General features: G+C 52.7%; 2 protein-coding genes across 18 annotated transcripts in view; both read right to left on the bottom strand.

The window, feature by feature from the left end:
• ULK2 (unc-51 like autophagy activating kinase 2) overlaps positions 1–41783 on the bottom strand; it is a 69293-nt gene extending 27510 nt beyond the window's left edge. For 2 of the 10 annotated variants that reach the window (XM_047758750.1, XM_047758753.1), the window contains exons 1-14: positions 41479–41761; positions 40561–40653; positions 39494–39535; positions 26538–26570; positions 25932–25968; positions 23781–23954; positions 22527–22600; positions 19797–19898; positions 18711–18769; positions 17082–17164; positions 13563–13610; positions 13116–13210; positions 7467–7839; positions 973–1033 (exon numbers count right to left, since the gene is read on the bottom strand). In XM_047758750.1, coding sequence (XP_047614706.1) covers positions 973–1033; positions 7467–7839; positions 13116–13210; positions 13563–13610; positions 17082–17164; positions 18711–18769; positions 19797–19898; positions 22527–22600; positions 23781–23954; positions 25932–25968; positions 26538–26570; positions 39494–39535; positions 40561–40653; positions 41479–41568 — 1364 coding nt within the window. In that variant the 5' untranslated portion in view covers positions 41569–41761. Of the gene's footprint in view, positions 1–972; positions 1034–7466; positions 7840–13115; positions 13211–13562; positions 13611–17081; positions 17165–17257; positions 17407–18710; positions 18770–19796; positions 19899–20022; positions 20046–22526; positions 22601–23780; positions 23955–25931; positions 25969–26537; positions 26571–38420; positions 38489–39493; positions 39536–40560; positions 40654–41478 lie in introns of those variants that run through there. The other 8 variants (XR_007131963.1, XM_047758756.1, XM_047758752.1 and 5 more) reach the window with 8 other exon arrangements.
• A 16575-nt stretch (positions 41784–58358) lies between these two features.
• On the bottom strand, positions 58359–118024 carry AKAP10 (A-kinase anchoring protein 10). Of its 8 annotated transcripts, XR_007132023.1 has the most exons (16): positions 117798–118024; positions 109355–109402; positions 105366–105548; positions 101452–102006; positions 92492–92590; positions 88497–88581; positions 87552–87675; positions 86321–86457; positions 84111–84255; positions 82272–82445; positions 76559–76668; positions 71843–71925; positions 65419–65471; positions 64867–64962; positions 64277–64465; positions 58359–59722 (listed from the first exon to the last, which is right to left on the bottom strand). XR_007132023.1 is itself a non-coding variant. In XM_047759303.1 (15 exons), exons 1-15 carry the CDS (start codon positions 117883–117885, stop codon positions 59717–59719), a joined length of 1986 nt encoding a protein of 661 aa, XP_047615259.1. In that variant the 5' UTR covers positions 117886–118024; the 3' UTR covers positions 58359–59716. The 8 variants fall into 8 exon arrangements, 7 of the variants coding, with proteins under 7 accessions (XP_047615259.1, XP_047615255.1, XP_047615261.1 ...); XM_047759303.1 differs by lacking the exon at positions 64277–64465; XM_047759299.1 differs by lacking the exons at positions 58359–59722; positions 64277–64465 and adding an exon at positions 64472–64657.
• Positions 118025–142329: the final 24305 nt, after the last annotated feature.

Below are 142329 nucleotides of genomic sequence, written 5' to 3'. Positions count from 1 at the left end.
TAAGGTGTCATTAGTATCACCCCACGTGCTTTACACACATCAGTGCAATCCCTATCGGAATCCCAATGGTGGGAGTTCCCGCCGTGGCTCAGCAAAAATGAATCTGACTAGTATCCATGAGGATGTGGATTCATTCCCTGGCCTTGCTCATTGGGTTGGGGATCCTGCAGTGCCATGAGCTGTGGGGTAGTTCACAGACGCAGCTTGGATCCCGTGTTGCTGTGGCTGTGATGCAGACCAGCAGCTGTAGTTGCAATTCAACCCCTAGCCTGTGAACCTTCATATGCCACTGGTGTGGCCCTCAAAAGTGGGGGGAAAAAAAATTCCAATGGCGTTATTTGTATAAATAGAAAAATTTCTATCCTAAAATTAATATGGAATCTGCAAAGACCCAGAATAGTCAAAATAACCTTGGAAAAGAAGAATAAAATTGGAGGTCTCATATGCCTTAATTTCAAAATATATTACAGCGCTACAATAATCAAAACAGTGTGGCACTGTCATAAAGACAGACCTAGAGACCAATGGAGCAGAATAGAGAGCCCAGAAACAAACCCTTGCATATACAGACAGTCTTTGACAAGCATCCCAATGCCTCTCAGGGGAGGAAGGACAGTCTCTTCAGCAAAAGGTGCTGGAAAACTAGACATCCACATGCCACACAAGGCAACTGGACCCTCACCTTACACCACAGACAAATATGAACTGAAAATGGACTAAAGATCTAAATATAACAATACAGTATATAACCATATAGAGAGAGACCTGTTGCACAACACTGTGAATATACAATATTATTGATCTCAACCTCAAAAATGGTTAAGATGGCAGATTTTATGTGTTTTTAACCATAATTTACTTAAAAGGATACACTGTGAAACAAATTTTAGAATCAAGAACATAGAGTTCTATTATTTTACTCACGTACAAAAAAATATGAAAGAAAATTTAGTTAAATATATGCAGACATACCCTCCACACACCAAGAACTCATTAGAGGCGCGCCTGCCAGCAGTTCCCACTGGCATGTCATCTAAAGGAGAGAGAGAAACATAGTCAGTTCCGCTGCACCAGCTGCTGAAAAATGTACATCGCTCCAACATGATTATAAGGAAACAGTTTCATCACAGCACAAATTTACCATTTGCTTATGTTGTCATTTCACCCCTGGGTAGCAACCGTTGAACATGACGTACAGCTGAATTCACAGGCTGCAAACATCAGGTCTTTTCAAGGTACAGCATCATACTAAGTGCAACGTGTATTTATTTCTTCACCAGTTTAACAGATGCCAAATCTATGCCACTGTTCTTATCACGTCCCTTTTCCTACGTCATGGTCAAAGGTTTTGAGTGCTGCGCCCCTAATCCCAGTCTGCCCTTCAACTCTGGCTTTCACTGAAGCACTCTGCAGGGTGTGGTGATTTTTACGTCACATTCTAGCCCAGCTGCCTATACATAGGTCACTCTGATGCTGGGGCACCCCACCCCCAAGCATGACACACTCCTGGGTCTCTGATGGGCGGTTGCTCAAGATGCCGTGGAAGCCGGGGCCTCTGAGACAGACGCTGCAGACCCTCTTTGTCTGCTCAGGTGTCATCTGTCCACAGGCACAGAGCGCAGCTCAGAACGCAGGGGCCCCCAGCCCGCGTCCCCGCCGCGGCCACTAGATCACACGGCTCCGTGTGCTCTGAATTCACGGGGCTGCCACGGTTTAACACACGCTGCTGTGCAACAGCGGTGTTGACCAAATAACATACATTTCCCCAAAAACGACGCTAATCTCAAAATACTCCAGAAGGGAGCAATAATCACAACATCCCCCTGGCCCTATGTTGAAGTGCGAGATACTGGGTCCCTGCTCTCACGGAGCTCCGGTTCTAGCAGGGCAAGAAGGTAACGATACCGGGGTGATGAGACGTATGAAACGAGGCCATGGAACCTCATCCTCATCAACGGCAGCAGCATCACCCGGGACTGGAACCTCCCAGACTTGCCCAATGAGGTCGCCCCACAGACAGAAAGACCCACCCACAGATCTTCAACGGTCATCAGCCGTCCTGCTGTCACCGTCACACCGTGTCATGATCCTGAAATGGTAAGGCAAGCGGGAGGAAGAGAAGAGGGTGACAGGAGCAGAGGAGTCGACAGCCACAAAAATCCGGAGGCTGGAAAGCGGATGCCGGTGCTCGCGGGTCCTTGCAGGCCCAAGAACTAGCATCCCTGGCCAGCAGAAGGCACGCCCACAAGCAAACCAGCTTACACCAGCCATCTCCAAAAGGCGAAGTGACTGGCAGCGCCAGCTGACTTTCACAGTGGTGCGGAGGGCAAGCCTGCGAGGGTTCGGTCCGTCTGGCAGCGGGCAGTTTCACGTCCCCCGCCCAGTTAATATCGGGCAGGCAACGCCAGCGCCCGGACAGGACAACAAAGGCAGCGGTTCAGGGAGAACCGCTGGGGAGCGGCCGCCAAGAGGGCGCTTTAACTCACGCTGACCACGGGACCGCCAGCCCTCCCTCTGCCACCAGGCGGCCCTCACGTGGCGTCGGGGACACGCTCTTCAGAAGCCTGGCTGACCTCTGCTGGGGGATCCGCGCAGCCCCCAGAGAGGAAGCCGTGCAGGCCAAAGACTCACGCCTCACCCGGCGTGGACTCGCTGTCCGAATACGCCTTCCAATGACATTTCAATTGTCCACTCTTCACTGTCAAATACAAAAACAATTCCCAAATGTCTAGGCAAAGAATCTAAAACAAACCAAACAAAGGACTCCCAGATCAACTTGGGGGGTGAGGAGGAGAACCAAACACGCCTTTTCCAGGGAAGAGTTGAGAAACGTATGTCAGCTGCGTCTTCAGGGACCAAACGCTGCGCCCGAAACCAGACCCACACACACTGGGGGCGGGGAAACGGACTGCTGCAAACTGGAAACACGGGGGCGTGCGCGAAAAGCGCAGGAGTAAGGAAATCAAACCACTCGAATGAAGAGCGATGGCAGGACAGGACAAATCTTACTTATTTACTTTTGCTTTTTAGGGCCGCACCTGCAGCATATGGAGGTTCCCAGGCTAGGGGTCGCATCGGAGCTACAGCTGCCGGCCCCGGCCCCGGCCCTGGCCCCAGCCCCAGCCGATCCGAGCTGCGTCTCTGACCTGTGCTACAGCTCACGGCAAGAATGGATTCTTAACCCACTGAGCAAGGCTAGGGATGGAACCTGCGTCCCCACGGAAGACAAGAAAACCTTTAAGCAAGAATCTTCTCTGCCCACGTGGGCCTCCTCCCTCGTCTGCATAACTAGTTCCCTTAGGAGACCACCTGGCTTCCTAACCTTGTCGGGGTTACTGCCGGCTCTGTACACACAGACCCGGATTGCGCAGCCGTCAACGTGTCGTTTGACCTACAACCCCTTGTCTCGAAAACTTTCAGAACTCTGCTTCTTCTTTGGCCGCGCCCACAGCAGGCAGAAGCTCCCAGGCCAGGGTCTGAACCTGCCCCACGGCAGTGACAGCACTGCACCCTTAACCTGCTGAGCCACCAGGGCGCCCGTGTAACTGTGCTTTGCCCTCTGACAGGCAGAGCAGCCCGCAGAACTTTCTGAAAGACTCTCAGCAGATTATCATCCTCAAATCGGCTCCAATAAAACTCTCCGTTTCTTAGATCAACTATTAATTTTCTGGAGATAGGAGTTAAAAGAAAATTACGTAAGTTGGTGCAGCCACAAGGGAGAACAGTGTGGAGGTTTCTTAAAATGGCATTGCCGTATGATCTAGCCATCCCACTCCTGGGCATGTATCCGGAGGAAGCTCTAATTTGCATACATGCACCCCTGTGCTGACAGCAGCTCCATGTACAGAAGCCAAGACATGGAAACAGCCCAACGTCCACCAAGAGAGAAACCAATCAAGAAGATGCGGCACATACTTATTCACACTGGAGTGCCACTCGGCCATTGAACAGAATGAAATGACGCCACTTGCAGCACCACAGGTGGACCTGGAGAGGGTCCTGTGAAGTGAAGCCAGAGAAAGACACATACATACTATCGTTCATATGCGGAATCTAAACAAATGATACAAACGAACTTATTCACAAACCAGAAGCAGACTCGCAGACATAGAAGAGAAACCCATGTCTGCTAGAGGAGTCTGAGACTGACACACACACACTACAGATAAGACACATGGGCCACAAGGACCCCTGTCCCTCACCAGGAACGATCTTCGCTATCTTGTCATAAGTGGCCCAGAATGGAAAAGAATCCAAAGGAGAACACACACATGTACGTGCAACTGAATCACTTCGCCACATACTTGAAATGAACAACACCGTAAATTAACAGCAACTTAAAAAAAAAAAAAAATGGAGTTCCCTCTGTGGTTCAGCACATTAAGAACCCAACATAGTGTCTATGATCCATGACAATGCAGGTTCCATCCCCGGCCTCAATTAGTGGGTTAAGAATCCAGCGTTGCCACAAGCTGTGGCAGAGGTCACCAATGCAGCTCGGACCTGGCATTGCTGTGCCACAGGCCGGCAGTTGCAGTTCCAATTCGACTCCTAGCCGGGGAACTTTCATAAGCTGAAGGTGCAGCCATTTAAGAAAAAAAAAAAAAAAAAAAAGCTCCTGCTGTGGTGCAGCAGGGTCTGCAGTGTCTCTGCAGCACTAGGACGTAGATTAGATTCCCAGCCCGGCACAGTGGGTTGAAGATCTGGCACTGCCACAGCTGACCCACACGTGACAACTGCAGCTCAGATCTAATCCCTGGCCTGGGAACTCCAGATGCCATGAGGCAGCCAAAAAAGAAAAAAAGAAATGGAAAGTTATGGAGGAGTGACCAGTCCCACCTATGGTACAAGAGCAGCATATGTGTCCCCTTCAAAAACAAACAAACAAACAAAACAAAAGTTCCGGTCGGGCTCAGTAGTTAACGAATCCGACTATGAACCATGAGGTTGCAGGTTCGATCCTTGGGTCTGCGCAGGGGGTTAAGGATCTAGCATAACCGTGAGCTGTGGTGCAGGTTGCCGATGCGGCTCGGATCCTGAGTTGCTGTGGCTGTGGTGTAGGCCGGCGGCTGCAGCTCGGATTCAACCCCTAGCCTGGGCACTTCCATGTACCACAAGCGCAGCCCTAAAAAGAAAAAAAAAAAAAGAAAAAAACACTATTTTACATATACGACACACTTCACAAGAACAAATTTTTCCTAGATCAACAGAAGGCTCTGGGGAACCCTAACAAATGCTGCAGGCACGTCCAGAAGATGAGGACGGAGAAATGACCCCTGGGGTCAAGCAGCATAAAAGACCTTGACAGGAGCAGTTCGGAAGAAAAGAAAATTTAAGACAATGTCTTTACAAGCACAGAAGAACCACGGAGTCCACCCGAATAAAACCAGAAGAAAGTATAAATACACCTCAAAACACCCTAAAGAAAGAAACCTAAACAAGTGGGGCAACAGGAGCACCTCGCGCGGACAACCCAACGCTGGGAAGATCTGCCCTGCACAGGCCTACGGAGTCAATTCCGCTCCTGTCTAAACCCCCACGCTGTTTTTTGCTTGTTTGTCTGTTTTGTCTTCTCAGGGCCGCACCCGCAGCACGTGGAGGTTCCCAGGCGAGGGGTCGAATCGGAGCTCTAGCCGGCAGTCTACACGGGAGCCACAGCAACGTCAGATGCCAGCCTCGTCTGCGACCTACACCACGGCTCACGGCAACGCTGGGTCCTTAACCCACGCTCCCCCCTCGAAAGGAATTCCAGCTAAAGTGAGGCACCGAGACAAGCCTGGAGCGGCACGGCAGAGGCTGTTCGTGGGCACAGCCTGCCCGCACCGGTATTTCGCAGAGCGGACGCTCAACGCGCCCAGAGCGCCCATCCACCTGCCGGGCCTTCTGGCCTGAGGACGTGGTACAGACACACCGAGCAGCAAACAGGCGGAAACAATCCAAGTCGCGACCAGCAGGGCGGGGATAAAGGACGGGTGAGCTGCCCTACAAAACTCACACGTCAACCTCAACCAGGTGCACCCCTGGACAGAGCCCAGGCACACAGCCGAGACCAGGCAACCACAGAAACCCACATTCTACCTGACAGGGAAAACTGCCCAATCAGGAGCTCCCATCGCGGCGCGGCAGAAACAAATCCGACCAGGAACCGGGAGGTTGAGAGTTCGATCCCCGGCCTTCATCAGTGGGTTAGGGATCCAGCACTGCCATGAGCTGTGGTGTAAGCCGCAGACATGGCCCGGATCTGGCGTTGCTGTGGCTGCGGTGTGGGCTGGCAGCTACGGCTCCACTTAAAACTCTAGCCTGGGAACCTCCATGTGCTGTGGGTGTGGCCCTAAAAAGCAAAAACAACAAAAACCTGCACCATCACAAAACATGCTAAGTTATGTACGGACGCAGGCACGTGAGAATCCAACCTCGAGGAAGAGCCTGTCTCCGGCGAGGGCGGAGTGAGATGAGGGGCTTGGCTGCACCCACTCACCGTATACCTTTACAGAAGCATCCGGAACACAGATGGCAAAATGGTGGCGGAGAGAAAATTAGCTTGCTGGATGATGTGAGCACCTGCTGTACTATTTTGTTTCAAGTATACTGCATAACCTTTAAAGTTTTGGCCACTTTTTTTAGTGAAATAAGGATGGCTTTTCAAGGCAGCCCCCAGGCACTGGTCACAAGATGCTGCCCACTGGGAGGCGCTGTGCGTGGCCCCTGGCCCGGCCAGTGTCCTGGGCAGGTCTGGTCTGGGGGGCCACAGCTCTCACGGCGACCAGCCCGGGGCCAACCCCCGCCGCCAGGGCCTCTGGACCCAAACGTCCCCAGCCTTCCACATGTGCATAGCTAGCTCCCAGCTCTCCTGCCCTGGCCCAGCACGAGCGAGCCACGGTTCCCCCCTGTGGGCCCTGCCTCAGTCCTCCCTGGCAGCTTCCGGGGCGCTTCGCTGTGCGGCATCCAGTCAGCCTGGATCGGCCGACCTGCTGTGTGCAACGCTCTTCCCTGAGCTCGGGCGACACCTCCTGAGATGCCTCCATACTGTTTTTAAAAAGACACTTGGGGGAGTTCCCGTCGGGGCATGGTGGTTAACGAATCCGACTAGGAACCATGAGGTTGCGGGTTCAATCCCTGGCCTCGCTCAGTGGGTTAAGGATCCTGTGCTGCCGTGAGCTGTGGTGTAGGTCACAGATGCGGCTCAGATCCCGCGTTGCTGTGGCTCTGGTGTAGGCCAGCAGCTATAGCTCCAATTTGACCCCTCGCCTGGGAACCTCCATATGCCTCGGGAGCAGCCCTGGAAAAGACAAAAAATAAATAAATAAAATAAAAGGACCCTTGGAGTCTAAACCACTTCTCCAAAAGAGGTCTTCCTTTAATGCCTTTTCTTAAATTGAATTTCTCTCACTCTGCTGGCTTCTCTGTTCCTCGCCGTTTGGACACAAATGGAATTTGAGGCCATTTCCTATCAGGTTCCCACCCACCTTCAGAGCCCAAAGCTCCAGGCTTGCAGATGCCGACTAAGCACATTGTGGGAAGGCGGGTATCTAACTCTGGGACCTCCACCAATTCGTTCCAGTGTCTGTGTGAAAAGAAGCACGACGCAGAGCGCGTGCCGTCAGGGCTGAAAATGCTCGTCCGGGAGGAACGGGAGAGACTTAGCGAGTGTGAGCGGAAAGGAGCCTCACGCGGGTGCTCGGACGAGACGCTGTGCGGAATCAGGACAAAGTCGTCCGTGTCGCAGGAGGAGTTCTTGCTGCTGGAGCTGGCAGAGTCTCTGGACAGGTGCAGAAAGCCGGCGGCGCCCGGCGGTGGGGACGACGCGCTCTCCTGAATATGCTGCGTGTCTGGAAGGGACTGAAACCAACAAGAGAAAATTACAAGAGGCCTCGTAAGACACCGCAAGTCCCAACAGCCATCAGAGACGTTCTTTTTCTTTCATCAAAGTGGGCGCAGAGCTCAACTCTATCTAAGACGTTTAAAAATCAGAATGCATTTCTGTGTACGAGGGGGTCGCTTTGCTGTCTAGCAGAAATGGACAGAACATTGTAAATCCACCGTACTTCGAAAAAAAGATTTTTAACAAGCTCTTCAGAAAACCTTTCCCTTAGGGAAAAAAAAAAGCACCGTTTGAAGTGTCTCTGCATCATGACTTCTACGATGTTTTCCAAAAATGATACTTAGAAGCGTATCCCTCCCTCATCACAGGTGCACGTCCGCCTCTCCCGAGACGCCGGAGGCAGGTTTCGCCGTCCCAGCCTCCCCGGCTCTGCACACGGCCTCGCCCAGCAGATACTCACTCAACAAAGGGTCCCCGGACTTTAATGACCCCCTGCACACAGCAAGTTGTCAGGCTCCAGTGAAGACACATTGTAAAAGGGCCGCAAGAGAGCCCAGCACACAGAGAAGTAAGCCAGAAGAGAGACCTGCCTGCAAGCCTGGAGATGTACTCACGTTTCCAGAACGAACGACGGAGAACCCCTCACAGGTGCGGGTGTCTCCTCTTCTCTCTCGTTAGGGGAGAGAAAGGACAGGGAGGGGAAAGCCCAGAAATCTATTTAAGCCGATACTTGGGGGTGGCGTAAGCAGCTCTCTGTCTCTTGCCCTTGGCTGGTTCAGGGGCAGCAGTGACAAGGCTGACTGAAGGTCACCGAGCAGCGGCCTCCTGCCACGGGGAACCTCACGGCCTGCATGTCACGTCCCCATCTCCCGTTTAACCCTGGCTTCTAGTAAGAAGAGGAGAAACGCGACCTAACGCCCGTTGTTTGTTCTTTCATCTTCTTTTATTTGCATCCCGATGAACTCACCAGAAGCTGAACAGGTAAGGAGAAAATAAACTCGATACGCCTGGTCCAGGGGCCGTCAGAGTTGAGCCAAGCCTCCCTCAAACATGCCCAGAACACTGACCTTCCCTCACAGTTGGGCAAAGTCGTCTAACGCAAAGCCTGTTTTGAAAGGAAGGGCTGACCAGCTCGTGGAACTTACTGAAACACGCCCTGAGGGTGAAAAACACCTGTCTTCTGGGTACAGAACGCTGCTACACATTGCCCCTTAAACCCAGGCTTCGACTGCGGGTGCCCCGGGAGCGCCACCGCGGAGCAAGTCGGCGGGTCTCCCTCACTGCGGGGGGGGTGTGTGTCGGAGGGCACCCTCTGAAGGGCGCCGGCGCTGCAGGGTCACAGGGAGAAAGGCAGGCGGGGCTCAGGTCACACAGACAGGGCACCGTGTGTCACCGACCTTCGGCCCTACTCCGACCCCGCGTCAGACGCACACACAGGACTGAGGATTAGGGCGCCTGCAGAGTGGCCGTGGAGCTGGGCTGGGCTCCCAGGATCCAACGCCACCACCGCCTCCGGGGCCGCTCCCCTCCAGGCGGGAGCTCACGTCCCTCCTCTGTTGACAAAAGCCCCTTCACGGGGAGCACGCTGGCCAAGAGCTGTGTCCTGGCTCGACGCCGCTCTCTCCCTGAGCTCTGATCCGGCTCCCCGCCTTCTCGAGGACCCGGCTCAGCTCCCTCTCCTCCCGACTGTCACCCTCTCCCTTTGGTCTGGCATTTTCTCCTCTGCACACGCGCTCAGACCAACACAACCCTTTCAATTACCGCCGTTTTCTTCACTAATCTTCACACTCCCACCTGCTATGTGACCGGTCACCCACCGTAATCCACTTTCTGCCTTCAACTCTCCAGTAAAACTGCCGCAATCAGAGTTCCCTGGTGGCTCAGTGGGTTAAAGACCCAGCACTGTCACTGCTGTGGGGGCTCGACCCCTGGCCTGGGAGCTTCTGCGTGCTTCGGACAGGCCCCTGCCCCCAAGGGCCTCTGAGAAGTTTAGCACCAAGTCCCCCAGCCCTCTCTGCGGACAGCCCTCCCCCAGCCCCCGCCCCCGCCCCTCCTGCCGGCCCACCGCCCCGGGGCCCTGCGCTGGCGCTCCCGCCTCCCCTCGGCGGCGCTCCCAGGGAGGAGGGGCGTGTGCAGCTCCCCCAGGCGCCCCTTCTCCGTAGACTCCCCTGGGACAGCCTCCCCTTCCTCCCTCCACAACCCGGCTGACGGAGGGCGACCGCAGCCAGGCTCTCCACGCGCGAGCTCAGGCCTCTGCTAACGAGCACCCACCAAGCATCGCCTTCGCGCTCCCCGGGCTCCCCCAAACCCTGTGCCCTTGCTGAGCGGCTCCCTCAGAGGGCACCCACCCAGACCCCGTGACCTTCCTCGTCCTGAGGCTCCACTTGGAGCCATCTCCCAACTCCTTTCTCTCGCCCAGCCCGTCTTCCCTGTTGCTACTGCTGACTCGGTGCAGGGCCTTGTCCTCAAGAAGAAACTCAAAGCAGACCCAAACACGAACCCCAACACCTGCCCTTCGCACTGGCGGGGGCCCCTGCCGGTCTCTGATCCATCCCGCTGCGACCAGGAGGACGCAGCACTGCGGCGCGCAGTGGCCGAGCAGGCCTCCACCGGAGACTGTTCGCTGGCTCGGGACGGAGCCCGGCCGGCCGCCCGCCTCTGCGCCCAGCCCAGCTCCTGCCCCGACGCGGGCCCTCCCCGCCTTGGGCTCTGCTCTCCCCCCACGTCACCAGCGCTCCCCACACCCCCGACCGGACCGTCAGAGCAGCCTGCCCGTGAGGACAGCAGAGTTCCGCCCGCCCGTCCGTCCGTCCGTCCGGGGTGGCAGGGGCGCAGGCGCTGAGCCTGGCTTTCGGGTGATTCCAACACACCGCAGGGGCCGCGGAGGCCCCATCCTCGGGAGTCGGCCGCATGCGAGGCCCTTCTTTCAGGAGCTCACCTGAAGCGCTCCTCTGAGCCGCCCAGGGCCGCTTGGGGCATCGCTCCCGAGGTCTGTGGGAGCTTTAAAGGAGGGGCCTTCAACCACCAGACGGTCGGTCGGGAGACACCATCTCGACGGCAGGTGGCCTGCAGCCCGCAGCGGGCGGAGTGGTTTAGGTTTGCGGTGACGGTGTTCCTGCTTCTACCTTTCAGAGATTTGGAATAAAGCAGCGGCGGGATAGGGCGGGATAGGGCGTGAAAATGAAAAAAAGAGAAGGGTCGCTGGGCCCGCCTGCCAAGGTCCGCCCTCAGGGCAAGTCCGCCCCCCTCGCTTCTGCAGGTGACACGGACGGCAAGGCCCATCCACCCATCCCGGCCTCACCCGCCGCCCATCGCACAGACCCTGCCTGCTCTCCTTTCAGGTCCACGTCAAGCGCCAGCTTCTCATCAAGGCCGCCGGAAAGGGGGCTTCCGCAACTCCCCCAGGGCTCAGCGGTGAAGGATCCAGCCTTGGCACCCCCGGGGGCGGTTCCCTCCCGGGCCTGGGAACTTCCACGTGCCGCGGTTGCAGCCAAGACCCCCCAAAAAAGAAGGGGGACTTTCCACCCGAGGGCTGAGCCCCTCGCGTGCCCCCTCCCGCCTGCCGTCCTGTGAGCTCGGCCCCTCCCAGCAGCCCAGCCCCCAGCCCCTCCCTCACTCTCCCCTTCATCACGTCCCCCGCGACCCCAAACCCCAGCACCTCTCTCTGGTCACCGCAGTGTCAACTGTGTCCCTCCCGGTGGCCCCTTTCTCATCCCTGGGTGTCCCCCCGCCCCGCAGGCTCCCCCACCATCGCGTTCTCCCCGCTGCCCCTCCTCTCGTATCGCCTCTGCTTTTCAGGCCGCGTGTCATCTGCGTCAGATCCAGCTCCACCCCCGCAGCCAGTCTGCCAACACGACGGGGCACCCCCGCACGACCTCTGACCCCGCACACAGAGGGTAACGAGGCCGGTCACAGATGAGGGAGCCGCGCTCAGCTCCGGGCCTGGCTGCCCCCAGCGGCAGCGCCGGCCCCGAGGCTGGTCGTCAGCCTGGCTCCCAACAAAGCCTGGAGCCTCCGACAGCCCGACGCTTTCTCGACACCCCCGAGGCTCCAAATCCACTGTTGTTCGCATTCCAGACCCAGACAGAAACACGCGACGCGTTTTCCCCCCAGTTGTGTTTGTTTTGTGGGCTTTTTTGGCAGCCATGTGGGATCTCAGTTTCCAGACCAGGGCTCGAACCCTGCCGCAGTGGTGAGAGCACCAAGTCCTAACCAACAGACCACCAGGGAACTCCCTCTCTCGGTCTTTTAAATTCACAGGAATAGAACTTGAGTCTTAGTGCATCTGCTTTTTCCATTTGGTTTGAGCGTGCAGGACTGTGCGAACGTTTTAGGACTCGTCCGCTTGCAACAGGCTGCTTCGGCATTTGCGTAGACTTCGGGCTGGTGGGTCTCCCAGGAAAGCAAGTACAAAGCGCCTGCCCCCCGCCCTCCCGAGCACTTCCTGGGGGCCAGGCACTGCAGTAAGTGCTCTGCTCATTTATCCTTAGAAAACTCTGTGAAGGAGGCAAGTGAAGCTCACTCAACACGCGAGAAACAGGCTCAGAGAGATGGGGGCGGGGATGTGGAAGCACCAGGCCCCTCCTTTCTCGGCTCTGCGACCCTTCCACCAGCACGTCTGCCAGGCCAACCTGGAGAGTGCCGAGGGGCTGGCACAACAGCCCTGGCACGTTGGCCGTGAAAAGCCTCAAGGCCACAAGCCTCCCAGGCTGCAAGGGAGACATGGGGCAAGTCTAGGAAAGCAGAGCCCAGGGTAAGCTCAGACCTGGGAGAGCAGAGCGGGAGGACGTGGGGACCAGAGCGGCCGCAAGTCTCGGGACCAGGAAGAGGCCCTTAGACTGGGGGGAAGACAGCTCGGAGGCAGTGGCTCAGGAACCCGTAGCAGGGGAGAGACTGTGGCAGGGCCAGGACCAGGGCCGCCGTCCGGCTCAGAGGCCACTCCTCACCGCTGGAGACCACGTACGGCAACTCTCACCGCTCGTGGAATAAGCTCGAGTCCCCCATCCAGCTGTCACTGCAGCAGCCTTCCCAAGCTCCCTGGGCGTGAAGAGGGGAGAGGACTGTTTCCCTGTTCAGGGGATGGTGCCCCGGGAGGTGACACGTCTTGCGGACGCATCCACGGCCAGGTGAGGGCACAGGCCCCAACGAAGGCCCCAAAACAACGCTCTCTCCCTCGGCCTGGGTGTGCTAGGCAACGCCTGGCAGCGGAGAGCTCCCCCTGCAGCGACGGCTCCGTGTGGCGCAGGTGCGACAGCACAGACCCCGAGGTTACTGGAGTAAAACCAGAACTTACTGGTGGAGAGACAAAACGACAAGACGGAGAGCTGCCGCAGGAGCTTCCCGGGATGGCACCGGCAGGTACGGGCACAGGCACGGGCACGGGGCAGGCTGCGGAGAAACACCAAGGAAGAGAGCCCCGCGTTTAGTGCAACAGCCTGGCTCGTGGACCGCAAAGACCCGCCAAAAGCACGGCGGCTCTGGGCCGACCACGACCCACATTCACCAACTCATCACAGCCCCACGGATGAAAGTGCAGCTGCAGCAGTGACTAAAACTACATCCACTGGGATTCGGAAGGAAAAACAGAATCGTCGTTAAATAAACACAACTCCAAGTATTTAAGAAAAGCTGGATGAAATCTTGAGAAGCACATAAGAATTTATTTTGTAAAACCAAATACTAACTTTCTGCCAGGCTTGCATTCACGCTTTCAGTAACAATGTAGAAAGTGAATACTCACATTTTTTCACTGGAACTTGATCAAGAAAAGGGTGGCTAAAAAACGCCTCTGTAATGGAAATGAGAATGCAACCGGTAAGCTGATGCTGATTTCTGCAAACCGCTTCACCTATCGACAGAGCCCACAGAACAGCCTCGAGGTCCCAGGTAATTATTACTCACGTCTTTATGCCGACTCCATTTCCTTTCAATGTAAAAGCGTATTATCCTTTTAAGTCGTCTATAAAAACCATCAAATAATAAGTAACTCTGAGTCAATGTGAACTTTCAAATGCTGGTTGGGAGTTCTGGAAATCTGTCACCAACACAGCAGGCGACTGGAGGAGCCCACAGCCCAGAGGGCTGTGACCAGGCCCTGGCCACGCACAGCTGTGCGCTACGGCTGTGAGCGCTCCCTGTTAACAGGAAATCTTGGACTAAATCCCATCTTTCTATCCCAGAAGGTTTTCCTACAGCTGGTTTCACATTAAAACAAAAACAAAAACGCTATTAATTTAACTCGCCAAGGATAAAACCTACACAATAAGCCTCCTAATTAGATCAACAGGAGAGTACAAGGCAATTCATTACTCTCTTTTCCTGTATAATTTAGTTATTTCCTCCTTTCTTTCCTTTTTGTTTTTTGTTCCCAGGCTAGGGGTCGCAGCTGCAGCCTCCGGCCTGCACCACAGCCAGAGCAACACAGGATCTGAGCCATGTCTGTGACCTATACCACAGCTCACGGCAACACCAGGCACTTAACCCACTGAGCGAGGCCAGGGATCAAACCCGCACCCTCCTGGATCCTAGGCGGGTTCGTCACCTCTGCCCCACGACAGGAACCCAGGAACACCACCTCCCTCTAAGTCTCCGACCTACGAGCCATGAAACGGCACAGAGCAGGCAAGGAGCGGAGCACCGCCCGTCTGGAGGGTTATCAGGTCACAAGCGTAAGCAGCAAGCTTCGCTCAGGCCTGGTCTACCAGCTTGCGCTCTGCAAGCTCACAACCATTTCCCAGAAAGAAACACCCAGAGGCCTGCCCAGGACGCCACGACCACAGGCTTGCTAAGGGACGCGAGGGGTTCCGAAGAGAAGCGTGGGTTTTCTACCTTAGGTCTATTTTAGACAGAAGTTAACAGACACATACAAAATTCTAGTTTGACAGCTAAGATTTCTCACGCCGACTTTCACAAAGCTCCTAAGAGAGATGAAATGGAAAAGACAGAAATGAAGAAACTAGATGGGCTGAACGCAAACCCTCTGACACCCCTTCCCGATGGGCTGTCGCGGTTTATGCAAAGTCTGTCGATATATATACATTTTTTTTTTGTCTTTTTGCTTTTTCCGGAGCTGCTCCCACGGTATATGGAGGTTCCCAGGCTAGGGGTCGAATCGGAGCTGTAGCCACCGGCCTACACCACAGCCACAGCAACGCGGGATCCGAGCTGCATCTGCGGCCTACACCACAGCTCACGGCAACGCCGGATCGTTAACCCACTGAGCAAGGCCAGGGACCGAGCCCACAACCTCATGGTTCCTAGTCGGATTCGTTAACTACTGCGCCACAACGGGAACGCCTGTCGATATTTTTTATGCAAAGTCTGTCACTATTTCGCATTGGCATTTAATCATTCTGCAATCAGTCTCCGGTGGGTTGCTTCCCTACGGGCCCCCATTTCTCGTAGTTACAGAGCAGCTCTCAATGTAATTCCTCCTCTGAAAGATAAAAGCACTTGCCCGCTACATGATCTGAACTCTAACTCCGCTTTCTCGTAACTTCAGGACACCTTCAGGCTCTTTCCTCTCCCCCCACAGAAACCATGAGAACCGCTGTCCACCGAGAACGTGTACCAGGACCGCCCACGGGGCGCCTCCCACGCCAGCTCCCCGCCGACCCTCACGCGCTCTCTGCCAGGTGCTGCCTCGGCTCAGGGGAGACGGGGCATTGAAACACACAAGGCCCCACCGCCACGGGCTGGAAACCCGAGGGCCTGGGAGCCAGGCGTCAAGCCCCGGAACCCGCCCCGAGGCCTGCGTGGCCTTCCTCGTGCAGGGTCCCCGCCCACAGTTCTGGGACCAACTCTGGCCAATCTCTATTCCTGTTGGTACCTTCCTAACTGCCACGCAGGGAGAATCAGATGCTTTTTTCCGAAAGATGTGCAGACCAGGTTAATGTGATAAGCTCTTTCATTAAACATGTTTTATGGCTTCTCTGCTCTGAGATTTTTCGGGTCTTGCTGTTTTTCTATGATTGCTAAGAACTAGTGAACAACCTACTCCCCAGAGAGGAGCTGAGATCCAAAGAGTCCGAGGGACGCATGCTCTTTCCAAGCCTTCAAGAACTGGGCGACCCCTGTAATATCCAGCGCTCCACGTTCTTTGATTATACGTGAAGTAGCAAAATACTATTTGAGAATGGACCATGCTAAGTTAAAACTGCCTGAGAGGCAAGTCTTTAGCCTCAAATGCTTATGTTATCAAAGCAGAGAGGCTCGAACTCCGTGACAGAAGCTTCTGCCTAAGAATCTCACATCCTACGACGGAGGTGCCCAGAGCGCACCCTCCCGGTCCCCCCAAGCCCCGTCTCTGAGGGGGCCTCTCCGCCAGTCCTCCCTCCCAGACGGCTCCTCAAACACGTCCCGGACACAGGCCTCTCTTCCGAAACCCACGCGCCCCGTCTCGGCTCCTGGCCGTGCCGCGCAGCCTGCTCTGGCCCCACGGCCCTTCCCACCGCTCTGTTGCCCAGGCCAAAAGCCCTGGCCTCATCTTCCCCACTCACCCCCCGCTCCCGACTCGTCTTAAGTGCTGCCGCCTCCCCCGCGGAGAAACTCAAACCTCGGCTGCTCCTGCCCTGCTCCTGCCCGGCCCGAGCTGCCGCTGCCCTCGCCTGGGCCACCTGCGTCTCCGGAGCGTCTCCCCGCCTCTGCCCCCCTCGCTCCCCGCCCTCAGGTGCTCCAGCCCTTTTCGGCAGGCAACCAGAGCGCACTCCTCCTCGGCTCCACCAGCTCCCACCACGCCTGCAGCAAAAGCCGGACTCTCCTCGCTGGCCCTCGAGCTGTTCCTCCAGCTTCCGTGGCATCTGCCGGCTCTGGGCATCTGTGCCGGCTGTTCACGCCGCCTGGAAAGCTCTCCCACAGACACCCACGTGGCCACTATCTGTGTCTCCCCAAATGTCACTTTCTCGGCAAGGTCTTCACGGAGGACCTGATTTGAAAATTTCAACCCCCGCCCCCGCTTCTTCTTCTACTGTTGGTTTTTTTTTTTTTTACAGCATTTATCATCTTCTAATAGAGCATATAATGTATGTCTCCCCCTTTCTAGAATATGTGCATCATGAGGGCAGAGATTTTGTGACTGTCTCCCACAACGGACACTGAATAAATTAGTCACAAAATACTCGAAAGAAAAAAGACAGAGAGGGAGAAAGAAGTAAAAGTGAAACTGATTCTCAAACCTCTATAGCATCTTGTTAAAAATCTTTCGGAATACACACACAAAAAAATTAGAAACCAGTACGCAAAATTTCAAAACATTACTTACCAAAGTCCATTCTATCTTTTTGGTTTCTCTGAAGCAAACCCAAAAGGAGATGAGCCAAATAAGGCGATGTTTCTCTGGGGATGCTGGGGTGGGAAGGAAAAAAAATCACCTAAGTGGTGAGTTTATATATATTACCCACTCGACTTTCAGCTTCGTTACAGTAAATGAAAACCTACGTGTAATTTCACGAATACTACATGTTACAGGCAGACGAGCAGGGTAAGGCCTCACTCCTCGAAGAAAACAAGAAAACTCAGCACTGGCTTTAAGAAACAGCGCCAAGTTGGGAAGATTCCTGCACCGGCCTTCTAACTGCTACACCATCTGCAGGAACAAAGCACTTCACCAGCACTGACAGCCTCGAGTGGCCACACAATTTCAACCCTGCACTAACAGCTGCTACGGAGCTCTCTGTTAGAATAAGAGCCACCTCCTGGAGTTCTGTACGGCTCAGCGGGTTAAGGATCATGCGGCTCAGACCTGATCCCTGGCCTGGGAACTGCTGCATGTCGCGGACAGGCCAAAACAAAGGAAAAAAGAAGAAAGGGCCACCTCAATTCTGTCTGCAAAAAGGGCAGAGCTTAAATAAATATGAGAGAAGTAACATAGCTTCCTGAAATCCAATAAAGAAAGGACAAGGGGAGTTCCTGTCGGGGCTCAGTGGTTAACGAATCCGACTAGGAACCATGAGGGTGCGGGCTCGGTCCCTGCCCTTGCTCAGTGGGTTAACGATCCGGCGTTGCCGTGAGCTGTGGTGTAGGTTGCAGACAAGGCTCGGATCCCGCATTGCTGTGGCTCTGGTATAGGCTGGCGGCTACAGCTCCGATTCAACCCCTAGCCTGGGAACCTCCATATGCCGCGGGAGCGGCCCAAGAAATAGCTAAAAAAAAAAGACAAAAAAAAAAGAAAGAAAAAGAAAGGACAAGGCAATTAAAAAAAAAAAAAGTGCCCAGTGGTAACGAACCCGACGAGCATCCATGAGGACACGGGTTCAATCCCTGGCCTCGCTCAGTGGGTTAAGGATCTGGCATTGCTGTGGCTATGGTGTAGGCCACCAGCTCCAGTTCCGACTCAACCCCTAGCCCGGTAACTTCCGTACGCCGCAGGTGCGACCCTGAGAAGCAAAAACAAAAGCAATGGGAATACACAATTCACCGAGTAAACCACCAGGAAAGTCAAACAGGTACAGAGAACAAGGTGGGTCACACGATGCGCAGAGGCACCCATGACCCCTGGTAACCTTTACCTTCCTGTCACAGCGTTTGTGCTCTTTACTGCCAGCTGAAGGGAGAGTTAATAATGGAAGGACACAGGAGTTTCTGTCGCGGCTCGGCGGTTAACGAACCTGACCAGTACTCATACGGACCCGGGTTCAGTCCCCGGCCTTGCTCAGTGGGCTAAGGATCTGGACTTGCCATGAGCTCGGATCCTGCATGGCTGTGGCTGTGGGTGGTGTAGGCGGCAGCTGCAACGCCGACTGACCCCTAGCCCGGGAACCTCCACGTGCCGCTGGTGCGGCCCTAAAAAGACAAGAAATAAAAAAATAATGGAAATACGTAGAACACAGAGAATTCAAGGAAATAACACTGTCTTGACAAAGAGTAAAACCAGCATCATTAAAATACATACCTAGGCATTAAGTTCCTATTTTTTTCATAAAATATCCTCAAGTCTTGAGGACTATTGGCCTGTTTTAAAGAGAAAAAAAGTGGGGGGGGGGGGGGTGTTAATTCCTTATACAAACCAGAAGCAAAAATTCCAAACCCCAAGTGACACGCATGCTCCTGCTCACACTCATCAGCTCTGACCGTGAAGCCGCGGACTCGCAAGGAGCACAGACGGCTCCGGAACTCCCAGCAAGTCCTGCGCATCTCGCTCGAACGTCTCTCCCGAGGCCAAGCCGCAGGGAGGCCTGAGACGCAGGAAAAAAGACCCACTCTCGGGAGGCTCCGCGGCCTGCCCCTCGGGTCTGTTTTAATGGGTGAAAGGACTCGGGAAGAGGGCCAAGGCTGCTGCTTCCCAGCCTCCCCGCACAGACAGGCGGGGCCCCCCTGCTAAGCGCTGCTGGATTGTCAAGCTGCCGCCTCAGCCAAGCAGACGGCAAGGAGCACACCCAGCCCCTCGGACAAGTCGCTTCCCTCTGTGCCAGCCTCAGCTGCTACGAGCCTCTGCAGGCGGGCGGCACCAGCTCCAGACGACCCACCTCTTAACTCCAGAGCCGGGACGGTCTCCCGGGACCCTCCCGATGCGAGGGCCCTCGCTGGGGTCCCAGGACCCCCAGCTGAGCTGGAGGCGCTGACGTCCCTGCACGCGGGCTGTCTCCCTGAGCCCGGCCCGTCTTCGCCAGCCCAGAAGACACAGGGGCTCCCCCCACCCACACCCGGGGGGGGGTGGCGAGAAGAGGGAAAGGCCGAGGCCGCCGGCTCTCGGGCGCCTTTGTTAACCCATCCGGCACGGCGTGAAGGACCCCACCCACGGCTAGCAAAGGGCCAGGGCCCGGGACACGCGGCGTGAGCTGTGCGGGCCCACCCGCCCGAGCACATTCTCAACAAACCCCCAGGTCAGCAGCAGGCGACACGGACTCGGGACGGGGAGCGAGAGGGCTGGCGCCAGTCGCGCTCAGGCGGGCTTTCCTCCGTGTGGGGAGGGGGCAACTGTATCCCCATTTCACAGGTCAGAGGCTAAGGCAAAATGAGAAGACCCCCCGACGGGTACCTGAAAAGGAGGTTTCCCAACGAGGCACTGGTAGATCACCGTCCCGATGCTCCAGAGGTCGGCCCTGGCGTCGTAGTGCTGCGACATGATAACCTCGGGAGCCTGCGGGCAGAGGATGCGGTCGCAGGGTCACTCGTCAGCATGTGCACATCCCACCTCGCCACCCCTGACGAGACGACGAAAGCAAAAGCAACACACTGTGACACTGCTCTCGTCAAACAACTACCTGGCAATCTCAACACGAGGCTGCCCAGAAAGAAAGAGTTGTGACGTTCCCGTCGTGGCGCAGCGGAAACGAACCCGACGAGTTTCCACGAGGCTGCGGGTTCGATCCCAGGCCTTGCTCAGTGGTTTAGGGATCTGGCGTTGCCGTGAGCTGTGGTGGAGGTCGCAGACACAGCTCAGATCTGGCACTGATGTGGCTGTGGTGTAGACCAGCAACTAACTGTAACTCCAATTCAACCCCTAGCCTGGGAACCTCCACATGCTACAGGTGTGGCCCTAAAAAGCAAAAAAAAAAAAAAAAAGAAAGAAAGGAAGGAAGGAAGGAAGGAAGGAAGAAAGAGTTGTAGAAACAAATATTTCTACATAATAGTACGAATACACAAAATACCTGAGAGCATCAAAACAATGCTAAGGAAAGACACACCCCGATGGCAGGACTGAGGCGACCTGCAGGCAGGGGGTCGGAGGGGAAAGGCCACCAAAGGCAGGAGAACCGCTTCTCAAGTACTTGACCTCCCTCGAACATAAAGACCCAGGCAAACACGACCAAGTGTCAACTTCGCTGCTCTAGTACTCCCATTTCTGCCATTTGAAACCTTTTAAAATAATGAAAAAGTACGCAAAAAAAAATTGTCTTCAAGTTTTTTTTTTCTGCTGCTTTGTTCCCGCCATTTCCCCACCTCTTATTAGATGTTGCTTTTTAAAAATATCATCGATCAAGACAAGCATTAAATATTAATGCCAAGTATAGGTGAACATAGTGAAACTATTTCCTGGGCATAAAGTTACTGATTTACTGTCCCGAGAAACCTTCTTACTGCGTCAGCTTCCTTCAGGCAACTACTGTCTCTGTGCTCAGGCCATGACCTCAAACTGGACGAATTCATCCTCAGGAAGTACAAAACAGCATTGAAATCACGTTCCATGCTCACGTTTTTTCTTCTTTGGCTGCCCCACGGCACACGGAGTTCCCAGGCCAAGGGTCAGACCAGAGTCACAACCTACACTGAATCTGCGGCAACGCCGGACCCTTTGAGCCCCCGCCCCGGGCTGGGGTCACACCTGCGTCCTGGTGCTGCAGAGACGCTGTGGACCCCGCTGAGCCACAGCAGGAATTCCAAACGATAACATTTATTGTGTAAGCAGTAAAATCTTAATCCAAGAAACAGTACATCTGGGGAGCTCCCGGTGTGGCCCAGAGCGTTTAAGAGCCCGACTAGGATCCACGAGGATGCGGGTTCAACCCCTGGCCTCACTCAGTGGGTGAAGGATTCGGCATTGCTGTGAGCTGAGGCACAGGCTGCAGATGCAGCTCGTATCTGGTACCGCTGTGGCTGTGGCATAGGATGGCGGCTGCAGCTCTGATTGAACCCCTAGCCTGGGAACCTCCCTGTGCTGTGAGTGTGGCCCTGAAGAAAAAAAGGAAGAAAAGAGGCACATATGGAGTTTCCTGGCGACCCAGCAGTTGAAGACTCCGCATTGTCACTGCTGCGGCTCAGGTCACTGCTGTGGCTTGGGTTCTCTTCCTGGCCCAGGAACTTCTACATGCTGTGGGAGTGACCAAAAAAAGGGAAAAAAAGAAAAAAGAAAGAAAAATCGAACACACAATTTTTTTTGAACTTTGATTACTAGCTCCCTTGATCTCCAAGTTGATTTTAGAAGAAATCCCAACTGAATATAAACCCATTTTAAACTTAAATGGAAACAGATGCATTTATTTGCCTTCATAGGATTCTAAGGTTCCAGAATTAAGTATTTCCAGGCTTAATACTTCACACGAGTCTGGAAGTTTCCTGGCCTCTCCACATTAGACCTGACAAATAACCATACGGGAGGATGAAGAGGGCAATTACGATTTTCAGCCATTTAGTGTGACACTGACGGAAAACACTTCTAAACACAGTAATCCTGGCAAAAAAGACAGCATGCAGGAGTTCCCGCCACGGCTCAGCCGTTAGTGAACCTGACTAGGATCCATGAGGATGCGGGTTCGATCCCTGGCCTCGCTCAGTGGGTGAAGGATCCGGCACTGCTGTGGCTGTGGGGTAGGCCGGCAGCTGTAGCTCCAATTCGACCCCTAGCCTGGGAACCTCCATGTGCTGCAGGTGTGGCCCTAAAAAGACCAAAAAAAAAAAAAAAAGGAGTCCACATGCAAAAGCTGACCACGGCCTGCAGCGGGAAAGGCGCCCCACAAGGCTCAGGTCTTCCCAAGGTGACGCGTCAAGTCCAACTCGACTGCACCAATTTCTATTTCCGATGGAATCAAACAGGATCTCTACCGGAGCAACGAATCCCCTTAGAAAAGGAATGCCGGGGGGGAGGAATCAACCAACGCCAGTGGCAGAGGTGAGGCCTCCGCGGTCGACTGTGCTGAAGCGAAGGGCGAGCGCTCCAGCGTAATCCGCCCCAGAACACGCGTCTCGAGCCCCAGGCAAGCGCGCCGGGCTTGGAGACAGGCGCCAGGCCCGCGTGCCAGGGCTGCAGCGCTGTGCCAGCCACACTCACCATGTACATCGGAGAGCCGCACAGCGTGGCAGCCATCATGTTACTGTGCAGGTAACGAGCAAACCCGAAATCCGCTGTTCACGAGACAAAAGGAGATGATCAGGTGACGCCTTTGCCCACGTTCAACGGCGACCACGCGACGCTCCAAGACCTGAGACCCCGGAAGAGCTGTGAGAGGCCAAAGCTTGCTCCCGAGACTGCCGCCCAAGAAAAAGGAGCAACTCCACTTTCACCACTAGGAGACAGTGGGCCCGGCCAAAGGCGCAAGTCGCTGCCCTGCCGGTCTCGAGACGGAGGAGACAGCGTCAAGCTCTACAGGAGACAACGCTGTTTACAATCAATGACTCGTGACTACAGCTCTCATTAAACAGCGATATCAGCTACAGAACCTGAAGTGTCCGTCCCCAGATACCCAACGTAACCCGTATAACTATCAGAGATTTCTCAAAATAATGCTCAAAAGTGGAGTTCCCACTGTGGTGCAGTGGGTGAAAAATCCTACTGCAATGGCTTGGGTCACTGCACAAGTGCAAGTGTGATCCTCAGCCCAGGGCCGTGGAGCTCTGGCATTGTCGCAGCTGTGGTGTGGGTCACAGATGCAGCTTAGGTTCCATCTCTGGCCCAGGAATTGCCATACGCCACAGGTGTGGCCAGAAAAATTAAAAAAAAAAAAAAAAAAAAAAAGGGAGTTCCCGTCATGGCTCAGAGGAAATGAATCTGACTAGCATCCATGAGGCCAAAGGTTCGTTCAATCCCTGGCCTCGCTCAGTGGGTTGAGGATCCATCGACGCCGTGAGCTGTGGCGCAGGCCGGCAGCTAGAGCTCCAACTCGATCCCTAGCCTGGGAACCTCCATATGCTGTGGGTGAGACGCTACAAAAACAAAACCCGCTGAAAACCAAGAGAAAAGCTTTTTAAAAATTTTTAAAACCTGCTGAAAACCAAGAGAAACGTTTTTAAAAACCTAGCATTACAAACTGCTTCAAGGAACCTTTGAGAACGCGAAAAACAATCCTCCCTGGTGTGAGCATGCCACGAGCTGCGCACTCAGGGTGATGCACCTGCGGCCGGCAGCCTCAGACACACTTGCCTCGGGTGAGGGGCAGCAGGACCTGCTGCCAGGATTCAGCTCGGCGTTCCCGGCACAGCCCTTTGGCCCCGCCTGAATCTCAGCCCCGGCAACCACCGCCACCGCCGCCGAACAAAGCCAAGCTGGTCTACAAGCACTGTCGCAAAATGACGCACAGCCATTTACCAATCTTGACGCGGATGCCGCTGACGCTGGACTTCCTGCGGCCGGCGTGGGACAGCAGGATGTTCTGCGGCTTGAGGTCCCTGTGGATGATGCCCTTGCTGTGCAGGACCCGCATGGCGGCCGCGATCTGCAGCAGGAACACGCGGATGGTGTCTTCGCGCAGCGTGCCCTTAGCTGGAGGAGAGACACCATCCAGGGTCATCCGCTAAGCCGGCCACGGACGGGGGGGCGTCCGCAGACCCCTGGCGGGGAAGGAGCTGGGAGTCCCACGTTCGCATTGCTGGTTTAAGCCTGGGAAGAGCCACCTCGGCGCTCTCAGACTCTGCCTTCAACCTGCGGTGAAGGGAACCCATTTACATCCGCATCTCCTGTTTTTCTCGCTGCCCCGCCGCCGTCTTCCCATTTTCACCGGGAAGAATGGGGACAGCAACGCTGTTCAACGAGCCAGAGGCTCCTCCACGAGCCAAAGCCACGTCCCCTCTGCATCGGTCAACACCGGGGAGAAACGTCCGAGGTGAACTGCAACCACCCCCGGGCACAAAAAAGCAGGTGAGATGCTTGGCTGCTGAGACGGCATTACCGCCCCGGGCCCACCTGTCTCCTCTCATCTGCCCGCTGCCAACACCTCGTCCCACCATGGCATCCTTCCAAACTAAAGACCCTTGCAAGAAGCGGGGTGCTCACTGCTTGGAAGAGGCAGCGGGAAGCTGGGTGGAGGGCACTCACTACGCGGCAACCAGGAGGGGTTCTGCGCGCACGGGGAGCTGCAACAGTTACCGGAGCTTGGTTTGCAGCCAGGCTGCCGCTGCGCCCACCCCAGCTCCCCGCTTACTTACCGCGTGACCCCAGACGACCCTCTGCGCCCACTCCTCATCTAGGAAAAGCGGCCAGCCATGCGGGGCGGCCGTGGCAGCACGGAGGATGGCACATTGGGTACCAGAGACTCCGGCCAACGGCCCGGCCCAGAGCAAGCACCCGAGCACAGTCCGTGTGCGACACACACTTCCTCACAGCGGCTCGAAAAGGCCCCCGAATCTACACAAGGGATTTCACCTCCACGAGCCCAGTGAAACCCTCACCGACTCCAGCACACTTCCGCCCAAGCTCGAGAGCACGCGCTAACCTTTCCACGTGCAACTGCTAAGAGAGACAGAAATAACAGTAACACCTGGAACATGGGAAACATGACAGGTTTTTTTTTTTTTTTGCTTGTTAGGGCCGCACTTGTGGGATATGCAGGGTCTCAGGTCAGGGGTCGAGTCGGAGCTGTAGCTGCTGGCCTACACCGCAGGGCGGCACCCCCGACCCACTGAGCGAGGCCAGGGATCCAGGCTGCATCCTCACGGATGCCAGTCAATGCTTCCACCGAGCCACGACGGCAACTCCTGTTGTGAAGATTTTTAAACTCTTTCTCAACTGCGCTCCTCAGTTAGCAGGTGAAGCGGCAGTTTGAGGCTGCTGTGGCTCTCCTCGGAGGCCCACGCCCTCGGGGTACCTACTGAGGTCCTGAGGTCCCGGCCGCCACTTCCACCACCCCGTCTCTCCGCCTGCCTCCCTCACTCCTTCAACAGGTGAGCAAGGAGGCGCCGGCCTCACCCAACGTCACGGCAAAAAAGCACTTCTGAGGGGCACAACTCCGCCTGAACACTTATTATCCTGTAGGAACGCACTTAACACACAGACACTCCAGCAACACCTGGTCCTAAAAGCTTATCTCCCCGGTGCCACAAAATACTGCCAAGGTTACCTTAACCCCTTATGACGTTTTTTAATTTATAAGCAACGTCACATTAACAAACACACTCTTGGATACACTCATTCATCACGTTTTTGAAGAAAATAAAGGGACTAAAGTTCACTGACAGCAGCGCACTTAAGTCTTCCGAAGAGAAGCTTCCTCTCTTGGGGAGAGGCCCCCCCAAACTCTGTCAGCGAGCCGCACACCCGCGCCCGTGTGTCTACACGCGGAAAGCTTAGCAGCAAAACCGCGGCAAACGACAGTCAGCGAAGTGACCACAATTAACCCAATATATAAATATTTACGGACTGTTCCCATGCAAGTGCCGGAAACACGGGCAGCAAATTCAGAGGTAACTAAAGATTAAACAGACTACAGCACTGTGCTAAGCACTGACCAAGACAAACACTTACCTTGCAAATAATCTGCCAGGTCTCCACCATTGCAATACTGACATATAAAAGAAAGAGTAATTAAAATAAGACACTGATTCAAGAATAGTTCAAATCCACTATCAGTTAATTTTAATTAAAAACATATTTGTATATGGTGTACATAACCGTTTGTCATGTAAATTCAGCCTCAAATGATTAGGAATTACAGAATCGGAGTTCCCGCCGCAGCTCAGTGGTTAACGAACCTGACTAGCATCCATGAGGTTGCGGTTCGATCCCTGGCCTCGCTCCAGTGGGTTAGGGATCCGGCATTGCCGTGAGCTGTGGCTCGAGACACCGCTTGGATCCAGCGCTGCTGTGGCTGTGGTGTAGGCTGGAAGGTACAGCTCCGATTCAACCTCTAGCCTGGGAACCTCCACACGCCGCAGGTTCAGCCCTAAGACAAAAAAAAAAAAGAAAATTATGGAATCAACATTTTAAAATTTTATATTCCTTATACTATAGAATCCAAATCACTGAATCAACTTTATTAATTCAAATTTTCAAATAACCTACTGACAATTTTAAAGTACATATTAATCAAAGAAATGTGAAGTAAATTAAACAGACTTGTTCACGACCTACCTCCATCACCAGAAAGACGGAGTTGGGTAATTCCTGAAAATTAAACATATTGAATGTGATTTAGACAAAAAAATAAGCACAAAGGTTTAAAAATATCGACAGTTCATAAAAACAGGACACATGTTCACTTTAAGCAAGTAAAATGAAACCACAAAACCCATCAGTAAGTGAAATTTAAAACCCCCTGAACAGGAGTTCTCGTTGTGGCTTAGCGGTTAACGAACCCAACCAGCATCCATGAGGACATGGATTGGAACCCGGCCTTGCCCAGTGGGTTAAGGATCCGGCGTTGTCATGAGCTGTGGTGTGGGTCACAGACGCAGCTCAGATCCCACATTGCTGTGGCTGTGGTGCAGGCCAGCAGCTGTAGCTTCGATCTGACCCCTATCCTGGGAACCTCCATACGCTGCAGGTGCAGCCCTAAAAAGACCAAAAAAAAAAAAAAAATCCCCTGAACAAGGACATAAGCACCTCTCAGCTTCAATGACAATAATGCAGTCTTCAAGAAACCCAATTCTGGGAGCTCCCGTCGTGGCGCAGTGGTTACTGAATCCAACTGGGAACCATGAGGTTGCGGGTTCGATCCCTGGCCTCGCTCAGTGGGTTAAGGATCTGGTGTTGCTGTGAGCTGTGGTGTAGGTTGCAGACGTGGCTCAGATTCCGCGTTGCTGTGGCGTAAGCAGGTGGCTACAGCTCCGATTCAACCCCGAGCCTAGGAACCTCCATATGCCGCAGGTGCCGCCCTAGAAAAGGCAAAAAAAAAAGTTCAATTCTGTTCATGGAAAGAATAAAAGAAAGATTCATCTTTCAGTTGTAGTTACGGTAAATTGGCCACTTGCAAAAGGTAAGAAGGACCCTTTAGTTCTCAGGGAAGCACTTTCACTCTGAAGTTTACAACTTTGAGAAAGGACTTGATAAATTCAGGCAGCAACACTAAATGCAGGCTGAGTTCTGGAATACTCGAGCCAGGACGCTTGTCTATTCTTTGTTTTTCTGTGTATTTGGAGGCAAGGATGTTACCTAGGAATTGCTGGCAAACGGAAGACATTTCATCACACGACTTGGTCGCAGAGTGATTTTAAAGACCTGATTTGCGAAATTTTACCAAGTCTCTCAAATTCATGTAATGCCAGGTCTGTTGACCGGATCAGTAATTCAAAGACTAATTAGTTGATTCTTCAGGAACCACCTGATGATGTTAATTAACATTTAAACTGGGCTTCCCCAGCATTGCTCGAGCCGGTGCTCAAGTGTGATTAGAGAGACAGCCCTTCCGAGAAGCACCTGGCTTCACCAAGACCCTCGACTCCAGCATGTGGCGTTTCACGGAAAAAGAAAAGGTAGGCGGGGTAGGTCCAGGGCCAATGCCAGCCAGCCAATTTCCTGGTCCCGGCCCACAATGAGCAAATTCCATAAACAGAGAGTCACAACTTTAAAAGAATTTTTTTCTCTTTTTTGGCCGGAACATATGGAAGTTCCCAGGCCAGGGAGCCACGCCACAGCTGGGACCCGTGCCACGGCTGCAGCAACACCAGACCCTTAACCCACTGCACCACGTAGAAGTCCTTCAAAGAGGTTTAAAGCAATTTAACAAAATCATTTTGTCCGCTGACCCTAGTAATAAAAACTCTGGACACCTGTTTATAGGTCCTTTTGGTGAAGTTCGTTTTTATAACAATGCCTTTTTCCTGGATCTTATCAAAGAATCAGTTCACGCAGGTGAGAAATGCACACCGGCGGCTCACACCACGTGGAGCACTTCCGTGCAGCAGACACGGGCCCCACGAGAGGCTGCCGCGAGGTCGCCGCCTGCTCACCACGGCCTGACCGCCTGACCGCCTCGGGTCAGCTCCTGATCACATCAGGCCCCGCAGGGAACTCCGTTGCTTCGGACGTCTCCTCTTCTCATTTCTAGAGTGAGGGCCAGCTGCGCCTTAAACGGCATCCTGCCCAGTCCTCTGCCCCCTCCGGGCGGCGGGCGCGGTTCAGAAGAAGGGCAGTGCCCTCCGAGGCTGAGGCGGCCGGAGCCTCAGTCCCGCGCAGGCCGCTCGGAGACTCCCTCACAGCACCCGCGGGGGCAGGGACGCCCAGGGCCGGCCCTCGGGCCTCAGGGGGCAGAGCAGACACAAAGGCTCCTTTCCTTGTGCCATCAACAAAGACAAAAGCACCCTCCGGAGTTAGCTCATGGCCACGGCGAGCTGGACTTGACCGCAACCCGACCCAATCCCGACCAGACTAGCCTACGTCCCTCGGACTACCGACACGTCGGACTCCACAGAATCCTCCTCAGGTCAAAGGAGAGACCCTTCCCGACGCCAGTGTCGTTCACGGGCCCCTCGGCCCCGCCACTGGACGGCAAAGCAAGCGGGGGTCCCTCGGGGGAGGCGAGTTTCCTCCACGGGAAGAAGGCCGGTCCCGCAGCGGTTTTCGCAGTCTGGGGGGCACAGCCAACCCCTCCGTCTCCCCCGCATCCCCTCCCTCACCCGCCACATCAAAGACCCACGATCCCGGGGGCGCAGCAGGCGACGATGGGGCGCGGTGGGCGCCGCCGAACAACAGAACAATCCTAACGCGGGAGACAGAGACGCGTGAGCAGCTGGGGCGTCTCCGGCACTGCCCCCCCCCCCGCCCGCCTTGCAGGCACTGCCATCACCACGGGGTCCCCACTCTGTCCCGAACACCCCTCCTTCTTAAGGGCCCCCTTTTCCAAACGGTGCCCGACCTGTACTGGAGCAGGTGAGGGGGCAGAGGCGGCTGCAAAGCCAGGAGCGCCCGCGAGGAAGGAGAAGAGCGTCCCCTTTGCACAAAGCCAACCACACCAGCTGCCGACACCCCGGGGCGGACGGGGCCCTGGGGCGCCGGGCAGAGCTCCGAGAGGCGCCTGCGGGGTCAGCAAGGCTGAGAAGGGGGCCACAGGCCCGGGGCCGGACCCGAGGGTTTCCCAGAGCTGATCAGACCCCTGTCCTCCTGCCTCCACGGGGACGCCCGCAGCCCCAGCAGCTCGGCAGCACTGCCACCGACACCACTAAGCATCGTGAGCCTCCTCTCCCCTTTCCCTGTGCAGACGCCTTGTTAACCGAGGGAAAAAGCGAGCGTCCCGAGAGAAGGGGAGAAGGGGGACGTGCTCACGAACCCAAGGCCAGTGCGCCCAAAAGTGCGTGAAACGCACCGAAAAGCAAGTTGAGGGAAAACAAAACTTACTAAACCAGACAAGAAGTAGACAATGTGAAAAGGCCCCTCTGTAGTCAAGAAACTGACTTTCCCCAGAGAAAGTCTTCAGTTTCAGCCCAGTCGAAATCCAAGGAGGTTCTGTGCATGTGCGGAAACTGACAAGCCGATTCTAGAAGCACGTGTGGGAACGCAAAAGGCCGAGGACAACGACCCATCACGAGGAAAAGAAAAGGCTGGAGGATCTGTACCCGGGGATCTGGCCGACTTCTAGACGTTCTAAAGCTACTGTCAGAAAGACACGGAGGTGAGGCTGGGAGGCAGCGGCGTCTAGAAACAGCCCCTCGCCCCCCACGCGCTGGCCAAGCAGAGGCTCAGCCCCAGGGGAAGGGTGCCTGCTCAGTAACCGATACAGGCGACCTCGCACCACTCCCAACGCCACTTCCAGGTAGATTATAGACCCAAACACGAAAGACAAAGCGAAGACGACTGGGCGGGGGGAACCACAGTCTATCCTCGAGAGCCCAGGGTACGCTTTCTTCAAGAGGACACAAAAGCACGAAATACAAGAGGAAAGAGTAAACTGAACTACATGAAAGTGAAGGATTTCTGTTCGCACACATACAAACCAGAAGACAGTAAAAAGCCAAGTCACAGAGTGGCCGAGTCACTTACTTAGAACGCCTCCGACAAAGGACTCGCGGCCATAATATATGAAGAACTCTAGCAAGTTAACAACAAAAAGACAACCCCAGAAAAACAAGCAAGAGACTTTTAGAGGAAGATCAAAAAGAAGCTAATTACGTGACTGAAAAGCCTACAAAAGGGCTCAGGTCAGGAATCGTGAGAAAACGCTCATGGCACTCCTAATAAGACCCCTCCCCTGAAATGGTTAAAGCTGCCGTGTTGGCAAGACGCGGGGTGACAAGCTGTGAAAACCTGGTGGGAGTGTGAGCCAATGTACTGGCGGTGTGAGCAGATGCAGGGCCTGACCCCCAATTCCTCTCCCAGCCACTGTCCCTGGCGAGAGCCATCGCATCACGCGGGACGAGAGAGCGCAAGCAAGCCTCTTGCACGGCCTCCGGCCCTGAGCCCAGGAGGCACTGGGCTGGGTGAGTGTGACGGTAACACACCCGTTACAAGGAGGTTGGAAAGATGACCTCAACGAAGGGTCAGGTAAAAAAGTCCATTTGTTTTCAAAAATCAATTGAGTGTGTGCAGACACGATGCATGAAAAAGAGAGTTCTGAAAGACACACAGCAGAGATTTCTCCTGGCAAAAGCAAACAGAGCCATCAGAAGAGGGTGGATCTTCACACACCGCCGGCCCACGGGACTGGTCCGCCACCGAGAGACGAGGACCTTTCTTTTCTTTTAGGGCTGAGCCTGTGGCATATGGAAGTTCCCAGGCCAGGGATCAAACAGGAGCTGCAGCCGCAGGTCTACACCACAGCCACAGGTCTACACCACAGCCACAACAGGGGACCTGAACCGCATCTGCAACCTACACCGCAGATGGAAGCCACGCCAGATCCTTCACCCACTGAGCAAGGCCAGGGACCGAACCCACATCCTCATGGATACCACCTGGGCTGGTTTCCGCCAAGCCTAGTACTTCTGTGACTTGAAAAACAATAAAGAGGGGTTCCCTTGAGGCGCAGTTGGTTAAGGATCCAGCACTGATACTGCATCGGCTCAGGTCGGATCCCCGGCTTCACGGCCGCCGAATTTTGGGGGAGTGGCCCCGAAATAAATGCATGAAGTGAACTTTAAGTCAGACACAGCATGAGTAGACCGCTGTCTCCAGCAGAATTCAAAGCAGCAGAAGCGGAGAAATTCAAGTAACAAAAGAATTAAGTGACTAGCGACAGAGAGATTCCAAATAAACTTCTGGCTCCCGAGACCCAGACCTCCCACCTCTCTGCCCCTCTTCCTCATTCACCGCCCCCTCCCCGCTCTGGAAGACACGAAGGCGACATCAGTGCGAAGCGCTCAGACGCGCCCCCCCAACCCGCCACGGCCCCCCGGCCCCCGGCCCGCGCGCGCCCGGGCGGACCTCCCTCCCCACCCGCCAAGGGGGGGGTTCCAAGGGAGAGGGTGGCCTGCCCCACAGCCCAGGCGGAGACCGACCTCAGAAGGGCTCTAAGCCCGGCCTCCCGCTCCCGAGGACGCGTCCTTCTAGATCACGCTCCAGAAACGGCAGGAGACGCGCGACGCAGCCTGTGAGAGCCCGTTCCAGCTCACTGACCCGACCCCAGCACGGGTCAGCGGCAGGCGTCTCCTCGACCTGCTCCTCAGCAGCACCAACTAGACGAAAGGCTTCCCAGCATTCACGCCACACAGGCAGGGCCGTGATGTGTCACGATGCCTTGGCGGTCCCTGCCGGCACAGAGCTCCCAGGCCTTTTTGTCATGCTAACGGGGCGGCTTCTGGAAAGGCCCTGGGCCACCTACAGGTGGGGGCCAGTAGCCGGAGGGATTACAGGGGCTGACCCTCCAGTCCCACCCCCCAGCCTCTGGAGAGCGGAGGGAGGCGGGCTAGCGGTTGGGTTCAACCACCAGCGGTTACGGACTTCATCAACCCCGTCTCGGAAGGAAGCCCACGTAAAAGCCCGAAGGCCAGGCTTCCCAGAGCTTTCGGGACGGGGCCCGAGGTGAAATCTGGTGGCAGGGGCACAGCTCGCCCTAAACATCTCTTCCGTCTGGCTGTTCCTGTGTGACGTCCTCTTATAACCCGTCAGCAACCGGGGGAGAAACACATCTCCCTGAGTTCTGGGAGCCAGTCGAGCAAATTAATCCACCCAAGAAAAGGGTCCTGGGAGCCACCAACTCACCGTCCGTGGGGCAGTCAGAAACACAGGTATCCACTGAGCTTTGGGTTCATGTCTGAAGGGGATGGGCGCAGGCAGCCCTTAACCTGTGGGATTGAACGCGCTACAGGCAGTGACAGAATTGGGCTCATCGCTTGGTGGTGTCAGAAGCTAACACTGATCTCAAAGACGTTTCTAAGTTGATAACTAAGTACTCCTCCAATCTGAACCTGATACACACGTGACTCTTCCAACTGCTTCAATCCTAACTTTTTTTTTAGGGCCACGTGTGCGGCATATGGAGGTTCACAGGGTCACATCAGAGCTGCAGCCACACCAGATCTGAGCTGCGTCTGCGACCTGCACCACAGTTCACGGCAACACCAGATCCTTAACCCACTGAGCGAGGCCGGGGATCGAACCTGCGTCCTCATGGATGCTCGCCAGGTCCGTTTCCGCTGTGCCAGGATGGGAGCTCCCTCGCTGCTGACTTTTTAACAGTCCCACAGAAGGAAGCATCGTCTTCTGCAGCCATACGCAGAGCAGGTCGACGCCTGGAGAGAAAGCTGAGTCCCTGCGTCACTCTCTTGCACAGACATAAATCCCCCAATTCCAAGGTATAAACATGAAGAAACCAAACCTTAAGTACAGAAGAAAAGGGGGGAATCTCAAGGTGGAGAAACCCTTCACGTGACATGAAAACTTGAGGTCACGAAAGAGTAGATGGGTCAATGTCACTACCTAAGAACTTTCACGTATCAAAGAGAGGCTAAAATGAGATGACAGACCAGACCCCGGCGGCGCAGACCCTGTGGCTACACAGGCCCAAGAGCTGCCCACTCTGACTCCCTCTTGCTCACCTCCTGCAGGCAAGCGTCTCAGCCCTGAACATCTGGCCCATCCACCAACACCCCCAGCTGTGCAGCCCCACGGGCACCCCGCCCGCCCGCTCCCCGCACAGCAGCCAGCGCTCCAAGGGCTTTGCTCTGTGACGGAGACCATCCCTCCCAAGCCAGGACGGTTATGTGTCACGCTCTACACAGGGACCCCGGCGCGCCTAAAACGCCAGGAATGCTGATTCCTAAGCAGCACCCTGCCCAAGGGTTACGGAGAGAGAGGAAGCCCCTAAAAAAGAAAACTGCATTTTCTCCTTGACAATAAAAACCAAAGTAAATACTTGATTGAAAAGACTTATACCTAAAATGTGAAGGAAAAAAAATCCCCTAAATGTCACCATCTGAAAGAAACGCCCGTGGCGCTGCTTTCCGGCAAGTGCGGACACACACAAGCAAGTGCCGGCCGGGGCTTCATTCTGACCCTAACCCACCTCCACCTTCGGCTGAGTCATCCTCCCCTCTGCCTCCCGCTCACACAGTCCCAAGTTAAACACACACACAGATACTCGGATTTTACTTGGAAAAACGGGACCTCCTCTCCACAGGCCTGCATCTTGCGCTCCTCACTCCGTAGCACACCAGAGAAATCTGTTCACGTCAACTGCGAATGCGCAGTGCTAAAAACCGCGTCACATGTCACAGTGTGACCGCACCACCGTTTACGAAGGGACATCCGTGTGGCTCCGCTCTGGGGCCTCGGAAGCAAAGCTGTATCGGGGCGGGGACACATATCCCACTTCTCCAGCTTCTACGGCCACGGGACAGATAGGTTCCCCGGGGATCCGGGCGGCCGAGTAAAGGGGCATGGACCCCAGCAGTGACAGGAGCAAGCCCGCGGAGCACGTCCGAGGATGATGGACGCTCGGGGAAAAAAGCAGGAAGGAGGACGGCCAGTGGTGGGCAGGAGGCTGCCACTGTCTCTGGGGGGTTGGCACAGGCTTGCCTGCGCACGGTGAAGTTCGGCCCAGAGGAGGCGGACGTATCCGTGCGCCCTCCGGACACAGCGCAGACACTGTCCATCTGCAGGAGGAAGGGCCCGGGTGCAGAGCGCTCCAGGAACCACAGGGAGGCCCGAGGGGAAGGCACAGGGGCAGCCACGTGCAGAGAAGGGGAAGAGGAGCCGGAGACACGGGGTCTGGCTTTAACCACAGAGGTGGGAGCCGCTGCAGGGGTCCGAGCAGAGAAGGCACACACCCGGACCTGAGCTACCAGCCAGACTTGGCTGCAAGGCTGAGATTATTCTTCAAGGTACGGAAGCAAAAGGAGGCCAGAGAGGGTTCCAAAGACATCCGACTGTTCACACTGTCACCAGCGACACACGCGGCTCCCAAGCCCACCAAGAATCACTGCACTTTGCAATTTTGCAGATTGAACGGGTGAGAAGTGACATCGGTTACTTTAATGTCCCTGCCTGTTCAGGAATCTCTTACCTACATTTATGAGACTTTTTATTTCTCTTGTGAGAACCAATCAGCTTACTTTCTCTGTGGGAGGTCTTCTCCTTAGCAATCTGCAGAGGACTTACACGCGTGAGCTATGAGCCTGTGATGCGTTGTGTTGTAGTTTCTCTACTACTCGTCAATTTCTTGTTTGTTTGTTCGCATTTTATTGTGTATAGATTCAAGTGTACAGTTCCACGCAGGCTGTGACAAATGGATACACCCATTTAACTGCCCTTCCAGTCAAAACACAGCAATATTCCCGACACCCCAAAAGTTCCCGCTCGCCCCTTTCTTGTCCATCTCTGACATCCAGTGCAAGCTCTCAGACACCTTCCCCAATTTCTATGCCCCGAGCCAAGTTCTGTCTCCTGAAACTCACAAAAAATAGAATCACACAGAACTTGTCTATAAATGGCTTCTTTTTCGCAACATAATGCTCAAGATTCATATGTTATGACACGCATCAAGTTTGTTTCTTTTTAAGGCTGACAATGTGTTCACAGTATTACTTGTCATAAAACAAATTTTCTAAAAAAAAATTTATACGTCCCTACTTTTATGGCTTCTGAGTTTATCTTGATTTAAAATACCTTTCTGTGGAGTTCCTGTCATGGCATGGTTAACCAATCCGACTGGGAACCCTGAGGTTTCGGGTTCGATCCCTGGCCTTGCTCAGCAGGTTAAGGATCCAGCGTTGCCGTGAGCTGTGGTGTAGGTTGCAGACGCGACTCGGATCCCGCGTTGCTGTGGCTCTGGTGTAGGCCGGTGGCTGCAGCTCCGATTAGACCCCTAGCCTGGGAACCTCCATATGCTGTGGGAGTGGCCAAGAAAATGGCAAAATGACAAAAAAAATTAAAATGAAAATGAAAAAAAATAAAATACCTTTCTAGCTCTCAGATTAGCCATCTAGTTATTATTCTAAGATCATTATTGCTTACATAATATATTTAGGCCTTTAATTCATTTGAAAATTATTTTGGAGAACGATGAGAACAGGGATCCACCTTGATTTTTTCCCGGACGTCTCCACCTGCCAGCACCAACTCCTGAATGGACCTGTTCTCACCACACACAACCACCAGGAGGCGGTATTGACCCAGATCACCCGACATTCGCGCAAGCAACAGCTCCCACCTGACAAGCCTGCCTCCTGCGCAGAAGGCTCAGAGAGGTACCCTGCGAAAAACACACACGACTCACCCTGCTGCTTTTAAAACTCTTAAGTGGCTTTGTACTGTCCTGGGACTCAAGCTCACGTGGGGCTCTGCCCCCTGCATCACCTGGTGCGACCACCCTTCACCCCCAGCTCCCGCCTGCCCCTTCGCCCCGCCCCTTCCCCTTCCTGTCCCCCACCCCAGAGGCTCCATCCCCTTGGGAAGGGTCCGTGTGTTTCTCCCACTCCCTTAAACGACTGTAGATTCATACACGTACTCAGGAAATTCTAAAAAGAATACAACAGGAGTTCCCGCCCTGGCACAGCGGAAACGAATCCAACTAGGAACCATAAGGCTGCGGGTTCGATCCCTGGCCTCGCTCAGTGGGTTAAGGATGGGGCGCTGCTGTGAGCTGTGGTGTAGGTCGCAGACTTGGCTCGGACCTGGCATTGCTGTGGCTCTCGTGTAGGTCAGCAGCTACAGCTCTGACCAGACCCCTAGCCTGGGAACCTCCATATGCCGCGGGCGTGGCCCTAAAAAAAGGAGAAAAAAAATTAAAGAATAAAAAGAATACAACCAACAACGGTTATCTCTGGGAAGTGCCATTTCCTTTCTAATGTGTTCCTTTTGACAACGCCTGACTACGTTAACGTGGGCGTACACTACTTTGGTCATTAGGAAAACGAGGCTTCTTTTTTTTGGCAGTGTCCACGGTATTTGGAGGTTCCAGAGCCAGGGACTGGAACCCAGCCACAGCAGCGACAACAATGAATCCTTAACCCACCACGCCACAGGGGAACTCCAAAAAATGTGTCTTTCTAGGTGCCACCTGAACCCAAATGGGATCACTTATCAACGACATCGAAGGTCTCAATTTGTAAAAGGTGCATCCGCGCTTCAGCCGGAACTCCTGACTGGCGGCCAGTGAGGATGGCGCCCCTTCCAGTAGGACCCGCCCCGTCTCCAAACCCCCTCCGCCGGGTCAGCAGTCAGAACCGAGGATGCAACTCCCACGGTCTCCTCGAGTGCCAAATGCCCAAGACTCTATTCGTTTGGTAACAGTTCTGCAGTTTAATGAGCTCCGGAAGTACTCCAAGTACAAGGCAGTCAACACTGTCATAGCGTCCCCCGGAGAGTCCCCGTGGTTTGGGACTTCAGGTTCTCAGTATCCACCTCCCTAGCGACCTCTCGTTCTGCAGCCAAAGCCAGCAGTTAAAATATTTTTCAGTCTGACATCTAAGGACACTCACTACCCTGACAGCAAGGCAACTCTGCCACCGACAGGGCCTCCTGTACCGCTCAAAAAATGGGAAATTACGAGTTAACATTTAACCATTTTGGTACGAGGCACTGACTGGTACCACTTGGCGCCCTCTGTCTACAGAGACGAAGACACGGCCACAGCAGCTCTGAGAACTGACACTTCCATCGGGTCTGTGAGCACGTGAGTCTCCCCTGTCAACGTCCCATCTTCCAACTTCTCAAATGAAGAAGTCAGGTATCTGAACAAGTAATAAAATATACTCACAGCACACACACCTTCTGTGCATGGAGTTTTTTTTTTTTTTTTTTGCAAAATAATGAAAATTTTATTTCCTTCCCAAACTAATATGTAAGTCCACTGCAATTTTTTTTGTGTGTGTGCATGGAGTTTAAACGGAGATACTCTGAAGAGGAGCCACACACTGTCCTTAAAAACTAAAGCTGCTCGCACTTGGTCCCGGTAATTTCAATTCTAGAAATTGAATTTACCAGAAATAGTGAGGTAGCTTCAGAAGGCGTAGATTATTTTCACAATGGGAAAACCCTCAACACCATACCCCTTGGGCTGAGTCTAGCAAATGCTCTGTGGTGTGGTATGACTGCCTGGAAAATGATAAAAAGCTCGTAGGGAACAGCCCGCTAAAATTAAGCGCATCAAGAGCAAGGCCTTTGTTCTACTCACTGCTTTGTTCCTAGAACTTAGAAACGCCTGGCACACAGCAGCCACTCGAACCTCACAAAATGAATGCATCTGAGGGATACGCAGAGTGTAGGGAGAAGTGGCTTTGCCAGAAACGTGGACGGCAGATTCACCCGACACGTTCGTTTCCTTACTGGAATTCAGCGGCCCTGGCGAAGCCGAACGAAAGAAGGAAATGAGGTACCTCGGGTGCCGGTTCCGCCCTGACCCGGGGGGCGGAGGAGTGGACCCGCTGTCCCCCAGCAGCGGCCCCCACGGCTCCCACAGGCGACCTCGCTACCTCACGAGCAAGTGCGACTCCAGCACCTTAAGGAGGACCTTTTAAAACGCAACATGGCCCTGAGATGGAAGCCAACTACCCGCCCTGGTGCTCCGCCCAAAGCACAGTCATTTTCTCCAAAGCTGGGCGTTGGAGACTTCCCAGGGTCATCTTGGCTGTTTGGAAATGTTACCTGAGTCGGCGCCTGCAGAACCCAGCCTTCCCATCTCCCAATACAGGGCAGCTCCACTGCAGGCCGTGGCGAAACTCACAGACCTAGGTGATGGAGATGCCGTTTGCTTCTATTTCATGTCTTTTTAAAATCTCTCTACCATTAGCAAATGCTGCTTTTGCAATCGGTAAAACACCACTTGATTTTTTTGTTGTCGTTGGCCTCCCCCGCGCATGTACAGGGTCCCCAGCCAGGGGCTGCACTGGGGCCACGACAGTAACAATGAGCCACAAGAGTGACAATGCGGATCCCTAACCACTAGGCCACCAGGGAACTCCTCGATTATGCTCGATCTGGCATCAACACGCCTCTTACGGGACCCGAAACACTACTCCTATGGTATGTTATCATCTGTCTCTACGTTAGTTAACTCACGCAGCACAGGTTTTATTTTATCCTATTGCCCCCTACTTTTTTTTTTTTTTTGGTCTTTTTAGGGCCACACCCAAGGCATATGGAAGTTCCCAGGCGAGGGGTCCAAGAGGAGCCGTAGCCTCCAGGCTACACCACATGTGGGATCCAAGCCTCGTCTGCGACCTACACCACAAACTCAGGGCCACAGCCACGCCAGATTTTTAACCCACTGAGCGGGGCCAGGGATCCAGCCCACATGCCCATGGATACTAGTCAGGTTCGTTACCGCTGAGACACGATGGGAACTCCACCCCATACTATTTTAAACAATTTTTATTGCTAATGGCCGCACCTGCAGCATATGGAAGTTCCCAGGCCAAGGATTAAACCCGAGCCACAGCTGAAACTCAAAGCTGCAGCAACACCAGACCCTTTAACTCAGGGCACACCCAGCTGGGATGGAACCCGAAAGCTGCTGCAGTCAGGTTCTTAACTCACTGTGCCACAGCGGGAACCCCTGAACAATTTCTTAGTAAACAGAACCCGGGCTATAAATCTTTTCAGCAAGAATAAGGCAATTTTCTCTACTAAGATTCACTTAAACGTGTATTAAAATAGAAAAACATTTTAAGTTCTTTTATTAACACACAAATTCTTTTTCAAAATCCAAAGTAAGGTACCTGAACATCATAGAGCGCTACAATATTTTCATGCTGAAGTTCCTGTTAAGAAAATTGAGAATTCAAAATACTGTAGTATTTCAATAAGCAAATACAGTCAGTTTAAGGATAAACACACATGCATCCATTTACTCCTAGTGCATTAGAGCCCGTTACCAGATCAGAACAATGCAGTTTACTCAAGAATGAAGAGATGTGCCTGATCAAACGTTACTCGAGGCCTCAGTACTGTTTCACTGCCGCAATCTTTTAGACTCTTACCACGGTGAGTGTGCCCATTTACACAATACATGCCAGAGTTCGTAAGACCACATACTTTCTGCTAGTCTTTTAAAGTGCTTTTTCAAAGTATGATCTGCCTGAAAAAACAGGGAGCACAGTTCCACAAGCTGTAATGACCAATTAGCTGTCCACAGAACAGCGGTTCTGATGAATGTGAGATGAGGGGTGCATGTCTTTAGCAGTTTGGGGAACACTGCGTTAAACACACTTCAACCATCATTGCATAGTTTTTCCTTTGCCTTTTTTTAATGATTCTAGTACTCTGCCTCTCCAAGAAGTACTGAGTAAATAGGATTTTCCACACCTATTTGACAATGGACTCTTTTTTTCCTTCAAAGCATCCCACTCGGATAATACCGCCTGTGAGTTAAAAAGACCACTTCCAAGGAAAATAACTTTGTTCAATTTATGAGGAAGGAAGATTCCAACTGCCCCCAGTTCTGCAAAAAAACTGAACTGCAACATGCAGGGGATTGACAGGAGAGAGAAAGCGTAAGAGGGGCCTGCCTCTTCTCAAGCAAGAACGCAATAACCAAGGGGGGGAAATGGTGAGAAGCTACAATCGGTTTTCACCCAATCCCTCTAAGCACTGGCCAAGAGCCACCAACATCTGCTCTGGAAAACAGCTTCCAAGCACGCAATGTTCGGGGAGCATGCAAAAACGAGAGCAACAGGTGGAAACCCTCAAACTTGGGTCCAACCACCCAACAGCCAAGGACGTCATCGAGTATCCACCGAACTGAGCACAACGGTTCATCCATGACACACTCCAGAAGGAAACATACCTTCAAGATTTTAATTTCCTTCCCCAGCAGTAGTTGCGATTTTGACAAATTCTTTTTATTAATACTTTTAATAGCTACCTCCCAATCCGTTTTCTGGAAAGGAAAAACAGTGTTACTCCGGGAAATTATTCCACAGAAATAATTCAACAGAAAAAAATCTGTAAGCATAAAGACGTTTTTGGTAAATTCATGGACAGCGCTGAGAAAAATGGAAGAGAGTCTGAATCTCTTAACAGAAAAATGCTTTTATACATTAAACGGGCAGCGAGCTGCGGTCCCACAAGACAGCCAGTAAAAACAATGCATATGGGGACCGCATAGGAACTAGGGCTCCGTGAAAAAAAGGACGCCGTTTATTTACAACTATTTAAAAGTTAAGGAGGATAACCTGGGCGGGGGTAGGTTAACTGAAAACAGGATTTGACCGTTTGGCAGGATTTAACGTGTTTTCGTTCGCTTTGTTTTGTTTCCCTTTTCCCTGCTGAGTTTTAAGTTATTCTCAGGACAGAGAAAAAGCAGTATTTATTACTTTACCGGCTGAGCCAGCAGGCCAGCCCCCTCCGGACAGGCCCCAGGGCTGCGGTCAGAGCCGCCCACCGCGTCTGCCCGTCTGTGATTTCTTCCACGCCCGGGGCCGGTCCCAATTCTTTAGACGCTAAAACCTCCTCTGACCCTGTTTGCTAAACAGCAAACACAGGAGCGGGGGGGGGGGGGGGAGCTGAACCTGCTTCCGGGCCCTGTGGGTGCCCCCCGCCCCGGGAGGGAGGACGGCGGCGCCGCCGGGGGGGGCCCCGCGGGCCGCGGGGTCTGCCGCTCCCGGCCTCCCGGGGGAGGGGGTCCTGCGCCGCCCCGCAGGCCCGGCCGCCGCCTCGCCGCCTCGGGCGCCGCCGCCCCGCCTGGCCCGGCCGGGGGCCTCACCTGGCGGTGCCGCCCCCGGAAGACCACGGCGAAGGCCCCGTGTCCCACGAGGTCCCGCTTGCTGTACTCGAAGTCGCCCACCACCTCCATGGCCGCGCCCCGGGTCGGGGGCGGCGGCGGCGGCGGCGGCTCAGCACCGCGGGCCCGCCCGCCCCGAGCGCGCCCGCCGGCCGCCGGACTGGGGCAGCCGCGGCCCCGGGCCCGGGCGGGCGCTCATGCCGAGAGGCCGGGGGGAAACGCGGAGGCGCCGCGCGGGGCCGGGGTCAGCGAGGCCTGGCCCGGCCCCGGCCGCTCCTCATGCCGGCCCGGCGCCGGCCGGGCTCCCTGGCGCAGCGGCGCCGCCGCCGTCACTGAGCGCCCCTGGGGCCGCGCGCGCGCCTGGGAGAAGCGCGGGCCCCGGCGCCCCCCATCCCTGCCCGTCGGCGCCGCGGCCTCTTCTCCCGGGGCGCTGCTGCCGCGGCGGCCGCCGCCCTTCGCCGCCCCGGCCCTCGGCCCGCGCCGCCCTGGCCCACGGCGGCCCAGCACCCGCGCGCGCGCGCCGGCCGCTCCGCGCCGACTGCCGGCCCTCCGCGACGTCAGCGCGACTTGTAGGACGCAGCGCACGGCGCGGCGGACGCGCTCCCTCCGCCGGGAAAATGAGTGCCCAGCGGCAGGTGGAGGCGAGCGAAGGGGCGGTGCTCGGGGCTGGACCCGCTGCGAGGCGGGCTTCGGGGAGGCGGGCCGGGGTGGGGGGGAGCGCAGGCGTCTCTGCTCCTTGTGGACCGCGGGGATGTGGTGAGGGCGCAGACGCATCTTCCAGAGCCGACCTTCCCCCGCGCCCTCCAAAGCTAGGGGTCACGCTGTGTCCCCAGTCCCTTCCGCGTTTATCCCGTCGGTGGTGTAGGGCAGGGATCATGCACCTTTCGAGGTCACTTGGCTTCCGTGAGAAGCTGATGACGGCTCGGCCCCTCCTCCCAGAGAACTGCTCCTGCTCGCCGTTTTGCCACATTTTCAAGGCTGCTCTGGTGAGAACCTCTCGGTGACCTCAGGCTTACCTTGAACGGCTTCCGGAAGCTTTAACACCTGATTATTAAAGTCGAAGTGACAAGGAACTTATCTGTCAGTTTTCCCTCAAGGAAGTGTCTTACGAAACCATATTATAAACCATATGCTTGAAAAAGGTCAGAAAACGCAGGTCCCCAAATGCAGTGCGTGTTCAGTTGTTCAGCATGTTGCCCTCGGGTTATTTCACCCCAAGCCCATCTCTACAAACTGACCTCCAAGGGCCGGACAGACCCTGACACCCTCCAGCCTTGAGGCAGTCAGCCTGGGAAATTTCTGAGAAGGGCTCCTTCCATCCAAACCGTGAAAATAGGGCGTCTTGGCTTTACGCTTCCACTTGTACCCACCTACATACGTTTCCTCCTGCTTCAAACTCTGGCCCAGGTGAGTGTTAGACCCCGCGAACATCTGCAGCCTGCAAAAATTCAGAGCAAATGAGGCGAGGTTGCACAAACGCACAAAAATTCATTTGGAGATGGTTCCTCACCCCTTTGAAAGGGTCTCGGCTTTTCTTTCTCTTTAAAAATGAGTATTTACATAGGATCCAGGGTTTCATGTGCCGAAATTCACTAAAAAGTAGTTCTTAGGGATCCGTATACCTTACCGGCTGCCGGACCCTGAACAAGCTCCACCCCCCCACACACACCTAGGTTCCCTCATCTGTATGATGAAGATATCTCAGCACCGACCTCACTGGGTGGTTAAGAGGGTTAAATGAGTAAAACGTGGAAGGAGCTTCGAACCTGCCTGGCTTCACAAACCCCGTTCCCATGTGTGCTGAGTAAGCAAAGTGAGATCGCAGCTGGCACCCCTTCCCCAGCCCCAGCTCAGAGCAAGGATCTTCCCTGTCCCCGCCCCAAGGTGGTGCTCAGGTGAGGATTCCAAGCTTTGCCATTCTACGGATGGACCGTCTACACCTGTGTGAGGGCCGTTTCATAGTCGCCCGAGGAACTAGCGTCCCACAAACTTTCCGTGCAGAAGCGACGGGTATAAAATTGGGGGACAGCAGGGTCGCTCTAGGGAGGCTCACACGCCTGGACTAAGTCTGGCAACCTTGCCCACACAGTACCTGGCAAGAACCAACACCCCACGGGTGGGGGGTGGGATGGGGTCACGGGAGGAGAAGACGTGGAGAAGCCAGGGAGCTGCTGGTTTCAGGATACGTGCGCTGAGGTCCTCACGGAGCCTCAGCACTCCCGGAGCAGCGCCGGGACCTTCCTGCTGGTCGCCTCACCATGCAGACGGGGACAGAGGGCTCATCTGTCAGCGGAGCCAGGGTGCGAGATACAACTCATAACCTGGTCCTGCTCACGAGGTCGCATCGCTGAGAATTGAAGCTAATTTTTTTTTTTTTTTGGTCTTTTTGTCTTTTTAGGGTCGCTCCCTCGGCACGTGGAGGTTCCAGGCTAGGGGTCCAATCAGAGCTGTAGCTGCCCACCTATACCACAGCCACAGCACTGCAAGATCCGAGCTGTGTCTGTGACCTACACCACAGCTCATGGCAACACCGGATCCCCAACAGACTGAGCAAGGCCAGGGATCGAACCTGCAACCTCATGGTTCCTAGTCAGATTTGTTAACCCCTGAGCCACGATGGGAACTCTGAAGCTAATTATTAATATACAATTCGGAGCTGTGTAATGTCTTTAAAATGACAGCACTACAGTCGGACGTTAATGGAGATTTTTGTCCTTTTTTTAAGGGCTGCGCCTGCGGCATATGGAGGTTCCCAGGCTAGGGGTCAAATCGGAGCTACAGCAGCTGGCCTACACCACAGCCACAGCGACAGAAGATCAGAGCCGCCTCTGCGACTTACACCACTGCTCATGCAATACCAAATCCTTCACCCACTGAGCAAGGTCAGGGATTGAACCTACATCCTCATGGATACTAGTTGGGTTCGTTACCTCTGAGCCACAATGGGAACTCCCACCATTGCTTTAAATAAGATACACAAGTTGCACCCAAGGATTCCTGAGCACGAGGCTCCCTACTAAGGAGAGGTGGGGGCACTTGTGGGGCGGGGGGGCTTGGCTAAGCAGGTGTTTAGTGATGACTACGTGGGTAAGCATGTCACCAACACAAAATAAAAGAAGTGCAAATAAAGCTACTGGTGTGGCTCTCGGGTTCCCGGACCTGGCCTCCGAGGCACCTGCCTGGGGAGGAGATGGCTGCTTTTTTCTTTCCCCCAGGGCCCGGGGCTCTGTTGATAGGATGGTGCAGAAGAGCTAGCAGCCAGCAGCCTTAAACGCAAACTCCTTTTTTTTTTTTTTTTTTTGGCCGCTGGCCTACACCACAGTCACAGCAATGATGGATCCAAGGCGCATCTGTGACCTACACCACAGCTCACGGCAATGCCGGATCCTTAACCCACTGAGTGAGACCAGGGAGCGAACACGCAACCTCATGAATGCTAGCCAGGTTCATTAACCAGTGAGCCACAGCAGGAACTCCTCAAACCCAAACTCTTGGAAAGGGATTCTGATCGCCCCTGTGGAGAGGTGCCCTGAACAACGCCTCGAGCTGCCTGCCGACTGGAACTGAAGGAGGGGGTTGAGCTGTATGACCCTGTGGGAACCAGGGGGCGGGGGCGGGTCCCCAAGAAGCAGGGGCTGGATGGGAGACACAGGAAGGGTGCTCGGGCTCAAAGTCAGGCTTTATTCAGATGCAGGCAGGTTTTAGTTGGCTTTTCAATCCATCAAGGTTGCCAATCTCTTTTTTGCCCACACCTGCAGCATATGAAAGTTCCAGGCTAGGGGTTGAATAAGAGCTGCAGCTGCTAGCCTACAGCACAGCCGCGGCAGCGCTGGATCCTTAACTCACTGAGCCACAATGGGAATTCCTTCAAAGTTGCCAATCTAATTCTCTTTCATTGCTCTTTGTGCTATTAACTGTGTGTGTGCGTGTGTGCGTGTGTGTGTGTGTGTGTGTGTGTGTGTGTGTGTGTGTTAAAAGGTCCTCCTGTGAAAGGGGGGCCCCATCTGGGCAGGGAGGCGTTTCTGGGTCAGGGGAATCATCGCTTTATTGTCATCTTCAAATCGCATCATTGCTGTGGCTCCGTCTCGGTTCTGTTGTGTCTACTCTGATCATGCGGCCGGTGCTCCGCAACTCTTGGGATTGGTGGAGGACAGAGGTTTAATGGTTATACCTGTAGGGAGTTCCCGTCGTGGCGCAGTGGTTAACGAATCCAACTAGGAACCATGAGGTTGCGGGTTCGGTCCCTGCCCTTGCTCAGTGGGTTGAGGATCCGGCGTTGCCGTGAGCTGTGGTGTAGATTGCAGACGCGGCTCAGATCCTGCGTTGCTGTGGCTCTGGTGTAGGCCGGTGGCTACAGCTCCGATTCGACCCCTAGCCTGGGAACCTCCATATGCCGCAGGAGCGGCCCAAGAAATAGCTAAAAAAAAAAAAAAAAAGACACACACACAAAATTTAATGGTTATACCTGCATAAATTTATAATAAACTACGGGAGAAATAAGCACATAAACTGAAGAGACAATGAAGTCTGAATATCTTTCTGAAAAAAGCTCTTAGAAAATGTCATAACCAGGGGAGTTCCCGTCGTGGCGCAGTGGTTAACGAATCCAACTGGGAACCATGAGGTTGCGGGTTCGGTCCCCGCCCTCGCTCAGTGGGTTAAGGATCCGGCGTGGCCCTGAGCTGTGGTGTAGGTCGCAGACGTGGCTCGGATCTGGCGTTGCTGTGGCTCTGGCGTCGGCCGGCGGCTACAGGTCTGATTGGACCCCTAGCCTGGGAACCCCCATGTGCCATAGGTGCAGCCCTAAAAAGACAAAAAAAAAAAAAAGAAGAAGAAGAAGAAGAAAGAAAGCAAAAGAAAAGATCACTATCAATGCATCATTGCAGCTTAGGTCTTTGCTGCTTCTTGTAAAGCACATGTCCACTAAAAGGAGAAAAACTGACTCGGGCGGGTTCTCCAGAAATAGATGCTGACCTGGAGCTGGAGGTCGAGGTGCTCATTAGGGACCCTCTCTTGAGGCGAAGCAGGTTCAGGAGCTGGCAGTTATCACTGCAGCAGCTCAGGTCGCTGCTGTGGCACAGGTTCCATCCCTGGCCTCGCTCAGTGGGTTAAGGATCCAGCGTTGCCGTGAGCTGCGGTGTAGGGTGCAGAGGCAGCTCAGATCTGGTGTTGCTACGCCGTCACTGTGGTGGAGGCCGGCAGCTGCAGCTCCAATTCGATCCCTAGCCTGGGAACTACTATATGCCGCCGATGAGGCCCTGGGAAAAAAAAAAAGACAAAAATAAAATAAACATCGCTCTTTCGTTTCCCAGGATAATGGATTAAATGAGGCACCTGTTTTGAGATGTTTCCGTCATTCCGTCAACTCCCGTGATGGAGGCATGGGGAATAGGCGTGCTGCTGGGGGTAACACGTGCGGAGGCCTGGGTCTGAGAGTCAGGTCAAAAGGACTCCCCCAGTGGTGGACACTGTGGGTCTGGAAAAATATCCCAGTTGAGAGAAGGCTCCCTCTCTTCTTACTTTGCCGAGAGTTTTCTTTCTTTTTTTTTTGTCTTTTGTCGTTGTTGTTGTTGCTATTTCTTGGGCCGCTCCCGCGGCATATGGAGGTTCCCAGGCTAGGGGTCGAATCGGAGCTGCAGCCACCGGCCTATGCCAGAGCCACAGCAACGCCGGATCCGAGCCGAGTCTGCAACCTACACCCCAGCTCACGGCAACGCCGGATCGTTAACCCACTGAGCAAGGGCAGGGACCGAACCCGCACCCTCATGGTTCCTAGTCGGATTCGTTAACCACTGTGCCACGACGGGAACTCCCGAGAGTTTTCTTTTTTAATTGAAGTACAGTTGATGCACAATATTATATAAGTTACAGGTGTAAAATACGGTGATTCATGACTTTAAGGGTTGTGGTCTGTATTCCAATTATTGTAATTATAAAATTTTGGAGTTGCCATTGTGGCGCAGTGGAAATGAATCAGACTAGGATCCATGGGGTTGGTGGCTCCATCCCTGGCCTCAGCGGGTTAAGCATCTGGCATTGCTGTGAGCTGTGGTGCAGGTCACAGATGCGGCTCAGATCTGGCGTTGCTATGGCTGCGGTCTAGGCTGGCAGCTGTAGCTCCGATTAGATCCCTAGCCTGGGAACCTCCATACGCCGTGGGTGTGGCCCTAAAAAAACAGAATATATATATTTATATATATATATAAACATTGGCTATATTCCCTGTGCTGTAGCGTGTGTCCTTGTAGCTTATTTTGCTCAGAGTTTTTATCATGCATGAGCATTGCATTTTGTCAAATGCCTTTTTTTTTTTTTTTTGGCTGTGCCAGCAGCACGTGAAAGTTCCTGGGCCAGGAATCAAACCCACACCACAGCAGCAACCTGAGCCGCAGCAGTGATCATGCTGGATCCTTAACCACTAGGTCACCAGGGAACTGCTCTGATTTACTCATGGACAGTTGAACTTCTCAGAAATCAGTACACTGGCTCTGGAGTGTCATCTGTGTGTCACAGCACTCGGAACTCCATGAAGGGGATCTGCCCCCGAGCCTCTCACCCTGACCCCGGGTGCCTGAAACCAGGTTCTCGGGAGCTCCCTGGGGCAGGACAGCAGGGCCACCGCCTGCCACGCCCCTCCTGCCCACACCCGCTGGCTGGGCTGACTCTGCGCATCTCAGGCTCTGGGTCTGGTCCCCTGCTCTGCTGACGTCTGCTTTTCTGCTCAGAAACCCCAGGCACAGTCTTGGCTCTTGTTGCCCTGGGTTCTGCTTCTTGCTTCCTCTGGGGAAGGCCCGCAGCCTCCAAGCTTCCTCCCCGGGGGGCTGACCTCAGCCAGGGCCCCCGCCCCCGGCCCCCAGGAAGCAGAGGAGGTGGCCTGGGGCTCTGAGGTCAGGACAGGATGTTCCCTTCGTCTCGTGTTGGCTGAAGACACCAGGGCAGCACTTCGCTTGCCGTGGGGAGAGGCGGAATCTCCGTTTCTCAGTGAATAGACCCCGGGGATTAGAGGGGCCTGAAGGGGGACCCGAGCGCCCCGGAAAAAGTGCTGGCCCTGCCCCAGGGCCTCCAGGGGAGCAGGATGGTTGGAGCCAGCGAGCAAGCGCGCGGGTCTCTGTCACAAACCAGAGCACGCCAGCTCTCCCCCTCTTCTTCGTAGTGCATCATCAGACCTTCCCAGCCCAGTCCCCACGGTCCCCTTCCCCACCTGTCTCCTGCCAGCCACCTGCCACCACCTGCTGCTGAAGATGCGTCATCTTCATGTCTTTTTTTCTTTTCTTTCTTTTTTTTTTTTTGGTCTTTTTGGCGTTTTCTTGGGCCGCTCCTGTGGCACATGGAGGTTCCCAGGCTAGGGGATGAATCGGAGTTGTAGCCACCAGCCTACACCACAGGCACAGCAATGCAGGATCCGAGCCACGTCTGCCACCTACACCACAGCTCACAGCAACACTGGATCCTTAACCCACTGATCGAGGCCAGGGATCGAACCTGCAACCTCCTGGTTCCTCGTCGGATTCGTTAACCACTGCGCCACGACGGAACTCCTCGTCATCTTCATTTCTGCAGAAGACACCGAGGCTCAGCGTTGAGGGGAAGGCCCAGGATCCCACAGCACGGATGTGGCGGCATGTGGAATCGAAGCCACCTTCACGTGAGCCATGGAGGGCAAACACTTTGCCTCCCGGGCCTGGCTTCCTCCACCAACCCGAGAATGTGAGGCTGGGCCCGGGGGTGCCTCTCAGACTTGCTTTTCTGGCAAAGCCTTCTCGCCCTGCTGAGGGATCTCACGCACGCTTCGAAGCTGTCTCTCCCCTACTCGTGGTTTCCTGCCTGAGCATCCATGGTTCAGAAAATACTGGCGCACTGGGTCCGAAGATCTTTCCAGATCTCCCAAATACGACAGGTTTCATCCCACAATTTTTATTTTTTTCTATTCCATTCTTTTTTATTTTGGAGCTCTGCTGGAAGCACATGGAAGTTCCTGGGCCAGGCAGGGATGGAACCCATGCCATAGCAGTGACAACCCTGGATCCTTAGCCCACTGAGCCACCAGGGAACATGTGTTTTTTTCTTTTTTTATGGTCGACTTGCTGCATATGGAACTTCCTGGGCCAGGGATCGAACCTGAGCCTCTGCAGTGACCAGAGCCACTGCAGTCAGATTCTTAACCCACGGAGCCACAGTGGGAACTCACCCACAGTATTTTAACAATTGCGTTTATACATTAGACCTCAGAGAAATGACTCGGGGTGAGAAGCTAGGAAGACCACAGTGGAGAGTATCAGTTTTCCAAAATTCCGGTTTGTGCTTGAAAACTCAAACTCTACCTTGAGCACTAAGGACTCAGGGTGTTTTCTTCTGAAAGCAACAGGCTGGCTTCCTTCGTTTTCGTGATAATGCCTTCGAAGGACTCCAGCCTGAATAACCAGTGTTGCCTGTGCCCTCTTGGGGTCCCCTGTGGGCAGAGCTCCTCCTGGCGACGTGGTGTCACCCTTACAGCGCAGAAGCACTTCCCACATGCTTCTCATTTTGTCCCATGTGACATTAAAAACATGCACTTGAGGGTTGAGATTTAATCATATTAAAAATTGGAGTTCCCTGGTGGCCTGGTGGGTTAAGGATCCAGCATGGTCCCTGCTGTGGTGCGAGTTGCATCCCGGGCACTTCTGCATGCCATGGGCGTGGCCAAAAAAATATTACTAATTGTGGCTGCTTCACCAAGACATCCTTATGGGACCCTGGCCCTTTTTTTTCAAAGGCAAGTGCACGGTGGGGGACTCGGTGACCCTGGACAGTCCACCATCCTTGTCCAGATTCCCTCTCAGGGGCCACAAGTTTCACCACCCACTGCTTCCGCATCAAGGCAAACATTCACCTGGGGAAAAAGACAACTATTTCTGACCCTGCAGAGCTTCTGAAAGGGTCTCAGGACACTCAGGCACCTTGTGAGCTGCTGGGTAGGTGCAAGCAACCTTCACACCGGTCTCTGGCCGGGAGCAGGCGGGGCCCTTCAGCCCTGAGGCATGAGAAGCCTTAGGTCTGACTCTGGGCAGATTGGCCCCAATGCTGTTGGCTGGGCCTGGTTCCTTGGTTTGTTTTTTTTTTTTTTTTTTGGCTTTTTGGGGCCGCACTTGCACAGAGGGAGGTTCCCAGGCTAGGGGTTGAATTGGAGCTGCAGCTGCCCGGCTACAGTACAGCCACAGCCAAACAGACACTTAACCCACTGAGCAAGGCCAGGGATCGAACCTGAATCCTCAGAGAGACATCAGGTCCTTAACCCGCTGAGCCACAGTGGGAACTCCCTGGGCCTGCTTCATTTAAAGCAAACTCATTCTTTTTTCCTCAGCATCTCCTGGGCCACGCACGCTCCCTGGCATCAGAGCCAGGCCTTCCTCAGGAAGAGCTCACACCCCACCCCGGTCTGGAGGGCGGGCAGGCCCAGAACCTGTCCCCGTGAGAGGGGAGGGGACTGGACATGGGGAGGTTTGGGAGGCGGGGGAGGGGTGAGCCTTCAAGGAGGGGAAGGGTGTTTTCCCGCCGAGTTCCCGGGGGGCACTGAGGTGGAATTTACTGTCTGGGCCCCCAGGTCTCGTCAGCCAGGGCGTTAGAGGCTGCGCAGGAACCGGGCTTCCTCCAGCCCCCGCCACAGGGGGTCACCAACGACACAACGGTCCTGTATTTAAGGCAAATTCTGATGTTCCTGAAGGAAAAACTTGGAAAGAAAACTAAGGGATGAGTATTGGGACTTTTAGAAATGTTAACGAAATAGTCAACGGCTCATTATAACCTCTAGTTTATTAACTTAGTTACACATGCGCATTGAAAACGCGGTCTACAAGAACACGCGAATACAAAATATTGCTTTTCCCTCCCAGTCTCACATTTCAAGTCACAATGTCATTCCCACTCTCTCTACACGTACCTTGGACATGCGAGTTTTTCTTTTCCCTCCCTTTCTTTTTTTGGCCACCCCCATGGCCTATGGAAATTCCCAGGCCGGGGTGCAATCAGAGCTGTAGCTGCCAGCTTTCTTCACAGCCACGGCAACACCAAAGCCTTAAGCCACTGAGCGAGAGACACCATTGGGTCCTTAACCTGCTGAGCCACAGTGGGAACTCGGTCAGAATCTTCATCAAGATAGAGCCATGGGTTCTGGGAGCGTTTCCCCCCCCTGTGTCTAAACTGTTGGAGCTGCAGCACCAGACACTTGCCTGACCCAGAGAAGCCTGACCCGAGTCCCACGTCGGGACAGTCCTTCTCCAGCCCCACCTGGCAGGGGAGGTGAGGGTTTGAAGCCCCTACAACAGAGCCGCTCGCTCAATGCTTTTGACATTGCTCTTTGAAAGCTGGTCTATGGAACGCACCTGTCCTGACAGTTAGGGCGAAACCCCTGGGGTGGGTCTTCAGGTTCCTGCCACCCCGCTTCCAATGCAGGGCCCAAGGAGGACTCTCCAACCCTGCACAGCGTGCGGCGCCTGCGGCTGCTCTGGGCTGAGGCGAGAGCTGTGGCGGGAGCCGGCAGTCTGGCTGTGGGTGCGACTGAGAGTAAGACGGTCCTGGGGACAGAAGAGGCCAAAGACCACAGGGCCGGGGGGTCATCGCGGCGGTGCAATCGGCTGGGGTGGGAGTGAGGGGTGATCAAAGCTCCAAAGAAAGAGCCAGGCCCTGGGGGCTTCCCGGGAACAGCCCCTCTGTGTCCCCGCCTCGCGTCTGCAGAAAACCTTTGGCCTCCTCGGCCTGGCCTGACCTCCAAAGAAGAAATTTAATCACAGGAGTGAGAAGATGCAGAAACAAAGGGGAAAAAGCGAGGCCGAAGAACACAAGTTTGGCCCAAAGAAGGAGGCAGGACCTCTCGTTCCCCGCTGCGGGCTGCAGATCGGACCCGAGCCCGGCCGCGAGCTGTCCTGCGGGCACTGAGACGCCCACCAGGGGGGGCGCAGGAACTGCAGGCTGACCTCCAGCACGCAGACCCCAGACGGGCTGGGACCCCAGGGCGATGACGGCGTCTGCAAACACCACACTGCTCCCTCCAGCCAGTCAGCGAGCGGGGCCCAGGCGGGTCGGGCCCCTGCGACCCTCAGCCCGAGGGTGGCCTTTACAGACCCTCCCCTGGGAGCCCTCTGTGAGCACGAGCTGCCCGGTCTCCTTGCTGGGCCTGCAACTCACGAGGTCCAACCCAGAGCCTGTGGACCTCAGTTTGATAACAGGCTGTGAGTCCAGAGCCCCCAGGTGGAAAAGAAGCGTGTGGAGCGAGGAAATGGGGGGGGGGCAGGCAGGCGAGGGCGCGGCTGGCACGTGTCAGGACCTTGAAGAAATGGTATCTGGAGGAAAGGGCACGCAGAGGGGGCATGCGCTGGGGATGGGACGAGACGATCCTGAGTCTGAACCACGGGTCTGCCTAGACCGCCCGCAACGGCACCACCTCCTTCTAGACTTGGGCAGCGGTGTGTGTGTGGGGGGGTTCTGGGGGCAGGACAGCGGGCCCCCAGGAAGTGTGTGCTGGAGGGAGACTCGGAGAGAAGGGTGAAGGGGAGAACCAAGTGTCAATGGGAGGAAACTGAAGAGCAGGCGGCCAGGGAGACGAGCCAGGACAGGCGTGGTCAGGGCCTCAGGGGCCGCTGGCATCCAGGACCTAGCGGACACACTGGAAGGAAATGGCTCAGCAGGTTAAGGATCTGGCGTTGCCACTGCTGTGACGTGAGTCACTGTTGTGGTATGGGTTCGACCCCTGGCCCGGGAACTTCCACGTGCTGCAGGAACAGCCAATAAAAATTTTTTTTAAGAAAAAAAGGTTCCAGGAGTTCCCGCTGTGGCACAGTGCGTCAAGGAAACAACTGCAGAGGCTCAGGTCACGACAGAGCTGCAGGTTCCATCCCTGGCCCAGCACGGTGGGGTAAGGATCGGGCAAAGGGTGCGGCTCGGCTGGGATTCGATCCCTGGCCCGGGAACTTCCACAGAAAGGTTCTACGGGGACCTTAGGTGTGACCCCAGCCGCCCGCTCTCAGCCCTGCAGGAATGTCAGGTGCACCGTCCCCAACAAAGGTGCCGGTGTGGCCTCTTCGAAGCCTCCATGGTCTCAGACGTGCCCAGGCGCGGAGACAGTGAGCGGGCGTCTGGGTGCTCTCGGCTTCGACAAACATCCGAACACCGATAAAGGATTTGCGTGCTTGTTTGGGTGGGTGAGCAGCAGGTCTCAAGTTACATGTCTGTGCAGCACGGGCAAGTCCAGAAAAGGGAACGAAAACATTCATTTCCCAATTTACAGGAAAGGTTTTAGGGCCGTGATTCTCAAAAGGGTGGCCTTTCAAGAGCGGCATCTGGGAATTCGCTGAAGCGCAGGCCCACAGGCCCCACCCCGGGTCTGCTCACTCGGAAACTCTGGTGAGGGGGTGTGGGGGGGGGGCGGGGGCGGTGTAGGCCCAGCGGCCCATTTTAAGGCGTTCTCCAGGGGGTCCCGAGGCTCGTGGGAGTTTAAGAACCACCGCTGTCAGGTAACGGATGGGAAGTGTTCAGTGGCCGCCTGGACCCGGTTCTGTAAGGCCCTGGGGAACTCCTTTACCTCCGAAGCCTTCGTCTCCTCGCATGTAACAAGGGCAAAGCACACACTTACACGGCTGCCACACGGCTCGGAGGAGACAGTGCCTGGCACACAGCAAGCCCGAAGGCGCTGGTCACCACCGCTGTCGCCAAGGGAGGACTCAGGCGCCGCCCGTCTCCTGGGAAGATCAATAGTGAGCTAGGCCTTCCGAACCTGGGGTGTGTGTGTGTGTGTGTGTGTGTGTGTGTGTGTGTGTGTGTGTGTGTCTTTTTGCTATTTCTTGGGCCGCTCCCGCAGCATATGGAGGTTCCCAGGCTAGGGGTCGAATCGGAGCTGTAGCCGCCGGCCTACGCCAGAGCCACAGCAACGCGGGATCCGAGCCGCGTCTGCAACCTACACCACAGCTCACAGCAACGCCAGATCCCTAACCCACTGAGTGAGGCCAGGGACCGAACCCACAACCTCATGGTTCCCAGTCGGATTCGTGAACCACTGCACCATGACGGGAACTCCTGAGGCTGGGGTTTTGATAGCACATGCATGTGACAACTTCACACTAGTCTTGTTTCTAGTTCGCAAGGTGTGGGCCCACCCTAGTCAGAGACCAGCTTGGGAGGCCCGGGCATCCAGGTGCAGATGCTCCAGAGGTAGAGGGGGTGGTGGTGCAGGTGCTCCAGAGCTGGAGCTGGGGGCGGGTGCAAGGGGGAAGGCAGAGCTCACAGAAGGGTGGGGGCCAGAGGTCACCAAAGCCTGGTGACTCCTGCCAGAACTTTGGAGTCTATGCTCAAGCAAAAGCCTTGCTTGCTTTCCTTTTAGGGCCGCACCTGCGCCATATGGACGTTCCCAGGCTAGGGGGTCGCATCAGAGCGGCAGCTGACAACCTACCCCACAGCTCATGGCAACGCAGCATCCTTTAAACCACTAAGCGAGGCCAGGGATCGAACCTGCCTCCTCATGGACACTAGTTGGGTTCTTAACCTGCTGAGCCACAACAGGAGCTCGTCAAAAGGCTTTCTTTCTTGAGTCGAAAATACCAGCAGCCGGTTTAGAAGCATTGCTGGCTTCCGCCTCCTCGGCAGAACAGTGTGTCCTGCACAAGCACCTCGTGGGCACTGACCTTTTTTTGCGCAGCTGCCGACCCAGTCGCTTGTCCTTAGAAGGAACAAAAACTGTCCCAGAGAGGAGCTGGCCAGGCCCATGAGGAGCTATGCCTGGCCCGGAAGTCCAGCTGCAGCCTCTCCACGAGGTGCACGGCAGGTGGGTTCTCCCCAGGGGGCAGGCAGAGGCTGGCTCGGCATCACGCCGGGGAGCCCCAAGGCACAGCCAAGACAGGGATGCGGGTGGCCAAGGGTCGCCAGCATCACAGTCCCCTCGGCTCCTGCGCAAACCTCAGCTCCCTCCGGCTGAACTGAGGCCGCCAGCCGCAGACGGGGCCCAGCTGCCCAGGCCCGGGACCACCAGGGCTTTTGGAGGGAGAACCTAAGGGGCAGTCCCGCAGCTGTCCGTCGTGCCCAGGAGGGGCGCCGGCCGGAGCCAGCTGAGTGCGGGGAGCAGACGGGAGCACCCCTTGGCAGGAGTCGCCGCGGTGGGCGGATGTTAGAGCAGCAGGTGTAGGAGGACTTCCCTCTGGGCCTTTGCTGAGACGGGTCCCCCAACGCCTCGCTGGCCATTCCCTCCAGCCCCCACTCTGTGGGGACCACACTCCCCACTCCACGCCCTTCTCAATGCTGCCCCTGCAGAGGCCCCCGCAGCACAGATATCTCTGTGGGTCTCCCAAGCTGTCACCTCCAAGGGTTGGAATTTCCTGCTGCTTAAGGTGCCAGCCCGAGGCCAGACCCCTGCCTAGTCCATAGAAACGGGCAGCACTTTCAAATCCTGTGATAATCACTGCGGGATTGAATTGAATTGAAGCGTTTACTCACTCCTTAATAGGAATGCCCTCTAGGGAGCTCCCCGGTGGTCTAGTGGCTGGGACTCGGTGCTTTCACCACCGTGGCCTGGGTCTGACCACTGGTTTGGGAACGGAGATCTCACAGTCACCACTGCACACGATGGCCAAAGAAAAGAAATACTCTCTCCACCTGAGTTTTGTCACGTGTGCTGAAAGCAGGGACGGCCTTGGCCTTTCGGAGGGATGCTGGGGAGCGGGCTGAGGCCCTGGTCCAGAAAGTGACCTCCCAAAGACGCGCCCTTTCCCCGGGCCCGAGTGATGCCTCCCTGCAAAAACCGCAGAGGGCCTTTTAGCTCCCTTAGTGTAGGACTCCACTGAGAGAGTGCACGGCATGAGCAAGGAAGCTGCGCAGAGAAAAACTGCAGGATTCGGTGCTATGCTGCGAGCACGCGGAGCCCGCATGCGCGTTGGCGATTCGAGCAACCTGGTAGGGCTTTCGTCAAGGTCCTTTCAGTGGCACAGGATAAAAACTCATGTCGGACTGATTTTTAAAAAACCGAAATGCATTCTAAGGACACCCGAGGGATTGAGAGTCCACAGCAAGGATGCAGGACTGGATCTAGAGACGTGCGACGGCCTGCAGGCTGCAAGGCGGCTGCTCTCGCACCCACCTGCCCCCACGTCCGTATTCCCACCACGTCAGCTCTGCCCGTGAGCGAGGTGTGGGCTCAGGGTCCTGCAGTGTCCCATGTGTGCTACGAGCTCAGACGCACCAGGGCTTTCTCCCGCCTCCTGCCGATTCTCAGGATAGAGAGTGTTCTGGGGGAGCTCCTGTCGTGGCTCAGCAGTAATAAACTCCACTAGTATCCATGAGGCTGCGGGTTGGATCCCTGGCCCTGCTCAGTAGGTTAAGGATCTAGTGTTGCCGTGAGCTGTGGTGTAGGCCGGCGGCTGTAGCTCCAATGTGACCACTAGCCTGGGAACGTCCATATGCCGCAGGTGCAGCCTTAATAAAGAGGGAAAAAAGTTTTCTTGGTAGTTCCTTGGGGGATCAGCAGGTGAAGGATCTGGCGTTGCCATGGTAGCAGCTTGGGCTGCGCTGTGGCACGGGTTTGATCCTGGGGCTGGGAACTTCCACACGCCGTGGACGTATGGGTACGGCCAAAACATACAAGTAGAAAAATAATTGTCTTGGGCCTGTCTGAATTAGATTAACCCTGGTCTGATCAACTGATGTGGGAGGGAGGGAGGGAGGGAGGGGAAAAAGGCCACTGTGCACAAACAGGCCCCGCCCGTGTCATCAGAGCCGTGTCCAACCACCCCAGGAAGCCCTTAGCTCTCAGGACCTGACCCAGACAACCAAGACTCTGTGCTCTGCTATTCCGAGGAGACCGTCCCCTCCAAATTCTTACTGAACTAGCCACAGCTCCAGAGACGTGAACGCCTAACACTTCACGAAGCTCCGCTGCGGACTGCACCCCAAGTGGGAAAGGTTACCGAAAGCTGCTCCCGTTTCGCTGCTCTGCCCGGGGCTTGGCTGACACCTGTCCTTGCGGCCGCGATGAAGAGCCGACGTCGCAAAGGCACCCGTCTCTCTCGATAACCTCTCTCAGTCTGCGCGACGGCAGCCCCTCGGTCCAGCTGGATGTGGAACTGACTCCCGCCAGGGAATCCGCCTTTGTCATCTTCCCATGGTATCCGCTGCACCCACAGCATCTGCAAGTTCCCCGGCCAGGGATCGAACCTGGGCTGCAGCTGTGGCTGCAGCCACACGAACCCACTGCGCGGGGCGGGGGATCAAACCGGCAATGCCACAGAGACGAGGGGGACCTCGAGCCGTGGGCCGCAGGGGCCCCTGCCCAGAGCCTGGTGCTGGATGTCAGGTGAATCCAGCCCCACCTGCACGTAAGGGCAGGGATCCACGTCAGAGCAGGTGGGGAGTCTGGCTGCTAGTTCAGGCCAGACACGGCTCGTGTCCCACGGCGGGGGCAGGAAAGGTAACAGAGTCTGAACGCGCTGCCCCTGGCTTTTCGAGCACTGGCGTCTCTAGCTCAGGAGCACAGAACAGTAGGAAGACGTGGCCAGACCGGGTCTGCACTGCAAGCGCCCGTTCACCCAGCCTCGTCGTGCGGAAGTCACCCCAAAGCACGCAGAGGCAGCAGGAGTCACCCAAAACCAGTTTATTCTGTGACTTTTATATTGCTTCTCTGTTGTCGAAAGACTGAAGCAAAGTGGAGTGGAGACATTTTGTGCAAAAGAACAAAATGAGTTAATTATGGCAGCTCAGGTCTATGCCATTCGCTCCAAACACGAGCCTGAGGCCAGGAGCGGCTCACGTTCTGGGTTTTTGTAAAGCGAATGGAAACAGATGGAAGATGGACGCGTTTCAGTAGGAGAGCCACGCAGGCCCTGAACGCAGAAAGGTGACACGATTTTAAATATAATTCATATATATATATATATTTTAAAATCAAACACAATTAAATAGAATGTGGTTTAAGTACATGAATACTTGGCTTTAGAAGAATAACAGAGGTGGTACACGGTACCCAAAACTTACACACAGCCTTTCTGCTTCTTCCGTTGATGAAACAGTGCGCCTCCGTACAATCAAATGTTGCAGTGGGATAAATTCTCTATTCATTCAAGACTTTCTCAAGGACAGGGGTGACTGATAATTATATATTTATAGGTATGTTTTTTGCAAAGTCTGAGCAGAAGCGGTAACACCGAAGGGAACGGCCTTTCCCGGACAGTCCGTGAGGCGAGGCCAGGCTGGCACGCCCGCCGGAGGAGTGTGCTGGCCGACGGGGCGGCCCTGCTGACGTGGGCGGAGGTGCAGCGGGGCCTCGCTGCCCCAAGGCCGGAGGGGAAAGGCCACAAACCGCACGCCCCCCAGCGCACAGCAAGGGGGAGGGCAGTCAGAGCCGAGGGCGGGGGGCCCGCCTTCCAAAACGTGTACAACCTGGGCATAAACACTGTGTTCAAGGAACCACAGGGGAAACTGGAGTGCTGGCCGCCGTCACCTCCTGGCCGTGTGTGCTCTGGAGGACAGTGAAGGAGCTGGAGCACAGGACCCCGGAGGGGCACGTCCTGACACGCAGAGGACAGGAGCTTCGCCCTGTTGGCAGCGGGGCAGAGCTGGTTCAGGGACACTGCCGCTCAGGGGCGAAGGAAATGAAAACCGTGCACTGTCACCAGAGGGAAGGACAATGCCACCAAGATGGACCTGTGACCGTGACCCGTCAGCTTCCTTCCAAGGGAGCGCCGCCGTGCAGGAAGACAGGCCAGGAGCCGTCGCCGGTTCCTCGGAGGCAAAACCACCTGGCGTGCCGCCCCACGTGGCTCTCGGAGGGGCTGGCTCACCTGTCTGGTTAGGAGACAGCGAGGCCCCTCGGGCACCCGCCCGGTGAGGCTGCTGGGGGTGGGTCGCTGGTACCGGGTGGGCACCGCTACCGGCTCTGCGCTCCCGCCTCCCACCGCGTGTCCCTGTCTATCCAGCGGACGCGCAAAGCGCGCCCACGGACAGTGAGGACGACCCCTCTGGCCGTGTAAACACCACTGTGCCTCCATGCCGCTCACTGGGGCCACCGAATGCAGCAGACGCGCCCACAGAGCGCCCCGTGGACGGTGGGCGTCCGGGACTGTCCGCCAGTCTTTCCTGGGAACAGCGGTGACTCATCAGTGGGAAGGAGAGTACAGGGCCCTGTTCGCGTCGGCTGTGCAGACGAACCCAACCAAAGGAAAAAAGTTCTCTCACTTTCCAAAAGCAGACTTCCTTTATCTCAAGTCTTGAGTCACAGCTGAAAAGACAAAGGAAAGGCAAAGGTAAATCCAGCTCTGTGCCCAGGGACAGGTTCCGTTACAGACGAGGGAGGCAGGGCGCCAACCCAGAGCGCACCTGCTGCCCCGCAGGGCGGCCGGCAGCCACCACGCTCCGGGGCCGGGGGCCCTGGGTCCTCGCCAGCCGCGGCGGCCTGCCCGGAGGGGCCACGGCACGGTCAGGGCCCAGGCGGGTCTGTCTCTGCGGTTCGGGCGCAGACGTGAGAACGAAACCCCTACTTTCTGACAGGCAGCTGTTTGCAGGAACGCGCTCCAAAGCACACGCGTGGGGGAGGCAGAGCCGCCGCAGCACGTTCCCTGGGGTGCTCTCTCCGAGACAGGAGCCAGTCCTCACAAGGCAACGACCTCGAGGCGGACAGAGCCCTGACACGGAGCCTCCTGGCGCAGGGAGGACACGGGCCTTGGCGTTTGTGAGATGGGACACACGCTCACAGAGTAACTCGTAATGCCGAGAGCTCGTCCACCCTAAACGCCCACGCAGTTCTACAGACGAACGGAGGGCAGGGGATCAAAGCGGGGAGGCGTCAGCAGGGGCCAAAGAGGGGCTGGGAGCTCCCATCGTGGTGCAGTGGTTGACGACTCCGGCTAGGAACCATGAGGTTGCGGGTTCGATCCCTGGCCTCGCTCAGTGGGTTAACGATCCGGCGTTGCCGTGAGCTGTGGGGTAGGTTGCAGACGTGGCTAGGATCTGGCGTTGCTGTGGCTCTGGCGTAGGCCTGCAACTGTAGCTCTGATTAGACCCTTATCCTGGGAATCTCCATATGCCTTGGGAGTGGGCCTAAAAAAAAAGCAAAAAATAAAATAAAGAGGCGCTGGGGATTCCTTTGTGGATGTAGGACGCCCCACCTTCACACCATCACGGAACCAGAATTAGAGGGGACTGGAATTCCCCTCGTGGCTCAGCGGGCTAAGAACCCAACTAGTATCCATGAGGATGTGGGTTTGATCCCTGGTCTCACTCAGTGGGTTAAGGATCCAGCGCTGCTGCAGCTGGGACCCCTGGCCTGGGAACTTCCATATGCCACAGGTGTGGCCCTAAAAAGAAAAAAAAAAAGGGGGGGGGAAGAGAAAAAAAATAAAGGGGATTTCATGAGATTCTCTTGTCCAATTTCTCTGGTCTATGCTGAGGAAATGAAGGGACCAGAGAAAAGTGACTTGCAAGAGGTCACAGATACTGATTAAAAACGGACGAAGCCAGGCCTGCCAGGCTAGTGCTTCTCCACACCAGCACCCTGCTGACCCCACAGGGCAGGCAGGACCACCATGCTGCCGGCCCAGGAGAAGGCCCAGCAGAGGCACAAGCAAAAGAGAGCAAAACCGACCCACACATCCTGGAAATGAAAGCACATGGTCAGACAACTTGCGCACACCCTCCAATGTGTGATTTTAAACATCCGCTCTCCAAGGTGACCGCTAAAAGCACGTCCACACGGTCAAACACCCGCTCGTCAACACGCCAACATGCCGCCACCGCCCCCAACCGCCTCATGCACCTTTATCTCGCTCTTCGCAATTTGAGGATGAACACAGGCCAAAACATCAGCCTCACACGGAGAAGAGGATGGCGTCTGTACAAGTGAACAGAGCCTTGGTGTGAGTCCACTCAGCAACAAGCTCAAAAGGAAACCAAGCACGGTGATGACGGCTCTCAGAGGAAAAAGGAGGCTGCAACGCTGGCAAGGAAGGGGTGGCGCTGGACCCACATCCGAACCCACCCCTCCCAGCTCTGGCAGGTCACACGGACGCCATCGGAGCACAGCCGCCTCGGGCCCCAACCCCCGCCACCGCGGAGGCCAGAGGCGGCGGTCGACGCCGGCCCGGGGCCTGAGCAGGTGCTCTCCCATCACCTTACGCCGGTCTGTGCATCAGCGCAACTCAGATAAAGTACGACTGGGGCAGGAACTGGGAGTCACTGCCCGAAGACAAGACTCGGGGGAGCGAGGGGCTGCCTCCAGTCTGCTGGCTCCTCGCGTGGCTCTCGTGGGCAAGGCCAGAACCAGCTGGTGGAGCGCCAGCTTCAGGCTGCAGCATGAAGTTACAGCACGAGGCTGGAGCAGGGACAGCTTCCGAAGGACTGCTGCTGGCCTCCCGGCAAAGACTGCAGACCGGTCTCACCCACGCAGGCCACGACTTCCTAGAGCAGCACTAAAACAAGACTCACGCTGCACGGGCGGGAGGAGGGAAGGGGGGCAACAACAGAAGGGAGGCAACTGGTGAGTGCTCAGGACGCAGCAGATCCAAAAAATGCGACAGTCACTCTTCTCCGTAGTATGTCCTTCTTGCTGCTTTCTCTGGGCTTAATTTACTCATTTTCTAGTTTTTTTTAAGACGGAAGACTGTGACTTTTCCTCTTGTCTAATACAAACATTTAACGCTTTCCGTCTGCCTTGAAGCACCGTGTTGGCAGTATCCCACCAACAGCGTTGTCCTCAGTAAAGCGGGGGACCCGGTGCTTCAAGGACCCCTGCAGACGCCAGGGTCTGGGGACACTCAGGTCCCTTACATAAAATGGCAAAGTATCTGCACAGAACCTATACACAACATTAACAAAAATTGAAATGTGGATTTATAACCGTGTTGGTTTCACATAGATATGTATATACAGCACAGTGATCCAGTCATATATATATATTTTCTTTTTCAGAGTCTTCTCCCTTACAGGTTATTACAAAACATTCATTAAAGTTCCTGTGCTATCATCCTGTGTTTTTGTTTGTTTTTTCAGCCACTCCAAGCTGTGGCAATGCTGGATCCTTAACCCACTGTGCCAGGCCAGGGATCGAACCTGCCTCCCAGTGCTCCAGAGACACCGCTGATCCTGCTGCAGCACAGTGGGAACTCCTTTTGGGGACTTTTTGATGAACTAAGCTTTTTAACATCTGAAATGTTTTTCTTTGTGCCTGGTGATGTTTCTTGTTTGGAAATTTATACTTACTTGTAGTAATACAGCCCTTCTAGCTTTTTTTTTTTTTGTCTTTTTGTCTTTTAGGGCTGCACCAGCAACACATGGAGGTTCCCAGGCTAGGGGTCGAATCAGAGCTGCAGCCTCCAGCCTAGGCCACAGCCACAGCCATGCAGGATCTGAGCCACGTCTGTGACCTACACCACCACTCACGGCAATGCTGGATCCTTAACCCACTGAGCAAGGCCAGGGATTGAACCTCATCCTCATGGATGCTAGTTGGGTTCATTAACCACTGAGTGACGACGGAAACTCCAATTTTTTTTTTGTCTTTTTGTTGTTGTTGTTGTTGTTGCTATTTCTTGGGCCGCTCCCGCGGCATATGGAGGTTACCAGGCTAGGGGTCGAATTGGAGGTGCAGCCACCGGCCTACACCAGAGCCACAGCAATGCGGGATCCGAGCCGCGTCTGTGACCTACACCACAGCTCACGGCAACGCCGGATCCTTAACCCACCGAGCGAGGCCAGGGATGGAACTCACAACCTCATGATTCCTAGTTGGATTTGTTAACCACTGCGCCACGACGGGAACTCCTGGAAACTCCAATTTTTTAATTTTTTTGTGTGTCTTTTGTTTTTTTAGGGCTGCGCCTTGCAGCACATGGAGGTTCTCAGGCTAGGGGTCCAATCGAAGCTACAGCTGCTGGCCACAGGCACAGCAACACCAGATCCACAGGTCACGGCAGGGCCAGATCCTTAACCCACTGAGCGAGGCCAGGGATCAAACCCATAACCTCACGGTTCCTAGTCATACTCGTTTCCACTGCGCCACGACAGGAACTCTATTCTAGCTTACTTTTGATAGTGTTTGCATGCTATAACTTTTCTGTTCTTTTACTTTTAATCTATGCCTTCATATTTAAAGTGGGCTTCTCACAGGCAGCACATAATTGGGGTCTGCCTTATTACCCAATCTGACACCAGCTGGGTTCCACCTAGACGATTTAGACCATTTATATTTAATGTAACTACTAATACGCTTTGGTTTAAATCTACTGCCTTGCTTCTATTTGTCCCCATGATTCTTTCTTCCCTTTCCCCTAACTTCCCTGGGTTCTTCCGCATTCAGTATTTTTAGGGCTTTGTTTCTATAGATTGTGTTTCTTCCTGGTTATGGGTGAAGTTTTTCTGCTTCCTTGCATGCCTGATAATTTTTGACTGAATGTCAGACATTGTATTTTTACACTGCTGAATGCCAAATTTTGTTGTGTTCTGTTAAAGACAGTTGGTTTTCGTTCTGGCATGCAGTTGTCACTTAGAGCTGTTTGACTCCTTCAAAAATTGCTTTTAAGGAGTTCCCGTCGTGGCGCAGTGGAAAAGAATCCGACTAGGAGCCATGAGGTTGCGGGTTCGATCCCTGGCCTCAGGATCTGGCGTTGCCGGGAGCTGTGGTGTACGTCGCAGAGGAGGCTCAGATCTGGCGTTGCCGTGGCTGTGGTGTAGGCTGGCAGCTGCAGCTCCGACTGGACCCCTAGCCTGGGAACCTCCATGTGCCAGGCGTGCGGCCCTAAAAAGCAAAAACAAAACTGCTTTTGCTTTAGGGCTAACTTACCTTCAGTACTGAGGCGCAACGTTCCGGAAGATACTACCCAACGCCCCGTGCATCAGAAAATCTGTCCACACTGGCCAGCAGGACCGTGACTCCCAGCCCCCGGTTCCGGGAACTGTTCAGCTTAGGAATTTCTGGTACTTCTTTCCCTGGCGATGGGCATTTTCACCCACCATGTGTGCAGATCAGTATCTGGCCAAGGATTTGAAAAGACCTCTCTAAGTACATCTGGTCCTCCCTTTCTGTGCAGGTGTTTCATTTCTGGTATCCCGTCCTGTGACTTCCAGTCACCGTGGAGTCGCCTGACTTCAGCTTCTGACCCCTCCTCTGAGCAGGACTGTGAGCTTGCTGGGGCTTCCTCTCCCTGCCCTTTGGAGCCTGCCCCTGGCAAGCGAACCGGGGATCATCTCACTGCTGCCATGCTTTCAAGGCCACACTCAGCCCTCTCCCGCCTGCTGCCAATACGTGGTGGCAGCTGTGCCTAACGCGAGGGCAAGGCCTGCAGCCGTCCCATCCCTCTCGTGAGTCCTACGTGTGGAAGCCAACTCCCTCAGGTCTGCACGGGCCGCGCGCGCGGGAAAAGCGCCCCTCACCTTGGCAGCCGTCTCCCCTGGCTGAGCACACTGCGCCTGCTGCATGACGTCACTGACGATCATTTTCGCAATCTTCCAGGCCAGCTCCTCTTGGGCCTAAAACGGTCATTCGAACTGCTGACAATGGGTGTTCCCCAGAAGAGGCAACAGACAGCAGCGGGGCTCTTCCCTGCCTCCCCGGGCCAGCCGCCGGCCACCCAGCACCCCCACCAGCTGCAGGTCAGGCGGCCGGAGCGCAGCATTTGCCCCTCCACTCGCATCTTCCAAGGCGCTGCTCGGGAGCTGTTCAAAATCGCAAGCCCCTCCTTCCGAAAGGAGAACTGACAGCGAGGAGGGAAACGAGCGAGCTTCCGCTTCGACGCCCAGCAGGGGGCGCGTGACCGCACGGCTCTTTCTCCGTGGCCAGAGTCTCTGGGGCAGCGGTCAGGCGCCAGCAGGGGCCCAGGCCTGAGGGACCGCCCAGCCGGCAAGGGACTCGAGGAGGAGACCCTGAGCCCGCACTCAAAGCCCCCTTGAGAAGCGGAATCTCTCCACACTGAGGGTCCAACTCACCTCGTCACTGTTTCCTTGCACCCATTTCTTCATCGCTTGTGAGAACATGGACCCTAGTAAACAAAACCAGAGTTGAATGTGGGCCTCATGCAGGATTTTACAATTAACAGCACACTCTTGTTTAAAAGCTACTTCCCAGACAGATTTTTTTGCCTCCCTCACCCCCAAGTTAAGGAATGTCCCCATTAATAAAAACGGACTATCCCGTCTCCATGAGAGAGGGCTGACCTTGCAAATATCATGGTTTGAAAACTTTCTTTTTTGTCTTTTTAGGGCCTCACTTGCAGCACATGGAGGTCCCCAGGCTGGGGGTCAAGGCAGAGCTACAGCCGCCGGCCTCCGCCACAGCCACAGCCACGCCAGACCCAAGCCGGGTCTGCGACCTACACCGCAGCTCACGGCAACGCTGGGCCCTTAACCCGCGGAGCGAGGCCAGGAACCGCACCTATGTCCTCACGGCTACCAGTCGGGTTCATCAACCTGGTCTGCAAACTGAAGGCTGTCCGGCCCTCTCCCTCCTCGCTGAAACAAAGGACCATCCGGCGTCAGAGGTGCAGCACGATCGGGACTTGGTCCTGGGGTAGGAACCCAGCAGTGCCTCAGGAGAGTAAATACCACCCTCTTTTCCACACACCGAAGCCTTGCAGAGGCTCCTACGCCCCAGGGCTTCCGACGCAGAGCAGGCTGCCTGGCGCTGCCACCTCCGGTCTGGGCCAACGGTCACCACACACTCGGGATTCCCGGAGGCGCACCAGCTGATCGGCGCCTGCACTCGAGACGCCGGGGAGCCAGCAAGGACGGAGACCCGCCTCTGTTTCCCCGGATCAGGTACACAGCTTATCTATCCTCTCACTAAATCCACACAGCCTCACGTCCTAACTCTGCCTTAAACCAAGTGGTTGGCAGATGATTTCTCCGGCGAGGCCCCGATTAGCCCAGTGACTGGGGAAGCGCTGCCCGTTCCAGCGTGCCACAGAACTCCAGCCTCCACGAGAAACACAAAACCTGGGTCCCTTTAATGACTTTCATGATGAGCTAGAAGTGTGAATCTTGGTGGTTACACTCCATGGTCAGGCGGAGTCAGCACGGCCCTGACGTCACAGGCCCCAAGTCCCAAACGGCTGCTGCGCTCCCCAGGGCACTGCTCTCTCTTCGGGCTCACCGGCAGCGTCCCCCTGGGGACCGCCTCCCTCTCGGCAGCGCTCCCCTGTCCTCCTCGGGCCGCCGCCGCCGCCTGCGCCTTCCCTCCGCCTCCAACAAGGAGCTCTCCCAGGACCCCTCCGGCCCTTTCCCTCTGGGGCGGCTCAGCCCCTCCGGTGGCTTTAACATCCTTCGAAAGGCAAATGAGTCCAACCCTTGACCTTGGGTGTCAATCCCACAGGTACACTGTCCTAAGACCCTCAAACTTAACTCCGTTCCTCTCCCAGCTCTTCTTCTTACAGCCCGCATCTCAGTGAGCGATCTACCCCTCTCTTAGAGGCCAGCGCTCTTCCCAGCTCGAGGACCCACGGCAACCTGCCCAGCTGCCTGCCTCACTTGCTCTCCAGGGGGACGCTGCCACCAAGCCCCACCCCAGCCGTTGTCTCCCGGACCCCCTTGCGCGTCTTACACATCTACCTTCCCTCTAATCCTGCGACCACCACCTGCCCTCTGGCCCTCTCCTTCCAGCTGCATTACCAGTAAACCCTGCTACCTGACTGGCCTCTGACAGCAGTCTCTTCCCAACTCCAATTCACTCCCAGCCTAAAGCCAAAGAAAAGGCATCTCATTGAACTCCGCTTAGAAATCTCTGGCGCTCAAAGGACAGCAGCGCAGGGTTGTTGAAGGGACGAGCAAGGCGTTCCCCTGAACAAGCCTGCTTACACCTCCTGCTGTGGCACCGGGCCCAGGGGCTGCCGCTGCGGGACCACATCTCACAACATACTTTGCAATTTCTTCCTGTTAGGCCTTCTCCTAGATGAGTTCAAGGTAGCGTTAAAATTGCCTTGCTTGCCCTGAAAGCAAAGTTCTCATGTTTCCAGAACATTCTGAGACGTACCCGCCTCCAAACTCAGCCCTTTCCTTGTGCTCCCGCATCAGTTTTAAAATTCACAACAAATACATTCTTTTCAGCTGCCCCAGTGGAGCAAGCAGAGCCGCACTGCAGACGACACACCAAAGCCCCGGGGCTGCTGTCAACCTGCTCTGTGGTCCCCAGGGAGTCACAGCTTCCCTGACCCTGGACTGCTGCGCGGGGAGGCGCTGCCCTCTGACCCACCATCTACGGCTTGAACGAGTCTGCAGATGTAAAGAGATCTCCGTTATTTGGGGGGAGCAGGGCTCTGTGAAGATTCACCAGAACGAAGTCATCTGGGTGAGAACACCTAGCGTCTGAGGCACTGAGAATGATTTTCTTCCTAAATAAAATAACTGCAACCCATAAACTTACTGCCCAGATAGTAACCACTGAAATTCTTCCAGATTAACTCACTCAGTGGACAAACCGTCACCGAGCACTGCCCTGTGCACCTTGCGGAGCCGGGAAAGCAGCGCTCGGCAACACAGACAGCCGCCCTGGCCTCAGAGGAGGCCCCTTCGAGTCCCGAGGAGAACCGACTCCAGCGCAGCGTGTGCCTGCGCCGGCAGGACGGTCTCAGACGTGGCGGGAGAGCAGAAAGAGGCGGCCTTTGGGACCTTGCGGTGGCCGGGAGTCTTCTCTGCAGGGAGCATCTGCAGGAGAAGCAGCCCTCTGCCTGCAGGAGGAGGCGACAGAGCTGAGGGCCCGCCAGGGCAGGGACCTCGGGCGAAGAAGGAGCCAAGTCCGTCGGGGCTCAGTCCTCGAGGGGCAACTGCCGGGGGGCACCGGAGCTCACGGCAAAGAGGAGAGAGGCGGCCAAGGGGGAGAGGTGGGTGGGTGAGGGCGCGTGTGAGCTGAGAAAAGGCCAAGGGCGGCGGGGCCCCGCCTCTGCTCCCCTCTCCGTCAGCCTCCTCGACCCTCCCAGCGGGGCCGAGTGGACGCCTTGGGGATGGGCGTGGGCCGATACAGAGCGCACACGCGCAGCAGCCTCACGGATGTCCTCCCACCCCAATCCCGACAGCCTCCGGCACAACCTCCCGTTGACAAGAAACACAAGGCAGACGGAACACACGGAGCCGCCCCTGCAGCCCCGCTGAGGCGGCGAACTGAGCTGCAGCATCTATCCGCCACAGTCTGCTCGGGATCTCCAGGTGCACTCACCCGACGGCCGTGCACCCGACGGCAGAGCTGGAGCACAAGCCCACGCCGGGCCTGCCCTGCACGGGGACGGGCCACGAACGCCACCCGCCGGCCCCTCTTGCAGCCGCCAGCCTGGTCCCTTCCAAACGCTGACAGCGCCGCGCTCCCTCTGCCCCCAAGGCCGGCCGCTCCCCACGAGGGCCTGCGGGGCCTCCCTCGCTCGGGGGGCTCTTACCCAGCCTCGCTGCCCTGGTCCTGCAGAGCACTTGGCTTCCGAGCCCCGGCAGGGCGCGCCCTCGGATTCTAGAATGAAGGAACCTTTGAAGACGGCCCAGAGACTGCATGGAGTGAATGAGCAGAGAGCGGCGTGGTGAAAGGTTTTGGATATCTTATCTCCATCCTGCGTCTCCTGAATCAACCTTAATCACACAGAACAAAGACGGCCAGCACCCAACCCCGACGCTCTGGGGGTGCGGCCCCTCTTCAGGAACTCTCAGCTCCAGGGAAAGACCAACAGCTCGCCTGACCCCGGAGGTCCCGCCGTCCAGGCTGGCCAGCACGCCTCTGCCCCGCGGCCACCAGGGACCCCTCCCCGGAGCTCCTCTCCGGCCAGGAAGAGACGCCACAGGTTCCATTTCTTAACAGCAGATGTGCATCTTCTAAGCTGCCATGAGGCTGAGCCCAAGAGGCGATCCTGATTTACAGAACCCACTGCAAAGACTTCCTCGCCCAAAACAGGAAAAAAAGCAACTATTTGGATCAGCTAATAAAGAGAAATAGGTTAACAGGCCCTTTTTTGGTTTAAATTATTTCAGTAATTTAAATTTGTTGCACTTGTTGCTTACTCTGTGAATTTATTACGTGTATTTCAGGTTCTCTCTCTCTTTCCCTTTTTCTGATTTTTTTTTTCTCTTCTTTGCCACACAGGCAGTACGTGGAAGTTCCTGGGCTAGGGATCAAACCTACGCTACACAGCAGCAACCAGAGCCACTGCGTGAGAACAGAGGAGCCTCAAGCAGCTGGACTGTCGGAGAACTCCCACTCTGAATTTACATCTGACCCCCAAAGGAGATCATTCATCAACACAGGGTGGTGTGACTCAGATAAGACATGCATTAAAAAAACAAGAAAAACTAACGGGACTGCAGTTCTCCTAAGCTCAAGAGGGAGACTGGCACAGCCCCTGATTTTAAACACACTTAGCAAAATGGAGCGTTTACTTCTTATGAAAGTATCTTTTACTCTAGACAACACTGTCAATCCAACCACAATGGAAAATTTCTACACGTTATGTGAATGGGTCCACATTAGTTTCCAAAATCTTCCCATTCACAGCAAAGGAAACCATATAAAAACAAAGAGACAACTTCCGGAATGGGGAGAAGATAGTTTCACACCATGCAACTGACAAGGGTTGAGTCTCTAAAATATACAAGTAACTTATACAGCTCAATAGCAAAAAAGCTAACAACCCAGTTGAAAAATGGGCAAAAGACCTGAAAAGACATTTCTCCAGGAAGATATACAGATGGGCAACGGGCACATGAAAGAATGCTCAACACCACTAATTACTAGAGAAATGAAAATCAAAACTACCATGAGATACCACCTCACACCAGTCAGAATGGCCATCATTAATGAGTCCACAAATGACAAATGCTGGAGGGGGTGTGGAGAAAAGGGAACCCTCCTGCACTGTTGGTGGGAATGTAAACTGGTACAACCACTATGGAGAACAGTATGGAGGTACCTTAGAAATATATATATGGAACTCCCATAGGACCCAGCAGTCTCACTCTTGGGCATATATCCGGACAAACTTTCCTTAAAAAAGACACATGCACCCACATGTTCACTGCAGCTCTATTCACAACAGCCAAGTCATGGAAACAACTCAAATGTCCATCAACAGATGACTAGATTAGGAAGATGTGGTATATATACACAATGGAATACTACTCAGCCATAAAAAAGAACAAAATAATGCCATTTGCAGCAACATGGATGGAACTAGAGATCCTCATTCTGAGTGAAGTCAGAAAGAGAAAGACAAATACCATGTGATATCACTTCCATCTGGAATTTGATAAACGGCACAAATGAACCTTTCCACAGAAAAGAAAATCATGGAATTGGAAAATAGACTTGTGGCTGCCAAGGGGCAGGGGTAGGGATGGACTGGGAATTTGGGGTTAAGAGATGTAAACGACTGCCTTTGGAGTGGATAAGCAATGAGATCCTGCTGTGTAGCACTGACTATTATCTAGTCACTTGTGATGGAGCCTGGTAATGTGAGAAAAACAATGTATACATGTATGTGTGACTGGGTCACTTTGCTGTACAGTGAAAGTTGACAGAACACTGTAAACCAGCTATAATGGAAAAAAATAAAAATCACTGAAACAAAATCTTCCTGTAAAACAATCCTTTGGAAGCTGAAATCAGTCACAAAGAACGTACCTGTCGGAGTTCCCGTCGTGGCACTGTGGTTAACGAATCTGACTAGGAACCATGAGGTTGCATGGTTCGATCCCTGGCCTTGCTCAGCAGGTTAAGGATCTGGTGTTGCCATGAGCTGTGGTGTGGGTTGCAGACACGGCTCGGATCCCGCGTTGCTGTGGCTGTGGCGTAGGCCGGTGCCTATGGCTCCAATTTGACCCCTAGCCTGGGAACCTCCATTTGCCGAGGGAGCGGCCCTAGAAAAGGCAAAAAGACATTAAAAAAAAAAAATGTACCTGTCAACTGTGTTTAACTCTTGGAATTAACCAAGTGTTACTAGCTGATTAAATAAAGGATCTGAATTTCAACCTATTAACGTTTTCCACACATATTTCATCATAACTTACAGCCATTTAGAGGACATTTAACACATAAAAGGTCTCAAGATAAACCTCAAGTTGAACCTGGACTGGGTGCATTTTGTTTCCGAATAAAGAGGTGAGGACAGCCCCTCCTGCAGAAGCACCATGTCAGCGGGAAAGCAGGTTGGCTAATGTGCGATTAGAGAGCGCGCCTGTGCGGGGCCTCCATCAGAAGCCCTTGGGCCCACTCGTGACGATAAAACAAGGTCAAAGATACGGCGGTTACTGTCAGAGAAGCAATTTCAATCTTGTTTTTTTTAACACACACCACCCCCAAATTAAGCAATTTACATCCTAAGTGACCCATCCGGCAGAGCCACGACCAAGGGCAGCAGAGGCTGGAAAGAGCACGTAGAAGCCCACAGACCTTTAGATTTCTTGACGTCAGGTTCAGGCTCCGACTCTCGGATGAACTGCCCCAAGTCACTCACTCTTCCAAAAGTCATTTTCCTAAATAAATACGAAAAGAATAGAATTTCTGAAAATCAATTTTAAATTAAGAAGAAAAAAGTCGGGGAGTTCCCGTGGTGGCGCAGTGGTTAATGAATCTGACTAGGAACCATGAGGTTGCCGGTTCGATCCCTGGCCCTGCTCAGTGGGTTAAGGATCCGGTGTTGCCGTGAGCTGTGGTGTGGGCTGCAAACTCAGCTCGGATCCTGAGTTGCTGTGGCTCTGGCGTAGACCAGCGGCTGCAGCTCCAACTCAACCCCTAGCCTGGGAACCTCCATATGCCGCAGGAGCGGCCCTAGAAAAGGCAAGAGGACCAAAAAAAACCCCCAATTTTTAAACATCTCATCTAGATCTAGAAAGCTAGACTAGAGATACAATTTCCATCCCACGCTATTCAGCATGAGGCTTATTTCAAGAAGAACGGTCCCCCACAGAAAGCAAAGCAATTTTTTTTTCTTTTTTGGCTGCCCACAGCACATGGAGTTCCGAGGCCAGGGATCAGATTCCAGACACAGCTGCAATGTATGCCGCAGCTACGACAATGCTGGATCCTTAACCCACTGTGCCAGGCCGGGGATCGAACGCGCATCCTCGTGCTACAGAGACACTGCTGATCCCATTGCACCAAGTGGGAACTCCAGCAATGTTTAATTCAATGAAATCCCATTCAAAATCCTCAAAACGTTTATGAAACATGTTAGCAGATGATTTAGGGTTCTAAAATTCATACCGAAAAGCCACAAGAAAAGCCAAGATAATTTTGTAAAAGAGATGAAAAGGTAAGACTCACTCTATCCAGATCAAAACATAATTATGTGCATATAAAGCTATAATAATAAAGCAAAATTAAAGGCAAAGAAGAGTGAACAGTCTTAAATTTTTTTTTTGATGTTGTTGCTGTTTTTTCTTTTTTTTTAGAGCTACCACTGCAGCATGTGAAAGTTCTCGGGCGAGGGGTCGAATCGGAGCTATCACTGCCAGCCTGCACCACAGCCACAGCAACACCAGATCCCTGACCCACTGACCAAGGCCAGGGACCAAACCCACAACCTCATGGATATGGTTGGATTCGTTTTCGCTGCGCCACAATGAGAATTCCAGTCTTAATTTTAATAGATATTAGTAAATGATAATTAAGATCCAGAAACATACAGAATTCCAACAAATTACTAAGAAATTACCCAACGGAAAAATGTGAAAAGGAGATGAATAATCAACTCATAGAAAAATAGCCTAACAACCAACAAACTTGCCAACAGACACAGTCTCCTAAGAATAATCCCAGATTGGTACACATTTAAGGTTTGATGTTACTTTTTTTTTCTGTTAAGGGCTGCACCTACGGCATATGGAAGTTCCGAGGCTTGGAGTTGAATCAGAGCTGCAGCTGCCGGCTTACACCACAGCAACTCCAAATCTGAGCCTCGATGGCAACTGACACCGTACCTCACAGCAACCCCCCTGGGGCCAGGGAATGAATCTGCATCCTCGTGGATACTAGTTGGTTCGTTACTGCTGACCCACGACGGGAACTCTGATATTATTGTTGTTATTATTATTATTACTGTCTTTTTTAAGGCCGCACCTGTGGCATATGGAAGTTCCCAGGCTAGGGGTCAAATTGCAGCTGTAGCTGCTGGCCTACACCACAGCCACAGCAACACAGATCTGAGCCGCCTCTGTGACCTATACACCACAGCTCACGGCAACGCCGGATCCTGAACCCAGTGAGCGAGGCCAGGGATCGAACCCACAACCTCATGGTTCCTAGTCAGATTCATTTCCACTGCACCATGAGGGGAACTCTGGAACTGATATTTATTTATTGTTGACAAGCATATGGGAAAAATTAGTATCTTCATTAATGGCTGGTAAGAATGTAAAATGTACAGATTCTTTCAAAAGTAAACTGGTAAGGGCTATTAATTTTTTTTTTTTTTTGGTCTTTTTAGGGCCATACCCATGGCATATCGCAGTTTCCCAGACTAGGAGCAAACTGGAGCTACAGCTGCCAGCTTTCACCACAGCCACAGCAACACCATATGGCAGCAGTGCCTGCAAACCACACTGCAGCTCATGGCCATGCCGGATCCTTAACCCACTGAGCGAGGCCAGAGATGAAATCCGAATCCTCATGGATACCAGTCAGGTTGGTTACCACTGAGCCATGAAGGGAACTCTTAGTAAATTTTTTTTTTTTTTTAGGGCTGTACCTGTGGCACATGGAAGTTTCCAGGCTAGGGATCAAATCGGAGCTGCAACTGCCAGCCTACACCACAGCCACAGCAACACTGGATCCTTAACCCAATGAGCAAGGCCAGGGATCGAACCTGCAACCTCATGGTCACTTGTCAGATTCGTTTCCACTGCGCCACGACAGGAACTTCCTCTTACTAAGGTTTTTAATCTGCTTCTTGGTACAAGGAAATATAAAGGGAAGTCTTGCTATATATACTGTGTGTAACAGTAAAATTGCAGGCAACTTAACTCATGAATACCAAAGTGGCCCAACAGTGACATAACACACTATGGGACACTCTGCCACAGTTATGAGCTGTAATTAATATTACTTATGGAATACTACAACATAGTTTAAATGAAGTACATCTGTGTAACTAAACAGAATTTCCAAAACTGATCATGAATGAAAACACACAATACAGAGTAGCTTGTAATATCAATGACACAAAAATAAGCAAAGAAAAATACACATCCCAACAGAACAGTGATTATCCTGAGCAGGAAGGGGAGGAAATAAACATCCATGTGGAATTCAAGGGGCACCAGCTTTATCCACACATTTTTACAAGAAGAGATTAACATGCTCATAATCAAAGGTGGGTTTAAAAGAAGAAAAACAGAGGTTGTGGCACCTGTATATTATTTCATTTCAGGCAAAGTGGATCTTATTTGAGAGAGAGCCCTTTTAATAAGTCATCAATTTACCTGTGCTGCCAATATACCAACTGATACAAATTTGCTTGTTTTTAGAAAAACTTCAGGAAGAAGCTAAAACATAAAACTAAATAAAACAGGAGTTCTCCTTGTGGTTCGGCAGAAACCAATCTGACTAGCATCCACGAGGACTCAGGTTCGATCCCTGGCTTTGCTCAATGGGTTAAGGATCTAGTGTCACCCGGAGCTGTGGTGTAGGTCGAAGATGAGGCTCGGATCCCGAGTGGCTGTGGCTGTGGCGCAGGCCGGCAGGTGTAGCTCCGATTCCACCCCTAGCCTGGGAACCTCCATATGCTGCATGGGTGCGGCCCTAAAAAGACCAAAAAACCTAAATAAAACAAACACTGAAGACTACCTCTAAAGATGGAGAAAAAAACATTATTTCTTTATTTATGACCCATCGTAAATTTTTAAAAACATTTATGTTACATGTAATGCAATTTTACAAATTTTTACAAATTAAAAAATTATATATTTATTTTACACACACACAGAGAAACTACAGAAATAAAAACATCCTGCAACTGACAGACTTTCTTAAGTAAAGTTTGAAATAAACGAAGCAACCATTCCTTAAGAATAAATATCATCTTTGGGACTAAACTCTCTTGGGCTTATCGTCCTCCGTCTCCTAGAAGATACCGTAACGGTCACGGCGACACTGACACCGCTGAAGACAGGGGTCAAGACCACGTTCTGTTTACTTCAAAGCACTTCCCAGACTTCCTCCCAAACCCCAGTGTACTTTCTGGAGAAGTCAGCTGAACCTGCAGGACCCGCTCTCACAGTGCTGCTGGGAAGGGGTAGGGGATCAAGCCTGGGCACTGGTTTGTGTCTCAAGCCACCTTTAGGCCAGAGGACGGGATTTCGGGTTTGATCTGCACGAGAGATCAAGAAGCGCCGTATCACAGGAATCACAGTCTTTCTGTGACCCGATAAAATCAGCAACCGAGTTAATTCCTAAATACAACCGAGTAACTGGACTCCATCTTTCCCAGTTACAGTTGAGTTTCTTCTATGGGTTCCACATTCATAAAAATCAACCTACCTGCTGACTGAAAATACCCAGGAAAAAAAATTCCAGAAAGTTCCAAAAAGTGAAACTTGAATCTGCTGTACCCTGACGACTATTTACATAGCTCTTACCCTGTATTTACCTAGCGCTGACACTATGTCAGGTATTACTAGTAACCTAGAGATGACTTCTACAGGTTTAAAATACGAGGTTTTGGAGTTCCCACGTGGCTCAGCAGGTTAAGTATCCGACATTGTCACCACAGTGGCTCAGGGCTCAATCCCTGGACCAGGATTTCTGTATACTGTAGGTGTGACCCCCCCACCCTACCCCAATTTAATTAAACGTAACTAAAATACTAGGCCTTTTTTTTTTTTTTTAAGGGCTGCACCCACGGCATATTGAGGTTCCCAGGCTAGGGTCGAATTGGAGCTACAGCTGCTGGCCTACACCACAGCCACAGCAGCAACCCAGGATCCGAGCCGCGTCTGCAACCTACACCACAGCTCATGGCAACGCCAACTCTTTAACCCACCGAGCGAGGCCACAGACTGAACCCGCATCCTCATGGATCCTAGTTGGATTTGCTACCACTTAGCCACAGTGGGAACTCCCAGAAACAATTTTTAAAATTTTAAATTAAAAAATAAAAAAGATACCTACCCTGCATATGTCCGTTGATATAAAGATTCTGGGTCCAGACTTGCAGCATCCACAATTATTGCTTCATCAAAATTTTTCAGAATTTTAACACTGGCTTTTTTCACACTGGACTACAAAAGAAATTGTGAAATTAGTATGTTATTCAGAAATCAAATTAGTCCTGGGTTTGCAACATGACAGATTTGTACAGTATCTTCAGTGTTTGAAATACATGAACTTGTCACTCAACCCTGTCACTAATGAGGTGCTTAACAGCAATGACTCTGAAATGGAATCTTAAATACACCAAGAGGAGGAAAGCACAATATTAAAATATACAACATACGCATTTGTATGTCGAATGTGTTTTTTCTATATGACCTAAGTTTCAACAGAAGTGCTTATACTCCCAACTGGGCGAATCGCCCATCCTTCCAGGCAAGTAAAGCCTGACTTCTGCAGGATAAAAATGAATGTTCTGATTCTCAGTGCGGCCATGTGACAGAAGATCAAGAAAACTTTCTTTCTTTCTTGTCTTCTCTAGGGCCACCCCCGCGGCATATGGAGGTTCCCAGGCTAAGGGTCGAATCGGAGCTGTAGCCACCGGCCTACGCCAGAGCCACAGCAACGCGGGATCCGAGCCGCGTCTGCAACCTACACCACAGCTCACAGCAAGGCCAGATCCTTAACCCACGGAGCGAGGCCAGGGATCGAACCCGCAACCTCATGGTTCCTCGTCGGATTCGTTAACCACCAAGCCACGACGGGAACTCCCCAAGAAAACTTTCTAAAGTGCCCAGCTAGTCGAGAGTAGCAGGCTCCCTCTAGCATTCGACCTCCCAATCCTCATGCCCACAGAACCAAGCAAGAGGGCATTTCTATGAAATGCATGGGCACGAGCTCCTCAGGAAATTCCACTTCTAAAAACTCAATTATACACAGACTCACAGGCAAAATGACTCATACACGAGACTATTTACTGAAGCTTCGTTTAAAGTAACAAAAGAAAGGAACACGCTTAACATCCTTAAAAAATAAATGGACACTTACTTACAGGACACGCTCTATGAGGGCAAAAGGGCTCTTCGTGTGCCCAGGAAGGGCATCCAATGAAAAGAAAGATGCACCAGAATCGGAAGAGGAAGTACTTCCACGAGACCACGGGGTGAGACCCCGAGACCAGAGGCCACAAGAAAAGAAAACGGCAGACCATCGTCTCTCACGAGCACAGACGCAAACCTTCAGCAAAACACTAGCGACTCGCAAGAAGGACAATACACCACGGCCGAGTGGGATTTATCCGAAGAATGCAAGGCTGGTTCAACATCTGCTGGTCAATTAACGTAACACACCATACCAACACCAACAGAGTGAAAACCAAAACCCCGTAAAAGCAACTCCACTGACAGAAGGAACATCTTGACAAAACCCAATACCCTTTCAGGATAAAAAAGCAAGTCAAAAAATTAGGCATTGTAGGAATGTCCTCAACTCGATCAAGCGCCTTGATGGAAATCTCACACCTAACAGCACAGGCACAGGAAATGATGAAACCTGAGCGCCTTCCCTGAGAGATGAGCAATAAGACAAAGACACCTGTTTTTACCACTTTCATTCAACACGGTACCGCAAGCTCTTGCCAGAGCAGTTAGGCGAGAAAAGGCCGCGCGAGGCATCCCAAGCGGCTGAGAAAGGAAACTACTTCTATCCACAGACGACACGACCGTGCATGTAGATCCTCAAGAACCCACGGAAAGACCATCAGAACTCACAAATGAGTTTACTAAAGTTGACGGTACAGGATACACACACAAAAAGCAGTGGTATCTCTACACATTATCAATGAAGAATCAGAAAATGAAATTAAAAGAACAATTTTATTTACAACAGCACTGGAGTTGCTGTTGTGGCTCAGTGGTAACGAGCCCGACGGATACCCATTAGGATTCGGGTTGGATCCCTGGCCTCACTCAGTGGCTGGGCATCTGGCGTTGCCATGGGCTATGGTGTGGGTCGTGCACGCGGCTCGGATCCCTTGTTGCTGTGGCTGTAGCGTAGGCAGGCGGCTCTAGCTCTGATTCAACCCCAAGCACGGGAACTTCCACCTGCTGAGGGTATGGCTCTAAAAAGCAGAAGATAATAAAACTGAAATAGAATAGCACTGAAAATAATAAAACACTTAGTAATAAACCTACCCAAGGAGGTGCAAGACTTGACTACTTCAAACTACAAAACACTGCTGAAAGAAACTAAAAGACGGCCTAAATAAATGGAATGCTATTCCAAGTTCATGGCCTGTAACACTTAGTAACGTTAAGTTGGCAATCTACAAATGCAAAGTCATCCTGACCAAAATGGCAAAGCTGATGCTGAAAGTCACTTGGAACTGAAAGGGACCCGGAAGAGCCAAAGCAATCTTGCAAATGAAAAAAAACTCTAAGTCAGAGGACACACTTCTTGATTTCACAGCTTACACAGCCACAGTGTCAAAACGAGGTACAGGCACAGATAAGGAAGTGGAGCTGAGAATTCACAAATAAACCCATGGGTCTATGGTCAAATGATTTTCAATAGGGGCGCTAAGACCATTCACTGGGTTCCAGCTTTTCGGTAAACAGTTCCGCAGCAACTAGATACCCACATGCAAGAGAGTCAAGCTGGATCCTATTTCACATAATGCGTAAAACTAACACGAAATGGATCAAAGGCCCAAAACTCTCAGAAGAAAACACAAGCGGGCAAGGGGAGTGACGACCCAAGGGACGACGGAAAAGCTGCGGTGACGGCTGCCCCACACCATGAAGGAACTGATGTCACACAAGCACAGACTTGCCATCGGTGATGCTGACGGTAAGCGAACTTCACCTCAAAAGCAACAAACAGGAGTTCCTGTCGTGGCGCAGTGGTTGACGAATCCGACTAGGAACCATGAGGTGGCGGGCTCGGTCCCTGCCCTTGCTCAGTGGGTTAACGATCCGGCGTTGCCGTGAGCTGGGGTGTAGGTCGCAGACGCGGCTCGGATCCCGCGTTGCTGTGGCTCTGGCGTAGGCCGGCGGCTACAGCTCCGATTCGACCCCTAGCCTGGGAACCTCCATATGCCGCGGGAGCGGCCCAAGAAATAGCAAAAAGACAAAAAAAAAAAAAAGGCAACAAACACACCCACAGGGTATCTCCATACCCAATGAACACGCTGAATATGAGATTAAGAGAACAATTCCATTTATAACAGCATCAAAACGAACAGAACATTGAGAAATAATTTTAATCAACACAAAACAGAGAGTTCCCTTCACGGCTCAGTGGTTAACAAACCCAACTAGGATCCACGGGGATGTGGGTTTGATCCCTGGCCTTGCTCAGTGGATTAAGGATCCGGCATTGCCGGATGCTGTGGTGTAGGTCGCAGAGGAGGCTCGGATCCCACGTTGCTGTGGCTGTGGTGTAGGCCAGCAGCTGTAGCTCTGATTCAACTCCTAGCCAAGGAACCGCCATATGCCGTGGGTATGGCCCTAAAAAGCAAAAAAAAAAAAACAACAAACAAACAAACAAACAAAAAACATACTTAAAAACTACAAAATACTGTTGAAAGAAATTAAAGACCCGAATAAATGGAGACATTCCACGGTCAGGGATTAGAAGGTCTAGTCCTGCCACGACGGCAATCCCCACACTGCTCTCTAGCGGCCAGGTGCGCCCTCCCCGGCAGAACCCTGACCGGCTTCACAGAAAGTGACAAGCTGATCCTCATTTCACACGGAATTGCAAGGGACCTTAAAGAGGCACAACCGTCTGGAAAAAGAAGAACTAAGTTGGAGGACCCTCACTTTCTGATTTGAAAACTGATTACAAAGCAACAGGAATCAAGACTGAGTTAAGCAGGTATCATTTGACCCAGCAGTCCTACTCTGGGACATATACACAAGAAAGATGAAAACTCTTACAGACACCCATACAGGGGCAGGAGTCCCTAACAGCCAAAAGGTGGAAATGACCCAAATGTCCATAAGCCGATGGATAAACAAAATGTGGGTGGGTCTACATAATGGAATATTATTTGGCCATAAAAGGGAACAACATTCTAATACCTTGGATTCTAATACCTTGCTAAAAACACGGAGGAACCTTGAAAACGTACTTAAGTGAAAGCAGCTAGTCTCAAAGACCCCATGGATACATTTATACGAAGCGCCTGGAACACGCCAATCTATAGACATAAAAGTAGACTAGCAGTAACCTAGGGCTGGAAGAATGCGGGATGTGAAGAGTGAGAGACAGGGTTTCTTTCTTGGGTAAAAAAATGTTATAAAACTGATTGCAGTTAAGAGCCAACTCTATAAATAAATACACTAAAAACCTTTTGCTGTGTAGCAGAAACTGACAGAACATTGTAAATCAACTATGATAAAAAAATTAAAAATAAAAACCACCAAATTATACAGCATAAATGGATACATCGCATGGTTTGTGAACCGTATCTCAATAAGGCTGTACAAAAGAAAGAAAGAAACGAAAGGAAAGGAGATAGTCCGAGTTCCCGTTGTGGCTCAGCAGGTTGAGAACCCGACTAGTAACCATGAGGATTTGAGTTTGATCCCTGGCCTTGCTCAGTGGGTTAAGGATCTGGTGTTGCAACAATCACAGATGCAGCTCGGATCCAGTGTTGCCGTAGCTGTGGTATAGGCCTGAAGCTGCAACTCTAGTTTGACCCCCTAGCCCAGGAACTTCCGCATGATGCATGTATGGCAGTAAAAAGGGGGAAAATAAAAAAGAAAGAAAGAAAAAAAAGAAGAAAACGAAAGAAGGGAGACACAAGTTTCTGTCTGACACACTGGGAATATTCCCTTTCTTTTTCTTTCTTTCTTTCTTTTTTTTAAAGGCTGCACCCATGGCATATGGAAGTTCCCAGGCCAGGGACTGAGTCCAAGCAGCAGCTGCACCTGTGCCACCACTGTGATAACATCAGATCCTTTAACACACTGCCCCAGGCCAGGGGTCGAACCTGCACCTCTGCAGCAACCTGAGCAGCTGCTATTGGATTCTTAACCCTCTGTGCCAAAGCAAGAACTGTGGAGTGTTCTGCTTCTTGACCTGGATTTGGTTACATGGGTCCGACTATCAAAATTCTTTAAGCTCTATGTAGTCACATGGAGCTTTCCGCATGTATTATTATGCTTCAACAAAATGTAGAAATACAGGGCGTTCCTACTGTGGCTCAGTGGTAACAAACCCAACCAGTATCCATGAGGATGTGGGTTCAATCCCCGGCCTTGCTCAGTTAAGGATCCGGCGTTGCCGTGAGCTGTGGGGTAGGTCACAGATGTGGCTCAGATCTGGCATTGCGGTGGCTGTGGTATAGGCAGGTAGTGACAGCTCCAGTGACACCCCTAGCCTGGGAACTTCCATGTGCTACAGGTGCGGCCCTAAAAAGACCAAAAAAAAAAAAAAAAAAGATTTCCCAGATAATTATGCAAAGAACTTCTCAGAGGCTGTAAATACGTCGCATTAGTTGGTTACTAAAAGCAGCGGCTGCCGCGTCCAGCCACAGAGCAGCCTGAAGGAACAGCATGATACCTTATGATATGACACACTATGAATCCCCAGAAACACATGGTAAGCAGCTAAGTTTCTCTCTGTTTCTCCTACAACTTCAAACTGACAAGCGGGATCTGACACTAGCATCCCATCAAGAGGATGTATGCTGCTCCTCCCCCAGCCAAGGCAAATCAGTGGCTACCTGGGACGCCGAGGGGTCCGAAGCCCCTGGCAGCGGGTCATCAGGGGGGCCGCCGGAGCCCTGAGCTGCCAGAGAAGCACTCGCTCCCAGAAACTCATCTCCACGCACCGAATGGATGAGATCATTCAGATACTTGTAATAGAGGCTGCTGGACAGAAAGCCAGGCAGAAAGACCTGAAAGAGAGGAGACGCATCATCTTAAAGCGGAAATCAATACGCCGAGACGCCGCTTGAAAATAAAACTTTCCCCACAGTGCTACCGTTCACACGGGATCCTCCTTCCCGTTCCACTGCAAGCATTACCTCTTCGTACACAGCTCACCCTGTAACTAAACCCACGACGGGTGTACGACTTGCAGGTCCCCCGAAACACCTGCCGTGAAACTACTGAACTGACTTGACATCCAGACTTCTTACTGACCAGCGCAGAGTCCAGCGAGTAGATATAATTTGTAACTAGATTTTTTCTGGTCTGTTTAAATACTGAACTCCTTGCGTATATATTGATTTTGAACTGCTCTCTTTCAGGTGAGTGGCCAGGAGAGGCATCACTGAGTCGCATGCTATGAGCACGGGAGCGCTGACAAAGCTACTGCATCACTAACAAGAATACACTACGGCAGCTGTTTTGACCCTGGCGCTCCAGCACTGGCCTCTGCCTTTTCAAACTGCTGTTAAATCAATGTCTAACAGCACATGTTTTTATTTTATTTACAAATTAGTGACGCTGCTAAATCCCCACGTTTATTATCGGCATTTCCTCTTACCACCTTCCCTTCACACCATTTAGCATAATTCTAAATATTTATGTCTGTGTTTGACACGCGCCTTTCTTTAAACAGAGCTCCAGAAAGGCAGAAACCACGTTTGTTTGTTTACCGTCATAAAAACAATACCTAGCACAGAAATACTCAAAGTATTAGTGAATGAGGCATCCGTGTCTTCCCCCCATTTATCTACTTGATAGTATTCTTAAAAAATTAGTGTCAGTTCCTTAGATACACATAGTAAGGAATTCTTTCTGCTTTCCTCTGTATTTTAACTTTTCTTACCCAGAAAATTTAGTCTTTATATAATACAGATCTTGAACTTTTCCTTTAAGATCAGAAAATTTTAATCTTAATCATGAAAAAGTTATCGACCTGGGCAACAGCTGCCACTCTAAGCCTGTTTATCACCAGCCCGTCACTGAGTTGCTTTTTGCTGCTAAGTCTTCCGTATTTCTGGAATTCAGATTTTATGTGTGGAACGTAACAGGGCTTTCCTAATCCCTTTCCTCCTGGTTACACGTGACCTGTGTGAGCCAAACAACCTCAAGGGCTTATCCTGGGCTCGGCACAAATCCTGAAAACCCTGCTCTGGTCTGCGAGAGCCGTGAGCCACTGACAGGTTCCAGCGTTTCCTGACCGAGCACCTCTTCTGGTGCCCCAGCCTCCTGGAGGGTTCTGGTGAAACACCTGGCTCGTCCCTAAGCTAACTGCGCCCGACACTGCCTCTCGTCTCAAAGAAGCAGTAACGACGACAGCGCTCGAGCGTCAGCACTGCGGACACGCCCCCGAGCCGCCGCTACCTCACGACACACACTCCACTCCCCTGCGTCACAGTTGGCTTCACGGTAACTGCGACTTAGTATCTGTATCAGCCCATTTCACGGGTGGGGAAAGTTCCAGGGCTCACAGCTGCCTGGAAGGTTCAGGCCAACACGCACCACGTGCGACCCCCAGCCCCGCTCGGACTCCCTGCCCCAGGGCCTCGGCTTCCACTGCTCTCGGACACCTGGCTTTCCCGCATCCCATGTTCTGGGCTCGTTGCAGTTGACTGCTTCCGGGGTCCCGTTACCTTCTCCATGGTGGTCCAGGCCTGACGCAATGGAGTGGTGAAGCAGTTAGGCAGGGGCCCACCTTCCCTGCAGATGTTGGATTCGATTTCTAATCGGACCACATCATCGAATCCAAGAGGATGTGTGGCTTGGAGGGAGAAGTACCTGTGGCAGAAAGACAGCCAAAATAAACCAAAGTCCACAGCAATCACAGCACCTTAAAGTGGCACCCACACCAGAATGTTCTACGAGGCTACTGCAGACCCAGGGTGAGGGCGCAGAGCTACTGCTGTGGCCTCTATCCCCCGCCCCGAAGGCATCCGAGGCAACCTGGCACCTCCCGCTGTGCCTGCCATCACCCTTGGCTCCTGTGGAAGATTTTCAGGTCAGGCCACGACCGAGGCACAGAAATCACGTGCACACACTTCCTGGGCGCCTGTTCCCCATTTGGCACCTGGGCAAGACACGGACCCGCCCCCTGCAGAGAGAACCCGGCAGAACCGGCACCGGATACAGGAGCACACCCGCACAACGATGTGGCAGACAGAATCCAGGCGCGGGAACTGGAGGCCGCACAGCACTGCGGCCACGTGGGTGGGGCGCCAACACGCGGGCAGGATGACAGGACTCGCGAAGGAGCCGGCGTCAAGGGCAACGCGGAGATTTCTGACCTCACCGGGCACAATGCAACTAGTGTCCTGGTAAACTGAGGACAACGTGAAGACCAAAGAAGGCAGTAAAGGCAGAAAAACATACACACAAGCTGTGTCCTCACGTATCCGTGGCTTCCAACGCCTGTTCACGAGACAGACACAGAAAGGCTGACGAGGCAATGATGTGACAAGGAGCTGGTCAAGTCACGTGTGGTACCATAAACCCGGTACAATGACGGCCTGGGGATGTCAGCCAGTGACCGTCACTTAAAAACGGCTCCGGAGGGAAAACGGGGTCCCTGCTCTGCGTGGGACTCGGCGCCAGCCGGGACCCTGCTGGTGCCAGTCCTTTGCTCCGGCCTCGAAAAGGCTCTTTTGTCTTGTTATCACTTGTCTTCTTAGCAAAAGGGGAGTCTCCCATCGTGCACCAAGCAAGCGGGCAATTGCTCCGCCGTGATTTCAATTTTTGGCACCCCAAATTTCTCAACGTAAATGCCTGCCACGTTCTTGTCGATGTAACAGTATTTCTTACATCATATTTTCCCCACATTTTAGTTTTAGAGAAACTGAAACAAACAGCGGACAACGTTAAGAATCGCATCCCAGTCCAGGTTCCATCACTCATTTGCTCAGTGACTTTGAGACGGTCACCGCCCCCCGGGCCTTAGTTTTCTTATGGGCGAAATGAGGAAATCAGACCAGGCCCCTCACCTGGCTGCTCGTCAGGACCCCCCGGGGGCCTCTAGAAGCAGAGATCCCGGGCTCACACCCCAAAGCCCGGAGCCAGAAGCTCCTCGGGAGGAGGAGGGACGCCTGCTCCCGACAAGCCCGGGCGGCTATGCGGGCGGGAGCGTGGGCCGGCTCGACTGCGACCAGACGCCCCAGCTCTTCCAGCCCCTGGGCCCCGTGGAGCTTCCTCTAGCCTCAAGCTATCGTCTCAGCACTTGCTTGTGGACACCAACGACACACGGCTTTTTCTTTACAGACCAAGAAAAGTTAAGCGAAGAGGAAAAACAGACCACTTCCGATTCTGTTCACCGTAGGATGCTGCTGCCCTCTCATTTTCAGGGGAAACTCATGAGAAATGACACCGCGTTGCGTGGTGAACCCAGAGGCTGCGCAGACCTGCACCAGGAAGTGGGAGGTGCACTTGGTGGAGCCACACAGACCCCAGGCGGCGTCATCCGCCTCCGTCTTCTCCAGCAAGTTTCCGCGCCCCAAAGTCAGCTTCTTCAGCAACACTCCCCCAGGTCCCCGCGACTTCGTTCCTGTCGATGCCTCTGTGCTTCGCCGCCTTCCTGGGCCAGCAAGATCCACTCATTCTTCAGGATCCGATTCAGGTCTTTCTTCCAGGGGACGCCTGGTGAGCTCCGGCGTCACTGCCCTGCTTGCCAGGCAACCCTCCCGTCCCCATGGGCGCCCTTCACTCTAAGAGCCGCGCCCCTTGCACAAGAGTGCAGAGCGGCGCCTCTGAGGCTCCCTGTCGGCAGAGACGGAGTCTATTCCTCTTTACTTCCGAAGCACACACACCAAACACTCGGCACACATGCTCGCTGAATACATCCATCCAGACTCACTTGTCGTACAAAATCATGGCATCGTTCTGGGCCTCCTGCCCATCGTACTGGCCCTTCTTGGCCGCGAGCTGAGACTGGAAGTTATCTGCTGCCAGCCAGAACTGTAAGATATTCACCGCGTCCTCTTTCTCCATGTACTGGGAAGGAAGAATATAAAAGAGCAAAATAAGACGCTAAGCAGAGACCTCCTCACCGTGTCTAATCTCCACATAAGCCCCACCTATTAAGATACAGAACATAAAGAAAAAGACCCGTGGAACAAGCCCCCCGCCCTCCCCGACCAAACAGATCCACTTGTTCAGTTAATGCCTGGAAGCAACGTACATTTGAGATTGAAAAGTTTAAAAACATTCTTTTGGGGAGGGGAAAGCAAATAAAAACTAATAACAAAACAAGCACCACACAGCTGAATGCAAACTTTAGTGAACTGGAGTAAAAATTTAAGAGGGATTAGTGGTTCCCTGCTGGCAAACACACAGAGAGCAAACCACCCAGACCGAATCCCTCACATCTGGTCACTTCACCCGGTCCAGGTGGCCACATCAACCTGGACAAACGCGGCCTTAAACTCGTGGCAAAGAGGCGGGTGAGGAAACAAATCAACGGAGTGAGGGGTGTACTGTGTGAAGAGGCAGGACGCAAGTGTGAGTCTGAGTTACGGCTGCGCAAGGCTGGAAACACCCTCTTTTTAATAGTCACCTGTTTTGCAACAGGAGAATTTCACCTGCTGAAGCCTCACAAATACCGTTCCGCTACACCCTAGGCTCTGAGACAGTACCACGCGCACTGCTGGCTGCAGGTGCGTCACCGGGCAGTCCTATCGAGAGGCTGAAGGAACCCGATGATGCAGGCAAACATTTTCTGCCCTTCCTCCTGGCTTCTCAAGTCTGCTCTGCACACGTTTAGGCGCTAGAATAAATGATCCAATTCTGTGCTTTTAGAACAGCTCGGAATACCTAACATCTGCATCCTCTTCGAGGCAGAAGCCTTCCTGCGTTTTTTTTCTCGCGATTAGTCACCTCACACTGACTTTTCGTGTACCTTCGTCTCCCACGCTATGCAAGTCCTCTGGCCATCCGATACAGCCTAAACCACTAACAACAGGACTTAAACCCAACTGGTCTGTCTGGAAGCGACGGGTCCCTCTCACGCTATTGTCTGCAAGTGGGCCCCGGCATTCCCAGGTGAGGCCGGGATGCTCTGACAGAGGGGAAAGGAAATCGGACTTTACCTCAGAGAAATAAAAGAGGGCTGACTCACAGAAGAGAATGTCAGCCAGGTAAACAGTTCCACTGGTCAGCACTTCAATCTGGTATTTACAGAAATGGTGACTTCGTAGAAACTCACTAAAGTGCCTGCACGTGGACAAAAAGGTACAATTTGAGGGACGGACCGGGGAAAGAGCTCGACTGGGAGGGACGCACTCTTTCCATCCTGTGCCTGCTGCGTCCCGGAGGCCCAGGTCCGCACGGGCTCCCTTCCCGGGTGCGGGTCCTGCCGCCTCTCCCTGTGCGGAGCCCGTCCGCCTCTTCCTGGCTCTGGAGCCCTCCTGGTACTGAACACAGGCCACCTCGCGGTCCAGGAACCGAAGAACATGCCCTACGGCTCTTCTTAGGCTGTATTGTCCCTCAGAGCAGCTACTACATCGAACTGCGCACAGCACCCGTTTCGGCAATGTCCAATGAAGGAATGAATTCGTAGATTTTTTTGAGGGCATGCAGCAATCGTGAGCCTAAAAAAACGTTGGAGGCCGTTTCAGCAGACCTCTGTGGATTTAGTAGTACGGCATCCCCCGCAACAGCGCCAAGCACGCGCCACCAGGTTAGGCTGGCCGTCTCAGGACATGCGCTGCGGGAACAGGCACCCCACCTACTGGATCGCACTAGAGCCACGATCGCCCCCAAACGACTTGGGAATAAAAAACACGTTCTTTTAACTTAGGAACGACTAAGATCAAAAATGACAATTTGTTTTATGTCTAAGAGAAGTCATATAATTTGTATTTAAAGGAAACCACTATGCGAGATAGACTCAGAGCGTGCCTACGAGATACTATCAACATCCCAGGTACTTAAGTCCTTGAAGACACAGCTTGCTTTTAGCTGAGCCGCGTCTACTGCTAGGACTGAGCCTGAATCCCCACGAATGCACGACGGGAACGTGTGAAGGGACTTACTCCTGCTCCATTGCACTGAAGACTATGGACTGTGCCAAAACGAAGCAGTTGGGATCCACCTGCCCATCTTCTCCACAAATCTTCGCTGTAAAAGAAACGGTAAATAATGAATTTTTTTCTAAATCCAAACTGCACACATTTGCAAACCAAACTAGGAAATCACCATAAGGCATATAAATTATAAATTAGAAGGTCTTAGAGGCAATTACAAGACAGTACGGGTGCACGGCTGATGCTCAAGTAGGAATCAAGTCCTCCTAAGAATCTACACAAAAGCAGAAATCAAAAGAGTCAACAATAAAAATTAACTTCTGTCCATTAAAACCCCCCCAAAAAAATAAAAAGGCAAACTGGGGGGGGGGGGGACATATGTGACAGTTTCCTCTATACAAATGACAGAGTATTTTCACCCCTATGTCAAGAACGCTTACAAATTAACAGGAAAGCCTCGAAAGACAAAAGTGAGCAAGGACATGAAAAGACAACGGACTAAAGAACAAACATCAAACGGCTCCTAAGATACCTGTGCTCACTGGCACAGATAGAAGGAGGCACACCACCTTTTGTCTAATAATTGGCACAAAACTGCTTTAGCAATCCAGGTGCTTAAGCAAGGGCATGGGAAAACTGACACCCGCTAGTGGGCATATAAACTAGTGTATCTTTTTCTGGAGGGCAAGCTGGCAGTTCCCAGAATAAGCTTTAAGAAGGAACGTACCCTTTCAATCAGCAATTCTATCTCTAGGGCTGTAACCTACAGATTTATGGATTTGTGAAAAAAAAGTTATCTGAAAGAAAGTTTATCAAAATGTTATTTGGTAGAAAATTTAAAACACAAATTGGGCTAAAAGTGGGAACTGCCTCAAGAAAGGGTAACTCATCAATAAGCTGCTTCCTAGCCGGCTGTAAACAGGGTGGCTGGGTCTGCTTCAGGCTCGTGACCTGGGTGGCACCCCAGGGACCCTCCCGGCCGAGCCGTCGCTTCCCGGTGCGTTTACACTCGCTCCCCTGGCCGACACACAGCGCACCGCTCTCCCTGTCAGCACCTGGCCTCTTCGCTTCCTGCCTCCCCAGGAGAACAGAAGAAGCCACCAGAAAGCACACTCCGTCCCCTCCCACCGCATCTACGAGGCCCTGGCGTCAGGAGCTCACACTCGTCCGCGGCCCCACGGGGGCGACCCCTCTTTGGAGCACAAGCCCACCCTCTTCCGCCTCCTCTGGACCTCCTCCTCCAGCAAGGGGTGGCCGGCCTCGCCAGCATCAACTCTTCCTTTCCAGAAACTGCCTCACTCGCACCAGCTGTGAACCGTTTGTGTGTCGCACGGTATCCGTGCCTGTCTGCTGTCAACCACCTTCCGTGCTACGACACATCCCCTTAAACACAACACCCAAACCACCGTCCCTAGACTCACACCCCTTCCAGCTCACCTCTGAGCAAAATGCCTCAGAAGAGCTGTCTCCACTCCTCCCATTCGCCCCTAAGACGCCTCCGGTTGAGGTTTTGCCCTCGCGGTCCACTGCAGTGAACACGCCCACCCGGCCGCCAGCGCCACCCCGTTCCCGGTCCTGTCTCCAACCGCCAGCAAGACCTACCGTCTGTGACCGTCCCTCCTCCCAGACAAAGCTGCTCTCCTGACGCACAGCCGACACAGGGGGGCCTGCATCCCGGGCCGGCTCTCCAGGCCCCCCACTGGCTCTCCGTCCCCGGCCAGGCCTCCCCGGGACGCTCAGTCTCACGGCTCTGAACCCATCCACCTGCTGAGCGCTTCCGACACACCCCTCCAGCTGGCCGTCTCTCACAGGGGGCGACTGCGGCGTCCGACTGCCCGCTCGGCTCGCCCATCACGCCCACGCTCCCTCCCCTACGAGGGGCAACTCTGCACCCGCGAGTCGTCAGGTTTCGAAAAAAGGCAGTCATGCTTGATGCCCTTTGCCCACTCACACCACTCACTTCCGCATCATCGGCAAATTCTGCCAGCTGTACCCCTCAAGTATTTCAAAAGTTCTGCCACTTGGAGGACTGGAAGAAGACGGAGGCAACATCTACAGCAGAGCCAGGCACGTGGCGACACAGTAAAAGCTGACGTGGAGGCTTCTTCGAACTGTAACCTACTTGAAGGACGGCTATATTAAAACGGCACAACTGAAAGAGGAGACCAGTAATTAGGGGAGGACTCAAAAGAACGAGGCCCAAGGAGGAAAGCGACTGGTCTAAAGACACACAGGTAACGAGCATTTTTACACGCCACACACGGACGCTGGGGCGAACGCTCCTCAGATCCCTCGATCCCTGAATGTTACCCCCGGCTCCTTCCGGCTTCTCCCTTTACGGGAGAACAGCGCCACACCACTGATAAAGTTTAAGGACAGGAACATCAGCATTACAGCGACACTTCATTTTAAGATGTTTTGACTCAAAATTCTCTCCTTTTCTCATCTACCTGACAGTTTAGTTATCAACTGGTACAAATACCCAAAGGAATTCTGGCCAAACGATTCCTCCAACAGCCAAATTCTAATCTATTAGAACAGCTGACCGTTGTCCCATTAGGAACAGTCGGTTCAGGCAAGTCTAGAATGTGGTCACAACAAACCTCCCATGGAAACGGAGGAACTCCCAGGACAACATTCCCAACAGAACCGCTGAAAAACCCAAATTTCAAGCAGATGGGGACAAGCCACCAAGAGTCACAAGACCCGTGTGTCACAGGCATCCCTGTGGGAAAAGACAAGGAAAACAATGGAAGCCACACCCGATGGCCTGAAATGGCCAACAGGTGCGCACTGAGGCATGGTGGCCACTTTAAGAAGCACAGCTGAGCCTGGATGGGGGGCCCTACTGTCCCCAATAACAAGTTAAGACCGAAGGAGCCCCACGATGAGAAGAACCCACTACGGGTAGAACAACAGGCCCTATTTCACAATTCATAAATACTTCATTAAATTAAGCAATAAAAATTCAAAACTTAGTCCTAGGACTTGATGGGAATATACGAAGTATCTGCTCAATGAACAAAGGAACCACTTTTATCTGCGATGACAGGTGCACCAGAGGTCTTTCTGATACAACAAAGTAAAAGCTTTCACACCTTTTACTTTGACATGTTTATGTGACTCTAAACACATGTGTGTGTGACACAAACGGCTTTCTGAAACGGTGTCCGTTTGCCCTTACGCCTGTGAAGCACTTTGATTGTTCTTCTCCAGTCTTTCCTTGGGAGGACACTGGCCCCGAGCCGCAGGCTGGAAATCACTGCCAAGGAGCATGGCCGCCGTTCACACTCGGGGGTCGGGGGTCGGGGGTCGGGCTTCCAGTCCCCGACTCCGACTCCGCCACGCCTGAGCTGTTACCTTGGGCAAATCACTGACCTCCTCATTTATACGGCAATGACTCTATTTATGCTGCAAGACTCCTGAGAAAGCTGACTGAGTTTATCAGTGGGAAGTGCTCAGAATGCGGTCTGGGACACATAAAGACTCAGTACCTGTGCTACCACTCTTGCCGTCGTCATCATTCAAGTCAAAACCTAACAATGTGGGTCCAACAGATAAGAGGGGAACTTTTATTTATTTATTTTTTTTATTTTTTTGTCTTTTTGCCATTTCTGGGGCCGCTCCCGAGGCACACGGAGGTTCCCAGGCTAGGGGTCTGATCAGAGCTGTAGCCACCGGCCTACCCCACAGCCACTGCAACGCGGGATCCCAGCCGCCTCTGCGACCCACACCACTGCTCTCGGCAACGCCGGGTCCTCAACCCACTGAGCGAGGTCAGGGGTCCCACCCGCAACCTCAGGGTTCCTCGTCGGATTCGCTAACCACTGCGCCACGACGGGAACTCCGAGGGGACCTTTCAAAGGGCGCTACAATCCAGCATGATGAAGTGCCCTGAGAACAGACCAGGGAGGGTACGCTGCATCTCATGTTCCCGACAAGCTCTCGCACTCAGTGTCCGTGGACGGGCATGTCTGGGGGCGAGAGCGGCCAGCGCTGCTTACCTATGATGTCATTTCTCATGGCTTCTGTGATGGGTATTGGTTTAGCAGCATCCGGAGATATGTACTTGGTAAAGGTGTTCACTGCATCTTGTTCTATGCCTGCAAGGGAAGAAGGGGACAACTTCGAAACTCAGAAATCAACGTGCACCAGGAGTGCATCACACCCAGGGAGAGCAGGGGCTTGTGTGCCGTGCACCCAAGCGCACGCGCGTGCGCGCGCGCACACACACACACACACACACTGCATTATGAGTAAGTACATCCGCATAAACACACTTGGGACAGGCAAGGTTGCTTCTGCAGGACCTGGTTGTGGAAGAGAGGACTGGCCTGTGACCCCCCGCCCTGCTCCTCCCCCGAGCTCTCACACCCTAAAGACACTCCCTCGCCCACACCCTCCTCCCCAAAGCAGGAGTTCAAGGACTGTTTAGACGCCTGCATTTAAAGTGCTCTATCCAAGTGCACATTCCCGAATACATTCACTTGGCCTTCGGTGACCCTGGAAGGTTAAAACAAGGAACCTCAAACTTTCTAGTCACGGGACTTTGAAATCTTAACAATTATTGAGAAGCCGCAGCCGTGGCATATGGAAGTTTCTGGGCCAGGGACCGAACCCGCGCCACAGCAGAGAGTCAAGCTGCTGCAGGGACAATGCTGGATCCCTAACCCACTGAACACTGGAGAACTCGCAAACAGCTTTTGTTTATGTGAGTTTTATCTATAGGTATTAAGGTATTATGAATTAAAATGAGAGAAAAATCATTACTTCGGTCTAAATTAACACTATTAAATGTGTTAGAAGTTAACCATAAACATCATTTTTTTATGGAAAGTAACTGTCCTCTAAGCTGAAAAAAATTAGTGAGAATCCTTGCAACTCTATTTGTCCTGAGAGCAAACTGTCAGATTCTCACAGCTGCTCTGGCCTTCAACGTTGGGCCCTTTCTGTTCTGGGTGACATGCGTCGTGCTCTCGGGACTCGGGAAGAGACGCGGCGTGTACGCAGCCTTCGTCCCGGTTCCCAGCACAGAGGAGCCTCTCTGTTATTCAGTCACGCCCGCCCTCGCCATGGAACCACAAAGCCCCTACGCGAAGTCGTCCAGAGAGCTCCTGGGCTGGTGGGGCATCCGTGTGCGGCAGAAGCTCCCGTGCCGGGACCCTCCAGGACCCTGCCCTATGTGCCTCTTTACCTAGCTGTTCATTTCTAGTCTCTGTAAGAGCCTTTAAAATAAACCAATAGGAGCTCCCTTTGTGGCACAGGGAAACGAATCCGACGAGGAACCATGAGGTTTCGGGTTCCATCCCTGGCCTCACTCAGTGGGTTTAAGGATCCAGTGTTGCCCTGAGCTGTGGTGTAGGTCACAGACGCGGCTCGGATCCTGTGTTGCTGTGGCCGTGGTGGAGGCCGGTGGCCGTAGCCCTGATTGAACCCCTAGCCTGGGAACCTCCACAGGCCACAGGTGTGGCCCTAAAAAGCAAAGTAAATAAATAAATAAAATAACATAAAATAAAACAAACCAATAAACATAGGTGTTTCCCTCCCTGAGTATTCTGAACCATTACTGCAAATTATTCAAAGAGGAAGAGGTAGTGGGCAGCCCTGGTTTCTAGGTGACTGGCATCCGAGCTGGGGCTGCACCCTTAACCTGCAGGGTTTGTACCACCTCCGGGTGGGGTCAGAATGAATTCAGCTGCAGGATACCCAGGCCCTGTCCACAGAGAACCGGGGAACGGCTTGGCGTGGGAAACCCGCCCATGTGGTGTCAGAGTGTTGAGAATTTAGGAAATGGTTTCTTTTTTAATTTATTTTTTGTCTTTTCTGTCTTTTCTAGGGCTGTACCCACGGCGTACGGAGCTTCTCAGGCTAGAGGTCTAATTGGACCTACAGCTGCCGGCCACAGCCACAGCCACTTGGGATCCGAGCTGCACCTGCGACCTACCCCACAGGTCATGGCAATGCTGGATCTTTAACCCACTGAGCAAGGCCAGGGATCGAAACCGCAACCTCATGGTTCCTATTTGGATTCGTTAGCCACTGAGCCACGATGGGAACTCCTTAATAGTTTTTTTGAGATAATTGTGGATGTATTCTTCTTTGACATTACACCAAAATTTGAAAAATGTTATTTTCTTAAAGATTAATTAGAATGTAGAATCTGAAACCACATTGATGAACTTGCTGTATTCCGTGACATTACAACCTACAAGTCTACGGCCCGTGTTTAAACAGTCTTTTATTTGTAAATGATTTTCTAACACCATATTTTTCAAATATTTTAGAAAATATTGACTCACTGACTTATGAAGATTTGACAAATGCTGACACACTGCATCACATGGTGTAAAAAAAGAAAGCACACCAGTGTCATCACGGACTTCAGAACACCCTTTAAGCTGTCAGACCACGTGGGGGGAACGTTAAGTCTTTCAAACTCTACGTTCCACTTGAAAACTTACCTTTTACTACGGGGCAACAAATACTGTTAGCTGTTTTCCGTGAAATCATCTTAGCGGGCCAGAATTATACCAATATCAACCATAAATATAGATGTAAAAATGCCAACAAAATATTAGACAATCCAAGCCAGCAATATATAAAAAGGCTAATCCACCACCACCAGATGAAACTCACCCTGGGAATACAAGCTTATTCGCTATTAAAAAACGTCAACACAGTCCATCACATTAACAGGCAAAAGAGGAAAGCCACAGGCTTCTATTGAATGACACACAAAAACACCTGACGGACCTCAACACCAGGCGTGAGCCACGCAACAACTCCCAGTAAACTACGAAGACAAAGGACCTCCATGCCTCCGGCACAGGGCACTTACAAAACCCCACCGCTAACCTCACCCTTTATGGTGAAAGACTAAAGGCTTTCCCTCCAGGGTCAGGAACAAGACAACACTCTCAAGCCACCTGCAAAAAAGCTTCTAGAAGCAAGAAGCAAGTAAAAAGGTCACAGAATAGGTCAATATATAAAAGTCAATCATACTTCTGCATACCCACAGTGAAAAACTACAAACAGAAGTTTTTAGAAAAATACTATTCATAATAGCACCAAAAACAGGGAAATGACAAGACAGGTGAAGGATCTGCATGCTGAAAAACTATGCAGTGCAGGAAAGAAAGCAGAAACACACCCCACATCTGTGGGTTTTAAGACTCGGTACAGTTAGGTGTGAATTCTCCCCAGACAGACCTACAGGCTGAATGCAGTTCCAGTAAAAATTCCAACGGGGTTTCTTGTAGACATAGATAAGATTATTCTAAAATCTATGCTGGGGAAAAAAAACTAGAATAGAAAAAACAACTCTGAAAAAGAACAAACTTGAAAGACTCATGCAATCCAGTTTTAAGAGCCACTACAAAGCTACGTCATCAGGACAGCGTGGTGCTGGTGAAGGAGCAGATGCATCATACATCACGGACGAGGACAGAGTCCAGAAACAGACCAAGCACAAAGGCGATTCAATAGACTAGAGCGGTCTTTAGTAATGCTGGAACGACTGGGTATCCATGTGCAAAAGGAAAAAGGAAAAACGACCTAATCCTCAGTTCTTTATACAGTATGAATCAAAACAGATCGCACACACAAACACAGAGTATACAATCATACTACATGTATTTATGTATGTATGTATGTATTTATTTTAGGGCTGCACCCGGGGCATATGGAGGTTCCCGGCTAGGGGGTGAATCAGAGCAGTCGCTCTTGGCCTACACCACAGCCACATTAACGTGGGATCCAAGCCACGTCTGCAATCTACACCACAGCTCGTAACAACGTTGGATCCTTAACCCACTGAGCGATGCCAGGGATAGAACCTGCGTCCTCATGGATACTAGTCAGATCCATTTCCGCTGAGCCACGACAAGTGCTCCCCCTGCTGCTTTTAGAAGGAAACAGGGAGGGGATCTTCATGGCCTCCGCCTAGGCAAAGAGCTCTCACACACGACTCCAAACACACAATCCATCAAGGGAAGAGCGGACAAACGGCACTTAATCCAAAGACTCCTTTTGGCCTGGGAAAGACAGTTAAGAGAAACGACAAGTCGAGCTGTAAACTAGGAGAAACCATCCGCAAATCACAGAGCCGATAAAGGCCTTATATCAGAACATACGAAGAACCTCAAAATACACCAGCAGAACAATCCAATAAAATACGGGGAAAGTCTGAACTGAGCACAGATACGGAGACGGGGAACATGCGCGTGAAAAACGCTGAGCGTCTCAGTCACTAGGGAAAGGCAGAGTAAAACCACACGCGGTACTGTCGCACATCTGTTAGAACAAGTCTTAGAAACGCAAATAAACAAAACGCTGACCACACCAAGTGTCGCCAAGGAAAAGCAGCAACGAGAACTCTCACGTGCTGCTGGGGGGAGGCCAAGAGGCACAGCCGCCCTGCGGTCAGGCTGGCGCTTTCTTCAGAATTGGGAACACAGTTAAAACATAACCCGGCAAACCCACTGCCCGGTATTTGCCTGGGAGAAATAAAAACTTTCGTTCACACCAAAACCTGCACACAAGTGTTCAGAGCAAGTTTCTTCACCATCACAAGCTGGAAGGCATCTGAACGTTGACGGACGGCTTCCCCACAACGGACTGGGCTGCAGAAGACACGGCCGACCTTCAAAGCCGCCAGGCGGCGTCTAAGAGGCCAGTCGCGAGTCCGCGCGCCCCGTCGGCCCACTCACCCGGCAGCGCAGAAAGGGCCAGAGAGCGAGAGCGCCAACTGACCAGCGGCGGTGAAGAGCCGGGGCACAGGCTGACCACAAAGGTGACAGCACCACCCTTCACCCGGAAACTAAGGAAGCCTCGGCTGAGGCCGGGGCGAGGGCCGGCCAGCAGGGGAAGCCCTGACATCCGGCCACGCATCACCCTGACCCCAAAGCGGAAGAGACCAGCGCCCGCATCTCAACAGGAAGGCGCTGTCCCCTGCCAGCCAGCAGGAAGAAGGAAACTTCCCTCCGCCCAGCCAGCCAGACACAGCAGCACCCCGCCGAGGAGAGGCCTCCGTCCTCTGGGCCCAGCTTCCTCCCACGGTCTCTGGCGGCTGCAGCCCCTCCAACTCCCCTGCCCCTCCGTGTGCAAAAGCAAGCTCCCTTCCTCGGATTTGCCTACGGCCCATCACAATTCACAAACTGCACCGTCTCTAGCTCTCCCCAAATGAACTTGCTTTTGGTCACTGTATTATTAAATTTGACGGGTGACTTACAGGATTACGCGAGTGGTACAATTCAAGTATGTACATCACGAGTGTCACATTTACCGCTTGCACATTTTTTTTGCTTTTTGTCCTTTTAGGGCCATTTTCCACAGCACATGGAAGTTCCTAAGCTAGGGGTTGAATTTGAGGCCCGTCTGCAACCTACACCACAGATCACGGCAACACTGGATCCTTAACCCACTGAGTGAGGCCAGGGATTGAACCCCCATCCTCATGGATACCAGTCAGGTTCGTTACCACTGAGCCAAGACAGAACTCCCTGCATGTAAATTTTTAAAATAAGAAATGAAAAACCAATAGTCTTTTTTTTTTTTTTGTCATTTCTTGGGCCAATCCCGCGGCATATGGAGGTTCCCAGGCTAGGGGTCGAATCAGAGCTGTAGCCGCCAGCCTACACCAGGGCCACAGCAACAGGGGATCCGAGCTGCGTCTGCGACCTACACCACAGCTCACAGCAATGCCGGTTCCTTAACCCACTGAGCAGGGGCAGGGATTGAACCCGCAACCTTATGGTTCCTAGTCGGATTTGTTAACCACTGCGCCACGACGGGAACACATTTTGACCTTCCATTTCCAGAAACTGACCTTACTAGATGTGCAAAGAAACACCGCCTAATACCAGACTCCCCCAAAATGCTTTTGAAAATTATATCAGGAGTTTGTAGCAAAGTAAGGGATATAGTGAGAGGCCAAAACAAGTACCAGCAGTTCCCTCATCTGAACTCTCTGGGCCGACCACTATTTCAGAATTCAGAATTGAGGCGTCCACAGAGGTAGTGTACTGTATTTATAGACACCTCTTAATACCCCAGCAGCATGTGAAATTGCCCCATAATCAGATTCATAATTCTCCAATAAGCTCATATCCCTTTAGGTCCAAATTTTTCATTAAAAAAAAAATAACTTGTCAGAGTTCCCATTGTGGCTCAGTCGTTAACAAACCTGACTAGTATCCATGAGGATGTGGGTTCGATCCCTGGCCTTGCTCAGTGGGTGAAGGATCCGGCGTTGCCATGAGCTGTGGTGTAGGCCGGCGGCTACAGCTCCGATTACACCCCTAGCCTGGGAACCTCCATATGCTGTGGGTGCAGCCCTAAATTAAGGCAAAAGACAAAAAAAATAAATAAATAAGAAATAACTTGTGATGTTCCCTCCTGGCTCAGTGGGTTAAGGATCCAGCGTCGCCACTTCTGTGGTGCGGGTCAGATCCCTGGCCCAGGAACCTCCACATGATGCAGGTGCAGCCAAATAACTAAACCACTTGTGAGGGTCAAGGCTGTCCGCAGTGGTGGACTACGGAGAAGGAGCTGTGGGCCCGCAGGAGCTGGTACCGATCAGATGGGCACAAGCATGAGGAGGGTGGGGAGGGAGAGAGGTGTGCACCTGAGAACACCACCAACTCCAAGAGGCCTGAAGGCTACGCTTTGAAGGGCAGTCGCCCAGGGCCCCAACAGGGTAGACGATCAGACCAAAATCAGTGGGAAGGCCTTAAGAGTTTAGGGCCTGAAAAACCCAGGACGAAAATTTAGTTTTAAGTGGTACCAGGAGAGTAATAAAGCCATCCTGGGATACATGGTAAAAGCAAATGCAAACAGGTTCTGGACGAACCCAATTAATCAGAGTCCCCAAAGAATCACCAAAGATTAAAAATCCAAAACATACATAAATACTCACAGCCAAAACCCACTAAAACCACAGGCTACCAAGAGAGTGAATCTACAGAGACAAATAAATGCTGAATCAGATACATGAAAACTGCACATACTGGGATTAAAAGACAATGAGTATCTGTTTAATAAATTTAAATAAACGATGGCCTCACAAGGGGTATGGAGGAATAAAAGAAGAAACCAAAGTGACCAGGCAAATCTGAAGGGAAAAAAAATCCAGGAGTTCCCGTCGTGGCGCAGTGGTTAACGAATCCGACCAGGAACCATGAGGTTTCGGGTTCGGTCCCTGGCCTTGCTCAGTGGGTTAAGGATCCGGCGTTGCCATGAGCTGTGGTGTAGGTTGCAGACGCGGCTCGGATCCCGCGTTGCTGTGGCTCTGGCGTAGGCCGGTGGCTGCGGCTCCGATTCGACCCCTGGCCTGGGAACCTCCATATGCCGTGGGAGCAGCCCAAGAAATAGCAAAAAAGACAAAAAAAAAAAATCCAGAAATGTAAATTCACTAAGTTTTAGGTAAAAAAAACACACTAAAAGACTGCTCCAATAGATTACAGCCATTTTAAGAGAGAATCAACAAACCACAAGATAGATCTGGAGATGGCACCACCCCATCCGCAAAGGCGCCCTACTATGCGTTTGCTACTACAGGACATTCAGAAAAGCACAGAACTACAGAGGACGGGACACAGTCAGCGGTGGCCAGGGTACCATCGCGGGCATAGAAGGTGTGCCCAGACCCGGAGAGCACACACACGAGGAGCGAAGCCCGAAGTGAGCCCCGGCCTCTGGCCAGCACGGCGTGCCCGGGGAGGCTCGGCGGCTGCAGCGGTGTCCCTCCCTGGGGAGACGGCTGTCACGGTGGACACAACGCACGTCGGGAGCAAACGCTACATGGGACATCCCTGGACCTTCCCCTTGATTTCCCTAAAACTGCCCTAAAAAACCGCAAAATCTCAGGAGGGAAAAATGGAAAAAAGCACACAAGGAAAGACCAAAAAAAAATCGCCTAGACCTTTGAGAAACAAGCATGGGCTGTAAGCTCTCTAATCAGAATCCAAGGAGGTGGTCACTGAAAAATGGAGAGTGTGTAATTTCCAAACTAACAGAGGAGAAGAAAAAAAAGAAAGAGGTGCTGCTGTCAGGTGCCAGGGCCTGAATCCCAGCCCCCAGGCGCTGCGGAAGAGAGCAGCTCCCCCGCTTCCCGGGCCGTGGGCCACGGCTCGCCCGCCCGCTGGCGCTCTCGCTCGCTCTCTCGCTCGCTCTCGCTCTCCCTCTCTCTCTCTCTCTCCCTCGCTCTCTCTTGGGTCAAACGGGATGGCTGCCTGGTCACAGAGGGGCTGTGACTATTCAATGAAATCCACATACAGCAACCAGCACAGAACTGATGCCGCCTGCTGGCACCGGGAAAAGGATTTCATCTGCAAGGTACAGTAAAATAGTAATAAACCAAAGACTGAGACAAGGATGAAATCAGCCCGTTTGGATAAGGATTTGATTTCAAAATCTGCAGAAGGGAAAGCAAAATGAGGTGACCCTTGTCCACTTGCGAATTCTGCCAGCATCGTTCTTAGATGAGCCAGTCACGACAGACAGCCCCTGTGCTCCTTTTTCACACACTGATCCTGAACACTCCCCAATTTACAAGTGGCTATGGGAGACAAGACAACTATTCCAACCTCTCTAATTCCATCTCAACTTTCACTTTGTGATTATATATATATATATATTTTTTTGTCTTTTTGCCTTTTCCTGAGGCTACTCCCACGGCACACGGAGGTTCCCAGGCTAGGGGTCTAAACGGAGCTGTAGCCGCCAGCCTACATCACAGCCACTGCAACACCAGATCCAAGCTGCATCTGCGACCTACACCACAGCTCAGAGCAACGCCGGATCCTTAACCCACTGAGTGAGGCCAGGGATTGAACCCGCAACCTCATGGTTAGTTAACCACTGAGCCACGGCAGGAACTCATGTAATTTGATTTTCTGAAAATCAACCAACCAACCAACCAAACAAAAACCCAACAGGATCAAGAGAGACAAAATCACATACTTACTTTTCATTAATTTTCCTGACACCTCCTTCAGTGGAGAAGAGGGACTATTTCTACTGGCCACGGTAAGTCTGCAGGACTCCTGGGGTTCCAGGGAAGCCCGACGCGCCCCTGTCCTGGCCGCTGCCGGGTGGAGAGCACGGGCGCCGTCACATTCCGGGGAGAGCAGCAAGTGATTCTGAGTGTTGCCAGTTCTGTCAGTCACGCCGATTCCTTCGGACTGAGTCAGGAGCAACTGCGCGGAGCTCGACTCCTCCAACCTCTGGTCAAGGGACTCGGTTACAGAAGCAGCCGCAGTTTCGCGCTTTTGAGTTGGAGAGACGGGTTCCGCCAATGAGCTCTGCTTCACCGTGTTCAGACTGTGGGCTCTTATTCGCGACCACGTTGTCGAGTGGAAACTTTCAGCCTCTAACCAAAACTTAACCAAATGCTCCATTCTCCGAAGTTCCATGAACTGAATGAAATACGGGAGGACGACGGCGTCGCGCAAGACTTGTTCAAGGGTCTTCGAGAGGCTGGATTTGGTCTCTTGAGCCTGGTAGTCCAGACAAGATCTGCCTAAAGGAAGCAAAAGGGTTAGCCGTTCAGTAGCAGGTAACAACCACCCAAAACTTCCTTAAACTGCTAAAAAGGCCTTTGTTACTCAATGAATTCTAGCTCTTTTCAGGACAATTCCGACCATGTACATTCTCACGGAGAAAACGTTTATGATACTAGTCCCAAAGAAAGAAAAAAGGCCGATGAAAATACTAAACAAAATTCAACCTCATTAAAAATCTCAGAAAAGTGAACGAATGTAAGTTTGCCTGTCAAACTGCAAGCTGTCCTGCTTTTGTGTTTTAACGACGAGCACTAATAAGGGCACAGCGAAAAGACACATGATGAGAACACAAAATGGTAAAGCCTTTCTGGGGGAGCGTTCGAAGATGGCAAGGCCTGAGCCATCTGCATGATTTTCACTCCAGCAGCTCTGCTTCTAGGAACTTGTCCCGAGGAAAAACCATGGATGTGTGGACATGGCGAGAAAGACGCTGGAGTTCTCTGGCGGCACAGCAGGTGAAGGATCCGGCGTTGTCACTGCAGTGGCTCGAGTCGCTCCTGCACAGCACCTTCCACCTGTGGCCTGGGAACTTCTATACCCCATGGCCCTTGCCTGCCCCCCGCCCCCCCAATGTTATGAACGCTTAGCATTTTTTTTTTTTTTTTGGTCTTTTTAGGGCTGCACTCATGGCACATGGGAATTCCCAGGCTAGGCGTCAAATTGGAGCTGCAGCTGCTGGCACAATGCGGAATCGGAGCTACATCTGCGGCCTACACCACAGCCAGAGCAACGCAGGATCCGAGCTGAGTCTGTGACCTGCGCCACAGCTCACGGCAACGCCAGAACCTTAACCCACTGAGCAAGACCAGGGATCGAACCCGAGTCCTCGTGGATACCAGTCAGGTTCGTTACTGCTGAGCCACAGTGGGAACTCTCTCTTAGCATTGTTTATAACAAAATAAAGAGTTTGGGAGTTTCCTCGTGCCCTAGTGGTTAGGACTTGGTGCTTTCACCACAGTGGCTGGGGTTCAATCCCTGGCCTGGTAATTGAGATCCCACATCAAGCTTTGGCAGGTTGTGACCAAAAAAAAAAAAAAAAAAAAGTTACAGGATTTTATCTTGAAAAATAAAACCAAGCTTAATAAAACAACAAAATGTTTATATTTAGGTAAATGTAGCTTGCAATTATAACCAGAAGCTAAGTATAAGAATAACGAAAAAAGTAAAACACTTTAAACTTCCACAGCATCACACAGAGGCTCGTTTTCATAAAATAAACAGGACTTCGACTTTTCAGATGGCTTTTCTTAGTCCTTCGGCGTCTCTTCGGAAGCCCCTGCTGGCTGTCTGCCTGTCAGCACCTCCTTCGTGACCTCCAGGAACGCCCAGTCCTCCGCAGGGCTCACGCGACGCCCTTACAGTTCCCTTTTAATTCTGAGACAATGGTAGGTTCACCTGCAGTTGCAGGAGGGGACACAGAGGACCCGTGTCGTCTTGACAGTGTCCCGCTACGGTGCCACCTTTCCAACTGCGCCTGGGTCAGACTGCCCAGCGGCCCCCGGACTCGCCCGGGCCGGCCGCGTTCTCCGCAGCTGCCTGGCGTGTCGACTCGCCCACCGTCAGGATGCGAACAGCTCCCAGGCCACCGGCCCTCTGAGGCCTTCCGAGACCACCTCCCCGCCCTGCACGCTCACGTACAGGTGTGTGGGGAGGCTCAGCTTCCGTTTCTCGGGGTAAATGCCCAAGACCGCGGCTGCTGGGTCGAAGGTAACTGCATGTCTAGCTGCACGTGAAACTGCCCAACTGCTTCCCAGAGGGGCTGTACCCTTTCCTCCAGACCCGAGTCATCCCGTCAACCTCACCATCTGACGTTGTGCCCAACACGAATGGGCTCTGCAGAGCCCGGACGGCGCCCCACAGACACCGGGACACCTGGGCTCTGACGACACACGATGCCAAGCAGAGAGAGCAGCAGAGCAGGGACGAATTTTATTAGAAATCAATCCATTCATGGATCTTTTTCAATTTATGATAAACTGACACACAACTTTTTTAAGTGCAGAAATTTGGGCAACAAATATTCAGAAAACAAGGGTCTCCTGCATATCTTTTCCTTTATTAAGAGGAGAGGAAAGAATGATTTTAACATGAGACCCTACTATACATGCCCCCATGTGGCCAGCTCCTTTCACTTTAATGGGTCTTAGACCTTTCTCAGTGTTTTCTACAGACTTTTAAATGGCTACACAGTATTCCAGAGTACCGGCCTATCACAGTTTGACTACTTCTTCTTTCTTTTTTTTTTTTTTGGTCTTTTTTTTTTTTCTTTCCTAGGGCCGCTTCCTGCGGCATATGGAGGTTCCCAGGCTAGGGGTCTAATTGGAGCTATAGATCCCAGCCTACACCAGAGCCACAGCAATGCGGGATCCGAGCCGTGTCTGTGACCTACACCACAGCTCATGGCAACACCGGATCCTTAACCCACTGAGCGAGGCCAGGGATCGAACCGACATCCTCAGAGACGCTAGTCAGGTTCGTTAACCGCTGGGCCACGACGGGAACTCCCGACTCCCTCTTGATTAGTGGATGCTCCCAGGTTGTTCCTCACGTTCTGCTGCCGTAAAGGGACAGCAGGGAATGGCCTTCTACATACCTGCACATCTGTTTTTGTGCACACACATGGGAGCACACCTGAGGGCGAGATCTCATGTTTTATCTTTGGATAAATACTTGCAAACGGCCTTCCAAAAGACTACCGATTTACACCTCCACTAACAGGAGTAGCTACTTCCTGCATCTACACTACCGTTCCAATGATCAAACTTTAAATATCTGCTAAGGTGTTGGGGGAACACGAACTCATTATTTTAATTTATTTTTTCTTGTCTTTTTAGGGCAGCAGCCAAGCACATGGAGGTTCCCAGGCTGGGGTAGAATTGGAGCTGTAGCCTCTGGGCTACACCACAGTTCATGGCGACGCAAGATCCTCAACTCACTGGGCGAGGCCAGGGATTGAACCTGCGTCCTCAAGAATGCTAGTCAGATTCACTTCCACGGAGCCAGGAGGTGAACTCCCATTATTTTTAATCTGCACTTCACTGAGTATTAGTGCAGTGAGGCATCGTTTCATATATTTAGTGCGTATTTCGCCAAATGTCTTTCTTCTTCTGGAAATGGCCCACTTTTCTCTCAGGCATGCTTTTTATATGTATAGAAACACAGCATGGAACCATCCATCATACTTACAGATGTTATTTCAGTTTAAACCCTTCTTCCAAAGCCCCAGCCAATGACACGGTTTGGTATCCCCTGGCGGGCATTCCACACCCCGTGCTCAAATCCCTGGGGAGGTTAACAAAAACTGAGAGGCACTTACCCAGGTCCCCGAAATGAGCGGCCTCCATGTGGCTCGGCTGCTTCTTCAGCGTGGCTGTCCTGCTCCGGGAAAAGGAGTCCATGTTGGCAGAGATGGCACTGATCGCCACGGGGCTTGGTCCTGCAGCCTCCAGCAAGGCATGATTTTTGGTGCTTTTTTGTGGGGAATGTACGGATATTGAAGCTATAAGTTTTCAAAAAATTGTTAAAAATTAAACACAATGTCATAGTCTCAAGCTGTCCCTGTAAGAGGCTTTAAGTGAACTTTAAAAAGCAGATGATACACCACCTCTCCTAAGTAAGTGCGCACGCTCAACGGAAGATGCTCGGGGAAAAGGTCCACTGAGCGAGCAGCAGACGTCTGGGCAGAAACACCTGCCATGAGAAACTCAAAATACTACGCCCAAGACGGAACTTAAAAAAGAGCTCTTTCTTTGAGAAAGTTCTCTGGGAGAACGCCGACTGAAGACAGAAAGTGCCAAAGGCAGCAAACATTTAGAAATAGGCCATTTTCAATTCTTTAATCCTTGCTTGCTGAAGGAACAAAACAAAAATTGCAAAATAAAAACTGAGGGACAAAATTAGAAAAATAGTCTTCAGCGTACGTACTTTACTCTCTAATTGAGTCACAAGATTTCACCATCTAATAAAAGGTCAAGCTGCTCAAAGACAAAGCGAACGTGAACATTCACAAACTAGGGAGTTCCTGCTGTGGCTCAGTGGTTAACAAACCCGACCAGTGTCCACGAGCACACGGGTTCGATGCCCGGCCTGGCTCAGTGGGTTAAGGACCTGGCGTTGCCATGAGCTGCGGTGTGGGCTGCAGACAAGGCATGGATCCCGTGTGGCTGTGTCTGCTGTGTAGGCCGGCGGCAGCAGTTCCAATCCAAGCCCTGGCCTGGGAACCTCCATATGCTGCGGGTGCGGCCCGCAAAAGACAAAAATAATAGTAACTGGTTTGGGTACAGACAATAAGCTACAAATACCAGTGAGGACGGGGTGACTCCACGCTCTTCCCACGTAGGGTGTGAGGATGCCCTGCCTCCCTCGCCCTCCGGGCGACAGGAAGGAACGCCCGGGGCTCAGACCTGGCCTCCTGCCCCCGAGCCGCCTCTGCCCAAGCGGCTCTGTTCAGGCCTCGTGCTCTCTCGAGGAAGCCCGTTCACCCTCAGGCCTTCCGTCATCACCACAGCCATCCTCTCAAACCTCTTTTAAGGCGTGAGCTCCCCCCACCCAAGTAAACTGAAGTGGGACCCCAATACGTCTGCAAAATGGAGCAAACTCCAGCTAAGAGAGGAATCTAAAATCTAAATAGTTACCTAGTAGACAAAACGGCCCCCGGGGCCTCTGGCTGCCGCCAGGGGATCGTCCGAGGGCGGCCCTGCCGCGGGCGCACCTCCGCAGGGCTGCAGGCCGGGGGGCCGCTGCCGCCGCTGCCGCCGCCGCGCCTGGGCTCCACCTGCTTGCGACGCGCCCTCCTAAGTCGTCGCCATCTCTACCATCTCAAGACCCCTGGGTCCAGAGGCAGACGCACCGCACTTTCTTCCAGACCAGTTCTCCTTCTCTACGTTGCCCATCTCTGCAAAGTCCAGAGTCCCCAGAGCGCAAGCTCTTGGGCCCCTTCTTCCTCACTGCCTGCCTGCCCAGACCTGCTGACTTTTCCTTCCAGAAAAAGGAAACGCTGCCCCCTTCTCGTGCTACCTGCCAAGGGCAGGTCTTCTTGTATTCCCGCCAGGCACCTGCGGGGTCTGCCCTGCTCTCCTCTGCCTCACCTCCCTGTTCTGCTCTTTAGGACCCTCTACACTCCGACCTCAATCTGTCGGTAAACATTTCCCTTCACTCGTCGGCAGGCCCCTCTGCCCAATACAAACACAAAGGAATGAGCGCCTGGTTCGGGAAGCGAGGAAGAACCGACCCTTTCATTCGAATCCTTATTATTCAAACTTCATACAGACCAGGTCTCATTGCTACGATGTCTGCTCTCAACTTCCTCGGAAACCCTTGGAATCCCACACGTAACGTAACTGATCCGACAGCTCTGAGGGCCACTCGGTCAAAACCACAGAGGGCCACGGCCCTCCACGTATTACTACGTAGCACCTACTGCACACGAGGCACTGTCCTGGTTTCTCCATGTACATCTGTGGGGTTCGGCATTTCCTTTCTCTCTCACAGCAGCCCCGCGAGGCCAGTATCCGCCTCACTTTGGAGAGGAGTACACAAAGAGAAAAAAGTTAAGAACTTTCCACTAAGTCACTGAGTCATCCCAACAGGCAGGCGCTCAACCTCGGCTCTGCCAGATCTCAGAAAACTCCCCCTTTGACTCCGGTTTAAAGCTCAGCCTCTGAATCACTGCGCAGCTGAGTGAGTGAGTGTCTCAGGAGCACCTCCCGCGGGACACACAACTGAGCGCGTACCTTCCCAGGGCGGGTCTCGCCAGCGGCGGGCAGCCGCAAAGCCAGGGGTCCGCCCGAACGCCCTCTCCCCGGACGCCACGCTGGATCAAGAACAACGGTCCACGCAATGCACCTTCCCCGGGGGTCCGTCCAGATCGCTTACTCCCATCACCAGGGACCTGCCAAGGCACCTGTGGAGCCACGTGACGAACGCTCCTCCTACCGCCGCCCACCTGTAAGGTCAGCGAGGGCAGAGGATCTGGGCCCAAGCCTTTTCTGTTCACGGTTAGAGCCACAGCTTCCGCCTAGCGCCCCATACAGAATAGCTGCTCAATAAATCATCGCTGTTACCATTTTGGTTTGTTTGCTACTGTTTGGTAGCCAAGCCTGTCCGTCTAATCAGACTGTGACCTTCTGGAGCGCCTGTTTTCCCGCTATTCTAAATTAAAGCAGGGAACGGACGCTAAGCACAGATTAGGTACCATCATAAGCAGAGCACAGGCAGGGAATTTTTGAGCCTGGTACAGATTCAGAAGTTAGGCGGGCCCATCCCCTCACTTCACCAAGGAGGCCACTCGCATGGCTTGCTATGGTCAGGCCATCAGAGGCAGAGCTCAGCAAGGATGACCAGGTGCCTCAGACATCGAAGGCCCCTCCTTCTACCACAACAGAAGCCTTCTGCTCGCTGAGGGCCTTAGGCCGTCACCAATGCTAATCCCGTTCTGCTTCAGGAAGGCAGCATGATCCAACACAGAACCCAAGGCACTTTATCAGGACTAAGCAGGCGTTCCCATCATGGCTCAGTGGAAACAATCTGACTAGGAACCATGAGGATGCAGGTTCAATTCCTGGCCTTGCTCAGTGGGTTAAGGATCTGGTGTTGCCATGTGTTGTGGTGTAGGCTGCAGACTCCGCTCAGATCCCAGGTTGTTGTGGCTGTGGCACAGGTCAGCAGCTACAGCTCTGATTCAACCCCCAGCCTGGGAACCTCCATATGCCCCAGGTGTGGCCCTAAAAATGCAAAAAAAGAAAAATTCAGAAGTAAGCAGAAAACAAGGCTGTAAGGTACCCTACTCCTTCCTAAGTACACAAATCTCTTAAGGTATAACGAGGGTCTCTCTGCAAGCTGATCATGTGGGTTAAGACTCAGTGCGAGCCACACAACACACGAACATAACTACAGCAGAGACTGCGATCTAAAAAAGGCATGGGCTCCCTACGAAGAAGGGCAATACACTGATTCCACTACGGCACTCTGCACAAATGTCAAGGCCGTTCGTCCAAAGCAATAAAGAAGTGAAAACTGAGCACCCACGCTGCAGGGTGAATCGCAGGACACCAGGCGTTAGAAGTCAGCTGTTGGTCTGCTCAAGAGAGTACTGTCTGCTTTTTGTTTTTTAAAATCAAGTCAACTAGTTGCTTTCAGGGAACAGTCAGACGTGTGACGAATGAGGACACGCTTCGCTGGAGTCAGCGGGGCAGCCAACGCGTGCTCGGTGCGGAAGAGGTACCAGCTAAGAAGGGACAGCCCTCGGTCACTGCGGAGAGAGAGGCGGACGGGGTGCCAGGCCCTCGCGGCCAAGCGCGGACTCACCTTTCCCCGACGGGACGTCCGAGGTCTTCTCCTGCTCTCTGCCTCTGGCTAGGAGAGAGGACAGCACTGTGAGCCCCGCAGCCCCACGCCCGCTGCAAAGGCTGTGAAGCCAGCCCCTCTCCCCACCAGCCCCGGGCCTAGTTCCACAGCAATGGACCAACTGCCCTGGGGGTGGGGGGTGGGGGGGTGCAGGGCAGCCATCGGGGAAGTTTCTCCCAGGAAGTGACCCTTGAACGGCAGTGGTCAAGAGCTTAGGGAGAGGCGCTGTCAGATGTTCAGACTCTGACCCTGCCATTCAGTAGCTGTGTGATCCTGGCCTCGTTACTTCAACTCCCGGGGTCCCTGCTAAGAGCTCGGAGAGTCATTCCACCAGGCAAGACCCCAACCTTGGCCGGCCAAGCCCTAGAACATCCCTCTTTCACCCCTGGCGCAAGGCTCGGCGTCCAGGATAGCGGCGGGGTGAGTAAAGGAAGGCCTCAGAGCACCCGAGCCCAGCGGCCACGGGGCCCCTGGCATCTCCAGGCGAGGCTCTCCACCAGCCCCGGCCCCGCCTGAGAGGCCTGCAGACCAAGACACACACGTGAAAAGCGCTCAGAAGGGCAACCAGGACAGTAAATGACGTCGCGTGGGTGCCCTCACTCAAGGTGCATCGGGAAGGAGGCCAGTTCTTCAGCCGCGTGACACCGCTGACGTCCCGTGTGTCCCACCCCAGCGCCAGACACACTCGACCAACACCCCAACTCCTAGTGCTCTCGCTTCAACGACCACTGCCACGCCAACCACACAACCTTCCCCCTGCCACGCAGAACACCGGCCTCGTGGTGCACACACGCTAACAACACAACAGCGGGAGGGAGGCGCGGGGCGGCTTCAGCCAAACGAGAGCCTCACAGATCTGACTCCGGACGACGGCTCACCCACTTCACCTGTTTGTTTTAACATTAACTTTTCTTTAACCTCACTATGAAAAGGTTATCAAGGAGTTCCCATTGTGGCTTAGAAGTGAGGAACCCAACTAGTATCCATGAGGATGCAGGTTCGATCCCTGGCCTCGCTCAGTGACTTAAGGATCCAGCGTTGTCGTGAGCTGTGGTGTAGGTCGCAGACATGGCTTGGATCTGGTGTGGCTGTGGCTGTGGTGTCGGCCGGCAGCTGCAGCTCTGATTTGACCCCTAGCCTGGGAACTTCCATATGCCACATGTGCGGCCCTTAAAAAAGGCCAAGAAAGAAAGAAAAAAAAGGCTATCAAAATAAGAAATTCCAAAATGTGACTTTCTCTCTATTCGTGCTCTTAAATGTTAGGTGTTTACAGGCTGGCCCAGGAAATAACTAGTTCTGAGTATCTGTTAAGTCCATCCATCGACAAATGCCTGGGTGTCATGCGTGTGTCCAGCACTTTCGTGGCTCAGACAAGAAGTCAACGTGAGAGGATGTGGATTCAAACATGGACGAGGAGTTCCCGTCGTGGCTCAGTGGTTAACGAATCTGACTAGGAACCATGAGGTTGCGGGTTCGATCCCTGGCCTCACTCAGTGGGTTAAGGATCCGGCGTTGCCGTGAGCTGTGGTGTAGGTCGCAGACGTGGCTCGGATTCCGCATTGCTGTGGCTGTGGTGTAGGCCGGTGGCTACAGCTCCGATTCGACCCCTAGCCTGGGAACCTCCATATGCCGAGGGAGCGGCCCAAGAAATAGCAAAGAGACAAAAAAAAAAACCAACCAACCAAACAAACAAACAAAAACATGGACGAGAACAAGTCAGACTGTTTCAGGCACTGGTCCCTGCTGCCAGGCAGACAGAACAAGGCAAGGCGGTGGTGGGCTGGCGGGTTTGGGCACAGCCTCAGCACCACCTGCCAGCCGGCGACATCCCGCTCCTGAAACACCAACTGCGCGTGGCCTCCTGGTTTTCCAGCTGCTGCTTCTCAGTTCATCCCCCTTGCCAACCTGGAGTTTCTCAGGGACAAGTCTGGTGCCCTCTCTTTCCGCTACATACGCACACGTTATCTCCTGGCTGATCTTAGCTATTCCTAAGGCTTCGCTACTCCAGATACGCCGTGACTCCTGGTTTCCTCTCTCTAGTCTAAATCCTTGTTTTGGTCTTCTTTTTGTGGCATGTGGAAGTTCCCAGGCTACGGGCTGAACTGGAGCTGCAGCTGCTGGCCTGTGCCACACTGGGTCCCAGAGACATCTGCAACAGTTTCCTTTCCCCACTGAGCGCGGCCGAGGCCAGGGATGGAACCCGCATCCCCACTGAACCTGCGTCAGGTTCTTAAGCTGCGGAGCCACAACAGGACCTCCTAGATCCTTTCTGATCCAAATTCATAGTTACCTGCCTTTCTGGCATTCCCCACAACTCCACTGTCCAAAACGGAATGTATCACTTCTCCCCAAACCTGTTCCTACAGCAACCCCTGTCTTCTCCCACGAGGGACGCCATCACCCACCAGTCCTCGGGCCAGACATCTGGGAGGGACCCTTAGTGCTGTCTCTCCCTCATCTCCAACACCCAAACCACTGCCAGCACCAACTGATCCTACCACCCAAAGACACCTCCACGGTGCCTTCGGCCACCCCCCCTGCACCCTTAGGTTACCCATCAGATCCACTCCGTGTTTCAAACATCAAAGTCCTCACGCTGCCTGACTCTACCAAACAGCAGCACTGCGCCTTTTCTTCTCTCCCTAAATTTATAGTTACATGCAAAACTATAATTAATTTACAATTAATAATGTGAATAAACATTATATGCATATTTCATACATAGATTCCTATGAATTACTACATTCTCCTTTCCCAGCGATAAATACTATTCTAAATTAGATGTATTTATTGCCACACGTTTTTAGACTATTAGCACACATGAATGTATAAAAAAATAAAACATGGTATCATTCTGCACACCTTTAAAAATTGCAGGGATAGTATTCCACAGTATCTGACACTTGCACTGATTTAATAACCTGACGTTTGAGGAGTTCCTGTCGTGGTGCAGTGGTTAACAAATCCAACTAGGAACCATGAGGTTGCGGGTTCGATCCCTGGCCTTGCTCAGTGGGTTGAGGATCCAGTGTTGCTGTGAGATATAGTGTAGGTTGCAGATGAGGCTCAGATCCCGCATTGCTGTGGCTGTGGTGTTGGCCGGCAGCTACAGCTCCAATTCGACCCCTAGCCTGGGAACCTCCATGTGCTGCGGGAACAGCCCTAGAAAAGGCAAAAAGACAAAAAAAATAAATAAATAACCTGATGTTTGTCTATACTGATACAGTTCTGGTTCACTCATATAATTCTAGTGTATTATTTTAGCTGTTTAATTTCTGTAAATAAACGTACTTTTATCCGTTTTCCTCGTCATGAATGTTTAGGTTTTACTTCCTGCTTTTTACCGTCACAGACGCCGACGTGATGCGCACTCCAGCCCACCTCTACGTCTATATGCAAGAGTTCTTCTAGAATAAATCCCTGGAAGTGACACCACCAGGTAATAAACTCGACGCGCTTTTAGTGAAAGCGGCTCTCCCAGTCTACACTCCCCATCCCCGTGCTTCCTACTCCCATCCTTGGTTTGCGGGGGTTTTTTGGGCTGTTGCCTTTTTTTTTTTTGCTGCACCCGTGGCACATGGACGTTCTCAGGCCTGGGATGGAATCTGAGCCTACACCACAGCTGCGGCAATGCCAGATCTTAACCCACCGTGTCACAGCGGGAACTCCTCATCCTTGGTATTTCTAATTTCTGCCAACTACACAGTTTTACAATGGCTATTGACCTATTTTTGGTTGCGTCTTCAGCATGCGGAAGTTCCCACGCGGGGGACTGCACCACAGCAGCAACCCAAGCTACAACAATGACAGTGCTGGGTCCCTAACCCACTAGGCTGCTATTTTCCTCACCCCATTCCATCGACACCACTCCTGTCAAAGTCATCACTTCCGTGTTACCAAAATGGGTAGCTATTTCTATTCACCTTGACCTCGCAAGTGACATTCATAGAATAACCCCTCCTTTTTGAAACAGGATGTTCTCCTGGCTTCTATGACATAGCAGCTTTTTTTTTTTTTTTTTTTTGGTCTTTTTAGGGCCACACCTGCAGCATACGGAGGTTCCCAGGCTAGGGGTCTAATCAGAGCTACAGCTGCAGCTGCCAGTCTACACCATAGCTCACAGCAATGCCAGATCCTTAATCCACTGAGCGAGGCCAGGGATCGAACCTGCAACCTCATGGTTCCTCACAGGATTCGTTTCTGCTGCGCCACCATGGGAATTCCGACACTGCAGTCTTATATCACTGGCATTTTCTTTTCAATTCTCCTTTATCAGTGGCTCACATTCCCCAACTTAACTTCTAAAAGATGGATCAACCCCAGAGTTCTCTCCTTGTCTACAGGATGGCAGGAGATGCTACATGCCACTGAACGCATCCTCCCCTTCCCAGCAAGAGGGCTGTCGTCTGGCACCCAGCGGCTAGCCTCTCTACACTTCCCAGAAGGCCCTGAGTCAGCCCTCACCTCACCAACAGGCTGTGAACAGAAGCGGGATGTGCCATTTCTGGCCAAAGCGGCTGTGATCTGGCTTTGATAAAACAGACAATACTCAGGAGTTCCCTTGTGGCTCAGGGGGTTAAGGATCTGGTATTGTCCCTGCAGCTTTGGGTCCTGGTGTGGCACAGGTTCAATCCCCAGCCTGGGAACTTTCACATGTCACAGTTTCGGCCAAAACAAAAAACAAACAAAAAAGTATAGCCTAAGAGAAAGCAACACGATAGGAGGGAAATGATCCCTGAGTGATCATTAAGCGAAGCCACCAGATGACCGGGAAATGGACGGCTGAACAAGAGAAAAATAGAGGCCACTCCTGTCTGAGCCATTGTGCCTTCCTTGCGTCTGTTACAGCAGCGCAGCCTTCACACCTGACTAATTCAAGCATCATACGTGCTCCCTAGACGATCTCACCTAGTCCTGTGTCTTCATCATTTACACAGACTACTTTTAAACCCTGACCCAGAATTCAAGTGCTGACCTCCTTCCGGAACTGTAGACGTGCACCCAGCTGCCTCCTCGACATACCCACATGGACGTCCAAGAGTCATCGCAAACCCCCAACTGCCCGGAGGGCTCTCGGCTCTTCCGGCCCCCGGCTCGGCTTTCCTGAGTTTCTGGGTTTTCTCCACTCCAGTCACCTCCTCCCGTCACGGCTGGTCCCTCTGCCTCCATGTCCTGCTCTCCCAGTCAATTTCAGCCTTCTTCGTCCTTCCACAAGCCCAGCTGGTTCCTGCCTCAGGGCGTTTGCACCACCAGTTCTCTCCAGCTGGACCGCCTTTCCTTGTACCTCTGCGAGGCCGGCTCTCCTTCCTCCCGGGAGACCTCAGTTTAAACAGCACCTCCTCAGACGGGGCTTCCTTACAATCCAAACGCGACCCCTCAACTGGCGGTCGGCTCCCACATCACTGTCTCAATTCCCTGCACAGCACTTACTAGTCGCTGGTATTTTCCTTACGTTTACTTACTTATCCAACAAATACTTACAAAGTCCTAACTATATCCCAGGCACTGATCTAGATGGGGATACAGCCATGAACAAAAACCAGCTCCCCTCCTGAGAAAACACCGAGTAAAGCAGATGGTAATAAATGCTACAGAAAAAAAAAAAATAAAGCAGGGTCATGGCATGGAAGTGCACACGCCAGGGACAGCAATAATTTTTTTTTTTCTTTTTAAGGCCACACCTGCAGCATATGGAAATTCCCGGGCTAGGGGACAAATAAGAGCTGCAGCTGCCGGTCTACACCACAGCCACAGCAACATGGGATCTGAGCTGCATCTGCAACCTATGTTGCAGCTCACAGCAACGCCAGATCCTTGACCCACTGACCAAGACCAGGTATTGAACCCAAGTCCTCACGGACCCTAGTTGGGTTCTTAACCCACTGAGCCACAACAGGAACTCCAGGGACTGCTATCTTGAGCAGGCTGGTCAGAGAAAGCTTCACAAAGATGGAAAATAATCAAAAACCTGAAGGAGATACGAGAATAAAGCAGGTGTGCATCTGGGGGAAGAGGTCTCCAGGCAGAGAACAAGTGCAAAGGCCCTGAGGTGAGAATGACTTGACAACAAGGTCAGTAAAAATGCAAGCGTGGCGGAGAAAGAGAGCAGGAGATGAACACGGGGCCGAGCTGACTGAGGCCACGGACAGGAAGCCCAGGAGGAATCTGCCAGAGGTGCGGCAAAATACACCCGAGGGGTCAAGAATGGAAGAGGGGAAACCAAACTGAAGCCTATGGCAAAATACTGCTTCCTCCTCCTTCAGAAATCTGGCTTCCTCTTCACATTCAGGCTGAGATCTGAATGCCACCCCCTCAGAGGGTACCCTTCACCACCCAACCTAAACAGGGACGACCGCCAAGACCAGGACCCCAGCGTCGGGGATGGTGAGAAGCGGCTGCACCTGGATATGTTCTGGGGTAGACCTAACAGGTGTGCTGACGGATCAGATGCAGAAGAGAAAAACAGGGCTCAAGAAGGCACTGAAGTTTTGGCCTGAGCAATTAAAAGGCCAGGAATACAATTGACTGAGATGAGAAAAACCGAGGAACAGGCTTAGGAAGACTAAAATTAAATGTCAGATGCAGGAAGCTAAAGACTTATCTCTTAGTCTACCTATTAGACATCTGCTAGACACAGGTCAAAAGTGGACCCAAAGTTGGGTAGAGTCTGGATTCAGGGAAGAGCAGCCAAGCTGGAGGTGTGAGCCTGGGAGTCATCAGCAGACAGGTGGTATTTCAAAACGGTATTTAGAGACTGGAGGGGAGCCCTAAATAGGACCATCTCCAGTTTCTATTCTTGCCACATCTAGTCTCCAAAAAGCATCCAGAATCATCTTTTTAAAACATAAAATCATTCCTTTTCAAAATTTTAAAAGCAATATTGCCTCTGCACTTGAAATAAAACCGAACTATGACCTACAAAGCTCTGAATCACCTGATCCTTGTCTACCTTCCTAAGCCCGAGTCACTGGGGCTGCTTTTCTTTCTTGAAGGGCACCAAACTCTTGCCGCCCCACCTTTGCACCTGTCATTCTCTGCACCTGGACTGCTCTTCCCCGGCCTCTAGTCACTCCTGCCGTTCCCTCAGCTCTAAGTGTCAAGGTCGCCTGCTGAGGCCTTTGACTGATAATATCAAAGGGAAATACGTCTCTTCTCAAATTCTCTTTTTCATAACACTTTACTCCATTTGTAAATGGGGGTGGGAGGGGGGATTTATTGTCGTCTAAACCTTCAGAGAGCGAGCTCCATGGATACAGGGACTTGGTCTTGTTCAGGGCCCAACATTGAGGGCCCAGCACAGTGCCTGGCAAACAGGAGACATTCCAAAGTATTTACTGAATAAAGAGAGACAAGAGTCTATTGTACAACATACAATTTGCCTCATTATACACAGAACGCCTTCCTTTCCCATTTAAAAAAGAGCCCCCCCACGAACCATCTTCACACTGTCAAACCAACCAGAGAGCTAAGTACACCGAGATACCTCACCAATAAAGCTCCCTTGTACCATTTTGCTGGTTTCATTCATTTACATCTGTTTTCATTCACTCATCACATGGCATCAGTTACTAAAAGTGTGTGTGCTTAAAAAGGAATTCTTTAATTTATAGAGTTGAACGGGGCCTTTGGGAATCGCCTAATTCTCAGCTGAGAGAGGAAAGTGGGTTGACATTTTTCTGTCCCAGGTGACAGAGTTAGGAGCAGAGCTGTCATCTGAACCCAAGTCCCCGATTTGGTACTTTCCCCCAAACCCATTTTCCTCTGGCAAATTTTCTCTGAAGCAAGAGGAATCCATGCAGGAACCACTCTGGATACGAACCCTTAACGAAAGGCCAACAACCCTGCCCAGGCTCAAAACCAAGCTGCCTCTACTTTAACGCTGGGCAGAAAATCAGAAACGTAAGTAATCTGTGTGTAAAGTCAGGGTTCCAGTAAACTTAGTAAACTTGCTAAGTCATCAAAAGAAGGAGCCTTCATTAGGGAAGTTTCAGGTGTAAGTAACGCCGTTCTGGGAACAGCAGCCTCCCCTCCCCCCGCGAAGGAGAAACTGGAAAAGAGCACTAGTTGGAGCAGGCAGTTTTTTCACGTGTTGCTTTGAGACACAAACCCCTCCGAGGTCCGAAAAGTCTGAGACTTCCGTAACCCGGGGCTGAAGGAATTTCCTTCTCCTCGCGCACGGACGCGCGCGCACGACCCGAACAGCTCTCGGTCCGCACGAGGCAGCGCGGCGCGCGGGTCCCGGCAGCGCTCGGGGGCCGGGGAGGCGACGGCCGTCCGGCCGCGCCGCCCGCAGAGCCCGCAGCGCCCGGCCCGGCCTCGCCGCCGCCCGAGGACCCGGCGCCGCCGCCACCGCCGCCGCCCGCCGCCCTAGGCCCGGCCCCGCGCCGCCCGCGCCCCTCGCTACCTTTCCGCCGGAAGAAGGACATGGCGGGGCCCGGGTCGGGGCGGAGGGCGCGGGGGGACTGGCGCGGGGAGGGCCCGGCTCCCCTCATTCAGCAACCGGCCCGGACTTCCGGGTGCGCAGCGGCTGCCGCACTAGCCCGACAGGAGCCGCTTCTTCCGGGTGTGGGCCCCGCCGCCTCCTCGAGACGCCCGGGCAGCTCCCGCCGCCATATTATCAACAAGGCGCCCGCCCCGAGTTCCGGTCCTTCCCCGCGCGGGGCTTCACGGGAGGCCGCGCGCCGGCCCCGCCCCCGCCCGCGGTGGGGCGCGCACCCGCGCCGCCCAGGTGACGCACGCGCGCGCGCGCACCCTGCGTCCGGCGCGGGCCCCGCGGCCCCAGCCCAGCCAGAGGCGCCCAGGCGGTGCCCCTGCCCCGGCCAAGAGTGGCCCGGGCACCCACGGCCACGGCGATCGCACGCCGTGCCCCCAGCGGGGGGGGGGGAGTGACTCGGCAAGCGGACTCGGTGGCACCCCCTTGCTTTCCCGCGATCTCGGCCTTGGAAGGGAGAGTGGGCTTATTTCAGGACACGAGCCCTGAGAACGCTCAGCGGCATGAAAGCCTCGCCAGTAGTTATCAGGCGGACTCCGGCGGGTCATCCTGCGAGCCTTGTTCAAATGCCATTTTCCTCTGAACCTTCTGACCTCCCTCTACCCCAAAGCAGAGTGGCGTGCCCCTCACCCCAGGGCTGGGCAATCCCTGCAGCCGGGCGCTCCTGCGGAGGAAGAGCCTGGAGGTCGTAGCAAATCGATAAATGGGTCCTTCACATCAATGAAGCAGGCCAGGTGAGGTCCGGAGAGAAGAGGCACCTGGGCCAAGATTATTCAGCGTGTCGGTGTTGAGTCTGCAGTCGAGACTATAATCAGAACGCAGGGTCTTCTCACCCATGTAATCATAGCAGGTTAATAGCTGTGTCTGGGTTCGGGGCATGTAAGGTAGTCACGGCTGATACGTGTTGAAAGTACTACACGCAGGTGCTGCGCCGGCCCCCGCAGGTTGATGGTGGTCCTTGGAGTTATCTTAGTGTAGGAGGAGCCAGGCACGGTAAAATAACCTCCCCAAGCTCACAGCCTAACTGGGGGTGAGGGCTAGGTCTCAGAGCTGGGGAGCTGTCTCCAGAGCCAAGGGCATGCCTCTTGGGGAGAGTGTCCGGGCGGGAGCAAGAGACTGGCCGTGCCTCTGGACGCCCGAGGCTGTCCTCGACCTGAGCAGGTTCTGAGAGTGGATGTCTGTCCGACCGTGTCCTCCCGCCGCAGCCGAGGCTGCAGAGGGTCGGAGCGGCGCCTCTGTGTGAGAAGTTCGCCCACACCAGCCTGGCTCAGGGGGACCCCTCTGCTGCCCGGCGGGTAAAACCCTGGATCCTGTCCCCTCTCCCCGGATAAGGGAGACTGGATGACTGGATGCAAGGACGAGCGGGGCTGGGATGGGCCTCGGTGGGCTCCCCGCTGGATCGGTGTAAGGGGTCCGAGGCATCCAGCCGGGAGCCTGAGCACAGGGCGGCTGCACCCCAAGCAAAAACGTGTGCCGCCCTCTCTCCTCCCCTTGAGGAGTCCAAAACCCCTTGGGGGGGGGGGGTGTTTCGTATTTGTTGACTGGTTCGTTGGTTGGGATGGATGGAAGAGAGGAGCAAGAAATGCCCCGAATATCTCCGGGACAGAAGCAGCGCCCAGAGGTGTGCAGGGAACGCCGCGGCCTGTCGGAATCTCCTTCCTCTTTCTAACTCCGCGGAGAAGCGACGGAAAAGGGTCCTGCGGAGCCTTCCAGGGTGACCTCTCCCCGCCTCGCAGAAATTCTGCAGGTGCCTATATTCCTGAGACAGCGGAATGCATCCCAGTCAGCTAATAATAGCTGTCATCATTTAGTAAGCCCTTCTCACCTGCTCTCAAGGACTGAGTGATTTATAATCATAACCTCTCATAATCTGTTGCTTCTCCCGCCCAGAAGCCCCTGTGAGGTGGCTGCCCTCATTATTCCCATTCACATGGGATGACCCGGAGGCTCAGGGCAATGTAGCCGGGATCGCAAGGCTAGAAGCGGGTAGAGACAGGATTCCAGGCAGGGTGAGTCTGACTCCGAAGCCGTTTGCTTATACCACTTCCTCCACCTGCTGCTAATACCCTTTTATCCCACGTTCCCGCTTGGGGCGTCTATTGGGCCAGCAGAAGGGGATGAGGGACCTGTAGCAAGGCAGATGCCGCCTGAATCATCACCCATTAAAGTGTTAATAAGCTTAGGGACGCTCTAACAGTATTATCATTTAATCTTTTGGAATGCAGTGATCCCCCTGTGAATAGAGTTAAACCCAGAATATCAAAATAAACAAGACTATTCCATTAGCCTGAATACCCAGTTGTGACAAGTTGATACTGTGCATTACATTTCTCAGTTAATTTATTAGAGCCGCTTTAATTTCCATGCAAAACAAATTTAATTTTTGGAAAATCAGATACATTTTTACCAGAAGGAATTGCTTTCATTATGTTCCTAATTTTAAGAGACTCCTCACAGTCGTTTTATCCAAGTTGTGTTAATTACAGCCAATCAGTGAGGTAAAATCAGCAACTTAATTTTCGCAAGGCTGGTGAGTAAAATTAATCTCCTGTGACAAGGACTGTTTACAAATCAAACGAACAAGTGTTCGACCACATTTGAACTCATGTAGTTTTTCTATATCAAACATTTATAAGTCATGGAAACTATTCAAACAAATCAGTTGATATTATAGGAAAAGAAAGCTCCCGGTACCTTTTTAATAAGCAGATAAAAACTCAGATTTATAACAAAATTCAGAATATATGTTGATATAACTTAAAGTTCTCCTCAGCTGTCTAAACAAAGAGTAATTTGCAAGCCAGTGTTTTACTCTGAAAAGCATTTGCATCTATAGCTTTGTGATATTTATCTTCCCAAAAAATTGTGGCCTCTGGTTTTCGTTTTAACCAAACCTGAGTCTAAGCAATCTGGGCTTAACATAATTTATTTCTTTTGTAATTTCTATAGAATGCCAGGGAAATTGGAATTTAGTGTTCATTTTTCCCATCAAAGGAAACTCTCTTCCCCCCCAAAAAAAGTAGTCAGGAAGTTACAACAATCATGGTGTCTTATAGGAGTTCCCTGGCAGCTCAGCAGGTTAAGGATCCAGCATTGCCACTGCTACGGCTCAGGTCACTGCTGTGGCACAGGTTTGATCTCTGGCCTGGGAAGTTTCGCATGCCAGGTGTGGCCAAAGGAGAAAGACTCTTATATTGCATAACAAAACTTCCACTTCTAATAACACTGAAGCAGGTAATTTGGACCAGCCAGTCAGCTGCTGAAGAAAGCTGAAAAGGGTGAATAAAATATTACAAAACATTAAGGCTGGAATTCCTTCCATGGTACAGGGGATTAAGAATCCAACTGCAGGGAGTTCCTGTCGTGGCTCAGAGATTGGCGAACCTGACTAGCATCCATGAGGACGCAGGTTCAATCCCTGGCCTCGCTCAGTGGGTTAAGGATCCGGTGTTGCCTTGAGCTGACATGGCTCTGATTCCGAGTTGCTGTGACTCTGGCGTAGGCCCGTGGCTACAGTTCCGCTTGGAGCCCTAGCCTGGGAACCTCCATATGCCTCAGGTGTGACCCTAAAAGACAAAAAAAAAAAAAAAAATCCAACTGCAGGGGCTGGGGTCACTGCAGAAGTGTGGGTTGGTTCCCTGGCCCTGTGCAGTGGGTTAAAGGATCCTGCACTGCCTCAGCTGTGACTCATATTTAATCCCTGGCCTGGGAACTTCCATATGCTGTGGATGTGGCCATAAAATAAATAATAAAAAAAAGACACTGAGGCAATAAGAAAGTAATGAAGAATTATCAGGTGAGGGAGTTCCCTGGTGGTTTAGTAGTTAGGATTCAGCGATTTCACTGCTGTGGCCCAGGTTCAATCTCTGGTCTGGGAACTGAGATCCCACATCAAGCCACTGCAGGTGGGGGAAAAAATATTACCAGGTAAAGACAGAGAAGAAAAACAAAATCTAGTGGATTCGTTCTTGCCTTTGAGGGCCCCCCCCCCCCACTCAGGGAGTATCCACTGTTCACAGAAAAGAGACTGAAAATATAAGTGATGCTTTTGATAGAGACACGGACTAAAGGACAAAAGTTGGAGCCCAGGACCTGCTTTGGATTGGGACGGTGCAAAAGCTACACCAGCCCTTGCAGGGATCACAACCCAGCTTCAGGTGATCTGTGTAGCCCAGGAAATCTTAATCCCTAATAGTACACTAAGAAAATCCTTTTTGCTGGTGCTCCGAGTGCCTGATAGAAGCAAATGAAAACCCTCTTGGAATAAGATATCAATACCCAAGCTCCCAAATTATTTCCAAAAACAATTTTTCAAGTATAACGTCTAACCCACAATCACAGACATCACATGCATGAGGAGACACTATGGTAGAAGCAAGAGGCAAGAGAAATGGCAAAAGCGACAGAAAAAATCACATGACAGCTCCTGGTAGGGGAATGATTGAACACAGATTTTAACATAACACTGCTTACTACGGTCAAGGATATAAAAAATAAGATTGGAAAATTTGGGCAGAGAACTGGAAACTATAAAAACTGACAGAGCATATACAAAAAAGAAGCAACTAAAAACTCTAGAACTGAAAGACAAAATAATGAAATAGGTGGATTTGGAAACAGAATTATGGCTAAAGATAGAACTTATGAAATGGAGGAGACAATCAGAAGAAAATATCCAGAATGAAGTATGAAGTTTAGAGACGTAGAGAATACAGGCGTTCCCGTTGTGGCTCAGCGCTTAACAAACCTGACTAGTATCCATGAGGATGTGGGTTCAATCCCTGGCTTCACTCAGTGGCTTAAGGATCCGCTGTTGCCATGAACTGTGGTGTGGGTGGTAGACGTGGCTTGGATCCCATGTTGCTGTGGCTGTGGCGTAGGCTGGCAGCTACAGCTCCGATTTGACCCCTAGCCTGGGAACTTCCATATGCTGTGGATTTGGCCCTACAAAGACAAAAGGCAAAATAAATAAACAGAGACATAGAGAATACAGTATACCATATATTTGATAGAAGCTCCGGAAGAGGAGAGAATGTAACAGAGGAAATATTTGAAAAATAATAGCTGACAGTTCTCCTGAAGTGATGACAAAAACCAACCAACCAATTCAAGAAGCACTATGAACTCCATACAAAATAAAGCAAAAGACATCCACACCTAGATTTTTGATAATGAAACAAGGAAACGAAAACCAAAAATTGTGCAATGCAGCTGGGGTGGGGGAAATAGAAGATGACTTTAAAAGAATGACATTTTTTAGGCAGCTTTTTTTTTTCAGCGGCTACAATGCAAGCCACAAGACAGGAATTAAATCTCCAGTGTGCTGGAAAAAAGCACCAACCTGGAATCTTATACCCATCAAAAATATATTTCAAAGATGACCCAAAATAAGACATGCTCAGATAAAAACAGAAAAAGAATTGTCACCAGCAGAGTTTACTAAAGAATACTCTGAAGAATTCACTTCAGGCCAAAGGAAAGTGATATCAGATGGAAAGTCTGAGATTCAAGACCTTTTGTTAAAGAGCAAAGTGGTAAATATATGGACCAATGTAAATAAATGTTTAGTCGTAACATTGTGACAGTAACCGACTGTGCACTTAGAGGGCACAGTTCACATAAAAGCACCCTCACTTCTGACACCAAGTACAAGTTTTGGGGGTCCCTAAGACGACGCTTAGGTTTGATAATTTTCCGGGACTTGCAAAACAAACAGAGCTGTTAGACTCACAGGTACAGCTCGTTACGGCTAAAGGATGCAGATGAGAATCAGCCATGGGGCGAAATGCCAAGGGCAGAATCCAGGGAAATACCAGACGCAGAGCTCGCAGTTGTCCTGTCCCCATGGAGACGAGACAGCATTACTGTCTCAACAGCGTGCATGGAGGGTCGCCAACCCGGGGAGCCTACCCAGGCCTTCTTGTCTAAAGGTTGTGGGGGGCTTCCATCACCCTCATGGCTGACCTCAGTCTCCAGGCCCTCAAGAGCTCACACTGATATTGCAGGACCCAAAGCCCCCACCTCAAGTCACGTTGTTACGATATGGCTGGTTCAAGGCCAAAGCAAACTAAACACTCCTATCAGAGGTGGCGTTCCAAAGGCAAGTCGTAATTTCCCAGCCATCCGGGGCCAAGACCAAACTTGGCTTTGGGCAAGTTACATTAGTTTCCACACAAATATCTAACATCTCAGAGGTTTAAAATTTAAGGGCATCTAGAATACCCCCCATTCTTGCTCACTGTGCCTTGTTAGCATGGTGTCATTGACATAGAGCCTCAGTATGATGCTCTGCAGACTGTCCACCCAATGAAAGATTCTTCAGACCTGCACTGTCCCACTAGCCCATAGTTGCTAAGTAGTGATTCAGCGCTTGAAATGTGGGGAGCTGAATTAAGATGTGCTACAGGGGTAAAATATACAGCAGATCGCAAACACTTGATATGAAAAATAACATAAAATAACGCATGAACGCTTTTGTATTGATTCCATGGGTTTTTTTGTTTGTATGTTTGCCACATCTGCAGCATACGGAAGTGCCCAGGCCAGGGACTGAAACTTCATATGCCACAGAAGTGGCCAGAGCCATAGCAGTGACAATGCTGAATCCTTAACCTGCTGAGCCTCTAGGAAACTCCTTGATTCCAAGTTGAAAAGATAATATTTAGATATGTTGGGCTAATATAGATATTAATTTCCCTTGTTGCTTTTTGGCCTTTTTTTAGTGCGGTTACTGTGAAAATTAATAAAAGGAAACCTCAACTAAAATTTAAGTTGGGAGGGCCTGTCAAGGGAGTTCTCACACGCCACCACACCGTTAATTACCCGGCCAGGAAGACGCCAGGGACCCCACCAGGCAGACGGGTACCTTACACTCCCAAACGGGAAGTGAAATCCTCACTGCCGCAACAGGTGGAAGGAAGACTCTCTCTTCACCCAGCAACCATCCCAGCCAATGGAAAACACTGCAGCTCAGCCAATGAGAAGCTGCCGTCATCCGACCTTGTCATTTCGTCCAATGAACGTTCACTTTTTCCTGGCCCATGACGTCCTTTCCCTGTGCAACCCGCCCCGCTGGGGAAGCCTTCCGCGTGGGGTCGCCCTTTGGACCGTGTCTCTGTTGACATTCGAGGCGCCGCCTGACTCGTGAGTTGTTTAATCAAGCCAATTAGATCCTCACTCGTACTCAGTTAAATTTTATTTTCTCACGTTCCTATGATGACACATGCCGCACCATCTGCGGCTACTGGACAGCCCTGCTTAGATGGCTGGGATCTGAGCGCGATGGTTAATTTGGGGTCAGCTTGACTGGCCACGAGGTGCCCAGATTAACCAGTGCTTCTGGGTGTCTGTGAGAGCGTTTCTAGGTGAGATTAGCATTTGCATCGTAGTTGGCAAAGCCGATCCCTCTCCTTGACGTGGGAGGCTGCAAACAATCGTTGAGGTTCTGGAGAGAACAAAAGGTAGAAGCAAGAAGGATTTATCCCTTTTTGCGGCCTCAATGATGCGCTTGGACATCGCATCGCATGCTCTTCTGCCCCTGGACTGGAGTTTACGCTGGCAGCTCTCTTGGCTCTCTGGCCTTCAGACTCGGAGTCAATTAGGCTTGCAGCCTTCCTGGGTGTCCAGCTTGCAGACAGCGGACTGTGGGACTTCGCTCCAAAATGCACCAATGCATTGTAATAAGCCAGTTAACAAAGAGGCACCAATCCTTTATAATAAGCCGGTCGCTCTCCCGCTCTCTCGGTCCTGATTCTGGAGAACAATGACCAGCACCCTGAGAGCAGCAAAGGACCAGACCGAATCTGAGCGCTTCTTCATCCCAGGTGAATGCACATTGCTTCTGATTCCCCTTCCTAATGAGTTGGAAAATAGTGCATTTGCTAAATCAGTAGCCACACACCAATTGGGAGCAGCTGTGTTAATCTGGAATGGCAGCTAAAATTAGGGCCACATCTTGATTCAATTTACAGTAGTCCACTGTCACCCACCATGCTCCATCTGGGTTTTGCAGGGGCCATATGCCAGTGAATGAAGTGGAAAATAAAAAGGCAACCCGTCCGGTACATCCTTTTTTTTTCTTTTTTTTTTTGTGTGTGTCTTTTTGCTATTTCTTTGGGCCGCTCCCGCGGCATATGGAGGTTCCCAGGCTAAGGGTCTAATCGGAGCTGGAGCCGCCAGCCTACACCAGAGCCACAGCAACGCGGGATCCGAGCCGCGTCTGCAACCTACACCACAGCTCACGGCAACGCCGGATCGTTAACCCACTGAGCAAGGGCATGGACCGAACCCGCAACCTCATAGTTCCTAGTCGGATTCGTTAACCACTGCGCCACGACGGGAACTCCCCGTCCTGTACATCCTTGGGGCGTGGGGGGGCGCTCATCCGTCCTTCCGCCCAGGTTGCAGGGCTGCTGGATTGATTCTCTTGGCTGCAGGGTGGGAACAATTTCAGGGGCTGCCAGTTGGCCTTTCTTTTTTATTTTTCCTTTTTTGAATATGTAACAACTCTTGGAGTTCTCATCCTGGCTCAGTGGTTAGCGAACCTTGCTAGCATCCAGGAGGAGGCAGGTTGGATCCCTGGCCTTGCTCCGTGGGTTAAGGATCTGGCGTTGCCATGAGCTGTAGTGTAGGTCACAGACATGGCTCGGATGTGGTGTTGCTGTGGCTTTGGCGTAGGCCAGCAGCTGTAGCTCCAATTGGACCCCTAGCCTGGGAACATCCATATGCCATGGGTGCAGCCCTAAAAAGACAAAAAAAAAAAAAAAGGAGTTCCCGTCGTGGCGCAGTGGTTAACGAATCCGACTAGGAACCATGAGGTGGCGGGTTCGGTCCCTGCCCTTGCTCAGTGGGTTAACGATCCGGCGTTGCCGTGAGCTGTGGTGTAGGTTGCAGACACGGCTCAGATCCTGCGTTGCTGTGGCTCTGGCGTAGGCCAGTGGCTACAGCTCCGATTCGACCCCTAGCCTGGGAACCTCCATATGCCGCGGGAGCGGCCCAAGAAATAGCAGCAACAACAACAACAACAAAAAAGACAAAAGACAAAAAAAAAAGTAGCAACTCTCACTCAACAGATCAGGAAGCCAATGTGAGGGTTCTGCCACATGCTAGGAAAATCCATCCTGATTTTGCTTCCTAATCGGGCATGGACTATGGTCATGGGGAAGCGAGTGCAGGGTGGGCCTGCAGACCTATTGGACACGGTGAGATGGACTTGGGGCCAGGCCTCCATTCAATCACAGGATCTTCACATGCCCTCCGTTGGGGCCTCTGGTATCAGCTCAGGCCCTAAATCCAATACCCCTTGAAAGATCTGAGTGTTCTTTTTCCCAGTTGACAGTTACTCTGGTAAAGGACCAAAGGCCTGCCTGGACTTTCTATGCAAACCTGCTGTAGGTATTTGCTGCGGCCTTTCCAGGCTTTTTCTCAGCGAGACGCAGCCTGCTTTCACCGGTTGGGCTTAGAAGTAGCTCAGGTTTGGGAACCAATGAAAGAGCCTGACCTTCCTTTTAGGGTACTGACTTCTCTCTTCCAATCTGATCTTTTTAAATATTTAAACATTTTTTAGTTTTTTAAAAGTTTTATCGAAGTGTGGATAATTTACAGTGTTGTGATAATTCCTGCTGGACCACAGAGTGATTCAGTTATATGTACCCACATCCATTCTTTTTCAGATTCTTTCCCCATAGAGTTTAGCACAGAATATTGAGTAGAGTTCCCTGTGCTGTACAGCAGGTCTCTGTGGGCCAGTCATTCCATAGAGCACAGTGTGCCTATGCCAGGCTCAAACCCCCTGTCCCCTCCCCACCTGTGCCCTTTGGCGACCATAAATTTGTTTCCAAAGTCTGTGAGTCTGTTTTCTGTTCTGCAAATAAGTTCATGTGTATCCTTTTTTTAGATTCCACATATTTCATATGATATTTGTGCTTCTCTTTCTGGCTTACTTCACTTAATATGATCGTCTCTCGGTCCATCAATGTTGCAGCCAATGGCATTATTTCATTCTTTTTTATGGCTGAGTAGTATTCCATTGTGTATACATACCACATCTTCCTTATTCCTTTCACTCTCTGTTCCCCTGTTGATGGACATTTAGGCTGTTTCCATGTCCTGGCTATTGTGAATAGCGCTGTGTGAGCATTGGGGTCCATGTATCTTTTCGAGTGATGGTTTTGCCTGGATAGACGCCCAGGAGTGGGAATCTGATATCTCATCTTCATCGACTTTTGATTATATAGGTCGAGCCATACCCTTGTTTGCTGCCTGCCTTGGTCCGTGTGGGCTGCTGTGATAAAAATACCATAGACTGGGTGACCTGCCGGCAAACATTTATTTGGTGTCTGGTGAGGGCCTGGTGCCTGGCTCTTGGATGCTGGTCTTCTCTCTGTGTCCTCCAAGGCAGAAGGCTCTCCGGAGCCTCCGTCATAGGGGGCCCTGATCCCACTCCTGGGGGCTTGGATGACCTCACCCTTCCTGGCAGCATCACGCTGGGGGTGAAAGAGGATTCTGGGCGGATGCCGCAAATGCTCGCTCCGTAGTGCTGCCTCCCAGTCTCCCCCCAGGACAGAGCCATCACCAGCCTTTCCCCCGTGTCCTGAGGGTCGAGGCGCTCTGGGCACCGGTCCCACCTCTGTCGCAATTATAGTCACTGCGTCTCTGACAGCTAAGGGCTGTCACGCGGACTCTGCGGTTCTGGAACCCTGTCGTGCCCACTGACGGGAGGGAGCCCAGTTCCACAGGAGCCTCTCCTCCCATACGCCTTGGCCACCGTGCAGGTTCCCAGCGAGCCAGTGGCCTTCTCCCTAATTCAGTCCTCTTGTTTTAGAGGATGGATGACCTCAGAGACCTCCCAGGAGACACAGTCCATCAGCTGATGGACCCTCTGCCGTGACACGTGGCACTCTGACGTTGCTGGTTCTGTGTTCCAGGATGGTCAGGCCCTCTGGCCGGTCCACCTGCTCGGTGGACACGTCAGCTGCTAGAGAAGGACCGCAGAGGGTGGCTGGTGTTTGCGGTAGAGCTGTCGGGTTACGGTGCACGGAAGTCGTCATGCCAGGGGTGCAGGCCACGTCCAGACAGGGCCCGCTGCGTGCCCCTGTTCCTACTGTGGGGCTGAGGGAGTAACTGCAGAGTGTGGGTCTGAAGGCTCCGTGGGCCCACCTCCAGCCACCCTGGAGTAGGGCGCGTTCCCATCGGGGCCCCATAAGCCTTCATTCTAAGCACAGGAGCAGGGGATGTGTGGGGTCTTCAGGTTTCAATCAGTCTCATCACAGACCCCATATCACATGGTCCCCGGAAATCCTGGGTATTCTCCCTCCCCTGGCACACAGGCACCCTGGAAAGGGACTTTGCGTCCCTCCGGGGAACGGTTGGGAACACTTGCTGTCTGTAGGTACGGGGGCTGCCCGGTCCGTCCTTAGGAGACCTGACTGCCTTTCAAACAGTGAGTGCCTGGCCTGGGAACTGAATTCCACCTGGGAACCCCGGAGGGGATGTGATTTTCCAGTGTGACAGCTGGCATTAGCCTTCTGCTCCTGGGCTCTGCATTTCCTGCACTTGTCTGAATGGCGGGCCCCGGTCGGCTCTTCTCTGTGCTGGGAACCCTGGGTCCCTTACCGACCCCTCCAGATCCCCGTGGGTCAAGGGGCCCCGAGAGCTGGTCCAGCCTGGTTCCCAGCACAAGAATCACACACCCCCTCTGACGTTTACACGCAGTCGCCTGGCCTCATTTCCCTTTAGAGCAGCGCCTCTGGCTGTCCACGCTAGGCGGCGGAAAACTGCCACCGCCAGGCGTCTCGGGGAGGCTGGTGGCCTTCGCAGAGGCTGGTGGCCTTTGCAGATGCTGTGCCCTCTGGTGAGGTTGCAGCTCCCACGCAGTAAGTCAGTTCTGACATCCCCACCTCCACGGCCCTGCCCTTTCCTGGGTACTGGGTCAGTGCTCATTTCTCGAGGCCAAGGTCTCTCCCCACCGTCCGCCTGGACCCGCTCCGGGTACTCTTGCCGCAGCCTTGGTCCTGACTTAACTGGGAAAACCCTCCCCTTACTGGGTTATCCTCCACCCCCCCGCCCCTTCCAACAGCGTCACAACCCACCTTCCCACGGGACCCGGGTTCTTCCCAGACATGAGGCCAGGGCTGAGCGCCCCGTGTGCTCTTTCCTCCTAGGGAGGGGGGCAGGGAAGCGGGGAGGGAGGGGGTGTTACTGGGTGGGCTGCCGCTGGGGGGCACTGACTGCCAGGTCTGAGGAGCTGCAGCCCAGGAGCTGTGCAAGCTGCACCCAGGGAGTTTTAGTCCAGTGGGTTAAGGATCCGGCGTTGCCATGAGCTGTGGTGGAGGTCGCAGAGGTGGCTCGGATCCTGTGTTGCTGTGGCTGTGGTGTAGGCTGGTGGCTACAGCTCGGATTGGACCCCTGGCCTGGGAACCTCCATATGCCGTGGGCGTGGTCCTAAAAAAACCCCCCAAAATCCAAGCTGCACCCACAGGCTTCCAGCTCCCACTGGTCAGGGCTGTACCCACCGGGCATTGAGGTTCCCCTGCTTTAGCGCTGCAGTGGGGAGGGGCACAGTGGGGACAGGGCATGAGGGGCTGTGGGTCGCCCCACATGAAGCCTCTGAGCCCACGCAAAGCTGAGACCAGAGCCAGCTGAGACCAGGAAGGTCCCGAGGACCCGAGGCAGGGGTGGGAGGAAAACGTGTGCAAATGCCCCGTGCCCCACCCCCAGCCCGCCAGGGCCGCCAAGGGCAGAGGGGCCAGGAGTGCAGCCAAGAGAGTGGGTTTGTGGGGTCACCCAGTGCACGGACGCAGGGGGTCTGTGGGCCCAGAGGTTTGACGGCTCCTCCCCAACGTGCTAATTTCAGGTAACAATTTCAGTCACGGGAGCACCTACCAGACTCTTTTAAAACTGAATTCCCGGAGTTCCGTCGTGGAGCAGCGGAAACGAATCTGACTGGGAACCATGAGGTTGTGCGTTTGATCCCTGGCTTCGCTCAGTGGGTTAAGGATCCGGCGTTGCCCTGAGCTGCGGTGTACGTCACAGACACAGCACGGATCTGGTGTTGCAGTGGCTGTGGTGTAGGTCGGCGGCTACAGCTCTGATTACACCGCTAGCCTGGGAATCTCCATGTGCCAGGAGTGTGGCCCTAAAGACACAAAAAAACAACAAAAAAACCCTGAGTTCCCACAAGAGCTCTGGTTTTGCGGATGAAGAAGAGTTTCTGGTGGGCTCTGGTTTAACCCGTCGGTGTGATTCTAGTGACCAGGATGCAGACAGGACATTGAACCCCAAGTTGTTTTGTCTCCCTCCCCCCGCAAAGGAGACTCGTGAGCCCGAGCCTGCACAACCTCAGTCGTCCCCTTGTCCTCCTCCTCTAATGGCCGATCCACTCTCAAGGTCATTCGTGTAAAGTGAATTCGGGGGAGTCCCCACTGTGGCTCAGCAGTAATGAGCCCGACTAGTATCTGTGAGGTTGCGGGTTCGATCCCTGGCCTCACTCAGTGGGTCAAGGATCTAGCATTGCCGTGAGCTGTGGTGTAGGTCGCAGACCCGGCTCGGATCCCGTGTTGCTGTGGCTGTGACGTAGGCTGGCAGCTACAGCTCCGATTCGACCCCTAGCCTGGGAACCTCCATGTGCCTAGGCTGCGGCCGTAAAAAAAAAAAACACCAAAAAAAGCAAATTAGGATGGCGTCTCTCCCACTTCTGTTATTATGCTGATACGTCCTTAGACGCTCAGCGTGTAGACACAGGATGGAAGTGAGAGACTAACACCAGCTGAGCGTGTGCTGAATGTTGACCATTGTGCGGGGACGCTTCACTGGACTAAAGTCACGCTGCCTTTAATTCTCGCAGCAGCCTGAGATCTTAGTGTTATTATTTGCTTCGTTTTGCAAATGAGTGAACGAGTCTTTGGAGAGGATAAATGAATTGCCTGAGATTTTTCAGCAAAATAGCCCGGGCCAAGGATGGGAACCGGCTCTGCCTGCCTGTAAAGCCCCCTTCCGCTGTGCCCTGCTGCGGAAAGAGTTGGTTTGTCAAATCTGATGATTCATTTGAAAATAATAACCGAGTTTCGCAAGGGTGTCTTTTTGAGAGTGTGCCGTGGCTGAATGGTTTTCAGTTCCCCATTTTCTGACTTAAGTCGCTTCCCCATTTTCTGACTTAAGTGCCCTCTCTTCGCCCTGACTCAGGGCAGTCGGGACACAAGCGTGACACCTCTGTCTCCAGAGAGATGAGGGACTCCCCTAGACAGCCAGCAGGGCCACCAGCAGAGGGTAGAACCTGCCTGAGCCAGGGTCCCTCAAACCCAGGTGCGCAAGGGTGCACCTTCTACCCAGGAGCCTGCTCCAGCCCGCACCTGCTTTGGGGCACAGGTGTTTGGAAGGCATTTTTTTTTATTATAGCAGATGAATGCGCAGAGAAACTGAGCCCGGCCCTCGATGCTTCAGGCAGGTCGACCAGGCAGCCGAGTGGGAAAACAACAGCTCGTGGCCTTGCACAGGCTTCTGGAACCGTCTGGCTGATTGTGCCACCAGCAAGCTGGAAGGGCTGGGCTGTCCCACTTTCCATGCAAGGGGGGAAGGGGGATGGTGTGGCCGCGGCCCAGAAAGAGAGTGGCCTTGTTTGGGGGGGGGGGGTGTCTGTGTATAAGGGGCCGGGGGACTTCCGTCTGGTCTTTCCTCCCTGGCAGTTGCCTGCCTCGGGGAGTCCATCTCTCAGCGGCTGACCGCACAGGGACAACCACTGGATTGCGTCCTCCCGCTGTGTCCTTCTGCTCCTTGGAGTCCCTTTAAAACCCCAACCTTCAGTGCTCCCATTGTGGCTCAGCAGGTTAAGGACCTGACCTTGTCTCTGTGAGGATGCAGGTTCGATCCCTGGCCTCTCTCAGTGGTTTAGGATCTGGCGTTGCTGTGGCTGTGGTATAAGCCAGCCGCTGCAGCTTTGATTTGACTCTTAGCCTGGGGACTTCCATGTGCTTCTAGTGTGACTGTAAAACAAAACAAAAAAAATCTCAAGGCTGAGAGTGGCTACAACTTTCATCCCCCATTCTTTTTCTTTTTCTTTGTTTTTTCTTTCTTTCTTTTTTTTTTATTTTTTTTTTTTTAAGGATTGCGCCTGAAGCATATGGAAGTTCCCAGGGTGGGGCTCGAATCAGAGCTACAGCTGCCAGCCTACGCTGCAGCCACAGCAGCGCCACATCCGAGCCGTGTCTGCCACCTGCACCACAGCTCACGGCAGCGCCAGATCCTTGGCCCACTGAGGCAAGCCAGGGATCGAACCTGCATCCTCATGGTTCATTTTCCACTGCGCCATGATGGGAACTCCCCATCACCCCTGCTAAAGCTTCCTTCTGTGACAGCTAAGAATCTCTGTGGATTTCATCAAAGTGCAAAGGACCCCACTTTTGTGGGGAAGATTGCTTCTTCCAACTCAACACAGTTTCAACGTTGAAAAACTCTGCTGGCCCTTCCCAGCCTGTGGATATACCACAGTATGTAGAGGCAGGGGCTGTTACTCTTTTTTTTTTTTTTAATTGTGACAAAATATGTAGAACATAAAATTTACCCTTATAACCACTTTTCAGCACAGTTCAGTGGCATTTAGTACATTCACGATTTCGTGCCACCGTCACCACCATCCATCTTGAGAACTTTTTTGTTTTCCCAAACTGAAACCCTGTCCCCATGAAACACTAATTCCCCATGCCGCCCCCCCAGCCCTTGGCATCTGCCATTCTACTTTCTGTCACTATGAATCTGATTATTCCAGGTCTCTCATATAAGGGGAATTAAACACTATTTGTCCTTTCGTGACTGGTTTATTTCACTCAGACTAATGTCTGCAAGGTTCATCCATATCAGAGCGTGTGTCAGAATTTCATCCCTTTTTAAGGCTGCATAGTATTCCACTGTATGTATAGACCATATTTGTTCCTCCTTTTGTCTGTTGATGGATAGTTGGGTTGTTTCCAACTTTTGGCTCTTGTGAATAGTGCTGCTATGGACGTGGCTGTCTGAGTATTGTTTGGTTTTTATTGTTTCGATTCTCTGGTGTGTATACCTAGGACTGAAATCGCTGGATCACATGGTAAAATCCTCTTTGCCTTTTGGAGAAACCACCAAACTATTTCCCACAGTGGCTGCACCAGTGTACACTCCCATCAGCAATGCTAAGAGTTTCGGTTTCTCATCAACACTTGTTATTTTCTACTCTTTTTTTTAGGGGGGCTGCATCCGTAGCATATGGAAACTCCTGGGCCAAGGATCAAACCCCCGCCACAGCAGTGACCCAAGCCACTGCAGTGACCACACCAGATCCTTAACCCAATGCACCACAGAGGGACCTCCCAAACCATTATTTTTTTAAATGAAAGGATAATGGATTTATAATGTTGTGCTAATTGCTGCTATACAGCAAAGTGGCTTAGTTATACACATATATAAATTCTTTTTAAAGAAAATATTCCTTTCAGAGTTCCCGTCGTGGCTCAGTGGTTAATGAATCCGACTGGGAACCATGAGGTTGCGGGTTCAATCCCTGGCCTTGCTCAGGATCTGGCGTTGCCATGAGCTGTGGTGTAGGTCACAGATGTGGCTCGGATCCAGCGTTGCTGTGGCTGTGGTGTAGGCAGTCGGCTACAGCTCCAATTAGCCTGGGAGCCTCCACGGGCTGTGGGAGCAGCCCTAGAAAAGACAAAAAAAAAAAAAGAAAGAAAGAAATATTTTGTGGCTAGATGAATTCTGAGCTTGTCTTTGAATTGTTTTTATGTTTGAAATTGAAGTGGATTTGAATTCAGAGGTGGTAGTTAATCCCCGCATACCACAGATGTTCTTAACTGGGGACTGAAGCTGGATGTGGTGTTGGGGGGGGGGGTGTCCTGGGATCCTTGGAAATGCGCATTTCTCTGTATCCATTGTTTCATCAATACTAACGTGGGGCCATGACCCAGACTGCTATTAACTCCTTCACAAAACATCTATAAGTTCTTATTCAAAACTCCAAATGATTCTGCTTTATTTGGTGAAAGCAGCCTCCAGTCTGGGACTCTGAATTTCAGGGCACTTCATGCAGTACTAGAGCAGTCCTCTAGGTGGCAGCCAAACCCTCAAATAAACTTACTCCTGGTTTTTGAACTTTTTTTTTTTTTCCCTCCCTTTTTTGCCGCCCTGCCAGCCTATGGAGTTCCAGGGCCAGGGATCCAAGCCACAGTTTCTCGACCTATGCGGCAGCAATGTTGGATCCTTAACCCACTGTGCTGGGCTGGGGCGGAAACTGCTCCAGAGACACTGCAGATCCCGTTTCACCCCGGCGGGAACTCCTTGAACCTTCTTTTTTTGTTTGTTTTTTATCTTTTACTTAAATGTATTTTTTTTCTACTGTACAGCATGGTGACCCAGTTACACTTAATATTCTTTTTTCTGACGTTACATGTCGAACCTTCTTAGCACACTTTTTATGCCGAGGATGGAACCCAAAGCTGGAGCTTCTTTCGGTGGTTGATTTCATCATGAGCCAGACGGTGGTTCCTCCTGCTCTGATTGTTGGACCCAAGCCCTGACTGTGGGATTGATTTCAGTAGGGGCTCAGGGGGTACAGATTTGAAAACCGGAAGTTCAGATTTTCCTCGTTAATTGGAAGCACCCTGGCTATGCCTTTGACATCTGCATTCTCGACCTCTGGAGCAGAGCCGGTGGACCAGATGAGCGTGTGGATTGTCAGGAGAAATGAGCTACGCTGCACGTCACCTGGCTAGGTAACCCCCACGCATGAGCCGAGGTTCTTGCTGGCAAGCAACACAAGTCAACTCTGGCCGTCTTCAGCAGAAGAGGAATTTATGGGGACGATATGGAAATAGATCCCAGAGTCAGGAGGGAAGGGTCAGAATCCAGACGCTTGCCTCACTTTGCATCTCTTGCTCCAGACCTCAGGGGCGCGTGGACCTCTGATAGAGCCTATGTTGCCGAAACTCGGCCTCTCTTCACCGTCGCTGAACTGAACCCCAGAGACAGAGTTTGGGGTCATTAGAAAACAACAGTTTTATTGCTCTGCCAGGCAAAGGGGGCCACGGCGGGCTAGGGCCCTCAAAACTGTGCTCCCCTGGGAGGGGCAGTGAGGTGACTTTTCCTGGTCGAGGAGCAGGGCGTGGTCAGCGCGCGGACCTTCTCCTGATTGGTGGGTGGTGAGGTCACTGGGAATTAGCATCATCAACCTTCCGGTTCCGACTTGTCTGGGGCCTGCCTGCCGGTGGCCCGCATACAATTAATTGCTTCCACCTGGTGGGGGCCCGGTCTCTGCAAAACTGCTCAAAAGACAGACTCCCATTGTTACCTGTAGTCCTCGAGGAGGAGCTAACTGTCCTTGGCTTTGTGGAAGGGCTAAACTATTATTTTTTCCTGTTTGACTGTTTTCCTTTCTTTCTACATATTTTCACTTCTCCGATTGTTTATTCTTTGACGATGATTTTCTGCAGATGAAAGGCAGGCAGAGGACATGGGTGGGGGGGTCTATCCTGGGAAGGACCCATAGGATCCTGCTTGGTGATACCAAGTCACATTCTGGCGCCCTGGCTGCCAAAGGGGTGGGGTTGCAGCTTCCCAGGAAGTGACATTTGAGAAAAGGCCTGAAGGAAGTGGGAAGAGAGAGTCATGTGACCGTCTGGAAGAGCATTCCAGAAGAGGGAACAGCAAATGCAAAGCCTCCGAAGCTGAAGCCAAGTCTGGCTTTCAAGGAACAGAAGGGACAGGGGCGTGCCTGCAGGAGGGTGAGCAGGGGAAAGACGCTGGAGGTAATAACAGGCAGGCAGATCATGGAGGCCACTGGGAGGGCTCCGGCTTTTCACTGGAATGAGGTTAAAACAGGGAGTCACTGCAGAGGCCCAAGCAGAGCAGTGCTGTGATCTGATTTGTGTTATAGAAGGACCCCTCGGGGTCCTCCATTTACTTTAGGGTAAGGAGACATGCAGCGAGAATACATGCCCAGACACCAGTGGCGGGGGGGGGGGGGGGCAGGTGCCACGACCCAGGTGAGAGGGGAAGGTGGCTTGGACCAGGTGGCCACAGGGTAGATGACGAGAGTTCGTCACATTCAGCATAGATTTAACAACTGGGCCAACAGGATGTGCAGAAAGATTGGATGTGTGTGGGAGAGAGAAGAGTCTTGGATGATTTCAGCCTTTTTTTTGTCTGCAGGGTAGATTGGACCTCAGACGAAGACGAGGAAGACTTCAGGGAAAGCACGTTTGAGGAGAAATATGAGGGTTAACTTTTGAGCACCCGGCGTTTGAGATGCTCATGATTGGAGCTGGACGTGAGTGTGGGGTCCAGCGGACTCCCAGCGGGAGAAGAAAATATAGAGACGGCATTGAAAGCCCGGAGCCAGGGTGAGCTCAGGACGGGGCAGGTGCAGAGACGGCTAAGGACCACATCCCCGGGGCACTCCAGGGTCAAGAGGGCAGGAAGATGAGGAAGAACCAGCAAAGGAGACTGAGGAGGTCCTGCCCGAAGGAGCAGGGCGTCAGGAGAGGGCGCTGGAAAAGCGTTTCCAAGAGGAAGGAGGGGTGGGCTGGGTCAGATGCTGCTGGAAGTTCAGGGAGACCTGAGAGCTGAAATGGGGCCTTGGGTGTCGGCATGGTGGGGGTGGGGGGGTGGGGGTGTCTTTGGTGACCTAGACCAGAGCCTGGGACAGAGGTCTGACGGGAGGGAGCTCACAGAAGCCGGGGAGGAGAGACACAGCGTCAGCACCTCAGACAGGGCTTCTGAGCACGTTTTCCGGGAACGGAAATAAACAGGTGGGTAGCAGCTGGACGGAGGGTGAGGTTAAAAGAGCATTTCTCAGCCGGGAGGAATAGCATGAGGCTCAGACGCTGTTGGAGATGAGCTGGCAGGGAGCAGGGAACTGAGGGGATGGCAGAGATCGGGGGGGGGGGGGGACTGAGCGGGACGGTCACCCATCGCATCTGGATGCGGGTGTACATGGCTGGACAGAGGAGGGCCGGCGCTGAGGCTGAGGGCGGGGAGGGAAGGACGGACTGGCGACACAGCTGTAACCTGAGCCACAGCCATGCCAACACCGGATCCTTAAGCCACTGAGCCACCGGGGGACTCCAGCAAATAGCTTTTTGCGGAGAGGGTGGGCAAAGAGTAGGATTTCCCGGAAGCCAAGGGCTGCGGGACCTTGAGTGGAGATGCAAGCCGATCCAGCTCCGGATGGCCTTCTCCAGGCCCTGCTGAGCCGGTGGAGGTTTGAGCTGGCCAGTGCTTGCTCTTTTGATTGGCCTCCTCGCAGAACCGGTGTTTTATTTTATTGACCAAGTCAAACATTTCCTGCCTTTATCACTTATTTAACTTTTAGAGTGAACAGACCTTATTTGCCTGGGGGAGGTTTTTAAAAACCGATTTTTTAGGTTGATAAAAAATAGGGGGTGAAAATATACAGTGCCCACCCCTCACCCACCCTCACCCCCAATTTCCTCTCTTCTTAACGTCTTACCATAATGTCGGTACATGTGTTAAAACTGCCAAGCTCATATCGATGTGTTATTACTGACTAAAGGCTGTAGTTTATATCAGGGCCCTCTGCCTCTCCTTGGATTCATCATTTCCTTCCATTTCTATCCCTCTAGCTTCTGGAGTCAAAAACTTGAGGCCTTTATTTTTAGGGCTTTTCTTATTTTCAACTAAGTTCACGCGCGGTGGTAAATTTCCCTTTGTCAGCCTCCCCTGGGCTCTGGTGGAAAACGCTCATGCCGCAGGGCATTTTTATAGATGTTGGGTCACATTCATGCTGATTTCTTTTTCCTGCCTGACTTGGCGAACGTGGAACCTCAGGTTGGGGTGAATTTCTGATTTTATTGCATTGGGGTGAGCCGGATTGTTGCTTTTGGAATTTTTGGAAATTTTTTTTTTTTTTTCCCCCTTGGAGGCCTCACATTAATGAATGGACTATTTCCCAAAGTAGAAATCACACATACCTTTCTAGTTCACATAGCATTGTAAACTCCTCTCTGACATATGGCAAAGAAATATAAAAATAACAAAAATTGAGTATGTAATCAGCCTCCAGGACACCGCACGTGTCTCCCCAGACTGGAGGCGGGGCAGAGGCACAGCGCGGGTGCTGGTCTGAAGCCGCTGGGCAGCTGGCGGGGTCTGGAATCCGGCGGAGAAGGTTGGGAGTGCGACCCGAGGGCCCCGGGAGCTGAAACTGCCTGCAGAGCGGTGGGCGGCAGCGCCCAGCGGGGGTCCTGAAGGAGGGGGGAGAAGAGCTGCCGTGGACCCCTGTCCAGGGGGGTGGTGTGTCCGGCAGCCCATTCTGGGAAGTGGATGCACCGGGGACTGAGCTGAGCCAGACAGGCTCTTTGCTACCTTTAATACGCCAGCCAACACCTGTCCGGAGCGGAGGTCCTGCAGGGCCGGTGTAGGGAACCGTCACCGTGCTGGGCAGGGAGAGGGCGAGGCTGTCCTGCTGAGACCAGCCTGCGAATAGAAACTGCAGACCTGAGAGGCAACAGAGAAGCCTCCCACGGGCAGGGCAGCCACCCTCCGGCTTTCCCAGCAACGATCCCAGTTTACAGTGCAAGTCCCGGGAGTTCCCGTCGTGGCGCAGTGGCTAACGAACCCGACTAGGATCCATGAGGCTGTGGGTTCGATCCCTGGCCTCACTCAGTGGGTTAAGGATCCGGCATTGCCATGAGCTGTGGTGTAGGTCGCAGACATGGCTCAGATCTGGTGTGGCTGTGGTGTTAGGCCGGTGGCTACAGCTCTGATTAGACCCCTAGCCTGGGAACCTCGCCCTAGAAAAGGCAAAAAGACAATAAAAAAATTAATTAATAAATTTTAACAAATGCAATGCGAGTCCCACGTTACTCTCCCCTCTCTCACGATCACAGCATCTGGCTCGGATGATCAACGATGCGGTGCCCTAACGCGGGTGAAATTCAAACAATAGAAGTGTCTGGAAAAAGAGTGAAAATGGATCTGGCTCAGACATGGTGAAATAAAGCGGGATCTTCCCAGCCGCCCTTCAGAAATGACCCAAGAGTAACGAGGCATACGAGACAGAAACGAAAACCCCATCTTTCAGAAAGCTGGGTGACAGGGGTCATTCCAAAAACCGGTGCAGGGCTGACAATCAAACAGGAGAAGCCGGGTCTCTGGAGAACAGCCCCCCACGTGTACTCCCAAGGTGAGAGCAGGCCTTGTTACGTAAACTACCTTCCAGGAACAACGGGAACAGGGCCCTCCGGCACCCAGGAATCAGACGGAAGAAAAGCATTAGAAGCAAATATTTAAAGACTTAAGAAGAATGACCAGACAAGAAGAGTGGAATCCACAGAGTCAATGCACTGTGTCCCAGGACATAGAGGCCCAGAAGGATGATTCCCGAATGTATAGCGGCAAAGTTTATGGATTTCACAGGGAAGTAATTCTTGGGGCGGCAAGGCAATTACCTCACGTATAAGGAAAGAGAAATCAGCCTGGTTTCAGGCTTCACTACAGCAAGATTCAGGGCTAGGAGACAGCGAAGACGTACCTAAAACTCCCCAAGAATTTTATGGTCTCTCAAACTGTTTTGCTTTGTCTTCTTTTATGGCTGCACCAGTGGCATGTGGAAGTTCCCGGGCAAGGGACTGAATCTGTGCTGGAGCTGTGACCTATACCATAGCTGCAGCAGCACCAGGTCCTTCACCCACTGGGCCACAGCGGGAACTCTACCAGCCAAACTGCTTTCAGAATAAAGGCAGCAGGAGTTCCCGTCATCTCAGAGCAGAAACAAATCCAACTAGGAACCAGGAGGTTGCAGGTTGGATCCTTGGCCTCACTCCTTGGGTTAAAGATCTGGCGTTGCCATGTGCTGTGGTGTACGTCAAAGATGCGGCTTGGATCCGAGTTGCTGTGGCTGAGGTGTAGGCTGGCAGCTGTAGCTCCGATTGGACCCCAAGGCTGGGAACCTCCATATGCGGCAAATGTGGCCCTAAAAAGCAAAAAAAAAAAAAAAAAGAATAAAGCAGCAAACACATTTGAACATGACAAACTCAGGATATAATTTCCATACGTTCTTCTTGAAGAAATGACTAAAGCAGAATCTTCACGAGATGAGATCATGAGACGTAACCTATGAGAAAACGAAGGGGGAGGCGCTTTGGTGAAATCACCAGTAGGGATTCTGAACCTATTTAACTGCAGGACTAGGATGAAAACAGGTTCGGGGGTTATGTTTACAGAGCAGCATGTGTGCTGTTACAGACCAGGTAATGTGGAAGTGATTTGGTTCACAGAAATGAGGGCGTTCCCTGGGGGCCTAGCAGTTAAGGATCCCGTGTTGTCACTGCTGTGGCGTGGGTCACTGCTGTGGCACAGGTTCCAATCCCTGGGTCAGAACTTCTGCATGCTGTGAGCGCAATCCAAAAAAAAAAAAAAGGGAAAAAGGAAAGAAAAGGGAGGGGCGGGTGATTAAGATGACAATTGCAGAGGTCCTGCCCGTGGTGCAGCGGAAACAAGTCCGACTGGGAAGCATGAGTTTTCGAGTTTGATCCCTGGCCTCTCGCAGTGGGTTAGGGATCTGGTGTTGCCGTGAGCTGTAGTGTAGGTCGCAGACGCGGCTCGGATCCTGAGTTTCTGTGGCTGTGGTGTAGGCCGGCAGCTGCAGCTCTGATTGGACCCCTAGCCTGGGAACCTCCATATGCTGCAGGTGCCGCCCTGAAAATTAAACACACACACACACACACACACACACACACAAGATCACAATTTCTTCATCTGCTATAGCTAGAGATGGAAATATCTCATTTAAATTTGATTAAAACATCAAGTAATAGAGGTGCATCTAAATATTTAAAGAAAAAAGCAAGCAGAAAAGTTAAAATTGTTTGCCACTGAGAGCAGAGAAGGAGAAAGGGTAAAGAAAAAAGAGGAAAAGCACTGGGTTTCATTGTTCAGAGCAGGGAGTCCCCAGAAAGAGTCTGAAGAAATAGAGTGTTCCGGAGTTTCCGTGATCAAGCAGCGGAAACGAATCCGACTAGGATCCATGAGGACGCAGGTTCGATCCCTGGCCTTGCTCAGTGGGTCAAGGATCTGGCATTACCATGAGCTGTGGTGTAGGTCGCAGATGCGTCTCGGATCTAGTGCGACTGTGGCTGTGGTGTAGGCCAGTGGCTACAGCTCCGATTCAGCCCCTAGCCTGGGAACCTCCATATGCTGTGGGTGTGGCCCTAAAAAGACAAAAAAAAAAAAAAGAAAAAAAGGATAAACTGGGCTAAAGCAAACAAAATTCATCAGGAGCCGCAGGACAGCAGACAAGGTCAAAGTCAGGGCAAAGGTTAAGATGTTCCAGAATAGAAGAGGGATATTTGCGTACAAATAGCATAGCGTCACCATGTGTAAAGCAAGATTCCAGAGAAATAAGAAACATCACGGTACTGAGGGATTTTAATGTACTTCTCTCAGATTCTATCAG

This window comes from Phacochoerus africanus, chromosome 14 (genome assembly GCF_016906955.1).
Source record: "Phacochoerus africanus isolate WHEZ1 chromosome 14, ROS_Pafr_v1, whole genome shotgun sequence".
In the NCBI taxonomy this organism is placed as follows: Eukaryota; Metazoa; Chordata; class Mammalia; order Artiodactyla; family Suidae; genus Phacochoerus; species Phacochoerus africanus.
Note: the sequence above shows the minus strand (reverse complement) of the source record. Positions and strands in the feature narration are given on the sequence as shown.

Excerpts from the sequence above, each read along its gene's own strand:
- AKAP10 (XM_047759299.1), bottom strand. The coding sequence starts at position 117,885 with ATGAGGGGAGCCGGGCCCTCCCCGCGCCAGTCCCCCCGCGCCCTCCGC. Across the intron at positions 92,591-101,451 it reads GTCAGGAAAATTAATGAAAA|GCATAGAACAAGATGCAGTG; the intron begins GTAAGTATGTGA and ends CTTCCCTTGCAG. Across the intron at positions 87,676-88,496 it reads TTCAGTGCAATGGAGCAGGA|GCACTTTAGTGAGTTTCTAC; the intron begins GTAAGTCCCTTC and ends GTCCACGTGCAG.